This window comes from Gadus morhua, chromosome 3 (genome assembly GCF_902167405.1).
Source record: "Gadus morhua chromosome 3, gadMor3.0, whole genome shotgun sequence".
Taxonomy (NCBI): domain Eukaryota; kingdom Metazoa; phylum Chordata; class Actinopteri; order Gadiformes; family Gadidae; genus Gadus; species Gadus morhua.
The window spans coordinates 10,766,844-10,911,022 of record NC_044050.1 but is presented as its reverse complement, the minus strand read 5'-3'; the positions used below and the strand labels follow the sequence as shown (position 1 = coordinate 10,911,022).

The window sequence follows — 144,179 nt, the reverse complement described above, 5'->3', positions numbered from 1 at the left end:
GACAGGGGGGAGTCCGCTCCCCTGCTCTCCACCGAAAGGCGGTCGAGCTCTGGCTTTGGGCTCATCAGTATCTCCTCAGTCTGAGAGCCCTGCATATCGCGGGCGCCCAGAACTTTGGGGCGGACCTCATGTCTCGAGGCGGTCCCCGCCGAGACGAGTGGCGGTTACATCCCGACATTGTCAGACTGATCTGGCAGAGGTTCGGGACGGCGCAGGTAGACCTCTTCGCGTCCAGGGAGAACACGCACTGCATGGTGGTTCTCCCTCAGCCCTCGGGATCTCCCCCCGTTGGGGGTAGATGCGTTGGCACACACACCTTGGCCGCGGGCTCTCTTCTATGCGTTTCCCCCGCTCCAGCTGATCCTTCCTCTTCTGGAATGGGTCAGACAGGAGAGACTGTCCCTGATATTAGTGGCCCCGGAGAACCGATCAGCTCTGTGGTTTCCAGAGCTGGCCGCGCTCTCGCGGTCGCGCCCTGGCCGGTACCGTTCAGGCCGGATGCGCTTTCACAGGCCCACGGGACGGTGCACCACCCGCCCGATGTCTTGGGACGGCTGTTGGTTTGGCTCCAGAGAGGTTGATCCTGCAGGGCAAAGGTTTGCCTGAGACGGTTATCAACACTATTCAGAGTGCTCGTGCGCCTTCTACTTCCCTCTATGCGGCGAAGTGGTGTGCCTTCTCTTATTGGTGTGAGAGGAACCACGCTGTCCCATCTCAATGCGAAGTGGGAAGCGTGCTTTCGTTTCTGCAAAACTTATTGGAGAAAGGTTTGGCCTTCTCCACTATCAAGGTCTATGCGACAGCCGTTTCGGCTGGCCATGCAGGCTGTGATGGTGGACCGATCTTCAGCCATCCACTGGTCAAGAGATTCTTGCGTGGGGCTAGACGGGTTGGGCCTGTTTTCACGCGTGCTTACACCACGCTGGGATCTCCCCACCGTGTTGCGTGGATTGTCCAGGGATCCTTTCGAGCCTCTTTCTCAGGCCCCTTTGGATGCCCTGTCCTTTAAAGTGGAAAGGAAGCAATCAAATAAACAGATGTCTATAGCACTAGTTAAATATTTCAATATACCATAAATACAAATAAAGTCGGAAATATGAACCATTATTCAGAATAAAGCACAAACAAGTTGCATAAATTATAATGTTTTCAGCCTGTGCGCCGCCATCTCTGTTTTCAGAATACGATGACGTCACGGGAATGGTTGGTAACATTCTATGTTGTTTACATAGCGGCTCATAGCCTCACTAGCCGCGTTTACATAGCACATCTGATCCGCATAGATTTCTATGCGGCATAGATCTGTTCCTAAAATGTGTTCCGAATGTACTGTATACATGACAGTAACAAAAGTGTCCGTTATGTCTCGCGCACACCTAACACAACTCTGGACCAGCGGCGACATAATGGATGTCTTATCACTATCGGGGATTTTAAATTTGATTTTAATGAAAGCACAGCAGGAGAGAGCTTTTCTCTGCCTGCTGCTTCAATTAAGAAGGAGGAGGACAGCGCAGCAACGTATTATTATATATTAACCCTAAGCTCCGCTGCAAACATGAGGAATTTGGATGCGAGTCCGCAGCCAAGACTGGTGGGAGAGAGTGGTCTTACAGGAATTTATTGACCAGGAATCCTCGAAGGTCCAATTGCGAACTACTGCAGCTGCCATCTCTAAAGTTTTTAACGTATTTAAAGTATTTTACCGTTCAGCCTGCAAAAGTACAAGTAGTAGCCTACTCATTTACAGTTATCTCGGACGCACGCGGACACTACGATACGCAAACACGTCATTAATAAACACCCATGTCCCGTCGCTTAGCAACCGGACACGCTTACCGGACTACTTTTACGGAGTGATAACAAAGACGTGAATCAGGCAATAAATCCACTTTCCTTGACAGCGGTGAAGTTCGGTGTGCTTAAAAGTACAGACGGAGCTCAGTGGACCAATTGCGAACTACTGCGGCTGCTCTAAGTTAAACCCCAATCTATTCGGAATAAGTGTATACATGGCGATTAAAATGGACTACACCACCTCTTCTTTTCGGCATAGAATCTATGCCGAACAGATAATTGTATTCCGAATGAGGCGTATACATGATCATTTTCTGTTCCGCATAGAAATCTATGCGGAACAGTTGTGTCCATGTAAACGCGGCTACTGGAGGTGATAATAACTGACATCTCCCGGCTCTGCCCGTCCACAGGATGTTGTTGCAGCAGCTGGGCTACCACGCTGTCTTACAGTTCGTTCATTTCATGATACATGTAATTGTCGTGCCATTTGGGTGTGCACATGAATATGCGAAAATAGTGCAACCGACGGTGTTTGCAAATGGATTACTTCCGAAATCAATGTATTATTTTGGCGATGGATTAGAAATGATCAAGAGCATGGAGCGAGTCTGCAAACAAGACAATCTTCGAACAGTGAGTGTACTAATTTCTCTGTTTCTCTAGTACTAGAAGCTAAGTTTACCTCTCGTTCCTCTGCCTGGCAAGCGCGTTTCTGCACTCTTTCTCTGCGCATAAGAGCAGCGCCCGGGTCCGATTTGACAGGTCTGTCCGTGTCTCCAGCACTATAGCCACTAAAATTAAAAATTATTGGCACAGCATCTGGCTTCAGCCGATTGGTGGGACAGCAAAAGCTCCCTCTTCAATGTAATCAGCCTCTATAAAGTGGTCGCTGCATACTCTCTGCCATCATCCCATTCGGGGGCTGAGGCGTTTCAATGCAGCTAACCGTCTTTGGAGCAGTTTAGGCTTCTTGACAGGAATGACATGGCAATGAACTATTTTACCACTCTCTTTTACCCGATAATATTTGTTTGAACATCCAGGGGCAATACAAAATGACCCCCCTGTTCTTCTTCCAAGATTTGACATGTTTATTTGAAAGCGCTAACCATTCTGATGACGTGGCGCCTGCATTTTTAAAACATGGCCACGCCCTAGTTGCGAAAGTCGTTATCAACATTGCATTTTCCAGTGAAACTACGTGAATTTCAGGTTTAATAAAAAATCCATGTATTCTCAAAAATGAAAAAGCAACCAAAAAATGGTCACAGTTCATTTCCACTTTAAGACGGCGCTCTTATTGGCCTTGGTTTCTGCCAAGCGGGCCGGTGAGCTAAGCGCTCTGTCTGGCAGCCCGAGTCGCTTGTTGCTAAACGAGGACAGCTCCTTCGCCTTGCTCACTCAGACCTAATCCTGCGTTCCTCCCGAAGAACATCAATAGTTATTTTCGGTCGAGGGATATTGTGCTTAAGGCTTTTCGCCCCCCGCCTCATTCTAGTGAGGCGGAGGCGGAATTGCATCTCCTGTGCGCGGTTCGGGCATTGGCTATGTACCTGAATCGCTCGGCCGCGTTCCGTTCCACACACACAACAGTTGTTTGTGTGTTATAGCGACGCAGGGGCCGCGCTCTCTCTAAGCAGCGGTTTTCTCGCTGGATATGTGAGGGTGTTTGCTTAGCCTACACACCGTTGGGTGTTAACGCCTCGTTTCCACACACGTATGTTTTTCGTGTCCGTGCTTCCGTAAATTTACGGAAGGAGTCGCTAGTGTTTTACGTACGGGCATGAATTTATTTACGGACAAAAGATGTTAGGAGAAATCAGCGGATTGTTTACTCCGGGTAGGAAATGAGTGCCCAAATGAAGGAGTTCAAGTACCTCGGGGTCTTGTTCGCGAGTGAGGGTAGCCTACTATGGAGCGTGAGATTGACCGGAGAATCGGAGCAGCGGGGGCGGTATTGCGTTCGCTTTACCGCACCGTTGTGACGAAAAGAGAGCTGAGCCGCAAGGCAAAGCTCTCGATCTACCGGTCGATCTTCGTTCCTATCCTCACCTATGGTCAGTGGCGGGCCGTACTATTAGGCAAACCAGGCATTTGCCTGGAGCCCCGGGCCCCATAGAAGGTTTTTGGGGCCCCCAATATATATATTTTTTTTTTTCCCGATAAAACATTAAGAACAGTTTCTTATTTACAATATTGATCTGGTCAAGAGGGCCCCAATGCATATATTTGTCCCCATATTTATTATTTTTATAAAAATCTCTTCACAATAGTAGCATCGGGATGTCTAATTATTACTCATGTTTTGACGATCTTTCCGTGTGCACCCCACTTCAGTCTGCACTACATGGACTATTCCATGTTACGCGCATCACGCTCATCATGCGTATGCGGAAATTATGTCAAATTCAAAACAGTAAGCGGTAAGAGAGAGAGAGAGAGAAATCGAGTGAGACATAAATCGAGTGAAACATGAAGCGATCGTACGAAAGCGGGTCACATAAAAAGAAAGACCAAAGGCAGGACTTTCTTTCAAAGCTGCCAAAGCTATCCAGCTGTTTTACAGCCACCGCAGTGGCAGCGGGACCGTCGGCGGATCAAGAGCAGCCGTCAACGTCGTTTGCTGTCACGCTACTGCTCCTTTCATTCCAAGTGGCTCTGGCTCAGCCAGCAGCGATGCTAATGACGTGTGTCAACAAACTGACGGAGATGATGCACAACTGGTAGTGAATATTTCTCACTCTCCTTCTTCCACTTTGGTTATTGAAATTTATGACAATAACGATAACAATGACTGCGAGACACATATTCTTGTGGATGGCCCAGCACTCTGGCCCAAGTTGCTGTGTCTTGGGCAGGTGCACACATATTCTTGTGGATGACCCAGCACTCTGGCCCAAGGGCCGCAGATTCACAAAAGCATACTATTACATAGTAATGAAAAATGGTGAGAGGGTGAACAGGTCTTGGTTAGTCCACAGTCACGGGTGGACTGGGAGAAAAATTCAGCCCTGGCATTTTCTCTCCAGACCAGCCCCCTACATTATTAGCACTAGGGGTGGGACGAAACGAACGGGAAGAACCCTGTATATCCGAATAATACTGCAGTTTTTTGTTTTTCAAGTTTGTGTTTCTTGTGCTGCTGACAAGAAAGTTGTGAAACCCGAACAGGAAGTTAACAGACATCCTGTGGTTGCTGCATCTCCACCCGCCATATATACTACAAAACCCTTGTTAAATATCACACATGATCCAACGCTAAATCCTCTCTTGCAGTTATTAGTCTGTGACTGTGAAAATCGTTTGGTGTAAGCCCAGCATTAGTTAAAACCAGACTCGGACAATAATAACAAAATCTCCTGACAAATAATCTAAATAGAAACATATTACAGACAGTAACAGCATTAGAGCTGAAACCAATTAGTTTTAACGGTGACTCAGTCATTATGAAACCATAAATAGAGAATTTAATTTTTTTCTCATATTCTCATACACGTGTATGTGCACATGTATGTATACATGTGCACACACATGTATATGAGAATGCATATCTATTCAGACCTGTAATTCGGCCTACCTGCCGGAGGGAATTTAGAGAGAGAGGAAAAAAGAAAACATAGCGGACCGGACCGGCCCACATTGGGTCAACGGCCCACCGGGACGATGCCCGGTATGCCAGATGGCCAGTCCACCCCTGTCCACAGTGAAAGTGCAGACCGTGTTTTTTGCTTTTGTTGTTGCCTTTCTGGAAAACAAAAACAACTGAGTGAGGAAGGATTTAAAGACTAGAATAACCTTGCAATGCATCTAATCAACCATGAAAGGTCTGAAGAGCACAGGAAATATAGTGATAGCTGGACGCAGCTATCAGTGGGTTTCCAGTAGCTCACAGCAGATAGCTGCTGTGAGCTACTGGAAACCCTCAGGTAAATGAGGACTTATGGTTAACAGTCAGTGTAATGTGTCAACATAACTAATCTTATTGTTTTGTATGTTATTCTCAATTTGTAAATAGATAATTAACATTTGCATGAAAGAAGGATAGTGACTTTTGTTCATCCCTTGTATGGAGTATCTCATTATGCGATATAAGGTACTGAGACCGGTAGATGCAGGGGCCCCCAAATGACTGTTCGCCTGGAGCCCCCGAAGGGCTAAGTTCGCCACTGCCTATGGTCATTAGGGCTGGGTGATGACCGAAAGGACGAGATCGCGGGTACAAGCGGCCGAGATGAGTTGTCTCAGAAGGGTGGCTGGCGTCTCCCTAACTCGGATTAGAGCCGCTGCTCCTTTACTTAGAAAGGAGTCAGCTGAGGTGGTTCGGGTATCTGGTAAGGATGCCCACTGGGCGCCTTCCTTGGGAGGTGTTTCAGGCACGTCCAGTGGGGAGGAGACCTCGGGGAAGACCCAGGACTAGTTGGAGAGATTATATCTCAACACTGGCCTGGGAACGCCTCGGGATCCCCCCGTCAGAGTTGGTCAATGTGGCCCGGGAAAGGGAAGTCTGGGGCCCCCTGCATGAGCTGCTCCCCCCGCGACCCGACCCCGGATAAGCGGATAGGAGACCGGTACTTTGGAACATGAGGATCGACATATACAGAGATAAAAACAAAACCAACAGGCTTGGAAAGAGATCGCTGAGGAGTTTGGCCTGCAAGGTACTTAGCCTACAAGTTTTGTGAAAAACATAAAAACTTTCATACGGTATCTCCGTAAAACGACGGCGAAAGTTACATTTTTTGAACGTATATTACGGACATACCGGACAGAAATTTTACGGAGGGGAGGAGTCTCGGAGGAAAAACGGACATTACGGAGAATCACATAGGAATGAATGGACTTTCGGTCGGAGACGGTTGGATCGCATACGAGAATGTACGTATGTGGAAACGAGGCGTAAGCTCACTCCACACGGAGCGTGGCCGCTTCAACGGCTCTACTCAAGGGCGTTTCGGTGGAAGACATCTGCGCGGCTGCGTCTTGGTCTTCCCCCGGCCCCTTAGTCCGTTTTAACATGTTAGACATGTCCAGGGGTTCACTCGGCAACTCTGTGCTGGAGTCCGGGACCTCTTTTACGGCTTAAGAATATAGACATGTTCTTTAAAGCGGCGTGGTTGGATTTCCTCTCGCCGGCTGGCGAGTTGGACTTGACTACCAGTCTTAAATGGAAAAAGGACTAAAAGTATTTTTCCATCAAAAAGGTAATGCGCTTTAAAATGATGCGCATCAAAAGTTAGTGCAACATATGTGATGGAAAAAGGGTTATATCGCTCTAACGCCGATTTTGTCGCACTAAGTTAATTCGCTCTGCAGAGGTGGTTTTGGGAAAGTTCTAGCGACATAAAAGTAATGGAAAACGGCTGAAGCGATATAGAATGTCGCGCATGCGCATTGTTGATGGAAAATCATCTAGCGGGTCTGAAAAATGCGCTTCAACACGGGGCATTGTGACACAATTTTAATTCGCTATAATCATTCTGTCGATGGAAAACCGTTTAGGCGCTTCTTATGTCGCTACAAATTAATTCGCTTTAAGAGTTAATTCGCTTGAAAATCTGATGGAAAAAGGACTACGGGGCATTGTGACACAATTTTAATTCGCTATAATCATTCTGTCGATGGAAAACCGTTTAGGCGCTTCTTATGTCGCTACAAATTAATTCACTTTACGAGTTAATTCGCTTGAAAATCTGATGGAAAAAGGACTTTAGGCTGCATCCGAATACCTAGTACATACTATTTCTGTCTAGTGTCTACTACTTGACCATACTACACTTGACTGTGTAGTACGGTCTACAGACATGCGTAGAACGCCTCCGAACGCCGCCGAAACTCCACCGGATGTTTGGAGATGACGTATCTCCCCCCAGATGGCGGCAAAATTTACCTGTTTTCCGTCTTGTTATCGTTGCTATTAAATCTCGGAAAAAACTAACAACCACAACAATGGAGTTTGGGGGATTTATCAATGTTTATTTTGAGCTTGGCCTCAAATATTCGGACATCAAATCAATACTTGCCAGTAGGCACGCCTTCCACATAAGTGAGAGACATCTGAAGAGGATACTGCGAGATAGGGGACACTTTCTCCGCAAGGCGTTCTCTGACCTGTCGGTCCTGGTGGATTTTATTATCGACCAACTGCAGTACTCTGGACAGCTTCACGGGTACCGATGGATGTACGCTAAATGCAGGGAGCGTCGACTGCGTGTGAGGAAAGAGGATGTGCGGTTGTTGTTGGAAGAGCTCGATCCCAGAGGATTGTCACGAAGGGCGAGACGTCTCAGACGACGAAACTAACTACTAGTGTAGATAATAATAGATAGTGTACATAATAATACAACTAGTATTACTTTTCATACCCTGACATGTTTTGATTGTAAATGTTCCTGCAGTCTTCTAAATGTCACATGATGTTGCTGTGGTGTCAAGACAGCTGATTTTATACAGGTTTCAGGTCACCCTACTTGAACCGGCAGGACGACCGCACCCCCTGCTGTATACAATCAGCTGTCTTGACACCACAGCAACATCATGTGACATTAAGAAGAAGACTGCAGGAACTTGTCATGGTATGAAAAGTAATACTAGTTTGATTACAAGAATAATTAAGTCAATTGTTCTTGAACAAGTACAATTATTAATTCATTAAGTTTTTCATTTAGCTAATGTGGCCAGTGAAAAATATGGAGAAAAAAAATCAGGAAACAGCACTAAACTTGTTTGGCAATTTTTTGTTTATTCAGAGTTCCACATACGGGATAGCAATAAAGTTACAGTAATAAAAAATCTTCCATTCTCAACAAAAACATGAATAGCGTGTGTTGTCGTTTTTTAACCCCTCTCAGTATTTGAAACGACAGGTTGTAAATGCACAGATAATTTCAAAAATGCTTTTCTGTCGGTAACATGTCAATATTTGTACTGATTGGCCATCAGAAGTTCAGAGTTCGATAGATACATACATTTTTTTGGTCCCATCATTTTAAATCCAATGATATGCTATCATGAAAGACTCAGAATAAGTATTCACATTTAGTTACTGAAGCCAGTTACCTTTTTTGTTAAATACAATTCTAACTGAAAAAAGTGATACATTTGTTAAAGTAAAGTTCTGAAATTGATACACATTTGATTTACTTTTTACAGGCTTTGTCTATAAAGCCCCCCCTCATTTCTGTGTTTCTAAACTATCGTTTAAAGGAATATAACATTTGCCAAAAGCTAGAGATGTTGAGCTATGACTTTAAAGGAAACTTATAAAGGAAAAGGACAGCAAGGTGAATTACTTATGTGACCAAAAAATCCTGCCACTTCGAAGCTCAACACAAGACACAACTAAATACGTCTGACCTACACACATGCCCTGATGGCCTCTCTGAGGTGCATGTACAAATTCACTGCCTGATATGAATCTGTTGCTAGAGTGAGATTGGACTCAGCCATAAAGATGTTGCATAGTTCATATAGATCTGGATCACACGGTTTGGTCTGGCGAAAGATACATTCATTTTTGCACAGTTGAAAATCATAATCTTCAATTGGGGAAAGGAAGTCTCTTGTCCCATAGTGTTCAGGTAATGCAAACATCACGTTCGGCCGACCGCTGGGGACGTTAAGGTTTTTCGATGGCCTGATGGTGTGTGTGTTCCAGGCCTGTGCAGTGTCATCCAACTCATCCTGTTAAAAGCAAGAATATAAAAACAGTAAATACATTAAGGAAGAACTATAAATGCATATCCAGGGCTGTTCGCTTATTTTTTTTAAGTGGTAGCACTGGTGCCACCAAGCACAAAAATTCACTAGCATAAAAATAAATTTTGTAGCACAGTGTGAACTTGCATAACCATAACCCTTGCATTTCACTCTAATTACCTGCATGTCATCTTGGTCCATTGGCCCATAGAACAATAATATTAATATCTATATCTGTATATTGTTTATCTATACACATAATTATCATAATAATGATAAACATTTTTAGAACATTTCCTTTGAATTAAAACCAAACTTTATACATTGAACACAGCCTATTCAATTAATTAGTATACATTACAGGGGTTGACACTAACGGTTGCCCGCTTGCCCGGGGCAAGTAAAAAAAATGCTTGGGCAAGTTGAGATTTTTTCTGGTTGCCCGAACGGGCAAGTGGATTTTGGGTGGATGTTAATATAAAGACTATTTATTCAAATGTTTTTAGAAACTGCAGAACAACATTTTGTTCCGCAAAACCACACAAAATAGAAGTATTTGCAATTGATCAGCGCGCTGTCTTCTCTTCTCTCGGAAAGCGAGTTAACAGACACGCGTCGCTTCAGTGCGAATATAGCCCCGCCTTCTGTCACTCACTCGCAGTGCGGTCTCTGGCAGTGATTTGCTAAAGGCTAGCCAACACAGCTAGCATCTCAAGTGCAGCACCTCCGCGAACGGTTTAGGTAGAAGTTAAATGGAGTAGTGATGGAGGATCAATGAATAAGAGAAGGTTTCTTAGGAAATAGGTAAATTGCCTTCAATCAGAAAACATATTCTTCAGCGCAATCTAGTGGCCATATATTTATTTGTGAGTGTTTGGCTTGGTGCATTCGATTGCCCTGAACTTTAAATAGAGGTGTCAAGTGTCAAAATTGTAAGATATCTACCTTTATTTGTGTCTCATAGTAAGACAGCGCTCCCAACTGATACTGATAATTATTTCAGGTGGAAATGTTATCTTCCACTTATGCTGTGTTCCATGGCTTTATTCACTTTAACCAAGTATTATCCCCATTGAATATTTCACTTGCACAACAATCTTTCTTTTGGCCCAAAGATGACATTATCGCCCTTGCAGTTGTGGAGATATAATCTATTTACTTTTACTTTACTTGTTCTTTCCTGAAAAAAACGTTTCCCCTGATATCGAAAATGGTATAGAATATCGATCTTTTTCCAGGAATAGTGTTGAAGTTAGAAAATCCAGTATCGTGACTGACAACCCTACTAGAAACGCGATTGTGATTATTCAGTTAGAGCTACAAGAAACTTGAAAGTAAAAAAAGACATATCTTTGCTACTACCTCTGACATTTAGTTATGTACATTTGCATCAAATCATGCAGGTCTACATATAACTGGGCGATAGCTTTAATAGGTTGCAACTGTGGACTGAAATCACTTTATGGCACGATGTGACCGCTCGATAAATAAGTAATCAAAGAGAAGTTTGTTATTTTTTAAACACAACATGTGTGGAAGCTAACATTCAGCTTCAGTCTGAGCTAGGATGAGTTTTTTGAGCCCCCCAAAACCAGGCCGGGTGCCTGGCAAAAAGAGGCCCGTTCACGATTCTGATTATAATTTGGGCAAGTGAACATTACATTCGGGCAAGTTGAACCTGACCTGTACTTGCCCGATGGGCAAGTGCTTTTGAAACCTTAGTGTCAACCCCTGTACATATTTCTACAATCTAGGATAAATTAAATAGATTGTTGTGAATGTTTTTGGAGTAGTTCTACCATGGCTTATTTCAAAATGTGTCTATATAGGCTACTGTTGACTGGTCTCAGCTCTCTGCAGCTGAAGGACAAGATGTGTCCAGCCAAAGTGGCGGGTGGACTCAATAACTTAAGACTATTTTACCCAGTTTGGCGAGTGTTAATTTTGAGCCCTCTAAGCAGTGTTGTGCATCACTTATGGAAGTAAATCTGTGCCATCGGATTTTGAAAATAAAAAGCCATTGAATTCTAAGCACTGAATATCTATGCATTGAAATAACGTAACTCAAAATAAAATGTTTGTATTATTGGATATTTTGAATAATTATTAGCTATTGCATCTATAGACCCATGCATAATCCCATTCACAAATATAGACAAGTTTTAACAATACTTGCTACACTTTTGTAGTTGATGTTATTTATTTAGTTAAATTGATTATTTATGTTTTTTCTTGAAGTGCTATTTTTTTTACATTACATACATTGCACATACTGCACCCCTGAAATCTTCAATATATACGTTATAAAACAATGTACATGGGGTGAGTAGTGGTGTAAAATAACGTGATTCTGCAGTGGGAGCATTATTTGATAGAGCCAATGTTCTATCCACATACTGTGTAACGTGCGATGGTACAGTAGGTCAGGGTTAGCATGAAGGAGACAACATGCAAGATTCTCCTCACGGTACTTTTAGTATAGGCTACTATAAGCTTTTGACCGTACCACGCCAGGTCTCCACGGCACTATATTTAACACACAGGTGGAAACTCCGGGATTCCTGCCTACAACAAATCAGTAACTAAATAACTCATATTAAAAAGGGAGACTTCGATCGTATACAGCTGTTTATTCTAGCCGAGCGAAAGAGCACGCACTTCTTCACTGTACGTGAAGAAGAGGGAGGCGCCACCTAGTGGCGCTACATATTATAAACCTGACTGTTACAACTGTACCCCTGAAATCTTCAATAAAGACGTTATAAACCAGCATCAAAATATGCCCGTTGACTTGTGGCTAGCCTAGCTAGCCTAGTCTCCAATGATAAAGAACACCAAGGCTAACTTGGGAATCAGGCCCTATGTCCAAAATTCCGAACTACCCCTATTTTTCAATTCAACGTCCTTCTTATGTACAAGTGTCCGTTAGTATTGTCCATTGCTGAATCTTACAGAAACAACCCATACGAATGGCATATATATATAGAAAAATGTACTCACCGAAGTACTATTACTGCTGCTGTTGCCGTTGGACATGGCTAAATCTGTTTTGCCTTCCCGCGTGAGAGAGTCAGGTATCCAACGAGCGCACACTCGTTTGACCGCGATCTAGCATCTAGGATCGATTGCTCTTTCTTGGGTCCCCGGATGTTAACACTGAATTTCGTACACTGAATTTTGATGGTGACTTTGGCGGACTGAATTTTTGGACGTTGAAAATATTTGAGTTGAATATTTTAACGTTGGATTTTTTAACATTGAAAAATAAAGGTGAACATGATATATTGAAAATGTATAGAGTTAAATTCAGAGGCAAAAAATTCAGATAGGTTATTTCAATGCATAAATATTCAGTGCTTATATGTAACCAATGTCTTTCTGCGTTGTGTCTTGTATCTTCCAGTGAGGCACACACAGGAGTCGAGTACTAGAGGTTTATTCTTTCCAAAGGAGACAAAACAACACGGGCGTCACACACAATCCGGGATATCACTCTCCACTCAGCTCCGTGCATCAGCGCTCACTCACGCTAGACACATATATCCTGTGACTTTCAATAAATACATGTAAGGAATAAATTATAAAAATGTAAACAAAGCATAAAATGATCTCAAATAAATTAATTAAATAAAAAGACAGTATATTAAATATATACACTAATAAAGGAAATAAAATATAATAGAGAATTGTCATTTTCCTCACACTCATTTTACATATTTTACCATAAACAAAGACACATAACAGGCATACCTTTCCAAAGGAGACAAAACAACACGGGCGTCACACACAATCCGGGATATCACTCTCCACTCTACAAAACAAAGGAAGCAAACAATTGACCACACATACCGGATAAAACAACCGCATTTGAAATATCAAGGCGGGAAAAAACTAAGCTACCACCGGCTCAAGCTAGGTTACGAGTTAATCAAAATCCACCCTTCCAACAGTTCAATTAAATTGTCTAAAGCACCAGAGTTTCTCCCGCGTGCCTAAAAGCACGTCACAAAGCAGTATGAACCACCACAGCCGTTCAAGGGCAACAAACAAGGGGTTAACATAAAAATCTAACGGAGAGAGACACAAACGGAACTCACCAGCTCCGTGCATCAGCGCTCACTGACGCTAGACACACAGGTGCAACGCCAAACCACTCCCCCGGGAAACAAAAGGCATGCCATACGGAACAACGAAATCAACTTACAACTAGGAACCAATATTTGGTGGAGTTCACAATAAAAAAGGTATGAACAATGATAAAAAAATAACACAAAATAAAATTAAATTTAGCTCGGCTACATACTCCCCTCTGAACTTCACCAAAATACCTTAAGACTTTAGCAGAACACTCCAATACATTCACGTTATGCAACTCATTAGTTACTCATATTACTGAGAAAATGGCCGAGGAGGGCTGCGCAACCCTCCAGGGTACACTTGCAAAAAAGGGTGCCTTTTACACCACCTTACACATTACTTCATAAAGGTAATACTTAAATATACCTTTCAAAAGACAAGGAGTACCTAATATTTATCACTGCTACTCTAACACATTTTCAACCCAAACACTGGATTAAAGAATTGTCTCAAGGTACTTGATGGCTTACAGAGGTTCATCACTCAAGCTAGTATTTTCCTCTGGGTCATGTTCTGAATGAGTCTATCTACAGGTTTCACCAGCCTACCCACCCTTGTTCTAATACGGGAGACAACACTGATCACAGTGCTTGGGGGGTCATTGCTACAGCCTGTTTCATCGACCACACTTGACACACTCATTGACCTCCGGCTAACACTTTCCCGCAGGTCAATGTCTCCAAGCTCTTCATCATCGTCAAGACATGTTTGGACAACAGAAGCACTATCCAGAACCCAACTGGATGTCCTGTCTTCTGTGACATCACCTGTCGCCACATCTGACACGCGGCTTTGTGTCTCGTCATGAATCGACTCAGATGACTCAGTGAACGATGCGTCAACATCCTCTTCATCTTCCACCTCAAGTGGAAGAAAGTTTGCGCACAGGAGGCGATTGCGATGCACAACCTTTTCACGGCCACTGCTTGTATTCCTTATCCGATAGGTATGACACCTAGGATCTCTTGAGACCACCATGTACGGGACAGACTCCCATTTGTCAGACAATTTCTTGCGTCCCCTTTCACATTTGTTTGACAAGAGTACTTGGTCTCCCTCAGCGATGTCATGACCTTTGGTCCTCTTGTTGTACAGTTCAGTTTGGTGTTGCTGACTGGTGACAGCATTGGCCTGAGCAGATGATAATGCCTCTTTTAACTCCTCCCTCAGTTTAAGGACATATTTATCATAGTCAGCGATGTCACAGTCCCTCTCCACATTGTGGAACATCACGTCAACTGGGAGTCTGGGGATCCTCCCATACATTAGATAGAACGGGGCGTAGCCTGTTGACTCGTGGGCAGTGCAGTTGTAGGCGAAAGTCAACGTCTGCAACATCTGGGGCCATTTTTGCTTGGCTCTTGGAGGGAGAGCTCTGATCATGCTTCCCAATGTCCGGTTGAAGCGTTCAACCACACCGTTTCCCATGGGATGATAAGCCGTTGTCCTCGACTTCTTTACACCAGAAATCAGCAGTAACTCTCGGATCAACTGGCTCTCGAAGTTGGCTCCTTGGTCGGAGTGAATTCTCTCTGGGAAGCCGTAGACACAGAAGTATCGATCCCAGAGCTGACGGGCAACCTGCTTTGCTGACTGATCGTGACATGGAAAAGCGTGAGCCATTTTTGTGAAATGGTCAGTGATGACCAGGACATCGACAGTTTTTCCATTTGGGATTTCGGCTGACCAAAAGTCAATGCAGACCATCTCGAGAGGGCTTGTTGTTTTGATGCTCTCGAGAGGCGCTCTCCCTTCAGGTTCGGGTGTCTTGCTTACCACACAGCGCTTGCATGACTTGACATATTCACGGACATCTCGTTCCATGTCAATCCAGAAGAACCTCTGCCTCGCAAGATATAGAGTCCTATGCTGTCCCTGGTGCCCAGCCTCATCATGGACACCCTGCAGAGCCTGCTTGGTCAGTGATGCAGCCACGACATACTGGTAACGCCTTCTCCCAGTTAGTGAGTCTTTGATCACTCTATACAGGATACCATCCAACATCTTGAGCTTTTCCCACTGCTTTAGAGTTTTCTGGACTTTGAGAGGCTCTTTGACTCTTTCTCGCCTCGATGGTCTACTACCACGTGACACGTAGTGTATGACTCTTGCCAGTATAGTGTCTTCCTGTTGCTTGTCTTGGAGCTCTTTAAGGGAGAAGACAGGTAAGGCACTTTCACCTGGTGGAACGAGCTTATGCACATTGTTTGCCAGCCAGGAGATCACTCGTCCTTTGGGTCCCTCAACCCACTCAACTTGACCATCCAGGACGGCTGTCACTTCTTCACTGCTCATTGAACTGCATGCCACTTCAGATCCACCCATTTTGACCTCTTGGCAGTTGGTGCTCAGCCGAAACACATCCTGTATCCTGTCATCTCGGATCTGCTGCGCTTCTTCCAGCAGAGCTCCATACGGCTCTGCTATAAGTCTCTCGCTGACCCGTGGCTTGACAAAGGGTTGTCTACTCAAGGCATCCGCGACGATGTTCTTGCTGCCTGGGATATATTGGATACTGAAGTCGTATGGAGCCAGCTTCGACACCCACCGCTGTTCACAAGCATCCAACTTTGGCTTTGTGAGGATGTAGGTTAACGGGTTATTGTCGGTCCAGACGGTGAAGGAATGTCCCTTTAACCAATGGCTGAATTTATCACACACAGACCATTTGAGAGCGAGGAACTCCAACCGATGAGCTGGATACTTCATTTGAGGGCGAGTCAGAGCCTTGCTTGCGAAGGCTATGGGACGTGCCTTGCTCCCTCCTTCGGGGACTTGAGAGAGTACAGCTCCCAATCCATCCAATGAAGCGTCGGTTGAGAGAATGAAAGGGCGTCCAAAGTCTGGATGAGCCAACACAACTGAGTTCAGTAGAGCAGCCTTTAGTTGGTTGAATGAGTTGCTCTGTTCTTGAGTCCAATCACCTGGGCTGAGCCTTTTGAAGTGAGAGGCCCGTTTTGCGTTGGCCTTTCCAGTGGCAGCGGCGGTCAGGGAGAACAGGGGCTTTGCCATGCTGGAACAGTTTTGCATGAATCTCTGGTAATACATTACCATACCGAGGAAAGACTTGATCCTTTTTGCTGACGGTGTGACTCCATCCTCCATCATCAAATCCGCTTCACTCATGTCTGTGATGACTTGTATCTTTTCAGAATCAGTAGCAACTCCGTTCTCGTTAATGATGTGGCCCAAGAACCTGACGCTTCGCCTAAAGAAATGGCATTTCTTCGGTGCCAACTTAAGCCCATGTCCTCTCAACCGCTTAAAGACCATTTCGAGTCTGTTCAGGGCTTCCTCTTCATTTGGGGCAAAGACCAAAACATCGTCAAGGTAGCACAGCAGGGTCAAGAAGTTTTGGTCTCCGAAGACACTCATCATGAGGCGCATGAAACTCGCTGGGCTGTTGCACAGGCCTTGGGGTAGTCGGTTGAACTCATGGAGGCCTACTGGTGTAGTGAAGGCAGTAAACTTCTTGTCCTGTTCATGCATGGGGACATTGTAGAACCCCGATGTCAAGTCCATGGCGCTGAATATGGTATTTCCCCCTAACGCAGCCAAACAGTCAGCTTGGTGGGGTACTGGGTGGGCATCCTTCACTGTGCGAGCATTAAGCCACCGGTAGTCCACACAGATGCGTAGCTCTCCATTTTTTTTCCAAACCAGTACTAATGGCGAAGCCCACTCACTTGATGACTTGCGTATGATGTTCTTCTCTTCCATCTCAGAGAGGACTTCTCTTAGTTTCTGGTATTGGCTTGGTGGGACACGGCGGTATGCTAGACGGAAGGGGCGCTCATCAGTCAGATGAATCCGGTGGACAAAGTCTTTGGCCAGGCCACAGTCCAGCTTGTCCTTGGAGAACACATCTCCATGCCGCTGTATGAGTTCCACAAGCTGGTTCTTCCAATACAGGGACACTTCACAAGAGTTGATGTCTATATCGTTCAATCCAAGACCAGCAAGCTTGTCCTGAAGGGTGGTAGTTACAGAGGTATCAGGGACATGGTCAGTGCTTACTCTTACGCTTTGGCCTTGTGCTTTTAGCTCTGTGTCGGTGACATGGTCCACTCCGAGCTCGAAGTCTTCAAGTGCCACACATGGTGAAACATCAGCTAACTTCATATTCCTCCTCAGTGTTACAGGCTTGTCACTTGGGTTCACGACCTTCACAGGAACCCACCTGTCTCCACTCATTGATGACACAGTTCTCCCTACCATGATGCTTTTCCGGTTTGAGTGGGACTTTGAAGGTTCCACCAGTATGGTACTTCCCTCTGAGATAGGAGCCTTTCCAGGAAGCTTTCCCCACACTATGTGCTCCTGTTTGGGCATCAGCGTCACTGCATTGGTAAGTTTCACAGTCCCAATGACGTCTGGGATAGTGTCACCTTTCCATCTTGTTATGCCCGAGAGCATGCTCAAGAACTGTTCGATGCCTGGTTCACCAGTGGAGTCAGCTTTACTCATCACGCGCCAATAGCTGGGATTTTGCTTGAATTGGCGTAGCAGGTGTTTCAGCACATTGGTGCCTACTATCATCTGGTCACGCTGACCTGGCACGACTAATGTGGGCACGATTGCTTCTTGTCCATAGATTTTCAACTTTAACTGATGAATGCACTTGGGCCGCACATGCACACCACCACAACCCACCAGAAAGATGTCTTCGCTGGACTGAGCATTCTCTGAGAGCAACCCTGCCTTGTGGAGCTCCTCTTCTGCTTCTTCACTCATTGTACAAGCCATTGAGCCTGTGTCTAGCATTGCGTGCAGTGCAACTTGGTCATCAACCAGCACATCAGTGTAGAATAGATCATCTGCTTTCTCGAGCTTGTGTATATTCTGAAAAATCATGACGCTGCCATTCGGTGCAGTCTTGCAGCTCTCTTCATATATTGAACGCGAGTCTTCTTCAGTTTTGAGGGTCTGACATAACACACTCACACTTTTCCCTCCGTAGTGTGAGCGACTTAGTTTCCCTGGTTAGGTGTGTGGTTCTCTGCTTGGGTTTGCCGTGGTACAGCTCGTGTGCAATCTCTCCTTGCGTGGCCAGGTTCCAGGCACCCGAAGCACCTGTTCTCTTTCATGCAGTGTTCACGTGTGATGTGAGTCTTGTCACCACATACACGGCAAGAAGTGGGGCGTGTCCACGGGGTCGGCCGTTGGACAGGTGAAGCTGCTCTGGCCATGATGCCTTCCAGCATGCTCAGTACTCGTTCTAAGGCCCCTGCTTCTGAAGAGGTGACTGCACTCACCTTTGGCTGTGTAGGAGGTTCTTGAACTCCAGCCCTCATTGCAGTCAGCTCTTCAACTACAGGTAAACAGGTAGTGGCAGCTGCTGTCACCATTTTGAACTTCTCTGCTTTAATGGGCCTCCTCCTTGCCTGGTGCTCCCTCTGGTGTTCATCGATAGCCTCTTGCACTTCCACGGCTGACCATTTGCTGATAGGCTTACACCGGAACACACTGGAGAGTTCTGGGTTGGGGCAGTTCCTGATGAACATCATAGCAATTTGCGCTGACATGGTCTCCCTCTTTTCTCCACTTTTCCCCAGATACCGGTCAGCATGCTCAGCTGCTGCATTGAGCCGGACCCAGTAATCTACTGGGTTCTCATTTGCATCGGGATGTGTAGAATAGAAATCAGCCATCGGTAAGCTGGACATGGGAGAATCACTGAAGTATCTTCTGAGTATGTCGTATACCACTTCAGGGTGTGTGTTGACATCGGCACTACTCTTCAGCCCCACTTTAACGATACTCTTAGCTCGTCCCAAAAGGTGACTGAGGACTTCATCGGCCTGCTCTGAGGTTGGACAGTTATTTTTATGCAGGTAAGTATCCATCACCTCTATCCACTCTTGTACTGTGTATTTGTCAGAGCCATCTCCTCTAAACATCACTGGTTCCTTGCCAGCTGCTTTTACCATGATGTTTAGTCGAGACATATCAACTGGGGAAGGCATGGGCTCGAGTGGAGGGGAAGTCATGGGAGGTGGTGAATGGAGCCCCAGTGGCAAAGCGAATGGAATGGTGGAGTGGGGAGTCATGGGGGGTGGGCAATTGAGTTTGGGGGTACTTGTTTGGTTGGCTAATATGCGACTCACAACAGTGTTACCAATGTGGGTTCCCAGCTCCCCTAAGAGGTCACGCAGTTGTGCCAGAGTGTCATTATCAGCAGTGGCGGGAGTGGAAAACATCTGCCTTGCTACAGGCGTACCATTATCTATACTCTGAGGGCTGCTAATGCCTGGCGTCCTAGTTTGCTCTGCATTCCCTGGTTGCAAACACCCTCTACCCATCCCAAATCGTGTAAAATCCATTATAATTAAAACACAATGAATATGGTGGAATATAACAGTCGAAATGTGATGTTAAAATAATATTTAACTGTACAGGGACACTGTATTTGAGGAAAAATAATAATAAATTGTGGAAAAACACAGCCACAAATAAACGGATCCTTCCTGCTTGCTGTACGATACGCTTACTTGCTCACAGCATAACCTCGGCGATCTGCAGCGGCTGATCTGAAGAATCCGGGTCACGGCACCATTTGTAACCAATGTCTTTCTGCGTTGTGTCTTGTATCTTCCAGTGAGGCACACACAGGAGTCGAGTACTAGAGGTTTATTCTTTCCAAAGGAGACAAAACAACACGGGCGTCACACACAATCCGGGATATCACTCTCCACTCAGCTCCGTGCATCAGCGCTCACTCACGCTAGACACATATATCCTGTGACTTTCAATAAATACATGTAAGGAATAAATTATAAAAATGTAAACAAAGCATAAAATGATCTCAAATAAATTAATTAAATAAAAAGACAGTATATTAAATATATACACTAATAAAGGAAATAAAATATAATAGAGAATTGTCATTTTCCTCACACTCATTTTACATATTTTACCATAAACAAAGACACATAACAGGCATACCTTTCCAAAGGAGACAAAACAACACGGGCGTCACACACAATCCGGGATATCACTCTCCACTCTACAAAACAAAGGAAGCAAACAATTGACCACACATACCGGATAAAACAACCGCATTTGAAATATCAAGGCGGGAAAAAACTAAGCTACCACCGGCTCAAGCTAGGTTACGAGTTAATCAAAATCCACCCTTCCAACAGTTCAATTAAATTGTCTAAAGCACCAGAGTTTCTCCCGCGTGCCTAAAAGCACGTCACAAAGCAGTATGAACCACCACAGCCGTTCAAGGGCAACAAACAAGGGGTTAACATAAAAATCTAACGGAGAGAGACACAAACGGAACTCACCAGCTCCGTGCATCAGCGCTCACTGACGCTAGACACACAGGTGCAACGCCAAACCACTCCCCCGGGAAACAAAAGGCATGCCATACGGAACAACGAAATCAACTTACAACTAGGAACCAATATTTGGTGGAGTTCACAATAAAAAAGTTATGAACAATGATAAAAAAATAACACAAAATAAAATTAAATTTAGCTCGGCTACATATAATTCAATGTGTTTTTATTTTCAAAACCCGATGGCACAGATTTACTTCCATATAGACGGCGTAGCCTACATGAAATAGAACTAGAGTTATAATAACATAACTATCGTTTTCTCTCGCAAAAAATTCGCCCGATACGCGTCTAGACGTTCACTTTGTATGAGATCCTGTCGCCCCGTCGCGTTTGGTGTGAACACACAAGCGTAGGCCTAAACAACTTTAAAAAAAACATACTCGCGTGACGCGTCGTTTGGAGGCGCCGTTAGAGAGGATAATAACTAAAATAAACTAGACACTTAACAGTGTATCAGCAGAGTGCAATGCTTCTAAACTTTTAATCAAACGAGCAGACAAAGTTCGACTTCATGAAGTTAAGTGCATTCATGGTGCGTGCATGCTGCTTAAATGTAATGCATGGCATGGCAGCGTACAGGGTCAACGACACGTAGCCTATCTTCCAATCATATAAATATAATATTGTGGAAATTGCATTAAATCATCTTGATGTTGGTTCTGTTTGTCTTGTTTTTTGTCCCTATTTTAACTATAAGCTTCTACTTATGCATTAGCACTTTGTATTTATTGTATCTATTGCATTGTTATTTTATCCTGTGTCCTTCCACTGCTGCTGGGCTGTTCTGCAACAAACACATTTCTCCTACGGGGGATTAATAAAGTTGTATCTTATCTTATCTTATCTTAAATGGAAAGAGACAATTCCTCACGTTGGGCACACGAATGCGTGACTCGTTTATTTCGTTAGAAAACCAAAACATTAAACTAACATTTAATGGGACAGCCAGCCCTGAACAACCAAGACAGAGTAAACGATATGCATGCAACAGTGTAGATGATATTATTTTCATTCTTAATGTTCCCGTTACAACTTCAGTTAAAGCCGTGGCATCTCTTTCTGCACAGACGTCCTCAAATCCTATCGTTTGCACACATTCCCTTTCTCATTCACATATCTAAGGATGACAGAGAACTGACACTGGCAGGACACATCAGTTGTATCGTGAGCTTGCACGGCGATGAATGGAGCTGCACTAATTTCGCGATCGATGTCTGCCTCATCACTATGCTATGCTATGAATGAAGTCGTTCTGTATGGCTTTTGATGTCCCTTTGAAAACTGTGGCTGATTCTAGATGTTGAGCTTGCAGGATCTACCTTACAGTAATACTCCCCCAATTCAACTTAATTGCCCTTAAGGCTATCCAGCTGACTCATTGTGCCCACGGAAGGCCTGCTCTTGCTTCCCAAGATATACCACTGCAATAATCATTTTACGTAGTATCTCCCGATTTCTTCTCACAAGTCCATTGTGGCGCTGGGTAGCGATGCTAGCTGCCTGGCTGAGGGCTTCATCAATCCGCACACGTCCAAACAGTTTCAACTTTAAGTTGGAATTAATGTGGCTACTGAATTATTTTCTCCTGCATGGTGATATCGTTGTTAGTCGTTATCTTTGTTAGCCGCGGCAACTGACTAGAAAGAACGAATTTGCTCAGAACATTATTGAAAAAAATGCTGATTTGTGATTGGTTGCAATGAGTAGATGAGGCTGGCCTCCCTTCCTATGTTTAACATGGTATAGATGATTTACCTCGTGTCAGTGAAACTGAATTGTGATTGGTTATTTTTTATTCTCAAAGGCGGCAAAAGTGAGTTTTGGCCTCTTTGCCTCCGCTCCCTTCAGTGGCCAACCCTGGGCATAACATGCTGAGAGCAACGTCGGCCAGCCTCCGCGCTGGCAAAGGCACTTCGCAGTTGTTGTTTTTTTTTCATGTAATTATTCAGTAATAAACACACGTTGCACATAGATAATTTGGAAAAATAAGTATCTTTTAATAATAATTTATTTTATTGCTTTTACGAAAATCACGAGGAGGCGTTGCCTCCGTTGCCTCCTCTAAGGAACCGCCACTGGTTATAGCTATAGCCAGGGCCGGCCCGAGGCATAAGCGATACAAGCGGGCGCTTGGGGCCTCCTGAACGCCAGGGGGCCCCCTATCGGAAAAAAATATATATAATTAAAAATAATAATAATAATAATAATATTAAATAACTTAAACAAGTGACCTGATTGATCTGCAGATCTGTTTATTAAACTGATACTTTAAAAAAAAATACAAATGCTGTTGTATTTAATTATTTTACCATTTAACTTCAGTAAACCACACTTGATGCTTCACTTTGAATATGAAAGTTTAAAATAAATCAGTGATCTAAGTGCCCTCTAAGGTTAAAAGGTGACTGTTTTGGTGTAAATAACGACTATAATAATACAGGGGTCTATCAAGGGACAAAAGTCTAGAATATTTTTGGCATGAGAGCAACTGAATGAGCCTTCCAGGCCCAAGAGGTCAAGGGGCACTGAAGCCCAAGCCCAAGTCACCATCTCAATAAGTCAAAAAGCAAAATGCTATGAATATGCTTAAATTGAGGTATTTCCCTTCTCCAGCTGGCCATATAAAAAATACAGGAAATCACATCTACGTAATTCAGTATTAATACAATTGATAATGTCAATTAATTCATTGTCAAGTCATTGTAGTGTGACATTTTTGTCAATAATCGTCGAGCGCAAATGACTCCGCTAGGTGGGAGGGGGGGCCCCAATATCAAATTCTGCTTAGGGCCCCCGAAAGGCTTGGGCCGGCCCTGGCTATAGCCTATGTTATATTGCATCAATGACCTAAAACATAGAAAAGCAGGAGTAAAATATTACATTATATCATCTTTTAGCTCGGTCCCTGCTGATTGGACGAATACCAGACATTGGAATGCAGTCTTACTGCACTGCATTGAGTTATGCGTGATGCTCTATGATCAGGTATTTTGAGAGCGTAACGTTAACCAACCCAGCCTCACCAATATGCGTACAGATCGCTCGGTTTGACACTTTCAAAATGCGTGCAGTACGTAGGCCAAATGAAAATTTCTCGTTCATATGATGCTCAAAACGCAGAATTAACTTCTGTGGAGGGCAGATGCGTCTGCATACCACGCATCACTTTATACGCATACCGACGTCACCAGCGAGAATTTCCGACGAAAGATGGGTACCTTTTTCGTCGTTTTTCAACGCAGGGGACCGTCAGATAGACATTCATTTTATAGCCTACCTTTTGCTTCGTTTTTTCCAACGTGGGGGACAATCAGATAAACATTCATGTTAATCCCTCACCGTCGGATATAGACGAATGGATATCATCATCAACGGTGATGCCGTCACGTTATGCAACTATTGATTTGTTTGACATGATCTAAAAAAAAAGCAACTCAGACCATCGGAGCAAACCTTTCTCATCAAAATTACGTTCCCAGAGAACTATTCGGCATTATCAATTACGTTTGACGAAAAACGTATTTGTGATTAGGCCTATGTTTTATTGAACGTATCGAAAATACGTTCGTTCTCAGCCTATTTTTTGCCATTTATTTACTTCTAGGAATATGTTTGGTTGAAACGTACCCCAGATATGTTAAATGTCAACGTATAGCACATTATTGCCATTAAAGGGACTCTCACCTTTGTTGCATTTTTACACTTTTTTTGGATAAGGTTAAATTGGTATTAATAAGGTAATAACACTCTAATATGCAAGACAGACCCACCAGGAGTAAAAACAAACAATTATTTCACTCCCATAATATTTAGTGAAAACTTCAACCAATAAAATTCTTCGGACCGAAGGACCTTATTGGCCGACAGACCTGTCTGTTTGCTGCATGGATATATAAGGTTTTCCGTCTGCTTCTTGTGGCGCATTCGGGCCCGCGTCATCAAGGCGCGTCCTCAACTAGAGGGTTTGTTTTGATTCCACGGCAGACAGTAGCGAGTAGCGACCGTAGCGACCGTAGCGACTGACGATGGCAGACCAAAGTGGTCCACGGCGTACTGAAACTGCACCATTCAGTCCGATTAGGGGACTCATCTCGGACTCAGACTCACAGAGTTACCCTCCTCTGGAGCCTTAGGAAGACCTCCAGACTGTTGGCCACCAACTGCACCATTCAGTCCGATTAGGGGACTCATCTCGGACTCGGACTCACAGAGTTACCCTCCTCTGGAGCCTCAGGAAGACCTCCAGACTGTTGGCCACCGACTGCACCATTCAGTCCGATTAGGGGACTCATCTCGGACTCAGACTCACAGAGTTACCCTCCTCTGAAGCCTCAGGAAGACTTCCAGACTGTTGGCCACCAACTGCACCATTCAGTCCGACAGGGGGACCCGATTCGGCCTCAGAAGCCGTGGTCCCGCTCCCCTGGATGATTCTCAGGACCTCCAGACCGTTTGCAACCAACCGCACCACTCAGTCCGATTAGGGGACCCGTTTCGGACTCAGACGCGAAGTTGTCCCGCTACTCTGGAGCTCCAGGAAGACCTCCAGACCGTTGGCACCCAACCGCACAACTCAGTCCGATTACGGGACCTATTTCGGACTCAGACGCGACGTTGTCCCGCTACTCTGGAGCTCCAGGAAGACCTCCAGACCGTTGGCACCTGTAATGAGTGTGCGACTGACTCCATTGATTGCTAAAACGTAATGCTTCAATGAAACGAAGAGTATACATCTTCCAGCTACTAGTGTGATCATTCATTATACAACAGCGCCCCCTTGTGTCCCGGGGGGCCTTATGATATCATTACATCTCTCCTTTTCTATGGTGACTTAACTGGAATAGAAAAGTAGCAGTATTGTGTAAAGTTTAAATTAAACAATAGCAGCATGTAAACAATCAGGATATTCTCTGTAACTTAGGAAATAACCATTCATAAAAATTGTAACATTCAGTAAGGCAGTATTTTTAAGTAATCACGTTCCCGGGTAACCTGTAAAGGAATAACAAAAGTTAAACTGTTCTCAGGTATCTGTAATAACATTCATAACAAATGTTATATTCAATAAGGCCGTATTTGAGTAAGAACATTTCCGGGTAACCTGTAGAGGAATAACAAAGTTATGAGTTAAACTGTTATCGGGTATTTTATATTGTGTAATATTTAACTTAAACATAGCAGTATTTAAACAATCAGGATGTTCTCTGTAACTTAGGGAACAACCATTCATAAAAAAATTAACATTTAGTAAGGCAGTATTTAATTAAGAACGTTTCCAGGTAACCTGTAAAGGAATAACAAAGTTATGAGTTAAACTGTTCTCGGGTATCTGTAATAAGTTCAGTCTCTCTGTTACAAATTCAGTCTTTCTTTGGGTTTGGGTTTTCTGGATGTGTGTCGTCTTTCTTTTATCTCAGTGTTCTCTCCTTTCCACTCTGTACATGTAGAGGTGTCGTCTTCCGCTTTGATGAGCTCCCTTCTATTTCGCCTGTATCGTTGTCCGTTTGCTTCCACTACGTATGACCGTGGTTCGGGTGTTGGTTTTATTACTTTAGCTGGTCTCCACTGCTTGCCCTCCCTTTACCTCACTGTGTCTCCTGGGCTGAGGGCTGGCAGCATGCGTGATACTTTGTCGTGGTAGTGTTTCTCTCTGTCTTGGTTGACCCTCATTCTATCCTGCACCCCTTCCATTGTTCCTGGTTGGAGCAGTTTTTTTGTTGTGGGCAGTCTTGTCTTTGTTCTGCAGCCCATAAGCAGCTTTGCAGGTGAGGGTAGTCCATCCAGGGGTGTATTTCGATAGTCCAGGAGGGCGAGGTGAGGGCCTTGTTTGTCAGCTTTGGCTTTCTTGAGGTTTTTTGCTATCTGTACTCCCTTTTCAGCTTTCCCGTTGGATTGGGGGTATGTTGGAGATGATGTTGTATGTTTGAATCCGTATTCTTTACTGAATGACCTGAATTCAGCAGAGGAATACTGTATGCCATTGTCAGAGCGGACTTCATCAGGTATGCCATGTCGGGCGAATTGCTGTTTGCAGATATTGATGACTGCCTGGCTTGTTGTGGTGTTAAGTTTGCTTACCTCGATGAAGTTCGAATAGTAGTCCACCAGGACGAGGTACTGTTCTCCATCAAGTTCGAAAATATCGGTAGCTACCTTTTGCCATGGCCTTTCCGGTAGGTCATGTCCAATCATGTGCTCCTTTCTATTCTGCCTTCTGTATGTGTTGCATATGGCACATCTTGAGACTGTGTCAGCTATCTGGGCTTGCATCCCCGGCCAGAATATGACATCTCTTGCTAGCCTCTTCGTTTTTTCGATCCCTTGATGGCTGGAGTGCACTTTTTTCAGCATCATTCTTCTCAGGGTGTTTGGTATCACTAGTTTGTTGCCTTTGAATATCAGCCCATCTTCAACTGTCATTTCACTATTGTAGTCCCAGTACACTTTGGCCTCGTCCGGTGTTTCTGATCTTTTATCTGGCCATCCCTGGAGGATGAATTTTTTTACTTCTGTGAGGGTTGGATCCTTCTCGGTTTCTGTGAGTATCTCCTGGAGTCTGGCGGGTGCTATGGGTAAGCACATCACTGCACACACTTGTATATCATCCTTATTTTCATTTTCATCTGTATCCTTTAGATAGTTCCTGCTCAGGGCATCAGCCACGTAAAGTTCCTTTCCTCTTTTGTATTTCACAGTCATGTTGTATTTCTGGATCCTGAGGAGCATTTTCTGAAGTCTTAGTGGGGTCTCGGCCAAGGGTTTTTTCATTATGGTTTCCAAAGGTTTGTGATCTGTTTCAACTTCGAACGCCCGTCCGAACAGATACTGGTAGAACTTGTCACAGCCAAACATGATGGCGGCCAACTCCTTTTCTATTTGTGCATATCTTTTTTGTGCGTCGGTAAAAGCTTTTGATGCGTAAGCTATGGGACATTCATCTTGAAAAAGCACAGCTCCTATTCCACAACTAGAGGCGTCCACGCTCAGTTTGACTGGCTTTGATGCATCATAATATTTTAGTACTGGAGCCTCTACCAAACCTTTTCAGTGTACATACTGTAGATAGTTCTCTGCAAACATGGTGGCATCAGGCCTTCAGCTGCATATTGTATATAGTCCTCTGTAAACCTATTCAGTGTACATACTGTATATAGTTCTCTGCAAACTTATGGTTGCTTCAGGCCTTCAGTGTTCATATTGTATCTAGTCCTTTGCAAACCTATTCAGTGTACATACTGTATGTAGTCCTCTGCAGACCTATGGTGGCATCAGGCCTTTGGTGTGCATATTGTACTGTATGTAGTCCTCTGCAAACCTATGTTGGTATCATGCCTTAAGTGTGTCCTCAACAACCACACACAAAAGTTTGCACATTTACAAGAATTTTGTGGAATTCATATTTCATTGTATTTGTCTAAATGTATAATAATGCAGACTGTAGATATATTTATGAGTGACGTTTACCAACACAATGGCTTGGCCGTAACACACTCACCCATTATCTCTATCTCTCTCTCTCTCTCTCACTCACTCACACAGAGAGAGAGAGAGAGAGAGAATGTTACCTTGTGTGTAATTCAAAGTTATTGTTGATGTATCTGCAGTCTTAATGTTGCTGATTTCTACAAGGCAAAAAACAACTTAAAACTTAGTTCCCTGGCCCCATTCCTCTTTGCAAGTAAATGTTCTTTTTTTTGCCGTTACTATTTTGTCAGAATGCACCAGAATGCTACGTTTGTTTGTGAAAATCACAAAAAAATCTTGTGGGGGAGGATGCCCCCAGACCCCCCCTACAGGGGTTTGGAATGCAAACGCTCAGCCGCCCCTCAAATAAATTCCACCAGCCACAATTGGTTGGTCGACATCGCAAGGCGTGTTCAGGGTCACGCTTTGCCGGACCAAAGCGTGAGGAGCACACGCCTTCTTCTCCATTCTAAATTAATGGAAGAATAGCACCAACAGAGATGTTCTCCTAGCATTTGGTGAAATTGTTACGTAGCCTATATTAATCTTTATTATCTGAATGGGAAATGCAATATTTTAGGACAGATACACCATTAAACGTGTTTCTAATAACATTTCTAGCGAGAAATATACCTTTTCCTTGCATAACCTCCAGTAAGTGAATGTGTATGATCTTTATTAATCTTAATTATCTGAATGGGAAATGCAATATTTTAGGACCGATTCACCGTTAAACGTGTTTCTAATAACATTTCTAGCGAGAAATATACTTTTTTACTTACTACTTTACTTCAGTCAGTGATTGTGTCTGATCTTTAGTTTTATAGTTATTGAGAAGATTTTATCGGCTCGCTCGCATGTTTCAACAACGTCAGGTTGCTAGGGACGCTGCTTTCGCTAAACTAGAAGCTCACGTGTTTCCTGCGTTTGTGTTATTAAACCGTTACTTTATGTAACTTTTAATGATATCATCTTGCTAGAAACACGTATATCTGACCCAATCAACCCAGTCGCCAAAAGCATACGTTGACAACGTTTTCGTGAACACTGGATTACGTCGCATTTCAACATAAAATAGCGTGTTACACGCACGCACGCGCACGCACACACACACACACACACACACACACACACACACACACACACACACACACACACACACACACAAACACTGCATTTCGCTGCTAAAACAACCAAAATAACAAAAATAAAACACAAAATATATTCCCTCAAATATTATTATTGTCAAAACATTGGCCAAAATGGAATATCTTTTTTATTTGGGCTGCTAAAAGACTGGCCAAAAGACTTGTATGCTATGGCAGAATAAAGAATAAATTCATGCATTATCATTCAACTTGAACATGTGTTTTTACAGTAGGCCTATAGAGTGGTGGAGGGATGATGTATGTTGGCCGACCCGAAAGTGAAGTGAGTGTCGTCCTGGGTTCCCTTGACACAGAGCCAACGGGTTTTTCCATTGGATTTTGGATTATTGCAGAAAAATTAACATCTTTGAAGCACCTCCTCAAAAACTGAGTGTGCAGGGTGGTATTCTATTTTTTTCAACGGGGCTACATCCAGTCACTTGACCGTCATGGTTGCTATGGTGGATGCTATCGACTGCCCCCTCTAATCCTTACATGGCTGTAAAAACCACGCGGCAAAGGAGCTGCCGTCAATTGTGTTGTTTTGTCGTAAACCAGGATCCGATGGTTTAAAAATAGACATAAACACAAAATAAATATTCCAAGGTATCCTTAAAAGGCAGCTTGGAAGTTTTTATTTTCTGCAGTTTAGACTTCTTCCATAACGTATTTTTGAAAGCAAAACACCAAGCTCATTGATTTAACGAGGCAGGGTTATTTGAAACAATTTATTAAATAATTATTTATGAGAGGTCATTCCTTCTGCTGAGTTTGCTTCCTATTTATGTCTAGTGTACACCCCTACAGTCCACAAGCATACGTCCCCCCCTCCCCCTATGGATTTGGAGAATTGTTGCCACGTCCCAGTGGTGGAGGTATCATATATATGAAAGAGGGCATTCAATTATACTGCAATGATCAATTAGGAGGCCGAAGCCCTAAAGGAAGTGATGCAATACGTGACTGAGTCGAGAACATTTTCAAGTAAGCTATACCTTAGGGTCTCTTATATATCAAAGGGGGTCACAAAGGACGCATGCTTCAACCTGTGGCTCCAGCCATACAGGAAATAACTCAGCAAGTGCTCCATCTCGTTGCACCTCACCCAGCGGCTCGCTTGCAAGATTTTGGCCTGAAGTTCTTCCCAGACCTACACCGTAGCCATCCAACATGCATATCTGTGAATCAGGCATCTCTTTAATAATGACAAAAAGTTACGGGAGAAATACACATGAACTTTTTGTTATCTCATAAGCTGCGTGGTGCTGGCTCCTTTTGACCTTTTGACCCCAGACTTCTAGAATGTGGCCACAGGCCACAGTTCAAGTTGAATGACAGCTGTGTCTACACACCTTAAGCCACAAATGTACACCTCCATCCCACAAAAAATGGGGACTAGAAACAAACCTCTGTCTTATGTACATTTACCCTACTGTTGGAGGTCACGCCCCCTTCCCGGCCTTTTCGAGATAGCTAAGGATGCTAAAATGTTTACAGAAATCAGAAATTTGGAGTTCTAGCCCTTAGAGTTTTCCCAAATGGACTGTTATTTGGACAAAGCCCCTCAGAAGTGTTGCCTGCAAGACTTAGTAGTTCAGAATGTGATGGAAAAACAGTTTTTGAGATAAGGAGGTCCTACCCCCCTGAAATTTGAATACCTTATTCTAGGGCCTACCTGGAACCCCCACACCGAAACTTGGCCCAATCGGACCCCGAGGGCAGGAATTCTATGGCCTAACTGGGACCCCCGCACCAAAACTTGGCTCGGTCAGACCCCGAGGGCAGGAATTCTATGACCTAACTGGGAGCCCCGCACCAAAACTTGGCCCAGTCGGACCCCGAGTACAGGAAGGGGGGGCCTGCCCTCGGGGTCCGACCGAGGGCAGGACTTTCATAATCTTCGCTTGGTGAATGTGAAGGATGTTTGGTTAGATAGTTATGACGAAGAATCATAATGTGAATGGGAATATTCTATAAATGTCTTGATATCATCTTTCGTCTCAACACTTCTGCTGCAGCCGCTCAAAGTCTCACTCCGAGAACCTTAAAATATGAATCAATCCATTAGAAGTATGAAAATATCTTCCCGGTGGCGTAACGGGGCAAACAAGGTGTCCTTTGACATCTATGTTTTGAGGCGATTGCACCACACATGATCATATTTGAATATGTTTCGGGGTTGTAATTAGCTGTCGATTTTGGAGGCCTTTATCAATAATGACCAGCTATAGATTTGCTTCCTGATGGAGATTTTTGACAAATTACATGTTATTTAGCATCTACACGTAAGCTGAGTCCAATGAGATCAAGCTTGCCCTCTTGCCACGCCGAGATCATGTCCTAGACCATAGGTGTACCATGTAAAATACATGTTACCATTTGCTAGAGTGTCATGCTTGGTGTCATTGGACTCATCTCAACGTGTAGATGCTAAATAACATGTAATTTGTCACAAATTTCTATCGGGAAGCAAATCAATAGCTGTTCATTATTGATTAAGGCCTCCAATTTCGACAGCTAATTACTACCTTTAAACATGTTCGAATATGCTCATGTGTGGCACGGTTGCAATTTACATTTACATTTAGGGCATTTAGCAGACGCTTTTATCCGTAGCGACTTACAATAAGTACATTTGTCATAAGAAGTGCATCAATATATCGCTGTCGGTACCAATCGCCTGGAAGCGTAGATGTTGAAGGACACCTTGTTAGCCCTCTTACGCCACCGGGAAGATATTTACATACTTCTGATTGACTAATTAATTGATTCAGCTATTCCCCCAGAAGTCTGGGGTCAAAAGGTCAAAAGGAGCCGGCACCACGCCGCTTATGAGATAACAAAAGCTAATGTGTATTTCTCTCATAGCTTTTTGTCATTATTAAAGAGAGGCCTGATTCTCAGATATGCAGGTTGGATGGCTACGGTGTAGGTCTGGGAAGAACTTCAGGCCAAAATCTTGCAAGCGAGCCGCTGGGTGTGGTGCAACGAGATGGAGCACTTGCTGAGTCATTTCCTGCAGGGCTGGAGCCACAGGTTGATGGGTATGCGTCCTTTGTGACCCCCTTTGATATATAAGAGACCCTAAGGTATAGCTTACTTGAAATCATCAGGCAGTAGGGGTGTACACAAGACATAAATAGGAAGCAAACTCAGGAGAGGGAATGACCTCTAACAAGTATTTATTTAATAAATTGTTTCAAATAACCCTGCCTCGTTAAATCAATGAGTTTGGTGTTTTGTGTTCAAAAATAGGTTACAGAAGAAGTCTAAACTGCAGAAAATAAAAACATCCAAGGTGCCTTTTAAGGATACTTTGGAAAATCTATCGGACCCTAGTTTACAACAAAAATAACACAATTGACGGCAGCTCCTTTGCCGCGTGGTTTTTAGAGCCATGTAAGGATTAGAGGGGGCTGTTACACCTTTCCTGTTCCTTGGCTCTCAGACCGTGTTCGGGGAGCACTGGCGAGACGTTCCCTCCAGGGCCGATGTACTTTCGGGGGGTAACACCCTTCACTATAACTGTCAGTGGGTCTGTTTATAGGTCGGAAGACACAGGCACGGATTCTTGGCGTTTGGTACTTTATTTAACAGTACACGTTATTCGAAAAATAAACAACCAGACTTGTTTAATTCCTCCTAGACCAGCCACCTCCAAACGGCGGACAGCGGTCCGGGTCCGGACCAAGTGACGGTCCTATCCGGACCCATGACCAATTTAAAATTATTAAAAAAATAATAATAATATATATATATATATTTTTTTTTTTTAATGATTTCTCTATACAAAGCATGATTATGTTAGTAAAATCATTTCTCACTGAAATACAAATTGAAAGGCAGAATAGTCTGTAGTGCAGCGTAAAAACAGCAAAAAGCAATGATCTTCACAGAGCGAAGATCATGCACTCACCGAACTCCCCCCCTCCCTCCGTCTGTCACATGGGCGTAAAAGCGTCACTCAGAAAATAGCCGATCAAATTTTTTGTTTACCGGAAGAGCGATTTGGAATGAGAAAATGGCTTGCTCGAAAATAAGGAAAGTTGACCCCGAAAACAGACATTTCAAAGATGAATGGACTGACCAATACATGTTCATTCTCCCGCAAGGCAGTACAAAACCTTTGTTGTGTCTTTTATGTGTTGAAACCGTGGCGCTGATAAAAAGCGGGAATATTAAGCTGCATTACGAATCCAAACACAGATCCTCAGAGGAAAAGTATCCCCAGAAGTCAGAAGTAAGAGCGTGGAAAATATCCGAGCTGAGAGCTCAGTATGAGAGGTCTACGCGTGTCTTCACACACTCATTTACAGGCCAGCAACGTGCAAATGAATGCTCACTTAAGATTGCATGGATTTTGGGGCAACATAAAAAAAAATTCTGTGACACGACTGTTGTGAATGAGTGCTTCGACGACCAGAAAATCCGAAATGTTATCAGATGACGCACTGTCACAGCTTCATGCGGCTGTTCAGAGTGCCCCATCCTTAGCCATTGATGAGTCTTCAGATGTAACGGATAATGCCCAGCTTTTGGTTTATGTGCGATTGTTTCATCAAGACAAGAAAGAGATCTGTGAGAACCTGTTGGGTCTAACACCACTTGAGACAGTTTTGCTTACTTGAAATGAAGGCCTAATGCTCTTTTTGTGTTTATTTGTAATATAGGTCTGGTGTACCTGTTTTGCTTACTTGAAATGTAGGCCTAATGCACTTTGTGTTTATTTGAAGTGTAGGCCTAGTGTTCCTGTTCTGCTTACTTCACATGTAGGCCTTATGCACTTTTTATGTTTACTTGTATTGCAGGCCTAATGTACCTGTTTTGTTTACTTGAAATGTTAATATGCGTTACTTTGTCTTACTAGTTTTTCATGGTTAAAAGTAAGCTATTTGGAAATTGAAAATAAATACATCTGAAATGATAAGGTAATATGCCGTGTTGATTGTATTTGACAAAAGAAGGCTATTAGGACGTGGTAGGTTCGGACCTTTCTTGGAAGGAATTTTTAGTAACTGGACCTTGTTCAATTTTAATTGAAGACCCCTGTCCTAGACTGATGCTGCGTTTTAATATACATCCGTCTCGGAGGTCCGAGGACGTTTCCTAGCGACACTCACAAACACCCCCCTTGTCCTCGGACGGCGAACTCGCCATCTCAGTTGAACTCAGCGGTGACCGAGCAAAATTCCGAGACAGAATTCAAGATGGCTGCGCCCATTGTTACTTGAAGTATGAACTGTTTTCATTGTGCTTCGACCACTTTGGTGGTTTAAATGGCAATTTCAATCACTCGTATTACTGCAATACCTTACTGCGTCCGTATCTCTGCCTATGTACACAAATATATGGTATTTTTGTACAGCACTTTGGTCATCTACTGTTGTTTTAAATGTGCTATATAAATAAACTTGACTTGACTTGACTATGGCCTATAGCCTGCTTATTTTGGAGCACCTGGTCCTCTGCCAATGCTACCGCGACAAGAGCTTTCCGGGTGGCGTCCATGTTTTCCTCCAACGACCGAGCAAATTAATGCTGCTATCCATTTGGATGGTACGCTGGTACGAACGACCAGCTTCAGCGAGAACGTGACGTATTTCCCTTGCTCCAGCCTTTCAGTTTGTCATTTGTGTTTCTGTCAAACCACGAGGGGGAGTAGTAGCAGGCTATTCATCATTAGAAACCTCTTTAGCAAACCAGCTTGAAAACACAACTTTACATTGAATTGCACGCAAAGCATGACCGTGCAATGCATAAATTGGTGACCGGATTAAAGCAGCAATGAAATCAAGTGTGTCAGAGGATTTAACAATGACATTAAAACCTCTAACGTGGTACAAATACAAAGAAAATACATCTCAACCCCCATTAACTATGGGCGCAGCCATCTTCTTTACAAGTTGTACAGCTCTGCTCGCTCTACTTTGAAAGCGACGAGATACTACGACCAAAGGGGGGCGTGCCTCAGTGAAATGCTGCAAGAAAGCTGGGAGACTTTACCACTTCGTACATCCAAATGGATAGCAGCATAATAATACGCTTGAAGTGTGGGCGTGGCGTCAGATCTCGAACGCAGCATGACACTCGCTCGTTCACTCTTTCGTCGACTCATTCGCTGACGTCACACACACACACACACACACACACAGACATTCTCGCGCACACACATACACCACTCGTAACAGGGCGGTCGATAGCAACATCCATAGCAACCATGACAGTCAAGTGACGTGGACGCAGCCCTGTTGAAATCACGTGCATCTGAGCCTAATGTGGGCCATTATGTTCTTAGTTTTGAGAGAGACAGTCCAGGAAATGTTTGAGCAGGCAGGGCACTTAAAATGTGTGAGAGAAAGTGGGGGGGATTTGTGCAGACTGACATAGGCTACTCATAAAACGTAGCCTAAAATAAAATAAAAAAATAATAAAAATATTAATCATAAAAATATAAAAGAAAATGCAAAGGAGCAGGCAAAAGGCTGGGATATGGTGGGGATTGGTCACGTTGACGGGAATGTTTAGTGACATGTGGGAGGGTGGAGGGTGTTAAAAAAAAGTCTCAATCACTCTTCGACGTGCATGAAAACCAGCCGCGTAGTTATGAGGGAGGCCGTCCTCACACCGATCTTCCTCATCGTCATCGTCCTCAATGTCCTCCGGTTCAACCAAAGCTACCCCAGCCTTAGCTGCAGGGGTTAATTTGAGCCGGATCCTGCCGGAACAAGATCCGGCACCTCTTAATTTTGGCCTCCCTGTGTTCCGGTACCTATTTCGCCAGATCCGGCACCTCTCATAAAAAAAAAGAAAAAAAAAAGAAAAGAAAACACATAAAAAAATGTTTAAAATAAAATTTAAATAAAATAATAATATGCATGCATTAATTTACAGAACAAATCCCAAAAATGATAAGTTTTTTAAGATTTAACGTCATTTGAAATCAACAAACCACGCCCCCGTCACTATTACAGAAAAAAAATTTAACATTTGAAATTCGCCGCATCTCAGGAGAAGGAAGAGAGAAAAAAACGTTCGCAAACATGTCAAAGAGACAGTTGAATTTACTGTCCTTTTTCAAGAAAAAAGAAGAGTTGCATGACTCAAAACGAGTCAGAAAAGCCGGCGACGAGGGCAGCTGCAGCGGTCACGTTGAAGGTAAAAACCGGCTGCAGCAGGAGGCTAGCGCCGCTAGCCGGGTTCACCCACAGCTAGCCAAGCCGGGGCAGGAGGCTGGCACCGTGGCAGCAGCTGGTCAGGTTCACCGCCAGCCGGAGCAGGAGCCAGCTACAGCGCTAGCAGTCAGCCAGGTGGACCACCAACAGCCGGAGCAACAGGCGGGTACCCTGGCATCAGCTAGCCCGGTACAACAGCCGGAGCAAGGGGCGGGAACCGCCGCCATGACATCAGCTGGTTCACAGGAGGAAGATTCGGAAGGAGAGGGGGGCGCACTGGGCGGAGATGGGACGTCCGGGATGGGATGCACAGTTTGGACAGCTACTCAGTTCAAAGTTAAGCAGAGCTACTACCCCTGGCTTCTTATGAAAAATACAGGTTTTGGCTGCACAACGTGTAAGGCGGTGGGGACTTTGGGGGCAGAGAAGACGGGGGGGATGAAACTCGCAAAAGAGTGCGTTTCATGCACAGTAACCTCATCTGCTCCAGATATTAAAAAACAGCAACGGGCAATCAGAAAAAAAGTATTTGAACATGCCCGTAGCCCCGTACCGAGGCTCACCTAGCAGCAGCAAGCATTCTTGAAAAGGCAAAAGTGGATACTTTAGGACAGTCTATAATTAATAGTCAGTCTGAACAGATAGCCACTACAGCTCGCGTATTTCGCACGGCGTACAAGGAGGCTAAACGCCACCGTCCCGCATATGGGTTCGAACATTAGATTGATTGCCAAGAATTAAATGGACTCGATATGGGGAGGATTTTACATTCCAATGTTGCGTGTGTAAACAAACAGAAACATATTTCTCAAGAAATAAAAAGAAAACTGTTTGAAAAAATAGTAGGGGAGAGCCGGGTCGATTGAAACACTTTTCAGTTAAACGTCTTTTTCAAAGATGACGTTACGTATACAAATAATTTCAACATGTGATCAACAACTCACATGTGTGTTATCTTAGTTACAAGTGTAATTTAATACATATGTTGGATGATCGAGCTGTTTTTTAACTTTGAAAGTAAGTTGACATCTGTTTCAAACGCCCCGCCTAGTCGGGACGTTTGAAACACACATGCGGGACGAATGAAACAGCATATTTTAAAAATAAACTATTGAACTTACTCTTGTCTTTTTGCAATATACCGGACAACACAGTAGTGTACTTGTCATTGCTAAAATTTCACATAATTCCGCATACTATAAATAGGTTAAAATATATTTTTGGCCCGTGTGTAATTGTCAAGATGCACGTTTCGACTCACCTATTTTCTTTTGGACGACTAAATTTGCATACATTTTATTTATTTCCCTATCCTAAATCATGTTTAGGGATACACAGTTGAACATCCTTTTATTTATTTTAAACAACTACCACGTCAACCGGATAACATGACTCCTGTTGCGTTTGAAACAAGTGTTTCAATCGTCCCTACAGCGACTACTGACACTTAAACCTTTTTTACCTCTAAACTTCAAAACTCTGACATTGCACACTTAAACACAGGTTTAAGTACTAATTCATCTGTTGTATAGTCATATTATTATGGCATGAAACAAAAAACACAACTATTTATTACAAAAAAACTACCGCAGGAAGGATTTTAGTTTGCGCTCTCGAAAACAGGTTTGGGGGATAACATTTGAACGGTGGTACGTCATTACATGAAATTTGGGGTTGGTCAGGCTTCCGTGCTGAACGTAGTGACGAAATTTGACGTGAAAGCCTTGCGTGGTTTTCGAGGAAATCGCTGTGTTTCAATCGTCCCGTGTTTCAATCGACCCGGCTCTCCCCTACAGTGCACCCCCAAACTCAGTTTAATGCTGGATGAGTCAACCAGTTTAAGCAAAAAGAGCTGCTTAATAATATACCTTAGGGCTCAGTTGCCTGATATGGACAAGCCTACAAATATTTTTACTGAACTCGTAGAGCTAGATGATCTAACTGCTCATGGTATTGTCCACAAACTGTTGTCTGCGCTGGAGCGCCTGCATTTGACACAGGATTTTTTCTCTAAAACCCTCATTGGAGTAACTTGTGATGGTGCTTCTGTTATGTTAAGGTGTAAAAGCGGAGTGGCGAGTCGGCTCCAGGCCATTTTCCCTAACATTTCTGTGTGGCACTGCTCAGCCCACAGGCTTGAACTTGCAGTCGCAGACGTAGTGAAAGAGATGGGCGGGCGCCATAAATCACTTTAAAATATTGATGGACAAGTTATACGCAGTGTATAGCACATCTTACAAAAACCGAATGGAGCTGAGAGAGTCTGCTGAGAGCCTGGATGTCCGGCTATGCAAAATAGGTCGTATTTTAGACACTAGATGGGTGGCATCGAGTTTTAGAACCGTTGAAGCAGTGTGGAAGAATTATCCAGGACTTTACAAGCATTTCAAAACTGCATCAGAAGATCCCTCCCGTGATAGTGTCACAAAGCAAACATACAGTGGGCTTGCTATGCGCATATCATCGCATGCATTTGTTAACAATTTAGGCATAATGTGCGATGCATTGCAAGAATTAGGGATTAGGGAAGATTTGTGTGATTTATAAAAAGCTCTTTTTTTTTTTGACCTGTTGAGAAATTAATTGCTGACTGTAGATACTGTAAGTCCCACCTGTGGTGATGTGGGCATTTGCCTGTGCTGTGCGGAGTATAGCCTAAAATAATTGTAAATTATCGTCATAACATTTATACCATGGATATAATTTGAAATTTAGTCTTGTAAGTCCTAACGATCGCTGTAGGCTTCAATATCATGCAAGCACTTTATGTTTTATTTTTATTTTTTCTACATCACAATTTCATGCTTTAATAAAGTATTGTTTTACCTACCATTACGAGTCTCGTTTGGTTTAGTAGGGAATTCGCCCAATGGTGTGCTGCTGCTTGCTTATGGCTGGTTTAGACTACACGATTTCAGCCCGATTTTTCCCCGATTCGTTCGTCGCGGAAATTCTCGCTGGTGACGTCGGTATGCGTATAAAGTGATGCGTGGTATGTGGACGCATCTGCCCTATGCGTTTGTATTCCATGGGGTAAGGGAAGAATGTTTAAACGGCACACAAAATCGAAATAAAGCCCGAATTACGCCAGTAGCCTATACACAGTTCCTGTATCTGGGCCTTTATGGTAGGCCTATTCACTCCATACGACTTAAAATGAATCTCAAAGTTGCATTTGTTGATTAATTATCATATGTGGAAGAAATCAATGCCTTCGCTCAGGGTAATTCAGTGAGCAATTGCAGATGTAAAGATAGAGCTGGCTACACCAAGCAGAGCGGTTACGTGTCAGTAGCCTTCATCTTCTCTTTTGTCTGACCTCTATCCATATTCTAGGCTTTTCGTTTTGAGTGTCTTTATAAAACCATGTTTAAATTATGCGTAATATAACATTTCAATGTATAGGAAGTAGGATGCTGTAGCCTATGTGTTTTGTTTTATTATTTAATACTGACTTCAATGGCATTCAGCGTGGAGTAGAGGGAGATTGGAACGCACCTGACACTGTCCTCGTCTCTTATCCCAAACAATCATAGACCGGCCGACGGTTGAAGGTTTGTATGCGCAAATACAAATCATTGCGCTAAATACAGTCTAGTAAGCCTATAGGCAATGTCAAATGTCTGACTAACCTCAGGGAATTCCGCGTCATTTCCCAATGTTTGGGTTCCGTGTAGTAGGCTACTTTAGCTAGACAGACAGCTGCGATCGAACCTGAATTCGTTAAAGTGAATAAATGCGTATGGTACGCTTGTGTTCAATATACCAAATTAGACCAAATTTGTTCGAAATTAGAACTAAAAGCAATATAATTGAAAAGGCACCACTTGAGTTTCCAAATATCGATTAGTAGGCATGTATTGTGTTCTGCTTAGATTAGGCAAGGCAAGGCAAAGCAACTTTATTTATTTAGCACTTTTCATACACGAGGCAGACTCAAAGTGCTGCCTCGTTTCATGATATATTATTTTATCATATCATGAAATGAAATGATAAAATAAAATGTATATGTCAAAGAAAAAACAAAAGCAAAGTAAAAAACAAAAATATATAATAAAATAGCAAAGTTAAGAAATGCATTGTAGAAAGTGCAATGTATTTAAGATTTAGCAGAAAGATAAAGCAAACAGAAAAATCTTGTGTCTTGTTTTAAAAGGGGTCAGAGTTCGGGCAAGTCTTGATTAATCTCCAATATGGCAAGGCAAGGCAAGGCAAGGCAACTTTATTTATATAACACTTTTCATACACAAGGCAGACTCAAAGTGCTTCACATATAAACATTGTCATACAATAAAATAAAATAATAGATAAGTAAAAGAAAATCATATGCAAAGAAATGGGTAAAATAGAAAAAGGCATTTTAGTATTAAAATAGAAAATAAAGGCAAAGTTAAAAAAGCTTTTTAGAAAGTGGAATGTATTTAAGATTTTAGCAGAAAGCTATAGCAAACATAAAAGTCTTCAGTCTTGTTTTAAAGGTGCTCAGAGTTGGGGCAAGTCTTAAATCCTCTGGGAGTTTATTCCAGCTATTTGTTGCATAGTAACTAAATCCTGCTTTCCCATGTTTTGTGTTTACTCTGGGGATAATTAACAGATTGGTCTCAGAGGATCTTAGTGGTCTAGAAGGCTGATGTAGTGGAAGCATATCAGTTAAATATTTTGGGCCTAAACCATGTAGGGATTTATAGGTTAGCAACATGATTTTAAAAACAATTCTCTGACCTACAGGAAGCCAATGTAACGATTTCAGAATTGGTGTAATATGATCACATTTTTTGGTCTTTGTTAGAACTCTAGCAGCAGCATTCTGAACAAGCTGAAGCTTCCTCAGAGTTTGTTTTGGGATATATGCCTAAATGTTTTGAATTTAGGCCTAATATTGAATACATTTATTTATGTTGTCGAATGAATTAATGACCTACAACATAGGATAGCAATATATATTACATTATATCATCTTTGAGCTCGGTCTCCGCTGATACCACGAATACCAGACATTGGAATGCAGTCTTAGGGTGCACTCACACTAGGCCATCTGGCCGTGGCCGTTGGCCGTCGCAGCTGTGGCCTGGCCACGGAAGGCTCTTGTACCTACGTCATCACGTCGTAACACGTCATCACCAAGCGTCCGCTGCATGGACCATAATAAAGTCTGCCGCCAGTCAGAGTTTTAACAATAATGGATAACAACACAGAGAACACACCAACAGTTGAACCGCTTGACGCGATGTTTACCGTTTAATGGGAAAGAAGGCTCGTCGCCTTTATTATGTCCGTGGTCGTCGCATTGACTATACGTCATCCAGCTCAGGTTGCGTAGCCGGGCGTGTGCGCGTGTCGGCTCATTAGCATCTGTACCGTAGCGGCCCGTGCCGTAGCAGCACACCTCTCCCAAGTGGCCAAATTGGCCCGGCCTGGCCAGACTGGCCACACTCACACTGGCAGATTTGAGCACGGTTAGGTGCTAAAACGGCCACGGCCACGGCTAGATGGCCTAGTGTGAGTGCACCCTTACTGCACTGCATTGAGCAATGCGTGGTGCTCTAATATCAGGTATTTTAAGAGCATACCGTTAACAACTCTGTCGGAGGGAAGAGCGTGAATTTTGCAGACAGATATGACTTGGCAAGTGTATTCAGATTTGAAAAAGGCCATTTCAAAATATATATTGCTATTGGAAACATTTGTCTAGCAGCCTTTATACAATTACAGGACTGATAAAAGCATAAGCATAATGATTTACATTAAATATAATTTTATGTTACACACTACATGCGTTTTTAATCCATGGGGTATCAAAGTTAAACATTGAATTTTTTTTATCAAATACATTGACGTAAAGTAATATCAAGCAAGTTGACAACAGTATAAGTCAAGAATGGCCACATAATTGGCCCAAATAGGATAAGTTTTTCTATTTTGCATTCCAACAACACCACCACCAACCTTGTGAGTAGTACGTCTCTAGAATGCATAAGGGTTGGGCATGTTTGTGCTCCTACTGCTACTCTTTTCTGTTTAAGTTTCTTGTTATTCTCTCACATCTAGTTAATCGAGATAAGCTCACAAAATGATGGGGCTGGACAAATGTCCAATTATAACTTTGGACTCCTTTGAGTCTCAGCTTTCATAAGAAATGAGGTGAAAAATATTGTATTTTAGCACATTAGCATTTAGCTTCTACCGGAAGTACACCGGATATTTAGGAAGCACCTTGCCTCTGGCCATATTACTGGGGCTCCCCACATACAAACGGCTGATATATAATTATCATACTTCCAATCGATTAATAATTGTAGCACCATTGAACAAAGAAATACCGTAATCGTTTAAGCTTTTTGTTTCTTTGTTAACCCAGAAACATTTTGTTTCTAGGTTAAATATTGACGTTGTTAGACTCTGCAACGTCCAAAATGGTTAGCTAATATGAATATTTTAAAAGTGGAATGGACTCTCTGTGGTAAAATGATTAGTAGGTTCCCAAAATGTGTAGAGAATACCAAAGAAAGAAAGAATAAAGCCTAAGAATAACAAGAGTTGACCGTTCTTCCCAGCACTCACTTAATAAGGAAAGAGAAACCGATTGAAGGCCGACTATGCAGGATTGGCCATTTCTTAGCTGTTTCCTCAGTTTGCGCTCACACTTTTCTCTACACAGGTCCCCCTACAGCTTCGTAGTAGATATTTTACAACACTGTCGTAACAACTCATTGACGACCCTTCCCCATCCACTTCTACGCTAGCCATATGCATTTGTTTTCAAAGAAAATATGTCAGAGGTAGGTGTTCATAAAGAGTAGGCAAGGTTATACATTTTGAAATGGTGTATTTTAGGGCTGCAACTAACGATTATTTTAATAATCGATTAATCTGTCGATTATTTTTTCGATTAATCGATGAATCTGATAAAAAAAATAAACATTTGGAATTGCTGCATCTTCATTCAAAAACTGAACATTACAACATTACAAATTCACAGTGCAGACTGAAGTGTAAAAACACCAGGTTATTGCTCCAACGTCCCGGAACTATAAAAAGTAATATTAAATAATAAAAAAAAATAAAAAACATAACTGGGATGACACAAAAAAAGACGTACAATGTATGATATACTTTTATATGTATGTAAGGGATGTCCATGGTTAACCGTTCAAACCTATTGATACCATTTTCGAGACTCCTTGAAATAGAACTTGTAATATTGCTTAAATTGCTGATAAGATGACGATAGTTCAAGATAGGACATTAAACAGGTCATAATTATATCTTTAATATCTATTTTATATTACTGGGAAAACAAGTTTTCACCAAAATCTCAATTATTATTATTTTTTTTCTGTTGCATTTGAACGCATCAATCATATTACAGAGCCGACCTGAACACATCACATTTGACGCTGTTGTGTGTGTTTTTTTTATAAGCTAACTAGCTCTATATCCTGCCGATTTTAACATGCAGTTATTTTTTGCACTTTTATGTAGGCCTATAGTCCAGTTTTAAGATATGACCAAAATACAAGCTGTGGTCGCTCACACTAAAGCTCGCTGTGGGCGTGCATGAACCATGAACCAACCTGTCGGCTGCTGGCTGTAAACAGTGCTGCGCCTATGAGTAACTTATTAATCGTGCAACACAACGAATCTACGACCAAATTCGTTGTCAACACATTTAGTAATCGATTTTATCGATTTGTTGTTGCAGCCCTAGTGTATTTGTGTTACAATAAACATAAACCCATCCTTTTTTATAGTTGACAGGGAGATGTTATATCCCAGATTAGAATTGTTTTATCTTTGGTTGTTGAACAGAACGATCAGTGTAAGAGTAACATAATAAATAACGATAGCATGAACAATTTGCGCAGCAATCGTACATTATGTATCTGCTCAAGTAGGTCAGTTGTGTACGGAATTGCAGGGAGATGGATACAGACATTGAGAGGGTATGCTGTCGCCAGTCCCCGCTGGAGAGTTGTCTTAGCCAGATGCTGTGTCTGGAAGATTAGAGACACATTTATGTTTACGTGTAAATGTTTGCAAATAAACATTTTAAATGAATATTATTGTATATGGTTTTAAAATGTTTCCCTTTCATAATATAACCGATGTTTGCACCACCTTTCTTTGATTTGTTCAATACTGTTTGGTTAAAAAAATATTTATTTGGGATATTGAAAAAATTGCAAGTGACAGTTCTTCAGGGTTTGTTTTTTGCCTTACGGCTAATGCGTAGCATCTTCTTGAGGGTTCTCTGGATTTATTCGTGACACTTGTACCCGCACAAATTCGGATGTGGCTGGTGGCTGTACCGGGGCCAGCAGGGCGAGCTGTCTTGGGTCATCAAGCCTCGTAACGATAACTCATAACAATGCTGTTTACCAACGCTTGTAACTAAGAAAAAATACAAAGCAATCTTTTTACAAACATGTTAACAGGCGGGGAACTACACCAAAGGTATAACATGGGCAAAGCTAAAATGGAGGTTCACGTCTCGTAAAATGTAAAAGTTCTGTTACGACGAATATGTGCTAACTAGCAGCTCTCGTGCAGGGTACTGCATTATATGGCCAGCCGGACATATCACATGATATAGGCTACAGTATTAAGGTGCGGCCACACTGAACGCTTTAAGTGTGGCGTTGAAAATCAGCATTTTTGCTCAGGGAACCATTGGTATAGGCGCGTAGATGCGTTACACACGCTGAAGCAGCGCGTTAGGCGCGTTTTACGCACCTAAATAACGCGCCCACCGCACCAACACACCCAACGCACCAACGCGCAGAGTTCACAGTCACGCGCCTATGTGTGACTGTGAACTTCACACCAATCGCGACATTTGTCGCCCGTATGCGTTGTCGCCGATGTTTTGTCGCGCCACAAATCATAATCTGTCGCTGTGCAAGTTTTGTTGAATTTGTCGCGCCACAACACGATAACCACCATTGCCTTGTCTTTAACTTTTGTGGAAGAGGGAGAGACGTCGTAGGACTTGACGCAGTCTATTCATAATATTGTAATGACCACGGAAGAGGCAGTGAATGAAGTATTGATTAGACAGAGATTTATTAGATGGGCCAGCCTAATAAACCGTTGGAACACACAAGACCGGAAACCATAGCAACGTCGGTAAACAAACCCCAAGAAGCCCAAACCCAAGAGCTCCGGCCACCCGGAGGCGCACAGAGCTTTTGGCCGTGATTATTATCTATACAATTATATTATATACTATTATACTGTATATAGAGCTCCGGGAGTCGCAAACGGCAACAATCACTTTCTCTGTCATGCTGCAGTTCACCTTGGACTGCACTGCACTGAGTTGGCCGGTTGAACGCTGATTGGCTGTTACGTTACACATGTCACTCAGTGGCCATGTTGTTGAACGCTGATTGGCTGTCATCACGCGAAATTCGTGTTGAAGTTTAAATGTTTCAACTCGAGCGAATTGTCGCGGCACAAATCCTCGTTAACGCGCTCGCCTGTGCAAGGCGAAAGTGTGGCGCGACAAATCAAAACTTGTCGCCGGTTTACTCTCGCGAAAGATTCGCCCGATACGCATCTCTGCGTTCACTTTGTATGGGATCTTGTCGCCCCGTCACGTTTGGTGTGAACGCACAGTGACGCTTAGCCGCGATAGTCAATCAGCGTTGAGCTTGACCCAATGTCACTGGCAGAGAGACGGAGGACGCACCGAAGCAGAAAGAACATGGACGACCAAGTCATCGTTTCAGTGTGTGCTGAAACGATGAGGAGGTGGTGAAACTCATCCAGCTGTGAGTGCCTACGGATGATGTCATGCACTACAGTTTAGATTCTCTGCCCGAGCCCTAACCCGAGCCGACCCGCGGGCCGGGTCGGGCCGATAATGTCGTTGATTTCTATTAACGACTTATCTAATTCACTTCAACTAGCTAAAGCAAGAGGAATTGGAGAGTCCGGGTCAAGTATAGATGGAGAGTTTATTGTAACCCGCAAACAAGAGACAACAAAGCCGAGTGATATTTGCAAAGTCACTGCCGAGGGATCCGATCCCGGTCTTTCTTATTCTTTCAAACTGAGCTGTGTTGCATATCATATGACTGCCCTCGGCACATGCTCAGAATTGCCTTATTGATAAGGACGGTCAGCCATACATTCCTTTAAGCATGTGGTCATCGCCTGCAGTAAATCTAGACCAGGCGTGTCAAACTCAAATACCCAGTGGGCCGAAATAAAAAAATGGATCCAAGTCGAGGGCCGGACATGTTCAATATTTATTATCAACTTAAGTTTTACACATATTGGCCCTCATTTATCAAACGAGCGTACGACAGAAAACGTGCGTAAAATGGACGTACGCTCATTTCAACGTTGAGCTTGGCATTTATTAATTTGAACGTGAGCGCAGGCTGCGATGAAATCTCACGTCAGGTCTGAGCTCGTGTACGCAAGTTTTTTTGGCGCAACATACGGGTATTTCAATGATGAATAGTGCAGCACAAGTAGCCCATGTTCAACATCTGTATTAATTACTAAATAAATTGGAATTAGCCCAGCCGTTCAAACAATTACAATCAAGTCAGGCCTAATTAAAAACAGTATTGCTATGAAAATAATTAGAATGTGACAGGTGAAATGTTTATTCAGCTGTCTATATTAACAGGAGCTTTGCCAAATAGGTGGTCGTGTCTCAGCGATGGCAGATCTGGCTCTGTTAAGGACCTCAACGCACAGACGAGAGAGTTTTTCGAGACCCCGCGGATTTTTTTAAGGAGGGCGATGAATAGCTCTTGAGTCGTTTTCGTCTCCCAAGGCATCTCCTGATGGAGCTATGCAATGCTTTGGAGCCACATTTAAGGCGAGAAACTAGGCGATCAAACGCAATGCCTGTGCAGGTTTGCTCTACCTTGGGATTTTTGGCCACCGGGATCTTGCAGCGGGAGATCGGGGACAGGTCTGCTATTTCCCAGCCAAGTATTAGCCGAACCATGCACAGCAGTTTTGGCAGCTATAATGTCCCTCTCCGAACGTTATATTAAATTCCCATATAATAACGATCAGCAAACTGGAATCAAACGGGATTTTTATGCTATTGCTAGGTCTCCAAATGTGATTGGTGCGGTTGATTGTACCCATGTGCGTATGAACCATCTATTAATGATTACGCGTACATCAACCGCAAAAGATACCATTCAGTTAATGTTCCGATTATTTGCGATGCCAGAATGTCAATCCTGAAGATGGTAGCCCGATGGCCTGGGGGCATGCACGATTCTTTTATTTTCCGAAATAGCAACGTTGGGCATCGTCTACATCAGGGCGCACTACATGGTCAGAGTCATCTCGGTGAGTTACGCTGCAGTCACACTGCACCGGCCTCCTCCCGTTTCTTGCTTGGCAGGCTTCACAGCCGCAACAGGTTTTTTGGTGCTGAGCTTCATGTCGGACCATTTTTCTTCACCTTATTCGGAATTAAATAACTTTAACGGAATGCAAACAATAGCATATATGTGAAATGTTTTAAGATGGATAACAGAAGTTGTACATTTAATTTATTATTTGATTAATTTAATTAACAAACCTCTTCCGTAGCCCGACGAACATTGGAAACACTATTCACTGCAACAGTTATTTCCTTCCATATAGCATTCTTTTGCTGGCCTTTAATGCCAGCTATAGGCTACCAAATAAAACCAGACGGTTCGCATCCACCAGTGACCCGAGCGTCTCCATTTGGGTCTCGGAAAAATTCCTCTATTCTACCGTTGGACGTTTCTCCATGTCGTAAAAGTTAGGGGCGGGACTTCTGAAGACGTGCTTTTATATGGGCGTGTTACGTTAATTACGATCGATCTCAGCCGCCGTATTTATCAACACCAAGATCCTTCGTACGCTGGGATTGGTGTGATACGAAGGTTTCGTAAATCTCACGTGGGTCCTATCGTAAGATGAATCATGCGTTCAGATTTGCGCTAATTTCTACGTTCGTTTGATAAATGAGGGCCATTGAATCTGAAAGTGTCCTAAAGCTTAGGCTTATTAGGTATTGCAATAAGATCTATTCATTTGTAGGCCTAAACATGAACTCAGCCTTAGTTTTACACACGATTTTCAAAATAAAATAAGGAAGACACTAATTCTCATGCCCCTCTCATTGAAAATCCAAACATTAAGATTTATTTATTTGTAGGCCTAAACATGAACTCAGCCTTAGTTTTACACATATAAATAGATATGTAATCTGAAACAAGGAATCTTACTCAAATCAAATTTCAAAATACAATAAAAAAGACACTAATTTCACATGCCTCAATTAAAATCCAAACATATACAAAAGTGCAAAAATGAAACCTATGCTACATTAAAGCTCAGTTTACTGCACTGTGATTAGCCCTGGGGCCTGAACCAGATACTTGACATCTCTTCTTCGACGCAAGTTCCTCAATGTTTGGGGTCAGGCTCTGAGCTGAGGAAATCCTCAGGATTGAGTGAAGGTCTTCATCAGTGAGACTCCTGTGTGACTCCTGTGTGATGTTTTGTTCAACTTCATTACAGAGAAAAGTTGTTCGCATAGGTATGTGCTACCAAACATAGAGAGCATTTGAGCAACTTGAGCACGCAGCTGGGGCATTGTGTCAGGGATGAAACGTGGAAACTGTGCAGCACCAACAGAGTCATACTTCGACCTGTGTGTGTCGCTACATTGGAGTTCGATCAGCTCCATTTGGAGGTTGGTTGGTGCGCTTCCCACGTCAACTGCAAACGGATTACTGAGCAGTTCAAACCTACTCTTTTGGGCTTCAAAGTCGGCAAATCGGCGTGTGAAGTCGGCGCTAAGTAGGCCGAGCTTTTCAGCAAATTGTGCACTTGGGAACACAGAGACCTGCTCTTTCATAATTTGGCACCACGGGAAATGGCCCAGGTTTTCTCGCAGGATTTGCATCTCCCACAGGCGCAGCTTGGTTTTAAACGCCTTCATCGCAGCGTGCATCTCAGTGATCACATGATCGTCCTTGAAGCTGCAGGTTGAGCGCATTGAGATGGCTCGTAATGTCACACAGAAACGCCCATTCACACCAAAACCCTTTGTCCCGGAGTTCTGTTGTGTCTTTCCCTTTGCTTTCCATGAACTGACATATTTCCTCGCACAACTCGAAACATCTGTTCAGCACCCTCCCCCGGCTTAGCCACCGCACCTCTGTGTGATAGACCACATCACCATATTCCGAACCAAACTCCACCAGAAAGGACTTGAATTGACGGTGATTTAAACCTTTGGCTCTAATGAAATGAACTGCTTGTGTTACAGTTCTCATTACGTGATCCATTTTCAAAGCTTTGCCACACAACAATTCCTGGTGTATGATGCAGTGATACGCTGTCAGCTCACCTGCGCCGTTCACCTCCAGCATCTTCTTCCGAATCCTTCCCACCAATCCATTCTTTTGACCGCACATCGCAGGCGCCCCATCCGTTGTTAGTCCCACAAGTTTATCCCAAGGCAGACCCATTTCATTCACACATTTGCACACCTCATCAAAGAGATCCTTCCCGGTAGTTGTGCCATGCATTGATTTCAGTCCTAAAAGTTCCTCTGTAATGCGCAGGCTCGAGTCAACTCCGCGGATGAAGATTGACAGCTGGGCCGTATCTGATGTGTCGGTGCTCTCATCCACAGCGAGGGAGTATGCGATGAATTCTTTTCCCTTTTCCGTCAGCTGTTGTTGTAAATTGGTGGAGAGCTCACATACACGATCAGCAACGGTGTTTCTGCTCAGACTGACGTTTAAAAATGCGTGTCTTTTATCTGGGCACACGACATCTCAAACTTTTAACAAGCAGTTTTTTAGAAATTCTCCCTCGGTAAAGGGCCGGGCGGATTTAGCAATCTCCTCAGCCACAATGAAACTAGCCTTTACAGCAGCATCAATTTTTATTTTGCTTTAACAAACATAGTCTGCTGTGACACCAAACTTCGTTTCAACTCCACTACCTTCTGTAGCTTCTGTTGAATGTTCATATCCTTGTGTCTTGATGTCTCGTTTCATAGTGCCGTCTTAAATTGTACTCTTTCGTGACAGCCACATCTGCCCCGCACACAAGACAGATGGGTTTGCCCTTCACGTTGGTGAACATGTATTCAGTCTCCCACCTCTCTTGAGAAACCCTGTTCTCAATGTCCACCTTCCGTTTAGCCATTTTTTATTTTCGGGGAAAGCGACAGGTAGCTAACAAAAAGTTTTCTAAAAAACCTAGGCTACTTCAGGTGATAAACGGTATGATGCTGCTGCAGTAAACATTCTAGACTAGAGGGCTACAGGTAGTGGGGGATGGGCTTGCGCTTGCGGGCCTCGATTGACGTATACCAGCGCAGCGGCAGTGCATTGTGGGACTTGCAGTTTTAACGCTGAAATGCGATAAACCGGCGGGCCAGTTCTGACAGACATTTGATATTATCTGGCGGGCCAAATTAAATGACACCGCCGGCCGGATTAGGCCCGCGGGCCTTGAGATTGACAGCTATGATCTAGACGATGGGAGGACGTCAATACGCCTTAGCCCCAGACTGCCTGGCTCTGTATGAGGCCCAGCTCTGAGTCCAGAGGTGGTTTCTCTGCTTTCCACCATTAAATATTTAGGCCTAATAATAGTCATGGTTTACCTTAGAATATAATCTAAGGTAAACCAGCGTTTTTTTTTATAATTATTGCTTTATTGGCCGAATCTGAGGAGAAATCGATGCCATAAACAGAAATATTATAGGCCTTTATTACACGGGTCTTCTCAATGCCGTTGAACGCTCCGTTCACTTGCATGGGTAGTAGTCCGGTATCATGTGAACCCCAGCGTCTTCGGTTGCTAATCAACACTACGAATGCTGGTGACGAATAAATTGTAAAAAGACACACCATGTGAAGTTATTTTTTCGTTTTGGCAAGTAGCCGTGAAATAAGCAGGATAATGTATAGAACGTTTCCGGTCATTATCGAAAATAAGCCCCTTCAGGGCGAAGCAAGACACCTCCGCTTGGCGGGCTCATCTAGCTGCGTAGGCGTGTCAGGCGCGTTGAACCGTTTTTGTGACACACAATGATCAAGCGTCAGGTTTGGGGCGTTACGCGCGTAATCAGTGTGGCCACGCCTTTAGGAAAATCTGAGGCATTTGAATAGTGGTCTAGTGATATAAATAAACAAGAACCTGGATTCAGGGATTTAGTTTCTGTTTGGGGGACAAGACAGACGAATAGCAAAACAACCATGAAAACAAACGTGTTTGGTAGCGAGTACGCTAACACCCCAGCAGGCAAGCAAGCTAGAAACATACAGGGCTCACAACAAAACGGTTCAGCAAACACATTTTTACAGGGACAACCAACATAAAGAAAGCCACGATACAAGGATGACAAGGTTCACCGAAGGGTACTTACAATTTCAAGAGCAACACGGCCAAGTCGGCACCCGATTTGCTGTCTTTTTCTTTCAGTTCACGCTATTCCTGAGAAGCTCTCCCAACGTTCACTCGTGTCTGGCCTCTCTGTCCGTCAGTCTCCCTTTTTTCTTCTTCTGTACCTCCGACATTGAGTTTCTCTGTCTCTTTTTAGTCGGCTGAGCCATGATGAATGCAACAATCCCTTCGCTGCTTGTGTTTGTATCGAGCCGGTTCCGTGTTTGTGGGTCTGTAGTGCCGTAAAGCAATTCATTACTTTGCGAGACCCCCTCGACAGTGGGCGGCGGGCCCCCGGCAGAAACGTGCATATTACCTTTCTCCGTCAAGATGCGCTATGGGGAGACGAAACAGCGACCAATCGACCCATAAAGGGTCATTGAACCATCACAATGACTCTTAACCTGTTATATTAAGGTAAATTAAGCCAAAAATGCTGCATAGTTCCCCTTAATAGTTGTTGATTTGCTAATGATGGTGTCTAGCATGCTCTTAAAATGTTTGTGTGTGTGTGTGTGTGTGTGTGTGTGTGTGTGTGTGTGTGTGTGTGTGTGTGTGTGTGTGTGTGTGTGTGTCCAAGGCCAAGTTACCACGGCACGGCCCAAGGGTGACAGCCAGGGCCCCCGTTATGGTTGCAAATGAAAGGGTGGGGCCCGTTGCCCTCCTATTGAATTTTTGTGTGAATGAGGTCATTAACCTTACTATAATTTTACGTTTGGTTATTCCAGCCCAACCGGAAGTGATGTAACCCTCCGTTAGTGGTCATAGGAAGATATAAAGAAACACACCATTTATGTGAGCCTAGAATCACTTAATCACAATATGAATCAGGGAATACAGGTCTGGTAAAATTATAAATTTGGATGCTGTAGACCTACAGAAAAGGCTAAAAAAAGCATCATGAAATGCTCCTTTGAAACGCATTGGAAACACAAGCTAGATATTAATCTAAATTCATAGACAAGAGATCATAATTTGGCCATAAGACCATTCAACCAGGGAGCATCTTGGAAATGCTCTGTGTGAATGTTGCAGAAAATGAAACAATAGCCATTGGTCGCCAACAAGCGCATATCGATAGATATGAGAACTTGCAACGTGCAGGGGAATTCTGAACAAAAAGGTAGCTCATGGTTCCACATGTTTGAAAACGTGTTGTCTAATAAAATATATAAAAATATTACCAAAGACTCATTTAAATGCCAAAACAAGCATTCTAAAATCTTTCTGGCGAGACCCGAAATAATATTTCTAATAACTTTCAAACTGAATAACTTCTTCGTACCGTTGTATGAGGATACATGGCTGCAAAAGGACCAAAGGTTTAGAGCGAGGAGTGTAGCGATTTTAATAATTGTGTTATTGTGCTTCAATCGCCTGAAGTTTGAAATGCCGTCGCTATACCGCTATTCTGTGTGGTGCGATGAGTAATCACTTTGACAAACTTATAAATGTTGGCTTATATATGTTAGAACATCTATAACAACATCTATGGGGGGGCTTAGAACAAATCTTGGACAATATTGATGATCAATTACATAAAGAAATTAAGTGACAATGGCTATTTAATTAAGTGTATTCCATGAAATAATTTAGAAATTCTGAGCTTAATAATGAAGGCACAGTTAAATAACATACCAACTAATAGAAATTGTAGTCGTCGCTGAACATAGGCTGCAAAAGGGATACATATTAGCAGTAAGAACAAAATGGTTAAAAATCCACGGGGAATGTAATACATTACTTTAACTAATTTAATTGTTAACACATGCTTTATGATTATTACGTTATTGATACATTTTTCTACAAACATTGAATAACATTTGTTTATGTCCTTAGGTTCAAAAGTAATACGTTTAAATATGAAGGCATTTGGAATCATATTTATAGGTAAGTCTTGTAGCAAAGAATATATTTTCACATTGATAGTTTGCTTTAAAAAGAAAAATCTAACACAAACATTTATTTACCAACCCATGCAGTTTTAGGAATCACAAATGCTACAGCAGAGGGTCCCACGACAACTGTAGGGCTGACCTCTGGAACTGAAAGACAGACAACGACTACTGAGGAAACCAAGACCATTACAATGGGAACCCCCAACATCACCCCAATACCAACAAAAATAACCCAACCCGAAACTCCTAAACTGTGTAAAACTGTAGGACCAACAAAGACAACTGCAGGACCCACCAATACTACTGCAGGGCCCACCAATACTACTGCAGGACCCACCACTAATAATGCAGGACCAACAAGGATATCTTCCGGACAAACAAGGAAAACTGTAGGACAAAAAACTCAAACTGCAAGGCCAACAACAACTGCGGAACCAAGGACAACAACTGCAGGACCAGCAACAACAGCTGAAATGCTAACAACAACTGCAGGATTAATAATGGCAACAGAAAAACCCTTAACCAGTATTGAAGGAGCCAAAACTACTACGGCAGGACCCATAAGAAACACTGCTAGACCCATAACTACAAAAGCAGGACCCGGAACGACAACAGCAGGACAAAGAACAACTACTAAAGAACTTAAAACCACAACCACAGGACTGACAACAGCAGCTGCATTGTATACAGTCCCTACCGCAAAAACAACCACAACAACTACAGAATCAAAAACAAATGCAGGATCAGTTAGAACAACTGAAAGAAGCACATCTAATAAAACTAATGCAAGACCCACAACCTCAACTGCAGGAGCCATCTCAACAATTAAAAGATCCAAACCTACAATTGATGCACCAACCACAACAACAACAATTTCTGCACCAACAACAATAAATGCAGGACCAACAACGACAACAGCAGGAACATCTATGACAACTGCAAGACCAACAACAACAGCTGAACAAAGAACGGCAATTGCAGGACCGACAATAATGGCTAGACTAACAACTAATACAACTGGAAGACGAACAATCATTACAACTGCTGAACCAAGAACAGCAACTGAAGGACAAACAACCAAACCTGTAGAACAAACACTCACAACTGCAAGACCAACAACAACCACTGAAACAAGAGCAGCAACTGCAGGACCAACAACTACTGCTGGACTGACAACAACAACTGGAGGATTAATAGAAATAACTGAAGAACCAACAATTACTACTGGAGGACCAACAAGAACATTGGCTGGACGCAAAATTATTACAACAGGACCAACAACTGCAACTGCAAGACCAAGAACCACAACTGCAGGTCTGACAACATCAACTGCAGGGCAAATTACAACAACTGCTAAACCAATGACACCAAGTGCAGGATTCACCTCCACTACTGCAGGACCAACCACAACAAATGTAAGATTTCCACCGACTAATTCAGGTCCAGCAATAGCAGGATCTAGGATCTATATAGGACTGACAACCACAACTCCGGAACCAATAACAACAACTGAAGGACCCACAACTACCATTGCAGGACCAACAACAACAACAGCAGGACCCACAACTATAACATCAGGTCCAACAACAACTGCAGGACAAACAACATCTACAAGACGAACAACAAGAGCTGAACCAACAACTGCTGGACCAAAAATGACGACTGTGGAACCAACGTCATCAACTGCAGAAGCAACCACCAGAACTGCAGGACAAACCAAAACTGTAGGAACAAGAACCAGTAAAGAAGGACCTACAACCAAAACTGTAGGACCAGTAATAACTAAAAGTACCAAAATAATAACTTCAGGACCAACAAAACACGCTGCAGGACCAACAACAACAAATGCTCAACCAAGAAAAGAAACTGCAGGACTGACCACAACTGCAGAACTTATAACAACAACTGAAAGACCCACAACTTCTACTGCAGGACCCAAAACTACTACAGCAGGACCCAAAAGAACATCTCCTGGACCCACAAATACTACAGCAGGACCCATAACCTCAACTGCACGACCAACACCAACAACTGCAGGTCCGAAAACAACAACTGCAGGACAAACAACAGCAACCACAGGACCCATAACAATAACTAAAATATCTACAAATACTACTGCAGGACCCACGACTAAAAAATCAGGACCAACTATGGGTCCTGCAGGCTTAACAATGACAACTGCAATACCAACAATTATTACCGTTGGACCCACAACAACAAATAAAGGATCAACAACTACCAAAGCAGGACGTTCAACTAAAACTATGGGAGCAATGACGGCAACTGAAAGACCCACAATAACATCTGCAAGACCAACAACAACAACTGAGGGACCCACAAAATGTACAGAAGGACCTACCACAACAACTGCAGGAGCCACATCAACAATTAAAAGACCCACAACTACAACTGCTGTACCAACAACAACAAGTGCTGCACCAATGATGACAACTGCAGGACCAACAACGAGGACTGCAGGACCAACGATGATAATAGCAGGACCAACCACGACAACTGCAGGACCAACAACAGCAAGACCAACTACACCAACTGCCGGACCAACTACAACAACTGCAGGACCAAACACAAACGCTGCAGGACCAAAAACAACAACTTTAGGACCCAAAACAACAACTGCAGGAGCCACATCAAAGATTAAAAGACCCACAACTGCAATTGCTGCGCCAATAATGACTACTGCAGGACCAACAACAACAACTGCTGCACCAACAAAAACAACTGCAGGACCCACATCAACAACAGCAGGACCGACTACGACAACTGCTGGACCCACAATTCATACTGCTAGACCAACAACGACAATGGCTGGACCAACAATAACAACTGTAAGACCAACCACAACAACTGCTGAACCGAAATCAGCAACTGCAGGACAATCCACAACTGCTGGACTGACCACAACAACCGCAGGACTAATAACAACAACTGAAGGACCCACAACTATTACTGCAGGACCAACAACTACGACAGCAGGGCCCATAAATGGTCCTACAGGCCTAACAATGACAACTGCAAGACCAACAACATCAACTCGAGGACAAAAAACAACTGCTAAACCAACATCAACAACTGCAGGACCAACAACACCAAATGCAGGATATTTGCCTACTTATTCAGGACCAGCAACTGCAAGACCAATAACAACTGCAGGACTGACGATGACAAATGCAGGACCCACAAAAACATCTGCTACAGAACAAACAACACCAACTACAAGACCACCAACAACTGCTGGACAAAGATCACCAAACAAAGGAACAACAACTGCAGGAGTAACAATTGCTACAGCAGGACTTTCAACCAAAAACCCAGGACCAATAACCACAGCTGCAGGACCAACAACTACTACAGCAGTGGCTACAACCAAAACGGCAAGACCAATAACCACAACTGCAGGAAAAACAACGTTAATTGCTAAACAAAAAACAACAGTTGCAGGATTATCATCAACAACTGCAGGACCTACAACAACAATTGCAGGACCCACAACAACAACAACAACAATTGAAAGATCCAAAACAACTACTGCAGGACCTACACCTACCACAGCAGGACCAACAACAACAACAACTGCTGAACAAACAACTGCTGGACCAAGAACATCAAGTGCAGGACAAACCACAAACATTTTAGAAACAACAACCACTACAACAGGACCTACAATTAAAACAGCAGGAACAATAACAACAACTAAAACCACTTCAGGACCAAGAGAAAAAACTGAAGGTCCATCTACTACTACAACAACACCAAAAACAACTGAAAGACTAAAGGCCACAACTGCAAGACCAACAACTACTAAAGAAGGACCCAAAAGTCCTATAGCAGTACCAAAAACTGCAGGACCAACTACGACAACTGATGAACCAACAACATCAACCGCAGTCACAACAACTACGTCAGCAAAACATGAAACAACTGCAGGACCAACAATATTAACTGCAGGAACAACAACTGCAGAACCAGCATCAATGACTGCAGGAACAACAATGAAAACTGCTGAACCACCAACAACACTTAAAGGACCACTGACTATGACAGTAGAACACACAACTGCAGAACCAACATCGCCCACTGATCTACCAACAACAAATGCAGGACTAACAAACACGAATGCAGGACGAACAGCGACAACTGCAGAACCAACAACAAGAACTGCAGGATACAAAACTGAAGCACCTACCACGACAACTGCTGAACCAACATCATCAACTGCAGAACCAACCACTAGAACTGCAGGACCTACAACCAAAACTTTAGGACAAATAACAACAACTAAAATTACGAAAATAATAACTTCAGGACCAACACTAACAACTCCAAGACCAACATCAACAAACACGGAACCAAAAATAGAAAATGCAGGACGAACAACAAGTGTTCGACTGACCACAACAACTGCAGGATTTATAACAACAACTGAAAGACCCATAACTACTACTGCAGGACCAACAATGACAACTGCTGAACAAACAACTGCTGGACCAAGAGCATCAAGTGCAGGACAAACTACAAAAACGTTCAAAACACCAACTACTACACCAGGAGCTAAAACTGAAGGAAGAATAGCCACATCTTCTGACCAGAGAACCCCAACACCAGGAAAAACAACAACCTCGGAACTATCAACTACTGCAGCAGGATCCACAAGAACCAATTCAGGACCAACAACGACTACTTCAGGACCAACAACAACAAATGCAGGACCAACAACGACAATTACTGAATCAACATCATCAACCGCATTCTCAACAACTACAACAGCAAAACCTGAAACAACTACCGGACAAATTCCAACAACAGCAGGACGAACAACTACTAAAGAAGGACACACAACTGCTAAAGCAGGAGCCGCAACAACAACCACAGGACCACCCAGAACGACCACTGCAGGGCCCCGTTTCCCGAAAGCGTCGTTAGCCTAAGTGGATCGTGAAGTGCGTCGAAAGGGCATCGTAGAGTTTTCACCGCGTTTCCCGAAAGCATCGTGGGGAACGAACGTCTTGAAAACGCTCGTAGCTAACGAGTACTCCAGGGGTGCTCGTAGGTACTCGTAGGACTCTAAGAGAATCGTCAGCTATAGCCTCAGTGGCGACACCATCGGACATTCCGTCTATTGGATGCGTTTTAGTAAAACGCATTGCGCCTTTATGTTCTTAGTTTGGTAATTAATAAAGATTATTAATTAATTTATTAATAAAGATGTTAAAATGGCCAAAATAAAACGGGACAGTCCAGAAAATGTTTGCGCAGGCAGGGCACTCAAAATGTGTGAGAGAAAGTGGGGGGATTTGTGCAGACTGACATAGGCTACTCATAAAACGTAGCATAAAATAATGTACAAAATAAAATACAATTAAAAAAATTAAAAATAAAGAAATAAAATAAATTATAAAAAACAAGCAAAGGAGCAGGCAAAAGGCTGGGATATGGTGGGGATTGGTCACGTTGACGGGAATGTTTAGTGACATGTGGGAGGGTGGAGGGGGTTAAAAAAAAGTCTCAATCACTCTTCGACGCGCATGAAAACCAGCCGCGTAGTTATGAGGGAGGCCGTCCTCACACCGATCTTCCTCGTCGTCATCGTCCTCAGCGTCCTCCGGTTCAAGCAATGCCACCCCAGCCTTAGCTGCAATGTTGTGCAACATAGCCGTCACACATATCACGGCGCATGACTTGGCCGGCGAAAACTGGAGCCCTCCGCCTGACTTGTGAAGGCATCTAAAGCGCAACTTCCACCTCCCGATCGTGCGCTCAACGATGCACCGGGCCAGACGGTGGGCTTCGTTGTATTCCTCATCAATACATACCTTACCCTATTTCCGGAGGGGCTTTTATAGCCAATCAAATTATCAATCAAGGAAACCCTTATGCGGAATCAGATTAAGTCGGCTCTCTTTGCTGCGCAAAGCATGTTTCAGAAATCAGCCCATTAAGATAAATGTAGTTGTCACACAAGCTATTTTTAATTTTTTGTCATATGGAATTATTTCAGGGGGGAAAATGCCGTGAAACGCACAGTGCATTCAGGATTAGGACTGATATATGTCGGTTTAAGCCTAATCAATTGTGTTTTAATGTCTTTAGCATTCATATAATTGCAGTCTATTTTTTTCGTAGGCTACTCTGCTGTTGTCCTTGATGGGGATATATTTTAACCCTTTTTAACACAATTTTCCTGCGACATTCCTGCGTCTCCCCCTCCTACAGAGCCCATTTAAGCACCGTGTCAGTAGACAGTTACAATCCTACGACGTCGTGAGTGCAGCGAATGCGCGTTCACGTTAAGAGGAGTTTCGGGAAACGCTCCAAAGAAATTATCGATGGATCGCAAGATCCATCGGGAGAATGATCGTACGAGCGAAGATCCATCGTTATCGGGAAACGGGGCCCAGGACCATTAACTTCTACCACGGGACCCACAACAACAATTGATGGACCAAAAACAACAATTGCTGAACCTACAAAAACAAATCCAGGACCAACAACAATAACTGCAGGAACGACAATTACTACTTCTGAACAGATAACACCAACTGAAGGACCCACAACATCAACGGCTGGACCACAAGCTACTGCAGGACCAAAAACAACTACTAAAGGACCAACAATAATGACTGCAGTTCAAATAACTACTACAGCCGGGCAAAAATCATCAGGATCAACAACCGCAGGAACATCAACCATGACAGCAACACCTGCAACACCGTCTGCAGGAGAATCAACAACTGCAGGACCAATAACAACAACTGCAAGACCAACAACAACTGCCGGACCAACCACAACAATTTCAGGAACGACAAAGTCAACTGTAGGACCCACAGCGATAACTGCAGGACCAATAAGGACAACAGCAGGACCAAAGGCAACCACTGATGAACCAAAAACAACAACTATTGGTCCCAAAACAACTTATGCAAGACCTATAACAACAACTGCAGGACCAACAATAATGACTGTAGAACTAATAACTACTACAGCCGGCCCAAAATCAGCAGGATCACCAACCGCAGGAACATTAGCTAGGACAGCAACACCTGTAACAACGCCTGCAGGAGAATCAACAACTGCAAGACCAACAATAATGACTGAAGGACCAACAACATCTGCAGGATCTACAGCTGCAGGACCAGCAACAATTACTGTGGTACCAATGACTACTACAGCCGGTCCAAAATCAGCAGGATCAACGACCGCAGGAACCTCGACTGGGACAGCAACACCTGCAACAACGTCTGCAGGACAAATATCAATAACTGCAGGACTCACAACAACTACAGAAGAACTCACAAATACCAAGGCAGTATCAGGAGCTGCAGGACCAAGAACGACAAATTCGGACCAAAGCTCACCAAATACAGGACTGAAACCAACAACTGCAGGACCAAGAACAACAACTTCAGGAAGAACAAAAACATCTTTAGGATCAACAACTGAAGCACCAGCCACAATAACAGGACTATCAACTACTATAACAGCAAATATTACCATTTCTGGACAAAGAAGATCAACTACAGGAACAGCAACAACAACTGCAGGAACAACAACTGCAGCACTATTTACTTCTACCACTGGTTCCACAACCACTGTTAGACCCACAACAACAACTGCAGCACCAAAAACAACAACTGCAGTAACCACAACTACTTCTGCAGGATCCAAAACTGCAGGACCAGTAACGACAATTACTGAACCAACATCAACAACTGCTGGACCAACAACAACTGCAGTAACATCATCAGGACCATTTACTTTTACTGAAAGACCACCAACAACAACTTCAAGAAAATCAACGAAAATCTCTAAACAAACAACACTAACGGCAGCAACAACAAATGCTGGACCAAAAACTACATCTACAGGATCAACAACTGCAGGACCAGTATCAAAAGCATCTGAACCAACAACAGCAGCTAAAGGACCAACAACTACGACAACCGAACACACAGCTGCAGGACCAACATCAACGACATCTGCAGGACTAAAAACAACATCTGACGAACAAAAAACAGCAACTATAGGACCCAAAATGACAACTGCAGGATCAACAATTGCAGTAACAACAACTACTAAAGCAGAACTCACATCAACAACAGAAGAGTCAACAATTACCACAACAGGACCCACAAAATCATTTGCAGGCCAAACATCAACAACAAATGCACTACCAAAATCAACAACAAATGCAGGAACATCATCAACTGCAGGAAAATCTACTATCACTGCAAGACCCTCAACAATAACTTCAGGAAAAACATCAACGGGAGGACAGACCAGGGCAACTGCAGGAACATCTGCAGGATCAACAATTGCAGCAACAGCAGCACTGACTGCGGGATCAACAACTGCAACTACTGAACCAAAATCAGCAGCTAATGGACCAACAACGAAACCAAAAACGAATACAGTACCAACAACATCAACTGCAGTACTAATAACTACTAAAGCAGCACCCACAACAACTGCAGGACCAATAATGACAACTGCTGAACTGACGTCAAGAACTGTAGGTCCCACAACTTCAACTGTGAGAACATCAACAATTGCAGGACTTATTATCATGACTGCAAGACCAACAATAACAACTGCAGGATCAACAACAACGACTTTAGGACCAATAACAACAAATGAAGGACCCACTACTTCTGAAGAAGGGACTTTGGAGATTACATTTAGTTTAATGCAAACATTTATTGAACAATACTCAGATCCTACCTCCACAGATTTTCAGGTCCTCTCTAAAAATGTTACAACAGAGGTAAGATACTAATAGTCTTTTGAGGTTTTACTTAAATCCATCATTTGGCATTTACCAGTCATTTCTTTCCTGAATTATAGTAATAATCCCAATATTAAATGATTTTCATCAGGTAGACAACGGCTTCAAAGATCATTTTCATGATAGTTTTTCCAGGAGTGAAGTTAAATCCTTCAGGTACATATTTAATATTTGTTTTATTCTTTTCACAGACGTAATTTTCACCTTCAAAAATGACATTATTAACCCTTTCATAAAAGCTTATTCAACCTGAGATGAGCAATATTAAAAATGTTTTGCCTCTCCTGTTTCTAGGAATGGATCAGTCGTTGTTGACTTGAATCTGATCTTCAAAAACATATCAGTTGTTCCCAGTGAAACAACTGCAAAGCAGGCATTGATGGACTCATTATCCACGGGCATCGTCAACCTTAACGTGGACGGATCCACTATCTTGACAGATAATAAAGACACTACAACCACAACTGCAACAAATGGACCACCGACTACTACTGCAGGAGTAACCGCTAGTTCAGCAGGACCAGCTATAACAACTGCAGCACCAACAACAACTGCAGCAGGACCTAATACTTCTTCTGTAGGACCCACATCAACAACTGCAGGACAGACAGAGAGTGAAAGACCATCAACAATGACGACAAAACCCACAACAACAACAGAAGGACCAACAACAACTGTAGCACATAAAACAGCAACTGCAGTTCGCATAACTACTACTGCAGGAACCACACGTACTAAAGCAGGACACACAACATATTCCACAAAAAAAACTGAAGGACCAACAACTGCAGAAACATCATCAACTGCAGGACAATCTACTATTACTGCAAGACCCTCCACAATACCTTCAGGAAAAACAACCTCAACGACAGGACGTACCAAGGCATCTGCAGGACCAGAAAGAACATCTGCAGGATCAACAATTGCAGCAACAGCAGCACTGACTGGGGGACCAACAACGACAACCGCTGAATCACAATCAGCAGCTAATGGACAAACAACGACAACTGCTGAACAAAAATCAAAAGCTAATGGACAAACAACGACAACTGCTGAACAAAAATCAAAAGCTAATGGACAAACAAAGACAACTTCTGAACTTACTGCAGGAGCAAAATCAACCACTGATGAATCAACAAAAGCAACAACTGAAGGAATAATAAAAACGACTGCAGGACCAACAACATCAAATGCAGTACCAACAACTACTAAAGCCGGACCCAAAACAGCAACAGCAGGATCAACAACTGCAGGACAAACAACAAACACTGCAGGACCAACAACAAATGCAGCAGGACCTAATACTTCTTCTTTAGGACCCACATCAACAACTGCAGGACAGACAGAGAGCGAAAGACCATCAACAATGACGACAAAACCCGTAACAACAACAGAAGGACCAACATCAACTGTAGCACATAAAACAACAACTGCAGTTCGCATGACTACTACTGCAGGACCCACACATACTAAAGCAGGACACACAACATATTCCACAAAAAAATCTGAAGGACCAACAACAACTGCAGAAACATCATCAACTGCAAGACAATCTACTATTACTGCAAGACCCTCCACAATACCTTCAGGAAAAACCTCAACGACAGGACGTACCAAGGCATCTGCAGGACCAGAAAGAACATCTGCAGGATCAACAATTGCAGCAACAGCAGCACTGACTGGGGGACCAACAACGACAACTGTTGAATCACAATCAGCAGCTAATGGACAAACAACGACAACTGCTGAACAAAAATCAGAAGCTAATGGACAAACAAAGACTACTTCTGAACTTACTGCAGAACCAAAATCAACCACTGATGAACCAACAAAAGAAACAACTGAAGGAATAATAAAAATGACTGCAGGACCAACAACATCAAATGCAGTACCAACAACTACTAAAGCCGGACCCAAAACAGCAACAGCAGGATCAACAACTGCAGGACAAACAACAAACACTGCAGGACCAACCAAAAATGCAAGATCATCAACTACGACAGCAAAACCTGCAAGAACTACTGTGGGACCAACATCAACAACTGCTGGACCAACACCTACACCAGTAAAACCTGCAACATCGTCTTCAAGACCAACCACAACAGGAAGACCAAACACACAAACTGCAAGACCTATCACTTCTACTGCAGTACCCAAAACAACAACTGAAGGGCCAACAACAACAGCCTCAGAACCAACAACTACTACAGTAGGACCAACAACTACAGGACAAGGAACAACAACAACTGGTGGACTAACAAAAGCCACTGCAGGACCATCAACAACTGGATCAAAAACAACTGCTGCATTTCCAACAACTGCTGGTCCCAGAGCAAAAACTGGAGGACAGACAACTGCTCCAGCAGGACCCATAACAACAACAGCAGAACCAACAAAAACAACTGCAGGACCAACAACAACAACTGCAGGACCTATATCCACAACGGGAGGACAAACAACTGCAGGACGAACAACGCCAACTGCAGGACCAATAACAATAAATGCAAGACCAACCACTACTACAGCACGATTCACAACTACTACAGCAGGACTCACTGCAACTGCAGTTCAAACAACGTTGACTGCAGGACCAACAAGGACAACTTCTGAAACAAAATCAACAAGTGCTGGACCAACAAATGAGACAGCAAAACCTGAAACAACCACTGCAGGACAATTCACTTCTACCGTGGGACCCAGAACAACTGGAGGACTCACCCCAACAAATGGAGGAACATTAACCTTTACCGTAAGACCAACAGCGACAACTTCAGGAGCATCAACTACGGCAGGAAAAACGACGACAACCGCAGGACCAGCAAAAAAGTCTGCAGGGTCTACAATTGCAGCAACAGCAGCACTTACTGCAGGAATAACAAAAACAAATACAGTACGAACAACATCAACTGCACTACCAACAACTACTAAAGCAGCACCCACAACAACAGCAGGACCAATAACGACACCTGCTGAACTGACATCAACAACTGCAGGACCAACAACTACGACAGAAAAACCAGCTAGAACAACTGCGGTACCAACAACTACAACTGCTGAACCAACATCAACAACTGCAGGACCAACAACTAGGACAGCAGATGCTGGAAGAACAACTGCGGGAACAGCATCTACTGTAGCACTATTAACTTCTGCTGCGGGACCCAAAACAACAATTGAAGGAACGACAGCAGAACAAACAACTGCAGAACCACCATTGACTGATGCTGAACGAACAACTTCAGCATTAACAAAAAAATCTGCAGGACCAACAACATCAGGACGCAGAACAACAACTGCAGAACCAACAATGACAACTGCTGCTCACAGAGCAATAACTGCAGGACCACCACCCACTGCAAAACAAGCAACAACAAATGCAGAGCTATTGACTACTGCAGAAGGACCAACAACGACAACTACTGAACCGACATCCACAACTGTAGGACCAACAACTACTGCAGCAAAACCTGCACCACCTGCTGGACCAACACCTACGCCAGCAAAACCTGCAACATCGTCTTCAGGACCAACAACAACAGGAAGAACCAACACACAAACTGCAAGAACCATCACTTCCACTGCAGCACCCAAAACAACAACTGAAGGACCAACAACAACAGCCTCAGAACCAACAACTACTACAGCAGGACCAACAACAGCTGGTGGACTAACAAAAAACATTGCAGGAACATCAACAACTGGACCAAAAACAACAACTGCCGCACTTCCAACAACTGCTGGTCCCAGAGCAAAAACTGCAGGCCGGACAACTGCTCCAGCAGGACCCATAACAACAACAACAACTGCAGGACCTGCATCAACAACTGGAGGACAAACAACTGCAAGACAAACAACGACAACTTCAGGACGAACAACGCCAACTGCAGGACGAATAACAATAAATGCAAGACCCACAACTACTACAGCTCGATCCACAACTACGACAGTAGGACTCACTGCAACTGCAGTTCAAACAACGTTGACTGCAGGACTAACAAGGACAACTTCTGAAACAAAATCACCAAGTGCTGGACCAACAAATGAGACAGCAAAACCTGAAACAACCACTGCAGGACAATTCCCTTCTACCGCAGGACCCAGAACAACTGGAGGACTCACCCAAACAAATGCAGGAACATTAACCTTTACCGTAAGACCCACAGCGACAACTTCAGGAACATCAACTACGGCAGGAAAAACGACGACAACTGCAGGACCAGCAACAAAGTCTGCAGGATCTACAAAAGCAGCTACAAAAGCAACACCCACAACAACAGCAGGACCAATAGCGACACCTGCTGAACTGACATCAACAACTGCAGGACCAACAACTAAGACAGAAAAACCTGCTAGAACAACTGCGGTACCAACAACTACAACTGCTGAACCAACAACTAGGACAGCAGATGCTGGAAGAACAACTGCGGGAACAGCATCTACTGCAGCACTATTAACTTCTGCTGCGGGACCAAAAGCAACAATTGCAGGAACGACAGCAGAACATACAACTGCAGAACCAACATTGACCACTGCTGAACTAACAACTTCAGCATTAACAAAAAAATCTGCAGGACCAACAACATCAGGACGCAGAACAACAACTGCAGAACCAACAATGACAACTGCTGCTCACAGAGCAATAACTCCAGGACCACCAACCACTGCAAAACAAGCAGTAACAACTGCAGAGCTATCAACTACGGCAGAAGTACCAACGACAACTACTGAACCAATGTCCACAACTGTAGGACCAACAACTACTGCAAGTAAAGCTGCAACAGCAACTGCAGAAACATCAACTGCAGGAAAATCTACTATTAATGCAAGACCCTCATCAACAACTTCAGGAAAAACAACAACGGCAGGACAAACCAGGGCAACTGCAGGACCAGCCACAATATCTGCAGGATCAACAATTGCAGCCACAGCAGCACTGACTGAGGGGCCAACAACAACGACTGCTGAACCAAAATCAGAAGCTAATGGACAAACAATGACAACTTCTGAACTTAGTGCCGGGCCAAAATCAACCACTGCTGAACCAAAAAAAACAAAGACTGAAGGACTAACAAAAACGACTTCCCGACCAACTACATCAAATGCAGTGTCAACAACTACTAAAGCCCAACCCAAAACAGCAACAGCAGGATCAACAACTGCTGGAAGAACAACAAAAACTGCAGGACCAATAACAAATGCGAGATCGACAACTATAACGGCAAAACCTGCCAGAACTACTGCGGGACCAAAATCGGCAACTGCTGAACCAACATCAACAACTGCAGGACCGACAATTACAACAGCAAAACCTGCAACGACTGCAGTACTAATAACTTCTAACGTTGGATCAACAATGACCGCAGAACCCACAACATCAACTGCAGCACCAAAGACAACAATTGCAGTACCCACAACTACTTCTGCAGGATCCATAACTACTAAAACAGGACAACCAACAAAAAATTCAGGACCAACGACTGCTCCTGCAGGACCAACTGAAACAGCAGGACCAACAACAACAACTGCAGGACCTAGAATTAGCAAGGCAAAACCTTCAAGAACTGCAAGACCAACATCCACAGCAAAACAAGTAACGACAACTGCAAAGCTATCCACTACTGCAGAAGGACCGACAACAAAAACTGAAGGACAAACAAAAACAGGTAAAGGACCACAAATAACAAGAGCTGAACCCACGGGACCAACAACAACTGCAGGAACAACAACTGCAGCAGTATTAACTTCTACAACTGGTTCCACTACCACTGTAGGACCCACAACAAAAACTGCAGCACCAAAAACAACTACTGCAGTAACCACAACTACTTCTGCAACAACTGCTGGAACAACAATAACTGCAGTAACATCATCAGGACCATTTACTTTTACTGAAAGACCACCAACATCAACGAAAATCTCTACACAAACAACACTGACGGCAACAACAACAAATGCAGGACCAAAAACAACATCTACAGGATTGACAACTGCAGGACCAGTATCGAAAGCAGCTGAACCAACAACGGCATCTAAAGGACAAACAACAACGACAACAGAACAAGCAGCTGCAGGACCAACATCGACGACATCTGCAGGACTAAAGAAAACATCTGACAAACAAAAAAGAGCAACTATAGGAACCAAAATGACAACTGCAGGATCAACAATTGCAGTTACAACTACTACTAAAGCTGAACTCCCATCAACAACAGAAGAGTCAACAATAACAGGACCCACAAAACCAACTGCAGGCCCATCGTCAACAAGAACTGCACTACCAAAATCAACCACAACTGCAGGAACCACAACAACAACAGCGAAAGGACCAACAACTACGACAATAGGACATACTACTGCCGGACCCACATTGAACACTTCTCAACCCAAAACAAAAACTTCTGGACCAACAAAAAAATCTGCGGGACCAACGATAACTAATGAACCAAAAACAACAACTACAGGAACCACAACAAAAACTACAGGACCCACAACAAAAAGTACAGGATCCACATCAAAAACTGCAGTACCAGCAACTAACACATCAGGAATCTCAACATCAGCAGGATCATCATCTGCCGGACCAACAATGACAACTGTAGAACTCAAACCAACAACTTCAGGAACAATAACTAAACCTGCTGAACCCACAACTACTAAAGCAGGACCCACTTCAACAACTGCAAGACCAACAAGGACAACTGCTGAACCAACAACGACTGCTGCACCAAAAGCAACAAATTCAGGACCTATAGCAACTTATGAAATAATAACAACTGCTGAACTAGCAACAACTCCTGGACCCAGAGCAACGACCACAGAACCAAAACTAACAACTGAGGGACCATTACCGACTAACACAACACCAATGAAAAAAACTGCAAAACCAACAACCACTGCAGGACCAATAACAACAAATAGAGGATCCACAAATCCTGCTTTAGGACCCTTAACTACCACAACTGGCCCAACAACAAATACATTAGGACCCACAGCAGTGACTGCAGGACCCACTACAACTTCAGAAGAAGGGAATTTGGAGATAACTTTTAGTTTAAGCGAAATATTTATTGAACAATACTCAGACCCTACTTCCACAAGCTTTCAGGTCCTCTCTAATAATGTTACAACAGAGGTGAGATAATCACAGTCCTTTGATGTTGTACTTAAATCAATAATTTGCAATTTTCAGTCATTATTGCCTGAATTATAGTATTAACCACAATATTACATTTTTCACATTAGGTAGACAAAGCCTTCAAAGCCCATGTTCAAGATAGCTTTGCCAGGAGTGAGGTAACATCCTTCAGGTACTTCTTTAATATTTATTAAAGTATTTTTATTATTGTAAATATCACCATCACAACAAACTCGTCGTTAACCCTTTTACAAATACACATTATGCAAATAACATAAATTCTGACAAATATTCATGAGATGATCATTTAACGAATTATTTTGCCTCGTTTTGTTTCTAGTAATGGATCAGTCGTTGTTGACTTGAAACTGATCTTCAAAAACACATCAGTTGTTCCCAGTGAAAGCACTGCATTGCAGGTATTGATGGACGCAATATCCAGGGGCATCACCAAGCTTAATGTGGACAGATCTACTATTGTGACAAATAATAAAGAAACTACTACCACAACTGCAACAAAAGGAACCACACCTTTTACTGTCGGACTCACCGCTTTCTCAGCAGGACCATCAATAATAACTGCAACAACTACAGCAGGACCCAAGACTGCTACTGTAGGACCCACATCAACAACAACAGTACGGTCAGCAAACGAAAGACCATCATCTATGGCAACAAAATCTGCAGCAACAACTGCAAGACCATCAACTGCTTCTGCAGGACTAACGACAACAACTGCAGGACCATCAACTACTTCAGCAGGACTAACAACAACAACTGCAGGACCATCAACTACAACTTCAGGAACAACATCAACAACTGTGGGGCCAACCACCACACCAACCACTAGGCGACCAGAACACATGACTGCAGGACCGACATCAAACAATGCTGGATCAACAAAAACTTCAGGACCACCAAAATCAACTGCAGTTACAACCAAAACTGGACCTAGAACAACAACTGCAGAACAAACAACAACAACAACTGCTGGATCAACAACGGTTCGAGCAGTACCCACAACAACAACTGCAGGACCAACAATGACAACTACTGCAGGACCATTAACTTTTACAGCAAGACCCACCACAACAACTTCAGGAACAACAACGGCAGGACAAACCACGACAACTGCAGGACCAGCAACAACAACCTCAGAATCAACAATTTCAGGAACATCAACGACAACTGCTGACCCAACATCAACAACTGTGGGCCCAAAAACTACAAAAGCAAAACCAGCATCATTGTCCTCAGGACCAACCACAAAAAGAAGACCGAATACAAAACCTGCAAGACCTTTCACTTCTTCTGCAGTACCCAAAACAACAACTGAAGGACCAACAACAACAGCTTCAGAAGCAACAACTACTACAGCAGGGTTAGGACTAACAAAAACCACTGCAGGACAATCAACAACTGGACCAAAAACCACAACTGCCGAACTTCAAAAGACTACTGATCCCAGAGCAAAAACTGCAAGACGGACAACTGCTTCGGCAGTACCAATAACAACAACAGCAAAACCAATAAAAACAACTGCAGGACCAACATCAACAACAACAACTACAGGACCAATAACAATAAATGCAAGACCAACAACTACGACAGCAAAAACTGAAACAGCAACAGCTGGACCAATAACATCTGCAAGATCCATAACTATGACAGCAAAACCTGCAACAACAAATGCAGGAACAACAACTACAACAATTGCAGGAATGACAGCTGAACACAAAACTGCAGAACCAACATTGAACAATGCTAAAGAAACAACTACAATTTCAGTGCAAACAAAAACTTTTGAAAGACCAACAGCCACAGGACCCAGAACAACATCTGCAGAACCAACAAAGACAACTGCAGGACCAAAAACAACAACTTCAGGACCAATAACAACATATTCAAGACCCACAACTACTAGAGCGAGATCCCAAACTACGTCCATAACAGGACTCACAACTACTGCAGTACAAAAAACAACAACAGCAGGACAAACCAGGACTACTGCTGACCCAACAACAACAATTGCTGGAACAAGAGCTACAACTGCAGGAACATCAACCACTGCAGGACCCAAAACGACAACTGTTGAACAAACAACAACTGTGGAACCTACCACTGTAACTGCAAGGCTACTAACTACTTCTGCTGGACCCACAACAACAACTGCAGGACCAACAACGCCAACTGCAGAAGCAACAACATCTTCTGGAACAAGAGCTAAAACTACAGGACTCACAAGAAAATCTGCAGGACCAACAACGACAACTTCTGAACCAAAAACACTTGCAAGACCTACCACTGCTATTGCAAGACTATTATCCACTACAGTAGGAACAACAACAACTGCAGGAATAACAAAGCCAACTGTTGAACAACCAACAACATCTGCAGGACCAACAACTGCAGTGCCAAAAACAACAGCAGGTCAAAAGACTGCAGGGCCATCAATTACTACAGCAAGAGCCACGACAACTGCTGAACCAACAACAGCAGCAGAAAAGTCAACATCTATGACAACTGAAGAGACAACTGCAGGAACAACAATAACAACTAAAAGATCCACAACTCCACGGCCAACAACAACATCTGTGGGATCAAAAACGACTGCAGGACCAAAAACGAGAACGGCTCAACGAGAAACAAAAGCTACAGGACCCACAGCAACAACCTCTGAACTACCAAAAACAACGCCAACTGCTGAACCAACAACTACAATTGCTGGAACAAGAGCTACAACTGCAGGAACATCAACCACTGCAGGACCAACAACAACTGCTGGAACAAGAGCTAAAACTACGGGACTGACAACAAAAACTGATGAACCAACAACAATTGCAGGACCTACCACTGCTATTGCAAGACTATTATCCACTACAGTAGGAACAACAACAACAACAACAACTGCAGGACTAACAAAGCCAACTGTTGAACAACCAACAACATCTGCAGGACCAACAACTGCAGGGCAAAAGACTGCAGGGCCATCAACTACTACAGCAACATCCACAACAACAACTGCAGGACGAAAAAAGACAACTGCTGAACAAACAACAGCAGCAGAAAAAACAACATCTATGACAACAGAAGACACAACTGCAGGAACAACAATAACAACTGCAAGATCGACAACTTTACGGCCAACACCAACATCTGCAGGATCAAAAATGACTGCAGGACCAAAAACGACAGCTGCTCAACGAAAAACAAAAGCTACAGGACCCACAACAACAACCTCGGAACTCCCAACAACAACAACGCCAACTGCTGAACCAACAACTACAATTGCTGGAACAAGAGCTACAACTGCAGGAACACCAACCACTGCAGGACCAAAAACGACAACTGTTGAACAAACAACAACTGTGGAACCTACCACTGTTACTCCAAAAATACTAACTATTGCTGCTGGACCCACAACAACAACTGCAGGACCAACAACGCCAACTGTAGAACCAACAACAACTGCTGGAACAAGAGCTAAAACTACAGGACTCGCAACAAAAACGGCAGGACCAACAACGACAACTTCTGAACCAACAACAATTGCAGGACCTACCACTGCTATTGCAAGACTATTATCCACTAAAGTAGGAACAACAACAACTGCAGGACTAACAAAGCCAACTGTTGAACAACCAACAACATATGCAGTCCCAAAACCAACAACTGCAGGTCCATCAACTACTACAGCAAGATCCACAACAACAACAACTGCAGGACGAAAAACGACAACTGCTGAACTAACAACAGCAGCAGAAAAACCAACATCTATGACAACAGAAGAGACAACTGCAGGAACAACAATAATCACTAAAAGATCCACAACTGCACGGCCAACCACGACCACTTCTGAACCAACAACAATTGCAGGACCTACCACTGCTATTGCAAGACTATTATCCACTACAGTAGGAACAACAACAACTGCAGGACTAACAAAGCCAACTGTTGAACAACCAAGAACAACTGCAGGACGAAAAACAACAACTGCTGAACCAAATACAGCAGCAGAAAAACCAACATCTACGACAACAGAAGAGACAACTGCAGGGACAACAATAATAACTAAAAGATCCACAACTGCACGGCCAACAACAACATCTGCAGGATCAATAACTACTGCAGGACCAAAAACGACAACTGCTCAACGAAAAATAAAACCTACAGGACCCACAACAACAACCTCTGAACTACCAACAACAACAACGGCAACTGCTGAACTAACAACTACAATTGCTGGAACAAGAGCTACAACGGCAGGAACATCAACCACTGCAGGACCAAAATCGACAACTGTTGAACGAAAAACAATTGTGGAACCTACCACTGTTACTGCAAGCCTACTAACTACTTCTGCTGGACCCACAACAACAACGGCAGGACCAACTATGCCATCTGAAGAACCAACAACAACAACTGCTGGAACCAGAGCTAAAACTACAGGACTCACAACAAAAACTGCAGGACAAACAACGACAACTTTTGAACCAAAAACAATTGCAGGACCTACCACTGCTACTGCAAGAATATTATCCACTACAGTAGGAGCAACAACAACTGCAGGACTAACAAAGCCAACTGTTGAACATCCAACAACAACTGCAGTGCCAAAACCAACAACTGCAGGTCCATTAACTACTACAGCAAGATCCACAACAACAACAACTGCAGGACGAAAAACGACAACTGCTGAACCAACATCGACAACTGCAGGATCAACAACTTTTGCAGAAAAACCTGCAACCACAACTGCAGGACCAACAACAACTGCAAGACCTATCACTTCTACTGTTGTACCCAAAACAATAACTGAAGGAAAAACAACAACAGCCTCAGAACCAACAACTTCTAAATCAGGACCCACAACAACAACAACTGGTGGACCAACAAAAACCAGTGCAGGACCAACAACTACGGCTGCGAAAACTGCAAGAACAACGGCAAGACCAACAACTACAACTGCTGAACTAACATCGACAACTGCAGGATCAACAGCTTTTGCAGAAAAACCTGCAACAACAACTGCAGGACCAACAACTACTGTAGGACCAACAAAAACTGAAAGATCTGTCACTTCTACTGTTGTACCCAAAACAATAACTGAAGGAAAAACAACAACAGAAGAGACAACTGCAGGAACAACAATAACAACTAAAAGATCCACAACTCCACGGCCAACAACAACATCTGTGGGATCAAAAACGACTGCAGGACCAAAAACGAGAACTGCTCAACGAGAAACAAAAGCTACAGGACCCACAGCAACAACCTCTGAACTACCAAAAACAACGCCAACTGCTGAACCAACAACTACAATTGCTGGAACAAGAGCTACAACTGCAGGAACATCAACCACTGCAGGACCAACAACAACTGCTGGAACAAGAGCTAAAACTACGGGACTGACAACAAAAACTGATGGACCAACAACGACAACTTCTGAACCAACAACAATTGCAGGACCGACCACTGCTATTGCAAGACTATTATCCACTACAGTAGGAACAACAACAACAACAACTGCAGGACTAACAAAGCCAACTGTTGAACAACCAACAACATCTGCAGGACCAACAACTGCAGGGCAAAAGACTGCAGGGCCATCAACTACTACAGTAACATCCACAACAACAACTGCAGGACAAAAAAAGACAACTGCTGAACAAACAACAGCAGCAGAAAAAACAACATCTATGACAACAGAAGACACAACTGCAGGAACAACAATAACAACTGCAAGATCGACAATTTTACGGCCAACACCAACATCTGCAGGATCAAAAATGACTGCAGGAACAAAAACGACAACTGCTCAACGAAAAACAAAAGCTACAGGACCCACAACAACAACCTCGGAACTCCCAACAACAACAACGCCAACTGCTGAACCAACAACTACAATTGCTGGAACAAGAGCTACAACTGCAGGAACACCAACCACTGCAGGACCAAAAACGACAACTGTTGAACAAACAACAACTGTGGAACCTACCACTGTTACTCCAAAAATACTAACTATTGCTGCTGGACCCACAACAACAACTGCAGGACCAACAACGCCAACTGTAGAACCAACAACAACTGCTGGAACAAGAGCTAAAACTACAGGACTCGCAACAAAAACGGCAGGACCAACAACGACAACTTCTGAACCAACAACAATTGCAGGACCTACCACTGCTATTGCAAGACTATTATCCACTAAAGTAGGAACAACAACAACTGCAGGACTAACAAAGCCAACTGTTGAACAACCAACAACATATGCAGTCCCAAAACCAACAACTGCAGGTCCATCAACTACTACAGCAAGATCCACAACAACAACAACTGCAGGACGAAAAACGACAACTGCTGAACCAACAACAGCAGCAGAAAAACCAACATCTATGACAACAGAAGAGACAACTGCAGGAACAACAATAATCACTATAAGATCCACAACTGCACGGCCAACCACGACCACTTCTGAACCAACAACAATTGCAGGACCTACCACTGCTATTGCAAGACTATTATCCACTACAGTAGGAACAACAACAACTGCAGGACTAACAAAGCCAACTGTTGAACAACCAAGAACAACTGCAGGACGAAAAACAACAACTGCTGAACCAACAACAGCAGCAGAAAAACCAACATCTACGACAACAGAAGAGACAACTGCAGGGACAACAATAATAACTAAAAGATCCACAACTGCACGGCCAACAACAACATCTGCAGGATCAATAACTACTGCAGGACCAAAAACGACAACTGCTCAACGAAAAACAAAAGCTACAGGACCCACAACAACAACCTCTGAACTACCAACAACAACAACGGCAACTGCTGAACTAACAACTACAATTGCTGGAACAAGAGCTACAACGGCAGGAACATCAACCACTGCAGGACCAAAATCGACAACTGTTGAACGAAAAACAATTGTGGAACCTACCACTGTTACTGCAAGCCTACTAACTACTTCTGCTGGACCCACAACAACAACGGCAGGACCAACTACGCCATCTGAAGAACCAACAACAACAACTGCTGGAACCAGAGCTAAAACTACAGGACTCACAACAAAAACTGCAGGACAAACAACGACAACTTTTAAACCAACAACAATTGCAGGACCTACCACTGCTACTGCAAGACTATTATCCACTACAGTAGGAGCAACAACAACTGCAGGACTAACAAAGCCAACTGTTGAACATCCAACAACAACTGCAGTGCCAAAACCAACAACTGCAGGTCCATCAACTACTACAGCAAGATCCACAACAACAACAACTGCAGGACGAAAAACGACAACTGCTGAACCAACAACAGCAGCAGAAAAACCAACATCTATGACAACAGAAGAGACAACTGCAGGAACAACAATAATCACTAAAAGATCCACAACTGCACGGCCAACCACGACCACTTCTGAACCAACAACAATTGCAGGACCTACCACTGCTATTGCAAGACTATTATCCACTAAAGTAGGAACAACAACAACTGCAGGACAAACAAAGCCAACTGTTGAACAACCAACAACATATGCAGTCCCAAAACCAACAACTGCAGGTCCATCAACTACGACAGCAAGATCCACAACAACAACAACTGCAGGACGAAAAACGACAACTGCTGAACCAACAACAGCAGCAGAAAAACCAACATCTATGACAACAGAAGAGACAACTGCAGGAACAACAATAATCACTAAAAGATCCACAACTGCACGGCCAACCACGACCACTTCTGAACCAACAACAATTGCAGGACCTACCACTGCTATTGCAAGACTATTATCCACTACAGTAGGAACAACAACAACTGCAGGACTAACAAAGCCAACTGTTGAACAACCAAGAACAACTGCAGGACGAAAAACAACAACTGCTGAACCAACAACAGCAGCAGAAAAAACAACATCTACGACAACAGAAGAGACAACTGCAGGGACAACAATAATAAATAAAAGATCCACAACTGCACGGCCAACAACAACATCTGCAGGATCAATAACTACTGCAGGACCAAAAACGACAACTGCTCAACGAAAAACAAAAGCTACAGGACCCACAACAACAACCTCTGAACTACCAACAACAACAACGGCAACTGCTGAACTAACAACTACAATTGCTGGAACAAGAGCTACAACGGCAGGAACATCAACCACTGCAGGACCAAAATCGACAACTGTTGAACGAAAAACAATTGTGGAACCTACCACTGTTACTGCAAGCCTACTAACTACTTCTGCTGGACCCACAACAACAACGGCAGGACCAACTACGCCATCTGAAGAACCAACAACAACAACTGCTGGAACCAGAGCTAAAACTACAGGACTCACAACAAAAACTGCAGGACAAACAACGACAACTTTTGAACCAACAACAATTGCAGGACCTACCACTGCTACTGCAAGACTATTATCCACTACAGTAGGAGCAACAACAACTGGACTAACAAAGCCAACTGTTGAACATCCAACAACAACTGCAGTGCCAAAACCAACAACTGCAGGTCCATCAACTACTACAGCAAGATCCACAACAACAACAACTGCAGGACGAAAAACGACAACTGCTGAACCAACATCGACAACTGCAGGATCAACAACTTTTGCAGAAAAACCTGCAGCCACAACTGCAGGACCAACAACAACTGCAAGACCTATCACTTCTACTGTTGTACCCAAAACAATAACTGAAGGAAAAACAACAACAGCCTCAGAACCAACAACTTCTAAATCAGGACCCACAACAACAACAACTGGTGGACCAACAAAAACCACTGCAGGACCAACAACTACGGCTGCGGAAACTGCAAGAACAACGGCAAGACCAACAACTACAACTGCTGAACTAACATCGACAACTGCAGGATCAACAGCTTTTGCAGAAAAACCTGCAACAACTGTAGGACCAACAAAAACTGGAAGATCTGTCACTTCTACTGTTGTACCCAAAACAATAACTGAAGGAAAAACAACAACAGAAGAGACAACTGCAGGAACAACAATAACAACTAAAAGATCCACAACTCCACGGCCAACAACAACATCTGTGGGATCAAAAACGACTGCAGGACCAAAAACGAGAACTGCTCAACGAGAAACAAAAGCTACAGGACCCACAGCAACAACCTCTGAACTACCAAAAACAACGCCAACTGCTGAACCAACAACTACAATTGCTGGAACAAGAGCTACAACTGCAGGAACATCAACCACTGCAGGACCAACAACAACTGCTGGAACAAGAGCTAAAACTACGGGACTGACAACAAAAACTGATGGACCAACAACGACAACTTCTGAACCAACAACAATTGCAGGACCTACCACTGCTATTGCAAGACTATTATCCACTACAGTAGGAACAACAACAACAACAATTGCAGGACTAACAAAGCCAACTGTTGAACAACCAACAACATCTGCAGGACCAACAACTGCAGGGCAAAAGACTGCAGGGCCATCAACTACTACAGCAACATCCACAACAACAACTGCAGGACGAAAAAAGACAACTGCTGAACAAACAACAGCAGCAGAAAAACCAACATCTATGACAACAGAAGAGACAACTGCAGGAACAACAATAATCACTAAAAGATCCACAACTGCACGGCCAACCACGACCACTTCTGAACCAACAACAACTGCAAGACCTATCACTTCTACTGTTGTACCCAAAACAATAACTGAAGGAAAAACAACAACAGCCTCAGAACCAACAACTTCTACATCACGACCCACAACAACAAAAACCGGACCAATAACGACAACTGCTTTACCAAAACAAACTGCAGGACCATCAACAACAACAATAAGAAATACCGCAGGATCAACAACAACAACTGCAGGACCAACAACAGTCAATGCAGAACCCACAACGCCAACTGCTGAACCAACAACTACTGCCGGTCAAATAGCTACAACTGCAGGACAAATAATAACTGTAGGACCAACAACGGCAATTGCTGAACCAACAACGCCAACTGCTGTAAAAACAACACCAACTGTAGGACCAACGACTGCAGTGCCAAAAACAGCGACTACAGGACTGACAACGAGAACTGCTGAACCAACAACAATTGCTGGACCAAGAGCTTCAACTACAGGCCCAATATCGACAACTACTTTACCAACAACAACTGCAGGACCAACAACGCCAAATGCTGAAAAAACAACACCAACTGTAGAACCAACGACTACAGTGCCAAAAACAACGACTGCAGGACTGACAACGAGAACTGCTGAACCATCAACAATTGCTGGACCAAGAGCTTCAACTGCAGGCCCAATATCGACAACTGCTTTACCAACAACAACTGCAAGACAAACAACAACAACATTAACTACTACCACGGGATCCACAACAACACCAACTTTAGGAGCAATAACGACAACTGCTTTACCAAAACCAACTGATGGACCAGCAACAACAACAACATTAAATACTACCGCGGGTTCAACAACAACAACTGTAGGACCAACAACAACCAATGCAGAACCCACAACGCCAAATCCTGAACCGACAACAATTCATGGATCTGGAGCTACAACTGCAGGAACCACAACAGCACCTGCAGGATCATCGACAACTGCAGTGTCAACAACGACAACTTTAGATCCCCCTACAGAAAATAAAGGGACTATTGATTTGAGATTCAGCATGAGTCGTACGTTTATAAAAGACTACTTCGATTCAAGCTCAGCAGCCTATCAGGTGCTGGCTGCTAATGTAACAACAGAGGTGAGATAATGTTAGGAAGATTTAATTCAGTTTGAATAATGAAAAACATTGTATTCCTGCATTTTAACATGAAAAACATGAAACATGTTGAATATTAATTACTTGTATTTTTTATAATAGGTTAACAATGGCTTCAAACATAGTTTTCCTGGAACATATTCCGGGAGTACAATCAACTCTTTTGCGTAAGTACAACCAATTGTATTGCATTACTTTTTGAGTAAGTACAACCAATTTTATTAAATTACTTTCATACTCTATGTTTATTAATGAATGCCTTTAAGTATATCACATAGATGATAGCCAATCAATATGATACTTATGAAAAAGCGCACCAGCTTTGAAACTTGTTTATCCTAATTCTCATGCTTTCCTTTCATTTTTACATCTCTAGTGCGGGATCAGTCTTTGTGGACATGACGCTGATCTTCAACAAAGAATCTGCTGTTCCTACTGAAAGCCTTGTAGTGCAGGTATTGAAGGACGCAGTAGATGATCTAATGACCTTCCTCGATGTGGACAGTACAACTATTGCTGCAGGTAACGATACCAGCACAATTATAATTTTACATCAATTGCTAGTTTAAACATTTCATTAGCAAAGCACGATGGTTTGGTTGTAAAAAGTATTGTAAAAGGTTTCATTCATCTCAATATAATATACTTAAAATATAAAATCACTCACTCTGCATGACCTACCTTGGTAGGACCAACTACAACAACTTCAGGACAACCAACCACTGCAGGACCACTAACAACAACTGCAGGACCATTAACTATTATCACGGGACCCACAACAACAACTGCAGGATCAACAACGCCAACTGCTGAACCAACAACAACTGCTGGTCAAATAGCTACAACTGCAGGACAGATAATAACTGCAGGACTAACAACGCCAACTGCTGAACCAACAACGCCAACTGCTGTAAAAACAACACCAACTGTAGGACCAATGACTGCAGTGCCAAAAACAGCGACTACAGGACTGACAACGAGAACTGCTGAACCAACAACAATTGCTGGACCAAGAGCTTCAACTACAGGCCCAATATCGACAACTGCTTTACCAACAACAACTGCAGGACCAACAACGCCAAATGCTGAAAAAACAACACCAACTGTAGAACCAACGACTGCAGTGCCAAAAACAACGACTGCAGGACTGACAAGGAGAACTGCTGAACCATCAACAATTGCTGGACCAAGAGCTTCAACTGCAGGCCCAATATCGACAACTGCTTTACCAACAACAACTGCAAGACAGACAGCAACAACATTAACTACTACCACGGGATCCACAACAACACCAACTTTAGGAGCAATAACGACAACTGCTTTACCAAAACCAACTGATGGACCAGCAACAACAACAACATTAAATACTATCGCGGGTTCAACAACAACAACTGTAGGACCAACAACAACCAATGCAGAACCCACAACGCCAAATCCTGAAACGACCACAATTCATGGATCTGGAGCTACAACTGCAGGAACCACAACAGCACCTGCAGGATCATCGACAACTGCAGTGTCAACAACGACAACTGTAGATCCCCCTACAGAAAATAAAGGGACTATTGATTTGAGATTCAGCATGAGTCGTACGTTTATAAAAGACTACTTAGATTCAAGCTCAGCAGCCTATCAGGTGCTGGCTGCTAATGTAACAACGGAGGTGAGATAATGTTATGAAGATTTATTTCAGTTTGAATAATGAAAAACATTGTATTCCTGCATTTTAACATGAAAAACATGAAACATGTTGAATATTAATTACTTGTATTTTTTATAATAGGTTAACAATGGCTTCAAACATAGTTTTCCTAGAACATATTCCGGGAGTACAATCAACTCTTTTGCGTAAGTACAACCAATTGTATTGCATTACTTTTTGAGTAAGTACAACCAATTTTATTAAATTACTTTCATACTCTATGTTTATTAATGAATGCCTTTAAGTATATCACATAGATGATAGCCAATCAATATGATACTTATGAAAAAGCGCACCAGCTTTGAAACTTGTTTATCCTAATTCTCATGCTTTCCTTTCATTTTTACATTTCTAGTGCGGGATCAGTCTTTGTGGACATGACGCTGATCTTCAACAAAGAATCTGCTGTTCCTACTGAAAGCCTTGTAGTGCAGGTATTGAAGGACGCAGTAGATGATCTAATGACCTTCCTCGATGTGGACAGTACAACTATTGCTGCAGGTAACGATACCAGCACAATTATAATTTTACATCAATTGCTAGTTTAAACATTTCATTAGCAAAGCACGATGGTTGGGTTGTAAAAAGTATTGTAAAAGGTTTCATTCATCTCAATATAATATACTTAAAATATAAAATCACTCACTCTGCATGACCTACCTTGGTAGGACCAACTACAACAACTTCAGGACAACCAACCACTGCAGGACCACTAACAACAACTGCAGGACCATTAACTATTATCACGGGACCCACAACAACAACTGCAGGATCAACAACGCCAACTGCTGAACCAACAACAACTGCTGGTCAAATAGCTACAACTGCAGGACCAACAACGCCAACTGCTGAACCAACAACGCCAACTGCTGTAAAAACAACACCAACTGTAGGACCAATGACTGCAGTGCCAAAAACAGCGACTACAGGACTGACAACGAGAACTGCTGAACCAACAACAATTGCTGGACCAAGAGCTTCAACTACAGGCCCAATATCGACAACTGCTTTACCAACAACAACTGCAGGACCAACAACGCCAAATGCTGAAAAAACAACACCAATTGTAGAACCAACGACTGCAGTGCCAAAAACAACGACTGCAGGACTGACAACGAGAACTGCTGAACCATCAACAATTGCTGGACCAAGAGCTTCAACTGCAGGCCCAATATCGACAACTGCTTTACCAACAACAACTGCAAGACAGACAGCAACAACATTAACTACTACCACGGGATCCACAACAACACCAACTTTAGGAGCAATAACGACAACTGCTTTACCAAAACCAACTGATGGACCAGCAACAACAACAACATTAAATACTATCGCGGGTTCAACAACAACAACTGTAGGACCAACAACAACCAATGCAGAACCCACAACGCCAAATCCTGAAACGACCACAATTCATGGATCTGGAGCTACAACTGCAGGAACCACAACAGCACCTGCAGGATCATCGACAACTGCAGTGTCAACAACGACAACTGTAGATCCCCCTACAGAAAATAAAGGGACTATTGATTTGAGATTCAGCATGAGTCGTACGTTTATAAAAGACTACTTAGATTCAAGCTCAGCAGCCTATCAGGTGCTGGCTGCTAATGTAACAACAGAGGTGAGATAATGTTAGGAAGATTTAATTCAGTTTGAATAATGCAAAACATTGTATTCCTGCATTTTAACATGAAAAACATGAAACATGTTGAATATTAATTACTTGTATTTTTTTATAATAGGTTAACAATGGCTTCAAACATAGTTTTCCTGGAACATATTCCGGGAGTACAATCAACTCTTTTGCGTAAGTACAACCAATTGTATTGCATTACTTTTTGAGTAAGTACAACCAATTTTATTAAATTACTTTCATACTCTATGTTTATTAATGAATGCCTTTAAGTATATCACATAGATGATAGCCAATCGATATGATACTTATGAAAAAGCGCACCAGCTTTGAAACTTGTTTATCCTAATTCTCATGCTTTCCTTTCATTTTTACATTTCTAGTGCGGGATCAGTCTTTGTGGACATGACGCTAATCTTCAACAAAGAATCTGCTGTTCCTACTGAAAGCCTTGTAGTGCAGGTATTGAAGGACGCAGTAGATGATCTAATGACCTTCCTCGATGTGGACAGTACAACTATTGCTGCAGGTAACGATACCAGCACAATTATAATTTTACATCAATTGCTAGTTTAAACATTTCATTAGCAAAGCACGATGGTTGGGTTGTAAAAAGTATTGTAAAAGGTTTCATTCATCTCAATATAATATACTTAAAAATATAAAATCACTCACTCTGCATGACCTACCTTGGTAGGACCAACTACAACAACTTCAGGACAACCAACCACTGCAGGACCACTAACAACAACTGCAGGACCATTAACTATTATCACGGGACCCACAACAACAACTGCAGGATCAACAACGCCAACTGCTGAACCAACAACAACTGCTGGTCAAATAGCTACAACTGCAGGACAGATAATAACTGCAGGACCAACAACGCCAACTGCTGAACCTACAACGCCAACTGCTGTAAAAACAACACCAACTGTAGGACCAATGACTGCAGTGCCAAAAACAGCGACTACAGGACTGACAACGAGAACTGCTGAACCAACAACAATTGCTGGACCAAGAGCTTCAACTACAGGCCCAATATCGACAACTGCTTTACCAACAACAACTGCAGGACCAACAACGCCAAATGCTGAAAAAACAACACCAACTGTAGAACCAACGACTGCAGTGCCAAAAACAACGACTGCAGGACTGACAACGAGAACTGCTGAACCATCAACAATTGCTGGACCAAGAGCTTCAACTGCAGGCCCAATATCGACAACTGCTTTACCAACAACAACTGCAAGACCAACAGCAACAACATTAACTACTACCACGGGATCCACAACAACACCAACTTTAGGAGCAATAACGACAACTGCTTTACCAAAACCAACTGATGGACCAGCAACAACAACAACATTAAATACTACCGCGGGTTCAACAACAACAACTGTAGGACCAACAACAACCAATGCAGAACCCACAACGCCAAATCCTGAAACGACCACAATTCATGGATCTGGAGCTACAACTGCAGGAACCACAACAGCACCTGCAGGATCATCGACAACTGCAGTGTCAACAACGACAACTGTAGATCCCCCTACAGAAAATAAAGGGACTATTGATTTGAGATTCAGCATGAGTCGTACGTTTATAAAAGACTACTTAGATTCAAGCTCAGCAGCCTATCAGGTGCTGGCTGCTAATGTAACAACGGAGGTGAGATAATGTTATCAAGATTTATTTCAGTTTGAATAATGAAAAACATTGTATTCCTGCATTTTAACATGAAAAACATGAAACATGTTGAATATTAATTACTTGTATTTTTTATAATAGGTTAACAATGGCTTCAAACATAGTTTTCCTAGAACATATTCCGGGAGTACAATCAACTCTTTTGCGTAAGTACAACCAATTGTATTGCATTACTTTTTGAGTAAGTACAACCAATTTTATTAAACTACTTTCATACTCTATGTTTATTAATGAATAGCTTTAAGTGTATCACATAGATGATAGCCAATCAATTTGATACTGATGAAAAAGCGCACCAGCTTTGAAACTTGTTTATCCTAATTCTTATGCTTTCCTTTCATTTTTACATTTCTAGTGCGGGATCAGTCTTTGTGGACATGACGCTGATCTTCAACAAAGAATCAGCTGTTCCTACTGAAAGCCGTGTAGTGCAGGTATTGAAGGACGCAGTAGATGATCTAATGACCTTCCTCGATGTGGACACTACAACTATTGCTGCAGGTAACTATACCATCACAATTATAATTTTACATAAATTGCTAGTTAAAAGCAAGATTGTTGGGTTGTAAAAAGCATTGTAAAAGGTTTCATTAATCTCAATATAATATACTTAATACATAAAATCACTCCAACCAACCACTGCAGGACCACTAACGACAACTGCAGGACCATTAACTATTATCACGGGACCCACAACAACAACTGCAGGATCAACAGCGCCAACTGCTGAACCAACAACAACTGCGGGTCAAAGAGCTACAACTGCAGGACAGATAATAACTGCAGGAACAACAACACCAACTGCTGAACCAACAACGCCAACTGCTGTAAAAACAACACCAACTGTAGGACCAACGACTGCAGTGCCAAAAACAACGACTGCAGGACTGACAACGAGAACTGCTGAACCATCAACAATTGCTGGACCAAGAGCTTCAACTGCAGGCTCAATATCGACAACTGCTTTACCAACAACAACTGCAGGACCAACAACGCCAAATGCTGAAAAAACAACACCAATTGTAGAACCAACGACTGCAGTGCCAAAAACAACGACTGCAGGACTGACAACGAGAACTGCTGAACCATCAACAATTGCTGGACCAAGAGCTTCAACTGCAGTACACACAACAATTGTAAGATCATCAACAAGTGCAGTATCAACACTGATAGCTCCTGAACCAAACACAACAATTGCTGGACCAAGAGCTACTACCACAGGACCCACAACTACAATGGCAGGACCAGCAACAATAAATGTAGGGTCAACAACCGAAGGACCAACAACAAAAACAAATATTAGCTCCAATGTTGGACCCACTTCTGCTATAACAGCAAGAACAGCTGGAAGAACAAGCACAATTGTTGTAACTTCTACAAATTCCATTTCTTCAGCTACAACTAGAAGGTCTACAACTAGCCAAGCGGGAATCATATCTACAACTGAAGGATCTACTGCTATCAGAGTAGTGCCCACATCTATGTTGAGAACCACATTTTCTACGACTACTATAGTTGGACAAACAAGTCATGCTATAGCTCCCGCAACTACCTCTTCCTCAGTCACAACGACTGTAACAGAAACTACCAAGCCCTCAGAGCCTACCGAGCCCTCTATAGAAAACGAAGGGACTATTGCTTTGAGATTCACCCTGAGACGTATGTTTACAGAAGACTACTTAGATCCAAGCTCGACACCCTATCAGGAGCTGGCTGCTAATGTTACAACAGAGGTTAGATAATGTTATGAAGATTGAATTCAGTTTGAATAATGAAAAACATTGTATTCCTTTATTTTAACATGAAAAACATAAAACATATTGAATATTAATTAATTGTATTTCTTATAATAGGTTAACAATGGCTTCAAACATAGTTTTCCTGGAACATATTCCAAGAGTACAATCAACTCTTTTTCGTAAGTACAACCAATTTATTGAATTACCTTTTCCGCAAGTACAACAAATTGTATTGAATTACTTGCATCCTCATATTTATTAATGGATACCTTCATGAATATCAAGTAGATGATAGACAATTAATATGATACTGATAAAAAAGCATTGAAACTATTTTATCCTAATTCTGGTGTTTTCGTTTAATTTTCATTCTAGTAAGGGATCTGTCATTGTGGACATGACGCTGATCTTCAACAAAGAATCTGCTGTTCCTACTGAAAGCCGTGCAGTGCAGGTGTTGAAGGATGCAACAAAAGATCTAATCACCTTCCTCGATGTGGACACTACTACTATTGTTGCAGGTAACTAACAGTAAAATTATAATTTCACATCAATTGCTAGTTTAAACACATTAGCAAAGCTAATCTAAGCTAAGCTTTCATTCATCTCAAGATAATATACTTAAATATAAAATCTTTCCGTCTGCATGACCTACCTTGGTAGGACCAACCTCAGTAGGACCAATTACAATAACTTCAGGACAAGCAACCACTGCCGGAACCACTTCTACTCAAGGGCAAAGTACAACTGTAGGACCAACATCGAATGACGCTACCACCTCAGGAGGACCAACTCTGAAAATGACCATCAGAACTGCTGTTTGTTTACCCATCGTCTTTATGTTCATCAAAGGTCTGCTCTAAAATATGTAGAACCCTGATATATACCAGTGTACCAAAATGAATAAACTTAATCTAATTGACAGCATTTACTTTATTCTGTGGTTACACATCTATTTCAAGGAGGATTTGTTCAGTATTGTATTGTTTAGAATATGTTTGTAAATAAGCCTCTGTTCAGATCTGGCTGAACAGTGGGGTATACTACGAACCTCGATTAGTGGGTTAGGGATGTATGTTGCGCTCAAAGCCTGGGTTAGCTGTGACACAAAAATTGCTCTCTTTTAACGTCGCTGTATCACCATGGGGCCTTTTGCTGCCAACCAAACCTGGTCGGGAGCAGGTTATCAGCTAAGACTTTCGGGTAAGATCGGTGTGCGCAACTTCCTAGCCACTCCTTTGACACTGGTGTCACCATGGTGTTCCCGTGGACGTCGGAGCCCGAAGCGTACAGGGGTCTCCCCGGAGTCAGAGGGTCTTTCAATCAGGATGGATCCGATCCCTCGGTATTGCCTGAGAAAAAAATGTATGAGAGATACAAGTTCTCATCAGAGGGTTTTCACTATTTGATCGTCCTTTTTGGACCTTATGTAGACAATGCTTACTGTTGCGCAGTGTTTCTCCTTGAGAGAGTGCAGTGTTTCCCCCCAGCACTGTGTTGTCAAGGTGGCCGCCTTAACAACAATAGGGCCCCGCCTTGACTACCAATGTATATATAATTTCTTTTTTATTATTATTTTTTTTCATTTTTTTAATATTATTATGCATTAACAAAGTAGAAAACCCTCGTAGGGAAAGAAAACATACTTCTATCAGGTGTAAAAAATAAAGATCCATAATGCATCGATAATACTGTTCACAATAATGGTCGTGCCATAAAGCTTTTTGAATTGAAAAAGCCCGCTCCTTGACTAAGACATTTACTGGGGGAAACACTGGAGTGGTATAGTGGAGGTAGCGCGTCAGTCTTTATGTGTATTAAAGTGTCAAAATTCTCATGTCATATGGAATACTTATTCCCTACAGTTTAGGGAATTATATTTGTATGCTTATTTCGAACTTGAACCCATGTTCTCAAGGCCATGCTGGCACCACATCTAGATGGGGGAAAAAGGCATGATGACAGGCGAGTTTGAACCCCGGTCGCTGGCATTCAGGTCTTATACTAATTCACTAATGTACACTGCCCGTACATCTCAGCAGTTGAAAAAATATGCTATGCATTTCTTACATAGGGTGTATTTAAAGCAAATGTCCTAAATCATAGAATAAAGCAGGTTGGGCGTTGCTTCTTTTTCAGACAATATGCAGAACACAGACGAACACAAAGATTGTGACATCCGTCAGCAACACGCAAGCTCTGTGTTCGCCAATCTACTTATCGAGTCTTAAAAACCAAATGGTGTCGACGGGTGCTCTACTGATGGTATTGTGTGTATAAAATGTCCTTTTTAATAAACAATCTGTACACTTAAAAGTTCTCAATGCCTCGTTTTATATGTTAAGACCCTTATTATACTACCAAAGAAGTGTCAGGCTACTTCTAGCCTTTTAAGTGGTTTAAAATAGCGATTTCGTTTTTACCATTACCACTGCCACCTTCGTTCCAAGTTTATAGCGTTTTGATAGAATCAGCTAAAAACACCCAACTAAAGAAAGCGTCTATATGCGGTTTTGTGCTCCAAAATGAACGTTTCAACTCGTTGTCATACAAAACATATCCCAAATCCATTTTACACCGGAATTACCCTTTAACTCTGATCGCGAGGTACGTATTTGTCAATCTAGGTTTTCCCAAAAAAGTCTGCATTTTCAGCCCGCTTCGTAGTATAGCCCACAGATCCTTTCACCTTCTTTTCTTTTGTACTTGTTTCGACCCAATCATGTTGCTACACATTAAAAAAGTGTCAAATTTACTGTTAAAGAGTTGAATTTAACTGTTTCAGATAATATGTGGTCCCATTCAAAATGAGTGTAAAACTTTTCAGAGTTAATTATTTTCAATTCAGTGTCAATATTAACAATGGAATGTGTAAAAGTATTTAACACTGTGGTCAGTTCACACTGTAACGAGTATTATCTTGATAGAGTAAATTTTACTCCTGAATTTTACGTTAAAATGACACCTTAATGTGTAATATATTATTATTTTTATTTACAGTGTCATTTTTAATCTAGGTTATATGATGAAGTGTTACTGACTCACTATAACCTATCAAATGTAAACAAACAAACATATATGGTTACATGGTTCATTTATTATCAGTTCTTATCATTTCAACCCTTTAGATTAGAAACCATCAATAATAATAAATAATATATTCCATTTATATAGCGCTTTTCTCACGCTCAAAGCGCTTTACATAGGGGCACAACAATAGATAAACAAGAAAAAAATTTGAGTTGATGGGGCTAAGGTTGGTGAGTGATATAGGGGTAGGCAGAGGAGAAGAGATGAGTCTTGAGGCGGGACTGGAAGATGGTGAGGGACTCAGAGTCACAAATATGTTGGGGGAGGGAGTTCCAGAGCCTGGGAGCTGCCCTGGAGAAGGCTCTGTCACCAATGCTGTGGAGTTTTGATGTGTGAGTGGAGAGGAGACCAGCTGAGGAGGATCTGAGGGCCCGGGGGGGTTGGTAGAGGGAGAGAAGGTCAAAGAGATATGGGGGGGCCAAATGGTGTTGGGCTTTGTAGGTGAGGACCAGGAGTTTGTAATGGATCCGGTGTGAGATGGGGAGCCAGTGGAGATTCAGGGCTGATGTGGTGCCACGCTTTAATGTGAGTGAGGAGACGGGCTGCTGCATTCTGGACCAGTTGGAGTCTGTTGATGGAGGTGGTGGAGATGCCGGCGAGGAGTGAATTACAATAATCAAGGCGGGAGGAGATGAAGGCATGGATGAGTCTTTCTGCAGCGTGGGGTGTGAGGGAGGATCTGATCTTTGCAATATTACGGAGGTGATAGAAGGAGGTTTTGACAGTGTGGCGGATGTGGGGTTCAAGGGAGAGGGTGGAATCAAAGATTACGCCAAGGTTGCAGGCCTGGGGGGAGGGGGAGACCATGGTGCCATCAGCAGTGAGTGTGGGGGGGTTTGCAAGTTTACTGAGGGTGGATTTGGAGCCAATGAGGAGGAGTTCAGTTTTGTTGCCGTTAAGTTTCAGGAAGTTATTTTACATCCAGAGAGTGAGTGAAGACAGGCAGGATTCAATGTGGGAGAGGGGGGGTTTTGGGGGGATTTGGTGCTGAGGTCAATCTGGGTGTAGTCGGCGTAGCAATGGAAGTCCATGGAGAAATGGCGGAGTAACTGACCAAGGGGGAGGAGGTAAAGGATGAAGAGGAGGAGGCCAAGTACAGAACCTTGGGGAACACCTTGTGTGACGTGGCTGTGGCAGATGTGTGGTTGTGGAGGGAGATGAAGTAAGATCTGTCGGAGAGGTAGGAGTGAAGCCAGCTGAGTGCAGTTCATTCGATTCCGAGGTTGCTGAGTCTGGTGAGCAGGATGGTGTGGTTTACAGTATTGAAGGCTGCACTCAGGTCAAGGAGGATGAGGAAGTTGAGAGAACCAGAGTCTGCAGAGGTGAGGAGGTCATTGAGGACTTTGAGGAGAGCAGTTTCTGTGCTGTGGAGGGGGCGGAAGCCAGATTGGAGGGGTTCGAAAAGGTTATTGGCGTGGAGATGGGATTGGAGTTGTGTGGTGACGATGCGTTCAAGGGTTTTGGAGAGGAAGGGGAGGTTGGAGATTGGGCGGTAGTTACTGAGGGAGGAGGGGTCAAGACCAGGTTTCTTGAGGGTGGGGGTGACAGCAGCAGATTTGAAGGCAGAGGGGACAGTTCCATGGGACAGTGAGGAGTTGAAGAGCTTAGTGAGGTAAGGGCAGAGAACGGGGAGGCAGGACTTGAGCAGGGGAGTGAGGAGGGGGTCAAGGGAGCAGTTAGTAGGTTTTGAGGAGCCTATAAGTTTGGATAGTGCAGGAGGGGTAACCAGGTCAAAACGGGTGAGACGGCAATGGGGAGGAGGTGTTGGGAGGTCCAGAGAGATGGGTAGGGGAGGGGCCATTGAGTGTGCAGGGGGGTTATGTACAGGGAAGAGTTAATGGTTGATTGCAGTGATTTTGTCGGCGAAGAACTGGAGGAATGAGTTGCAGAGATCTGGGGTGGAGGTGGAGAGGGTGCTGGTCCGAGGTTTGAGGAGGTTGCTCACTGTGGAGAAGAGGGTTCTGGGGTTTTGACAGGGCTCAGAAAAGATGGCGGAGAGGTAAGCAGACTTGGCGGCGATGAGGGCGTCTTTGTAGGCAGTGAGGTGGAGTTTGTAGGCTTGGTGGTGGACTTTTTTTTTATTACCAAACCTCATGAATAACGTTTGCAAAGCACAATGCTATAATGCTCACCATAGATAGCAATAGGGGACAACAAAGAGAGCCGTGTCATTAACTCCATATGACATTTGTATATCAAAAGGTCTAGGATACTGCATGTTGTTGACATTAAACCCAACATAATCTTTCTTGGTTGTGGTCACTTCATATGCATGGAAATGTTCTTGAAAAGTAACTGTACATAAAGGCAAAGTGAGGAACAACAGTTCCTCATGTATTATAAGAACTGAATCGATCTGGTAAAACAGAGGCATTGCATGTTTAACTTTGCCACAAATAACCAGACCTGGGCGGTAAACAAAGCCATTGTGTTTAGCCCAATTCACCTTCAGAACTTGAACCCTATTGGGCACTTCCATTGATATGGCTAGTACAGAACCTCCTTTTACGATAATAGTGTAGCCCTCTCACTCAATTCTGTTTTGACTAAATTACTTTTATAGAATGTCCATTTAACATATAAAAGTTACTGCATGGGTTGTGAAATGTTGAGAGCTACGAAATATATTTTCTGGATGGTGTACAGTACACTAAACACAATTTAAGGATGACTCTGGCTAAGATGCCAAGAGGCCTGTGGGGTGTTCCACAAAGCCGGTTTTATCACATAACCGGGTAAGTTAACCCAGGGTTTGCTGTAACCCTAGGTTTTCCATTCCAAAAGGATCACGGTATGTTAGTTGCTATAGCAACATATGCTCTGAATCAAACCTGGTCGGACCAGGTTTTGCGCAAGTTAAGTTTGAAACATAACCCGGTTTTGGGTATTTCAACCGGCGTTCACCGCAGATTTCATGTGTTCACAATGGCATGCCCTTTTGATGAGAGAACTGCTGATATCAGAGCGCAAATTATGCGTGCAATCCACCGGGAGCGATTGATAAGACCACGGCTCGACATCTTGGCATATTGGATGACTTTTTGCTGGAGTGGAGGGATAGATTCTCGCGCAAATCTTTAATATATTTAAATAGCCTTACATAGCCAAATCTACCAATCGAGGACCTGGCCTCAGTTCACTCCAGACTATTTGCGTAGCCTAGGGCTGGGCGATTTTTCGATTTTGATTTTAATCGCGATGTAATTGTTTTCTACGGTTTTAAATGAGACGTTCGAATAGCCGACGCCTTCAAAAAAAATAAAAAAAATCAATGTTTTCACAGACCCGCGAATACAGCGCCGCACGTAACCAATCAGTTGGAAGCGAGCCACATCACGTTTGGTTGTGCAGACACAACAACATACACACATGTGTAGCTAGCAGCAGCGCGAAGCCGCAGTTAAGTATGCAGCAAGACAGTTCAGACTTTAAAAATGAGCGAGAACTCTGTAGACGGGAGTTCTGAACAGCAATTAAATGATAGTACTGCCCAGGAGGAGATTGTTGAAAAGAAGGGTCTGAGAAGTTCGGCTGCTTGGAGGTACTTTGGGTATTTGAAGTCGGACGAACAACAGCGTAATACACTGTGCAAAATATGTAGAAGGAACGTAGCTACTAAAACAGGAAACACCAGCAATTTGTTTCAGCATTTAAGACAATGCCACCCACTAGAGCACGCACAGTTATGCAAGACAGGTAATGCCCCCTCCTCCAGCACCAGTAAAAGGAAGCCATATCAACAGACCATAATGTCCGCTCTTTCCAGCATTGCGCCATATGAAAAAACATCAAAACGACACAAAGACGTTACACACGCAATCACAATTCCTCGCAAAAGGCATGCTGCCAATACGCACTGTCGAAAGGGAAGAATTTAAAAACCTAATGAGCGTGATTGACCCTCGTTATCAACTCCCAGGGCGCAAACACTTCTCGCAGACAGCAATCCCACACCTGAATGCGGAGTGCAGAGGGATGGTTGAGAGGGACCTGCGGGCTGTGGCATACTTCGCCACCACATCGGACTTGTGGTCAAGTCGAACTTCCGAACCATATTTGAGCCTCACTGCTCATTATATTGACCAAGACTGGGCTATGAAGAGCAAATGCCTCCAAACGGCATACTTTCCTGAAGACCATACTGCCGAGGCAATTGCATCAGGGCTGACAGAATCGCTTGGTTCGTGGGGGCTAAGTGAAAGCAAACAAGTTTGCATTACCACAGATAGTGGAGCAAATATAGTAAAAGCAACCACCCTCAACAACTGGACTCGCCTACAGTGTTTGGGCCACCGACTTCACTCAGCTGTTGGTAAGTTGAATAGCAGAATTGCATACCTTAATTGTATTTTCAGGTCATATAAATATGAAAAAAAACGAATGTTCATTATTATATATTTTTTAAACTATTATTTAAGAAAAAAGACAAGAACGTTTTACAATGAGAGTCAAGGCCTTCTCTTCATAATGTTTATTAGGCCACCCTGCTTTATTTATATCTCAAAGATTAATTTGCCACCTCAAAAGATTATAAACTGGTATTCAAACTATGCTGGATTCATGCCCTTGTCTATTAATTTAAAAAATACTGTCTTGAATATCCAGCCCCTCATGTGCACTATTCTGTATTAGAAATATTCATACTGGTTTCTTATTCTGTTTTTTTTGTTTGTTTGTTTGTCCCCCACCCCCCACCCCACAGAGAAAGCCGGAAAGCACAAGAAAGTGGAGCGTGCTGTGGGTGTGTGTAAGAAAGCAGTGGCTGCCTTCAGCTATTCGTGGAAGAAGAAGAGAGATCTGGCTGTTGCTCAAGAAGAGCTTCATCTACCCCAGCACAAGTTAGTGACTGAGTCACCCACTAGGTGGGGTTCACGTCAGAAGATGGTGGAGAGGATGCTGGAGCAGCAGAAAGCTATCGCTCAGGTCTTGGGAGCAGACAAAAAGACGAGACAACTGGTTCCTACATGGCAAGACCTAGATGTCCTGGAATCTGTCCATGGGGCCCTGAATCCACTACTGGAATTCACTGATGCACTCTCCAGTGAAAATTATGTGAGTGTGTCATACCTCAAGCCGATGCTGCAACTTTTCAGAACACAGATTCTCAAGCCATCCGACGATGAAACACAGCTCACCAAAGAATTGAAGATGACAGTCATGTCATACCTGGATGAAAAGTATGCCGATCCGAACACTGAGGAACTACTGGATGTTGCAACTTTGGTAGATCCGCGTTTCAAGACACAATACATTAAGCCAGAAAACATTCATGCCATCAAAATGAGAGCAGTGTCTGAGATGTTGGAGGACTGCTCCACTTCAGTCAGAACAGAGGAAGCAGAGGCAGGAGATGCTGCAGTACCCCCTCCCCTGAAGACACAAAAAAAGTCATTGGGCAGCTTCTTTAAGAAACCAGAATCCAGCCCAGCACTCAATGACAGACAGAGTGTTGAGCGGGAACTCGAAAACTACTTGACAGCAGCAGATGCACACAGTGAGATGGACCCAATGCAATGGTGGAAGGTGAATGAAAGGAACTTCCCAAGACTTGGCGGCCTTGCAAAGCACTATTTGGGCATCCCTGCAACCATCACACCCTCCGAGAGGGTATTTAGCACAGGGGGGAACATTGTGACCTGCCACAGGGCAGCTTTAAAACCTGAGATGGTGGATACACTTGTCTTCCTTGCTCGCAACTTGTGAGAAACAGTATTGCACAATTTTTTGTTTCATTGCAGCACAAGTTAAATGCACTTCATGTTTTTCGTTGTTGTTTTTTAAAGCTGCTAGAATTTGTTCTGTGAAACCTAAGAGCTTGTTAAGCTGTTTTTGTGTATTACATTTGTTTTTGTGTATTACATTTTCTTTTTTACCAGAAAATAAAAAGAAATTATACAAAAATTGTGATTTTGTTCATATCGTGATATAAAATCGAAATCTGAAATTTTGGGGGGGAAAAATCGAAATATAACTTTTTCCCATATCGCCCAGCCCTAGCGTAGCCCTCCGTTTTTTTCATATGGTAGTTTTATCTAGGCTATAATGCTGGAGATGCTGAGCACATCTCAGTCGTTTCAGATGACCCATCCAAGATTTGTATCAGTAGTATATACTATATGCTGTTTGGGTCCATTCCTATCTGAACACACTTCCGGTTGGGGAGGGTGGGGGTGGAGGGGGGATCCCTATTCACAGGGGCCACTTCCTGTTTATGGTTTATGACGGGTCGTAAACATAGTATAAAAAGGGGGCGACGGCTGCTGTAGGGTCCCCGCATTCATCAAGTTGTCTGCAGTGTTCTTTTCAATCAACATGGACTGCTCATCAGAAGAAACCCGTAGATCAGATAGTGCTATTTGGTTGTATAGGGGCCCTCGTACCCCGACACCATTGTCTTCTCCCGCCATGGACGACTCTGCGTCGAGCAATGAGGACATTGAAAACCAGATGCCTGATGGTATGTCCGTCTTTAGTACGCCTGTGTCTAACTATGTCAATAGTTGTGGAGATGCGGTACTGCTTAATGCTCCACTCAAAAGAACGAGGCCTGTTTTAGGCTTGAGAGACCGGAGTGCCGGGGATTCATTCACCCACGTTGGCGAATACGGCTTGGAGTATGTAATATCATGGGTCGATGGCTGTGTTATTTTAAATGTTAAAGATTGTGCTACAGAGTGGCGGTTGAACGTTCACGAATGGAATTTTTTCTTGGAGAATTTATGCCCCATGCTAGACGGCGTCCGGGGTACATGGCAGGCGGGAACCCATGTATTCCAATGGACCTTTCAGTATGAATCGAGGATTCATCGCATGGATGCAAACTATCATACGAAGAGACCACAGGAGTTCATTTTTTTCAGACGCTGTGTTGATACAGACGAGCTACCACAGTGCTATGATATGCATTGCGTCGGTAGCTCTCCTCTACGCACCAGTGTTTTAGAAGCTGCTGATTATTTTGATAATGTCTTTTTCATGCAGTGGGCTGATTTGTCTGCACTACGTGGAATTTTTGCAGAGATTGATTCTATGGCTAAGACGAATGAAGAACCATGGAGCACAGCTGATGATGAATGCCGAATGTGCCTGTTTGAGTCGTCTGGGTTTGATGATGGGGTACATGGTGTGTTTGAGTATGTTTAGGGTTATGCTAGCGTTAGAAAATGTCAGCAATGTATAAGAAGGTGGGGTACATGCTAGTAGTATTAAGGGATGGTTTATTTTCCTTTTTAAATGTGTTTTTGATAGACTATACCTTATATTAATATGTGGGTGTTGTGTGTTTTTTTATTTTCATATTCTAATGGTATATTTTTGATACGCTATGCAGCACAGGTCAATGATGAACATGTGCAAGGTGGGGGTGTGGCTATGGAGACTGCTGATTTAAAGGCTGTACAACCCGGACCCCACTGGCTTCAAGAGTATGCCATCTATCTGACCGGATTGAATCTGACCTTCCTACACGTCGGAGAGGACAGTGAGCTGGAGGTGGACACTGCTATGAGAGACGACGGATGGCCTGTATCAATACAGATCCGTTTAAACCCTGCATCGCTGGCTGTTCTGCGATTTACCACGGGGCTCTGTGTGGTGGCCATCATCAACCATCAGAAGCAAGCGGACTGCTGGGGATGCCAGTGTGATTGCCCAAGTCAACAACGCCATTCATGCCTGCAGGGAGCGACACATCATCACTACGAATCCCACTACCATGACATTTGTGTCATCCTGGACAGACACCCCTTCCTGTTACTTTTAGAAACTGTTCTAAAGAAGACTACAGGGTTGACTGTGTCCCCCGGAAAAATCTATGGTGTGGTCGAATCTTATCTATGTGATTTAATATGCAATACCTATAATACCGAAAAACTGGATTTAATGACCACCGAAGGTGTGTCCGATGAACATCTGCTTCTGATACATGAAGCCATACAAATGTGGCGTCCTACATTGTCATTAGGCAAACCAAAGCCTGCTGGTGGGTGGCGTTTATAATGGGGGTGTTGTTTTCTTATGCGTATGATGCGGATAGCAAGTATGTATCAGATAGACTATCCGTTTTGATGTATGCTGCCATAGAAAATGATACATATGTCCAGCATAATGCCTATATCAAATGCACGTATAAGGGTTGGAATGATCTGGTCATGAAATTCTTGTATGATAAACCTACTGATCAAATGTTAGCTGAAATATTTACCCATTTCCCCGATGGTGACTGTTTTACCATCGGACATGTCATGTGTATATGTGCTTTTGTATCGGATGTCTTGAAGTTGAATAATGCCTCAAACGCCGAGGGTATTAGAACTGCTAGAATGATGGCTTGTAAAATGGTGCAGAAAAATAAAACTGCATGTAGGCTTTATCTGAGAATTGTTTTGAGTGGACAGACATTTTAAATAAAAGGATGGATAACTCTGATCAGTGTTTCAGTATTCGTTTTTTGTCGCATGCATACGACATGGATAAACGGCTGCATAAGACTTATTATGATCCCTCCGGACCAGGGGGTTACGGCGGCATCAATAAACTAAGAACGGCCCTTGAGCATAGTGAGGGTGCAGTACCTCCACTGAAATATATCAAGAAATGGTTGCTGAAGCAGGATCCCTACACCCTGCATGTACCTGCACCGATACATTTCCGCCGAAATAGAGTATTGGTTAGTGGAATAGATAGACAGTTCCAGGCTGATTTAGTGGATATTGCAGAGTATGCATCCGAAAATGATGGTGTGCATTTTCTGTTGACGTGCATCGATGTATTCTCAAAACATGCATGGGTTCGTCCGTTACCATCCAAGAGGGCTATCGACGTCGCTAAAGCTTTTGATGATATTCTTGGTGAAGGGCGGTCCCCCGATAAACTGCAGACTGACGCTGGCAAAGAATTTTATAACAAGATCTTTCAGCGTTTGATGGAGCGGTACAATGTCAAACATTTCTCTACATCTAACGAGACCAAGGCCAGTATAGTGGAACGCTTCAACAGGACTCTGAAAACCCGCATGTGGAGATATTTAACAGCTGCCAACTCCAAACGATATGTGGATAAACTACAAGATATGGTCCATGCTTATAACCATTCATATCATAGATCGATAAAAATGACCCCGGCCAGTGTTGATAAAGATAATGAGAAAACAGTGTTTAATACGCTATACAAAACCACTCAAGAGCCGATGGTGGTGTTTAGATACGATGTTGGTGACACGGTTAGAATTTCAAAAGTCAGAGCTACATTTCGAAAGGGGTATGAGCAGACGTTTACAGATGAATATTTTGTAATATCGCAGCGCATTGCAAGGTGTCCTCCAGTCTATAAGCTGCAAGACTATGCAGGTGCCCCTGTCCATGGAACATTTTACGAGAAAGAGCTGCAAAAAGTTATAGTGTCTAAAAACAAGGTGTATAAAATAGAAAAGATTATAGATAGAAAAAGGGAGGGGTCTAAGAATCTGCTATATGTCAAATGGCTGGGGTGGCCGGAGGCATTCAATTCGTGGATAGCTGAAAAGACACTAGTCGATGCGTAAAGAGACATACAAGAGACATACAATCCATTATAACCAGAGTGTACGATGGATAAGGAGGTGTCTGGGGGTTTCTATGTGACTCTAGCGAGTAATGCATCGGCAGGGATCTACCCGCAAAATAAGTTATGGAATTTTAGAACTAAATTAGCAAAATCTATACACACCAAGCAGCCCTATGAAGTAGGCCTAATTGAAGCTCAGTACCCATGCAGCTGGCATAGTTTTCCTACCGAGGACGCTACGATGACCGTTCACGATGGTAAAACGGGTCATAGGACATCATGTCTATTAGTTGGTGGGCTTTATGAGAGTATCGGATCGTTATTACTACAAATCAACAAGACTTGGACCAAATATAATCCTGGCAGTAAAGTTATACTACATCATGAAGGTATTAGAAACCACATTTATGTAGAAGGAGACGATCACCTATCTATCGTCTTTAGAGGAAAACTGGCTGCTATGCTGGGTTTCGATACAGGTGTCAAGCTACAGGCCCATAAATCGTATGCAGCATATGCCCCCCATCCCACCGATATTCACGGGGGGTGTTACAACATGTTCATATATAGCGACATTGTCGACCATCAGCTGGTCGGAGATAGTTATGTACCCCTGCTAAGGAGTATTAATATAACCGACACCAGCAGGAGACACTGCATTCACATGTTCGACAAGCCGCATTACGTACACGTAGCCCGAGACCCTCTTGGAGATATTGAAATCGATCTAAAGTCTGACCAGAATACAAATATAAAATTCACATATGGTAAAGTGATACTCAAGCTGCATTTTAGACCTGTAAAACAGTAGAATTCATAGCCCCATCTATAGGGATGAGGGGGTATAGACCGCCTTACGACGAGAACAAATATGTTCAGTATTATTTAAACCAAGCAGGGAGTGGGCTACCTGGCTATGAGGGTAGCAGCACACAATATGGTGCTGGCATCGGTGGGATGTTCCGTAACCTCTTTAGAATGGCTATTCCGTTATTTAGGCGAGGGGTTAGCATAGCAAAGCCTCATCTGAAGACTGCTGCTAAACATATTATAGGCGACGTTATGACCAACATAGCCCATGCTGCATCTACGCCCAAACAGCAGGGGTCAGGCATGAGGGTATATGCCAGAAGAGCAACAAAGTATCCTCCTATAGGTTGTGGGCGTACCCGTGCACCAGCACGTCGTCGTAAACAGAATAAAAGATTGGCATCCATCAAAAAGAGAGCCAAACCTAAAAGGATCAGGAAGGGGGCAGCCCGTCGTTTTAGAGGGGCGGCTAACGATATATTCATCTAGTATAGCAGGTGGGCTGAATAACAATGGCGTTGCTACATAACATGTCAGACGAATGCATTAAGAGCGAACAGGATCTCTTCTCCCTGCCGATGACGCAGACTTCGATAGAAAAAAGTACATATATTGAAATACCCCCGCTATCGGCGCTAACAGATGGTGGCCCCATAGAGTTCTTTGTATCGGCCAGTAGCGAAGACTATATAGATCTAAACAATACGTATTTACACCTGAGGATCAAGATTACTAATCCTGATGGAACAGACTTGGCGCCGGCGGCACCCGTTGGACTGATTAACTATCCAGGATGCACGTTATTCTCCCAAGTAGATATTACTCTGGGTGATAGGCTTATCACCCAGTCGTCAAACACCTATCCGTACAGAGGCATAATAGAATGCCTGCTAAACTATGGAAACGGAACATTAGACACCCAATTTGGTTGTGGTCTATTCCAGAAAGACACACACGGACATATGGACGAGATTCTTCCTGGAGGTCTCAATCTAGGCTTAACGACAAGGAGTGAATATACGGGGCGAAGTCGTAGGCTATAGCGGAGCTGATATCCCCTATACACGTCGATATGTTTTTTCAGGAGAAACTGATGATTAACGGAGTTGATCTCCGTATGAGATTCATTAGAGCAAAAAATGATTTCTGTCTCATGTCCGATGGTGCTGTGGAATACCGTGTCTCTATAGTGTCTGCAAATGTTTTCATTAAAAAGGTATCGGTAGCACCAGGCGTCAAGCTGGCACATGCCCGTGCGTTAAACCAGGCTAACGTTAAATACCCTGTTGATAGGGTATGTCTAAAGAATGTATCCATCGCTGCGGGCAGCCGTATATGCACACAGGATAATCTATTTCTAGGACAAATACCCAAGATGGTTATTATAGGTTTTGTGAATAACGAAGCATTCACAGGGAGCTATGCCAGGAGTCCTTTCAGATTCCAACATTTCGGCATTGAGTTCTTATCCCTATATTGTGACGGTCAAGCATATCCCTCTAAACCCTTTCAGCCTGACTTTAGAAATGGCCTCTATACTCGAGAATATTTCCAGCTCATTCAGGCTACAGGTCGTCAGCTCAAAGATAGAGAAATAGCTATTAATCATAAGGAATTCGGGGACGGGTATGCATTATTTTGTTTCAACCTTGAGGCAGATGAGGGCTGTGGGCAACATGTATCGCTAGTCAGAACAGGGAATGTGAGGCTAGAGGCACGATTCAGAGCAGCACTGGCTACAACGGTCAATTTGATATGTTATGCAGTTTATGATTCTGTTATAGAAATATCAAATAGACGGCAGGTGCTGTTGGACTATTACTAAAAAGTCGGTGCGATATGAATACTATAGAGCTAACAGCAGTGTGTCAGAAAATGGCCCACACGGCATATTTTCTTGGTGCGTTACCGTGTAATCACCTACCCCTGGAAATTCATCAGAGACCTGTAATGATGGTGGTCAACACCGAACCTTCGCATATGGCCGGTGCACATTGGCTAGCTATTTATATTACAGATGAGAAACAGGGTTACTTTTTCGACTCCTACGGTAACCCTCCCTCATACTCTGAGTTTCCTGAGACCATACAGCGTTTTCTCGATCAGCACTGTATAGATGTTGTTCATTCTACACAACAGGTCCAGGATCCGTCAAGTACAGCATGTGGGCATCATTGTGTTTTTTTCTTGTTTAATATGCAAAAAGGGGTATCCTATCATAAGTTTTTGAAAATGTATGGGGATAATTTACCCCGTAATGATGAAAAGGTTTATGACTTTGTTAACCGTGTACAACCTAATGTCTGTAATGAACATGATATGACGTGTGTGCAGTCATGTGTATGCGGATGTAACATGTAACACGTGTTGTTATGTTTGTTTTCTGTATTGATAATAAAAAATACAATATTTTGATTACATTTTAGTCGTACTGTTTTCTTTTATTTTTTTTACGGGTAACACATACATTTAGATACATGATTTAAAATGGTAACCACTCGGCCATATGCATTCCAGGGGAAGTATTAGATGACAATGGCTGCTTGCGTTTCCTCCTTTTATCAGACGAGACAGGGACGGAGGCCATCGCATTGTCGTCCGTAGTGACGGGACTATGCTTATACATGTTTACAGTTTGTCTGAGCTGCTTATTAGGGATAGACGATAGTGGTATATTATTACTGGCTAAAGATTTCAGAAATACATTCCAGCCCTGTGGTCTGACAGATTCGACAACATGGTAAGGGGCGGTAACATTCTTTAACAAATCAAACATATGGGACCCCTTAATAGTTTCGCCTTGTAATATTATCTCCCCCTTGTCCGTCCATGAAACATTTTTAGATTTCTTTAAAGAGTCCAGGATATGTCTGGTATTGCTCTTGCTTCTGACGGGTATATGTTTCATTATATCCTTATAAATATGATCGCCGGTGCCATCATCGTCATCAACACCATGCCGTGCCGACATAGGCGTATGAACTGGGTCCCCCTCAGCAAGTGACAGAGTTAATTCTCCGTGTTCGCGTTGCCCTTGTTTTATCATGGATAGATAACGCTGCAGGACAGCACCGTACCTGGCCGCTTTTTCATATAGGTCTGTATCGGGAGTGTTCAACACCATCGCAATGGCCTTATCCAGCTCATTTTCAGCAGTCTGTCTAACAGAATCCCTGGGTTGGGTATGCTTTAAGGCATCGAGTTGATGTTGAGGAACTAGATACATCTTGTGCGTATGATCCATTATAATCACCCGCCTCTTGAGAACAGGCTTGTAAACAACGGTATGGCCACAGACAGTAGGGGTAGAAGAAATCCACCAGTCTGATTGATTAGTCTTTTCTTTCTAGATATTAGTACATTTTTATTGGCGAGTATTCTGAGGTCCTTCTTTCGTCTACGCAATTTCGTATGCTGGCGTGGAGTCAGAGGTATTTTGCCCTGTAAAATGTTCAAGGCTATTTCACACAGCGAGTGGATGAAGTCGGCGTTGGCTGTCCTGAGGATAACTTTACGCTGAGCCGGAGGGGCGCTATATAGTTGCTTAAGACGCTCACGGTTTCTACTTATACGTGAGGACATGGTCTTTTGGGCTAATCACTTTGGCTCTCTGAGTGTATACAACATGTCGGTCTGACAATATATCTGTTCTAAGTCTCATGTTGTCTGGGGTCATGGCTTTAAAGTCTACAAGCAGATAGCCGTAAGGCATGTCGGTAGCATCGTTGAAGGCTTCTAGAAAATATTTTATCTTGCATGGAAACATCTGTTTGGCTATCAACATAATCTGATATTTGTCACGAGGGTTCTTAAACAAAACCATGTAATTGGTATTTAGACTAATTGTACGGCTGGTTTTACCCTGCATAAATAAATTCTGAACCAGATACATACAGCTGAGATTACGATGGTGTACATATTTGGTAAAAACGTACTGAACCTCTATATTATTGCATGCATCGTTCATCAAGTCGTCAATAATGAGCAGATTTCTAGTATGGACTGGTAAGATTGCATCATCACATAGAGATTTGGGGATCCCTTCTACAAAGTGAATGTTCCTTATTTTAAGCAAATCATCATATATGGGCTGCCAGCATGAATAAACATATACTATATTTTCAATCTTTTCTGAGAATAACCGATCCATATTTTCAATGACTGTTTTGACAAAGTAGGTTTTGCCGCTGTTTGAAGGTCCCGATACTACCATGCTGAACGGGTGTTGAAGTCTAGGGTCGAACGTAGTGTGTACAGCAGCCATCTCTGCGGTCTGTGTGCACCCCCTCTGATGGACGGATGTATTGTGACCATAGAACCGTGAAACATTTGACAGTTAACATTCTTTATTAACACCAACATGATTATTAGCACAGTCATTCATCATTAATACATGATGCCTAAAAGAGTATATACAGATACAATATGAATACAGAAATGATTAAAATACAAAAGATGAAAGAAGAGAACATGGATCATTTGAAAACAATAAAAAAAACAAAATAGTTAATAACATGATTATAGCATAGTATGATTTGATTTTCTTAACACAATATGCATACCCCCTCAAAAAATATAAAATGATTAAAAACATGGATCATATGAAAACGATATGTAAAAAAGAAGAAAAAAAAACATGGATCATGTGAAAAAGCGAAAAACAATAAACAAAATAGTTAATAACCGTAAGGAAGCGTGGTGTAGTCGGGGAAGACCCTGCGTTTGTTGTAAACTACCCTAAGCCGTTTAACTACAGTAGCGTTTTTAAGCAGAAACCTAGTCTTATCTCGCTGGATGGTATCTACTGTGGTGGTGATGTCGAGGGTTTGAGGCCGTTGGTTGACAAAATCATCCAATAGACATTTCAGTGTCTGCTGGGTGACCACTGCAGCATTTGCCGCATTTAAAGTCACCCCTTTGCTTTTGACGACAGACTTGTGGTGACGGGTGTGGTATGCATAGCTTTTAGGACCTGTTGAGACATATTCGCTAATGTAATCCTCCTGTTCGGTACCATACAGATCACCATCATTTATCTCGTCGGTCAAGTCGCCCAGATAAGGGCCTAAAGGGGGTACCCAATCACCCTCCTTAGAAACAAAAATGATGCTGTCTGTGTCACAATAGAGGACACGTTCCTGTAGTTTGTCTAGAAGATCGTAGAGCATGAGCCTGACATTGGCGGTAGTCACAGCCCCCACAATCACGTTGACATCCCGCGCCCTTGCGAGACGTGCATCTACGTGTTTCCATTGTACAAGGGCCACAGCATCAGAGATAAAGCAAAAGTGACTAATGTGATAGCTGTCGCTAAACATGAGCTGAGTGAACCTTTCAGGTTCAGAAATTAGCTCACAAGTGGGTAGGTCTGGGCGTAGTGAAAAGCGACCCCACAGACTGTTTAGAATCAACTTGTTGCAATTACGCATGGCCTTGTTCACACACATGTTGTCGCGATCCAGCAGTATGCCTTCCTTTGCCAGGTAGTTTTGCACATACACCCGCTGTTTCTCCGCAGTATCCACTGTGCTGGGGTATCCTGAAGCCTCATGTTTACGCTTGAGAAACGTTTTGACATACCCTTTAAACAGAGTCTCTGACCGTTTGGGGTAGTGCCACACCTCATGCATCTGGATTAACACGTAGCCCATTTCAACTGTTTTTTGTAGCTCAAAAGTCACCCAGGTGCCTGTCAGAGCCCGTTCATCGTTGCTGTGATGACACGCGGCTGTCTGATTGAGCTCAGCGGCACATGTACCACAGAGGGGAAACATCAGCTTCCCATGACACCTGAAAGGGAGCACAGGATGGTAAAGACCTCTGGGGGGCAACACAGTGCATTTGATGATGCCAAAATACCCATCCAAAGGACCAAAATTCCTGAAAATGATCTGGGGGTGCCCTACAGGATAAGGACAGCGAGCCTGTACTGTGGGGTAGAGAGAGGTAAAGTCATAGTAGCGTATTTTCTCACCGGGCTCGGCCTTGTGATACATTTTGATGGCGTTGGTGCGACCCCCATAGAGAGAGTCGCGAGGATCAATCCTGGGTTGTATCTTCAGAGTAGCCAAGAATGCCTGCACTGCAGCATTGGTCTTTTTCAGACGGTGCCACTCACACTCCCACATGACCACGACTCTTAAACCATGATCTCTTTTGAGAGCCTTGACTTTGAGGTGAAACTGCACCCACAATTCGCCATAGGTCTTCTTGAGGACAGGGTTCTGGTGTCCAGCGTTGTAACAATGTTCACACCCATGATAAAAGCATCCTGCAAATTCATAGGCTGTGTTTATAGACGGGGCATGTCCGTCTAGGAAGAATGGCCCATATTTAGCCTCTCCATGGTTGAGAGCATGCCGAATCTCCAGGCTATTGGAGCGGGATAGATATTCAAGCCACTGGATGGATGCACATGAGAACGACTTTTTCTTTTTCCTATAGACCCCCTCGTAGGTCAATGCCAGGACGTTTTTCTTCAAGAACGACTTTTTGAAGGTGGCCATGCACGCCGAAGCCAGGGTGGCATAGGCCAGGGGGTCTATATTGGCACACTCTATGAAATTTTCCCTGTAGATCCCACACGCAGTGTACAGGATCATCACATCGTTGACACAGTAGCGACGCAGCTGTTTCTGAAAGTCAAATTTTTTGTGTCGTACAGATCTGTACCAAATAGCGAAATCTGTCTTTTGATCGCTAGTCATGGAATCATAACCATAATATGAGATCTCAGGGTAGGCACCGACATAAGACTCGTTGGCCCGTGTGTTGAATTTATGAGGAAAATAACCTTTTACCATATCATCAAAATCCAACGCCTCCGGTGCATTAGCCAGTCGCATGGGCAAAAAGCTAAACGAGTCGACCCATCTCTGCTGGTAGGCGTCATCACGCATCAAAATGACTCTGCTACCCTTCATGACTAAAACGGGTTTAATACCCTGCTTGGTCATGTAGTCCAGGACGATATAGTTATCAAAGCCCGACGCATTGTGTGCCACAAATGTATACAACGTATACTCCCCTGTTCTGTAGCGTTTCACAAACTCTCTTACACAATCTAGACCGGTAGCATACCATTCTATGCCTTCAGACGTAATAGCCGCCACACAGTTTGCTTCGTGACGACCATCATGCACGCGCGTTTCGAAATCATAGTATATGTATTTATTAGGCGGAGCGTCGTCATCATCGTCATCCGATGGACCACCCCTGCGTTTCTTTTTCTTTTTCTTGTCGTACGGCTGGATATAGCAATCATGTACTCCCTCTTCGGGCATCGGCTCCCCACACTTACGACACTTTGCATCGCTGCATACATGACCATTAGCGTCACCCTTCTCCTCCTCCTCCTCCTCCTCCCCCTCCCCCACCCCCTTCTTCTTCTTCTTCGGTATGATATACTGTCTACAACAACGATCGCAGTATTTGAGCTTTTCACAAGGTATCATGTCATGTTTGGCAGAATGCTTCTTGTGTGTGTTGTAGCAGACCTGCGAGCGGCATATACGACTGCAGTCCTTGCACTTTATCGTACGACCTGCTAGTCTATCACACACTGTCAGACACACATTGCAATGGATCGGGCATTTGTGGAATAGAATTCCCTCATGGGCCTTGTAACAATATTCACACACATATCCCGTACCAAAGAATGCCGTTCTGTTCTCTATGCAATGGTAATGGTTATCATGGAGGTACAGCCATACTGTTTTAGGATGCTGGGCTGTATGTGTCTGGAACATCTCCAGCTTCCTGAATGTGTCATTATGATGAAATATCAGGATTTTAACATCTAGATGTCTCTCAAATTTGGATACATCCGAGAAACCCACAGAGTGATCCGGGTCAAACCCCAGATCTGTGTAATTTGCGAGCCGCCTCCAAATTAGTCTCTTCGGACGCTGTGTCACCCCCGGTTACCCCTTCATGCAGAAAATGTGTCATGCATAGTGAGAAACACAAATTGTTATGAGTATTACTCGGGGTGTAGAGACTTAGCTTCTTCTTGTATATGATTTCATCATAGGGAATGTTTTTTAACTTCAAACGTGCCCCACCCCGCTTGTTGTGGACCCCTGTGACCACCAACTCTAGCACGTCATCCGTCAGACCTGTGTCGTTACTTTGCATGACTTGGCTAATATGGTCCATAAACAAATCCGCATTGTAGTCGTCACCCGATACGAGCACAGTCTGTACATCAGAGGCCAATGAAGGGCCTCTCAGCACCACGTTTAAGACACTACCATCGGCTGAACTTTGTGAGCAGCTCGTTATGACACCCGACAGCCTCTCCCTGATCAAATCAGGGACCTCCTGTAAATTTGCAAGGGATATACTTCTCAGATCAATGGCCTGTCTAACCTCAAAGCCGTTAAAATGGGGAAATAATCTGGTATGCAACTCGTCATTATCTTCCCCCGTTACAGCAGGCACAGGTGTACCATCATCAGCATCAGCAGCACCACCATCACCGTCACCACCACCATCACCGTCACCACTGCCATCACCATCAACATCACCACCACCATCGCCTCCTCCCACGCCACCACCATCACCGCCACCACCGCCACCGCCCACCACGCCACTACCGCTACCGCCCCCCACGCCACTACCGCCACCACCCCCCACACCGCCCCCACCGACCTGTATATTCGACTCTATAGGGACCCCTGCCACAGCCGGGGGGTCCTGAAAACCCTCGCCAATCCCTTCATCACATTGCGACCCATGCAATACATCGATCTGCGCTGATATGTATAGACTCTCTTGTGCACTATCCAACCACCCCCCGACAGCGTTAAGTACCTTTCGTGTGTTTGCCCCCGCATACAACACACCCCTAGTGTCTAAATCTCCTGGCGCCTCTAGCCCCACCATCTCATCTAGACCTGATTCGTTCGAAACATTTATCTGTGCTGCCTGATATAGAGCATTAGCCATGCTATGCCCCCATGCATCAGCTGCAATTAACACACGCCTAGTTCTATCTATGCCAACACACATTTCCCGCATGTCTAAACAACCTTCTGCATACATGCCCCCACCCCCCACATGTCCTACGGCCGACAAATGAGACGTATCGCCGGTTGCGTCATACCTCATTGCCATCTCTTCAAGTTCTAAATCCATAATGCTACCCCCACTATCAGATCTACGCCGTCTCTTGGGATTACCGTCTATAGATTTGAATTTCCTTTTTCTAGGGCTAATGGCGTTATGCATAATGTACAGCTATAGTTTTTATGCCAATAGATAGAAAAAAAAAAAATATATATATATATATATATAAATAATAATATTTAAAAAAAAAAAAAAAAAAAAAAAAAAACGTTAAGTAGTCAGGTATTAAAAGAAAAAAAGTTTTATTACATGCAGTTTAAAACAAAAGATACCCTCTCCATGAAATAAAAGAAAAAAACATTAAAAAAACAAAAACACAAATCAAATAATAGCATTCATCGTAAGCTTTGCTAGTGTTTCATTAATCACAGACATCTCGGTACTCATTGCCCGATAGGCATTGACGTTGGCTTCGCTAGCAGATTGCATTAACCAGAATTTTCGAGCGGTTTTAGCAGCTCTTAACCCCTCTTGCGCGTTAATTCTCACTATGCCCTGCGTGTTGACACGCACGGCTGCCACGGCATCCAAATGCTTACGCTGAAGGGCAACGATAGCACGACCATTACTGGTCTCAGTGTTTGGGGATTCAGCAGTCATACGATCACGCGCAATCTCGGCCCTGAGAGCCGTGAAGGACTTCTTCGTCTGTTCTTCGAGCTTCTGATATATACTGTCAACACGTTTACCAGCCTCCACCCCCAGTTTACGCTGACGATGGTGTTGTACAGGCTCTGCACTGGTGGTAGCCTCTACGGATGTAGCTGGAGAGTCGATCCACTGCGCAGGAGTGAAGTCGATATGTTCCAACAACGATGAAGTCCAGGACGAGATGTCGTCAAGACCAGCCCAATCGTCGGCGGTCAGCTCTGGTGGTGGCGCACACTGGGGATCTCCATGGGCTGCTTGTAATAGAAAAAAAAAGAAAATAAATCAGTATCAATCCCATCATAATCATTACACTCTATAGAATATATACATGCTTTTTTTTTTTCATTGAATTTCCTACCGTGCTGTATAGTCCCATCCGGTTGCACAGTGACGGTCTCTGTAGGCGACTCATGCACATACACCTCCACGTCCCCGATCACACGGTGTTTGGGATCAGTCCATGCCGCTCCATGTGGCGCAATTTGCGGATTTATGACTGCCTGTATAACCTGGGTAATATTCTCCGGAGTTAAACCATTATGTGTGGCATCCTTGCGAGCCTTTTTATAAGGAATTTGTAGCTGTTCTATGGCCAGTGGTGTACAGGGTATAGCCACCACTACCCCCGCCGATCTTTTCAAATTCTTCTTGGACAGTCGATTTGGTCCGGGGGTTCGCTGAATGACATTGGCCTCGATAGGTACTAAACGTGGATCAAAAACAAAATACAAGAGTATTCGGGGTTAGGTTTGGTTGTTTTAGATGTTAAATTAATATATAATTTATTTTGGTAATACACCTATAGATATATTAATGGCGGACGTATTAACAACTTACCAAAACTACCGCTTGTCAGCACATTAGTCTGGTCTGCTAGAATCGGTCTTTGAATGTTGAGCCGAATATCAGGCAAACCTGTTACACATTGGGAAAACACCAATTTAATCTTTGTTCTACATGAATATACCATAACTAATAATAATAATAATGATAGAGTGAGTGTTATGGAACTATATATTACACGCTGCTATAAAAAACAAAACAAAAAACATACTTCCACGTGGACCCTGCTGCTGTTTCACGCTCTCGCCTCCGGCACCGCAATTCGCTGTGAAGTAATCGCAGCTACGGTCAGATATAAACAGCTGATTCACATAGACATAGTCATAATATAATCATGATACACTCATATGAATACTTACAGTCAGTCGGCATAGTTGTGCAGGACGGATCGCTGTTTTTTTTTCTTCCAACTGCTACGACGCGTTTACTAACTTAGAATAGCGTGTCTAACGTCAGGGTCGGAGGTCGTACGCTCCCGTATCACGGGGCCCCGTATATTTATGCCTGATAGCAGTCCCTCGGTAGACATTCACACCTAAGGCCCCGACGTCATAGACGCCTGTCCAATAGGTACTGGACCCACGCACACGTAGGTCCTACAGGCCTACGCCCACTCAACGCATCATAGACAGACAATCTACTAATGGTAAAATAAAGTTGATCCAAATACACCATGTTAGATGAAAATCACTAGAATATCTGTTAATAATAATAATAGATTCAATTTATATAGCGCTTTTCACGTAATCTACTGTGTCCCACCTCACACTCTCTATGACATCGTCTGTATGCCCACTTCCGCCATCAAGGGCCTCGCCCCCCCTGTCCACATTGCCGGCTGGCCGTCCTTCCAACAGCACTGTGATCTTCCTGTTAACACCCCTACAGACCAGCCGCCCTGGCCTCGCATACCACACACACACACACACACACACACACACACACACACACACACACACACACACACACACACACACACACACACACACACACACACACACATGCATACACTAATCACACCCACATACACACCTCTGCCTATACAGATCCCGCACCCCAGCGACCCCTGCAGGTCCACCACAGGCATTACACCTGTCATCCCTACACAATGGGTTTTATGACCCGTCATAAACCATAAACAGGAAGTGGCTCTTGTGAATAGGGATACCCCCCTCCACCCCCACCCCTCCCCAACCGGAAGTGTGTTCAGATAGGAATGGAACCAAACAGCATATATTATATACTACTTGTATCGGCCTCCTATCATACAAAGAGTAATATTGTCTGAGTACTATGCCGAGAGGCATTTACAACATAAAGTTTAAAATAGTCCTAACGGACTTGCATCCACTGGAGAATGTTCGATCGTAGCCGGCGGCTTCATTACAAGCACTGATCCATCTTGATCTGTGAAGTTGATGAATTGTCACTTTTAGGTTTTCTACCCAGTTACCAAAAAAAGAAACATTTGGAATAGTATGCGCTGTGGCAAGCACACGGTTTGCATGTGTTACTTCGAAGGCAAAAAAAATCTAAAATATAAGAAAACACAAACACCTACATTCAACCAGTGTGGGGTATGGCCCATGACTCTCTGAGGTGGTAGGTAGGCCTACCTCCAGGTACCCCCTCCATGCCAGGGCGCCCTGAACTTATGTTTATTAACAGCTCCTCCACCGGGTCAAGAGAATTTGAGGGCCAGATCCAGTCTGCCGACTGTCGGCCTTTTCACGATTGGCTTAAAAAAATGGCTTATTTAAATTTATACCAATACGATGGTGGGAAAAGCTTACCAGTTTGTATGTTTTTTATACTTCATTTTTATACTTGATCCTCTGACCGCATATATACATATTGTTTTAGAAGAAAGGGGTTATGTGGTAGGATCTTTAAGAATGCTTAACTTGGATATTTATATATTCATGGCTCAAATATTAAAGATCATGCTTTTGACGTGTAACTAACGCATTTACGCGGTCAGCGATCCGCTGCCAGGCTTTGGTTCTCCGGGTTCCAGAGGTTTTAGCGTTCCCTTTTCTTGTGATGATGTCCTTCTCCTCGTCATAGCTCTCCAGGAGAACCTGGAGTTCCATTTCATGAAATAAGCGGCCCGTTTCGCCATATCGATCAGGGTTTCCATGATCCGAACATCACGTCTTTTTAAGTTTGGCGTGGACGCGCACAACCCTGTGTTACCCTGCGTTCACACCAAAAGATGCATTTGCTGCCCGAACGCGTTGACGCCTGAATTTTGCGGCGCGTCAAATCAAGTTTTGCGGCGCGTCAAAGGTTTTGTGGCGCGTCAAAAGTTGAAATATTTCAACTCGAGCAGCATTTGACGCGCCGCAAAATACGTGAACGCGCCCTTCGCCCGTGCCCGCATGCCGCGCCGCAAATCAGATTTTGACGCGCCGCAAATCAAGTTTTGCTGCCCGTTTTCTCGGCAGCAAATGCTGCGGCAGCAAAGCAGCAACGCGTCTCTACATTCACTTTGAATGGGATCACGACGCGCGTCAACTTTTTGCATCTTTTGGTGTGAACGCAGGGTTAACCTACCCCGAGTTGATTGAACTAATGCATAACCGCTGCTGTGGAACCGAAAACTCTGGGTTGGTCGGCATAGGGTCAATCAACCTAGAGTTCAGCTTTAACTCAGTGTTTGTTAAACCTTCGTTCGTGGAACACCCCTCTGGTTAGTTTATGAATGTAACTATACTGGTAAAGAGCATTCATTTCCCATGAAGTGTATTTCAACTGTAACTATAGCCCTTATTCAAAATGAAACAATACAATCAACATGAAAAAAACATTGGAAAGACAAGATTTGAGAGCAATATTAGACCATTTTATTTCTAAACGATATAACTCAGCTCTCTTTTTCCCTTTCTTTTAGATTGACTCATGAACACATGAAAAACACAACTTATAACCCTAAATACTAATACCCCAGGGTTTTTGAAAGGTTCAGTTACTGGAACCAGTGTTGGCGAGCTTGTTGGAGCTCATACAGAAATCCTCTTCAAAAGAAAAGTCCATATACTCACACCCGAATCAGAACAAAAAGCCACGGTAATCTCCTTGAAAAACAACCTCTTCCAAGAGGCAGCAACACGATCAGGAATCCGTCTCGATGCTCGGTCCAACACCAACTCCTCGGCAGCAGCACATGGCTAAGTCCGTCCTTGTCCAGTGCCCTATACCACGAAGCTCGCTGAACATACCCAGGCTTTCTTGGGAAAACCTGGCTCGACAGAGCCGCAACTCGCAATCAGAGTTAAATGGTACCACGAAGCTCACTTTAGATTCAATTAGTTGAACCAGGTTTTCCGCTTTAGGTTCAGTGCGCGTTCAAGTGAAAGGGGCGTTTTTTGCGTCATTTTTCTCACCTTTACGATAGATCAAGCAGTCTATATGCGTATAAGTGAAAAGATTCTGCATATTGTCTGTAAAATAACTATGCCAAATGCAGAATTGTTCGCCATTAATCCAAATAGAATGATGATGATTTAAAAATGCATAAGCAACTTCCATCCTGCCTTATTCTATCATTTAGGGAATTCACTTTAAATACACCCTATTTAAGAAATGTATAGCATGTTTTCGACTGCTGAGAGGTAGCGGCTGTAGCGTAGTGGATTAGTATAAGACCCGAACGCCAGCGACCGGGGTTCAAATTCGCCGGTCTATCATCATGCATTTTACCCCCATAGATGTGATGCCAGCCCGGCCTTGAAAATATGGGTTCAAGTTCGAAATAAGCACAAAAATATAATTCCATAAGCTTTAGTGAATAAGTATTCCATATGCATGAGAATTAGGACTTTTTTAAGCTTCACATAAATTCGCGTCACTTGGGAGTCGAACCCCCCGCGCAGAAATTCAAGACTGACGCGCTACCTCCACTCTAGCACTCTGTCACTGAGACACAATGCGCAACAGTAATCATTGTCTACATAAGGTCCAAAAGGACGATCAAATAACGAACACCCTCTGATGAGAATCTGTATCTCTCATGAAGAACCCCAATTTCGTTGTTTGCACAATGACAATAAAGTCTGAAATCTGAATATCGTCAGACAATGCCAAGGGATCGGTTCTGTCCCGTAAAACCCTTGTCTCCGGAGAGACGCCTGTACGAGAAATGCGCCGGGGTCCACGGGAACACCCACAAATGGTGACGCCATTGTCAGAGGAGGGGCTAGGAAGCTGCGCACGCCGATTTAAGTAGCCGATCTCCGGCTAGACTAAGCCGAAAAACTGCTCCCGACCAGGTTTGGTTGCGAGCATAAGTCACCATGGTGATACAACGACGCTAAAAGAGATCGACTTTCGTGGTACAACTAAGCCAGGCTTGGAGCTCAACATACCTCGCTAACCCTCTAAGCGAGCTTCGTGGTACAGGGCCCTGGCCTCTCCAGAGGCCTGTTTCAGGTAGCTGGTTTAACATACTCTGAGTTTAATCCTGCGCTCTGAGTTGGTTGACTCAGAGTTCAGGGTTGAAAAGCAACTCTGGGTTTTCGGTTTCAGAACAGAGGGGTGTTCCATGAACGGAGGTTTAACAAACACTGAGTTAACGCTGAACTCTAGGTTGATTGACCCTGTGCCGACCAACCCAGAGTTTTCGGTTCCACAGCAGCGGTTATGCATTAGTTCAATCAACTCGGGGTTGGTTAACACAGGGTTGTGCGCGTCCACGCCAAACCTATAAAGACGTGATGTATGGATCATGGAATTACCGATCAATATGGCGAAACGGGCCGCATATTTCTCAGATCTCGACCTCCAGGTTCTCCTGGAGAGTTACGATGAGGATAAGGGAGTGATAATGAGGAAATGCAACACAAAAGCATCTGCCATAATGAGAAATAAAGCCTGGCAGAGGATAGCTGACCGCGTAAATTCGTAAGTGTCATGGTAAAAGCACTATCCTAAATATTTGAACTATGAATCTATTCATTGTCTATCTCAGTTAAGCTTGCTTAACATTCCATAATCTGTTATCTATAAAGATGTGATCCGACGGCCCCCAAACGAACTCGGGAACAAGTAAAAATGAAATACAAAAACGTTGTACAAGCTGGTAAGCTTTTCCCACCATCGTCCTACATATTTGTCATATCATAGGCCTATTTGTCACTCCTCCTGTATTTAAATAGCCCATTTTTTTATTTTTAAAGCCAATCGTAAGAGGGCCGACAGTCGGCAGACTGGATCGGGCCCTCCAATTACCTTCACCCCGGTTGAGGAGCTGGCTCTAACCATTAATGCAGGGCGCCCTGGTGTGGAGGGGATACCTGGAGGTACCTCCTCCGAGAGTCCGGGGCCATCTCCGTCCACTGTCAACCCACTGGTTGAATGTAAGTTTTTTTGTATTTCATTTTTTGTATGCGAACACATGCAAGCCGTGTGTGTGTCATAGCACAAATGTTCCAAATGTTCTTTTGTAGCTGGGTAGAAAACCCCATGTTTGTTGTATGCCCTGCTGTATAGGCCTATGTGGCTCTATTCCAAAACGTGACTAATTAATCAACTTCACAGATCAAGACGGAGTATTGCTTTTAATCGAGCCGGCTACGAATCCTCCAGTTTATGTAAGTCCGGGAGGCCTGTTTTTTTTTTTTTTACATTTCTGTTGTAAGCACATCTCAAAATACTCAGCCAATAGGCCTATCATTGCTCTTTGTATGACAGGAGGCCGATGAAAATATTGCCATGGATGGGTCTGAAAGAACTGAGGTATAGGCCTAGCTTTTTCTTGCCAGTTCCAAGTCATTATTGACGATTTAACTAAACTAACAGTGTTCTCAAACTCACTTGTCTCTTAACAGACTGTGGTCGAGGAAGCGGCAGGTACATCAGGGTCGCAGGGTCATCAGAGTACATCAGGGTCGCAATATCAGCATGCAAGACATATCCTAGGCTACTCACTTACTTTATTGGCCAAGTATGTCGCTTGAATGTTAAAACAATAATTTCCTCTATTTCAGTTGACTACTAAAGAATTATATCGACTTCATCTTCAGCGGGAAATCGCTAAGGCTGATTTGCAAATGGAGTACACAAAGCTGCTGATAGAGGTAAAAAAAGGAGGTTGGGCAGAAATTCAACGCGGACATGATATTGCTATTCAATGTCTAATTATATTATTTTTCCTCCCTCAGCAACTAAAGAATAAAAATGATTGATAAAAACAGTGTTTGGTGTTTTTTTTTTTTTTTAATTGAAGTGATTTTGGCAAATGTGTTCCCGCATCCTTTGTCCAGCCCTTGAATCCATTTGGGGAATGTGTTCCTCCTCGAGGAACGGGTCAAAGGGGGGAGGCATCTCTTTGCGCAGGGTGGCGATATTGTGGAGGATGGCGCATGCAACAATTATGTCGCATGCCCGTTCCGGACAAACCCTTAGTCCACGTAGGCATTGAAATCTGGACTTCAATATCCCGAATGTGTTTTCAATCTTAACGCGGGTTCTGCTGTGTGCCCGGTTTAATGTAGTCTGTGGTCCAGGAGCGGGATTAGGGTACGGGGTGATGAGCGTCGGGAGGCATGGATACCCTCGATCTCCTAGGATCCACCCATCGAATTGCCCTGCGATCAAATACAAACTTTGAGCTATCTTGCACAAGCACAATTATATGAGATCTATGATATGTTCAGAATGCAACTCACCCTCTTGAAATTTACGGCTCAAATTGGATTCACGATACATCCTTGCATCGTGGACTGAACCAGGCCATTTTGCCTCTACATTGGTGATCATGTGGGAAGCATCACATATCATCTAGTGATAAAAGAAAAAGATCGACAGCGATTAACAAACCATGGAGATATTGGAAATATCCAATATAGGCAGTGTACACTTACCTGAACATTTATACTGTGATAGCCTTTCCTGTTCACATAATCTGCCTCATTTATAGATGGGGCCAGTATGGGCACTTGTGTGCCATCAATGCACCCAATTACATTTGGAAATCCTGAAATAAAACACCCAGATGAAAAGTCAACGAGGATAATTTCGGTGCCATTTGGGAACACGTAAAGTAGATAATGCTGACCTGCAAGTTGGTGAAACTCCATTTTCATGCATCTCGTGGGTTTATGGCCTGCAAATACGATGAAGTTCCGCAACAACCGCTTCAGCGCAAGACAAACTTTACATACTGAGCAGCAGACCGTGGCTTTCCCTATGTGCTCAGCATCTCCTACGCTGTACAAAAAGCTTCCCGTCGCAAAAAAACGGAGAGCTGTGCAAATTGTTTGGAGTGAACTGAGGGCAGATCCACGATTGGTCACATTTGCAATGTATGGTTGGAGAAGGTTATTTAACTATAGCAAAGAATCACGTGAAAAACGATATCTCTCCAGCAAAAAGTCCTCCGGAAATGACAATATGTCGAGCCGTGGTCTAATTAATCTCTCTCTGTGAATGGCACGAATTATTTGCGCTCCGATAACAATCGGCCTCTCGTCAAAAGGGCATGCCATTGTGATCACGTATAAGCTGTGGTGAACGCGGGTTTAAATACCCTGAGCAAAACCGGGTTATCTTTGAACTTAACCTGCACAAAACCTGGTCCGACCAGGTTTGATTCAGAGCATATGTTGCTATAGCAACTAACATACCGTGATCCTTTTGGAACGGAAAGCCTAGGGTTACAGCAAACCCTGGGTTAACTTACCCGGTTATGTGATAAAACCGGCTTTGTGGAACACCCCACAGGTGATCAGCGTTGGGTTAATCAACTGTGAGTATGTTCACTCTGGGTTGAGGGCGTGCCTGTTGAATATGAAGAGCCATCATAAATGGATCTCTGATAACATGATCAAACATGGACCAAAAGCGTAGATCCACTTACTTTTCCCCACGGAATTGGAAATTCTAATGAACGCGCTCCAGCGGCAGCGAGAGCGTGAGAGAGAGCTCAGCATGAAATAGCTGAACAAGTCAATGCGTGAGTAAAATAAATTAGTAAAATAAAATAAAAATAAGAGGAAAGTATAACATCTTCCACTTATTCAATATGTAATTTGTGTGTGTGTGTGTGAGTGAGTGAGTGAGTGAGTGAGTGAGTGTGTCAATTTACGCAGGAACAACCCGAGTTGCCCCAAGAGGACTTGGCAGCAAATGAAGATGAAGTACAAAAATATAGTTCAAACAGGTATCTAATGTTTAATTGAAATCAAATCAATTGTGCTGTTTTGCCTGCTCTACCTAATTTAACAGCTATATTCAACATGTGATGGGCCTATATTTAAGCAGTAAATGTAAGTAGTACATTTCTCAGCCACCCCAACACTGCCAATATTTAATAGGATTTAGATATATTAGAAGGCTACTCCTAGGCAAAATGCATTATATATATATATATATATATATATATATATATATATATATATATATATATGTCTTCAAAATAGCGCTTACTGAATATCAGGGTAACATTTTCCTCCATGTTAGCAAATCGAAAAAAAGCAGAGCCCCGGCAGACTGGAGGGGGTCCACCTCTGCAGCCCTCACAGAGGCTGAGGAGATGGCCCTCAGCCAACAGAGTATGGGTCCTGTGGCTGAGGGCATCCCTGGGGGGAGCTCCTCTGATCCCCCCCACCCCCCAGGATAGAAGTGCCTTTATAAGAGGTTGGTTATTCAAAATAATTAAATATGTACACGCAACCCAGCGCGATGCAAATTAGATGGGGCAATATTCTGGCTCAAGTAATAATTACACTGTCTAATCATCTTCTTCCAGTTAATGATGGCGTCAGCGCCCTACTTGAACCAGATGCCCTCACCAACCTCCATGCAATTCTAACAATTCCTCACCTCCCACAGATTATTAATAATGTCTTGGTAATTGCTGAACACAACCGTTTATGTCATTACAGGAAGATGATGGAGAAAAATTGTCTGCGGCATTCGAAAGGGAAGAGAAAAGGCCTATTGAGGTTAACACCTTTTAAAAATCACCTCTAAAAGTTGATGATAGCGTTGTACAATTTAAAAATGACATCTACTTTCTCTCAAACAGGGTGAAATCTAATCCAATGAGAGGCCATCCACTTCTAAATCACAGCTTACCTCTGTTAGATTCTCCCTGGAATTATAATGAAACGCTCTACTTGGCACTGTGAAATCCAATGTCATCTTTTGCATTCCTATAGCTTCCAGTCAGAAACTTATATAAAATCTATCTAGAAAAGCAAATACACAAAGCAGACTTGGAAATGGACCACCTTAGGCAAAAGACGCAAAAGGATGCTTTGGAGTGTGTGTGTGTTAAAGTTAAAGGTGGGTGAGGTGCAAACTGGGATACTGTTCCCTGCTCTAAAAACATACCCGATATGAATGACTTTTTTTGTGCTTTCAGGAAATAAAGAAATCCTCATAAAAAGTAGATTGTCTTTCAGTGATGTTGCTAGGTACGCGTCCTGCGTCCCTGACGCATTCAAATCTGAAAGGACGCACTAAACTCACTATCCATGCGTCCCGGGGACGCATCTCATTTTCCCCATGAAAAACGATACATTGCGAACATTAAACAACTCGTGTTTAATCACAGTAACTGGCCAAAGAAACCTTCTTGTGAGCAGATCGGACAAGCGCTGTTTCAACCCTCTGCGCAGACGTGATCCCCTGTACAAAGTATCGCGACATGCTAATTTAGCCGCTACCAAAACAACTAGCTCGTCACCGCTGATTTCATTTCAACAATTAAAAATACGAACTTCATAGTAAATAAACCCACGTTTCCACTGCTCGATGCTGTGCTCATTCGTGTCGAATGAGCAAATCAAACAGGAATTTTTTGCAATCCTTCTGATTGAATATATGTACATTTATGACAAAATCGTGAGGACTAGGCTTGTGACACACACACACACTCGCGCGGTAATAGCTCATTGGCGCCACCTAGTGATCATTATGTGCAAATGCACAGCCTCTCATTAAAATGACTTAGGGGTCATTTGACCCCTCTTGCGGCGCTAGGAGTAAGTAAAAATGGCCCGGCGTTTCTAGTGTTAAACATGAACGGTTGAGTACTCCAGCTCTAACCATATCATACCACCATCAAGGAGTTTAACACTATTAATTTAATTTAAGAAATAGAATAATAATAAAAAAGAAACACATTTTTTAAACTGGGGAGTCGGGACCCATTGAATTTCTCAGGGACCCACCCAACTCGCCACCTGTGGGTCCCGGGGACTCACTACATTGAAAACCTATCAACATCACTGGTCTTTATTAGAACACGGGCTGTGGTGGGACAAGTTATTTTGTTGAACAGTTTACTCAAAAGGTTTTACTTCAGTGAACAATGCAGACGATTATGCTGAGCATGTGCATGTAGAGAGGAAGCATCTGGTTAAAAGCAGCACCAGGGTATTTTCTGCCTTGCATTCTTAATATGCGTTTCTTGACTTGCAGCAGTTATAGGTCCGTGGTTAGTCAGCTACTCTGATCATGGGAAAGCCACAACGTTAAAGTGACTGTAGTACAGAGCGGGTAGGATGCACAGGGCGGATCATTCTGCAAATGCGTTAATTGCGTTGAAAAAAAAATTAAACTTAAAGCATGCCCCCGGTGCGTTTGAGAGTTAACATGGGGGCTGAGAAGGTGGTCTAAATAAATGATAGATTGCGCTGAAAAACGATAGCGCTCGTGAAGAAAATTATCAGGAAAAGAAAGTATATCCAGCCGGGGTCTTAATAATCGTTCCTCACGGAGATTCCCTCTGAGGATCGCAGCCTCTACGTCCGCAGGCTCTCGTAGAAAAGGACATGACATTTCTAACACTTCCTTCTGACGGAGAGCTGCCTTCAGCCTACAGACAACAAACTCAGAGTAGGTCTAACCACCTCCCGAGCAGGTTAGACCCACGGCGTATGTTGCCGCAGCAACTAACTCTCGGTTGCGTTGAACCTGCTACCTGAAACGGAAAACCCAGAGTTTCCATTAACTCAGAGCGAACAAACTCGGGGTTGCCTCAAAATCAGCTACCTGAAACAGGGCTCAGAACTTCCAGCAGTAAACAAAACCATCCTGGAAGAGCACTTGCAGTCCCTTGGTAAGCACATTGGGTTGCCTTGTTGTATGAAATGGGCTATACAAATAAACCTGCCTTGCCTTGGTGTGGAGATGGCTGATGATCTACGCTTCGTAACAGAGGCTGATTTGATGACAGCGTTAAGACCTGTACAAGCCAGAAAGCTTCTTTCTGCTTGGAAACGGAAATGTAAGTAAAACCACAACACCACAACTAATCAAAAACAAAAACAGACATTTTGTAATATTGTACAGTGTGTCATGATATTATTTTTTGGTAATTTACAGACCAGACTCCCGAGAACAGCTCACCATCATCTGAGGCAGCCTCATCTACCCAATTGCTGTCATATCTCTCAGTTTCACCCGGAAGTTCATCGTCAACCTCCAACAGCACGAGTACTTGAAAAACAGTGGGACGACAACTTTGAAATTCCATGGAGTAAGTTTCCCGAGGAAGTGATGCATTCTCTTGAGAGGGGAAAAGGCCAGGCCCTAAACGGAGGAGGCAAATGGTCCGGATTGTTGTGACTGAGATGATGGAAAAATGCCCTCATGTAGGCAAAAAGCATTCAACTGACGTTGCAAAAAAAATGGTCGCAAAATATCCACATTCTCTGCAAGATGTAATAGAGGGCGATATTGTTGGAGCAGGCTACCTTTTCCTTGTCAAACAGTTGCAAAATAGAATCGAAAATGCGAGGCGCACTTCAACACCCAAAATAAGAAAAAGAAAACATCAGACTGATGACTCAGTCGACACAGACGAGATCCCATTGGAAGACAGAGCAGCAATGCAGGACACGTATGGATGCATTAAATGGAATGTAGAATTTCTGCCCCGTGAAGAAACTCCAGAGAGCCAGCAGCAAAAGATGGAAAAACTCAAGGTGATGTTCCAACACTCTGATGCCAATCCAGAGGAGGTAAAATGTTTAATGAAGTCCACTTTTTACACACAGCGACAACATGTCAACCTGGGAAAAAGTATCAAAAGCTTAGAGAGGAGTGGCCGTTTTGGTTTGATGAACTCGGCATGTCAGTTCACTTCAAGGAACTGACTGGGATTAACCTCAAAGAGACATTCACACAAAATTTGGATTTGAAGGGAAAAAGGCTTCTCGACTACATGGCCACAGTTTGTGTCAGCAAGAGCAAGTTTCTTCAGACTTATGCAAGGCTTCAGAGAATGCGGGGACAGCAGAGTGGCTGTTCAGATGACGTGAAAGAGATGCTCCTGCTTCTGCTCAGCTACTTTGATGAGAAGGAGGAGTCCATGTTCTTCCATTTAGAAGATACATGTCTGGCAGAAGAGGTCCAACTGGAACAAGTGCCTCTGACACCCACTGTCATTGTCTGTGGTAAGTCTGTTTCATATCTCTTTTTTTTAATTACACTGTTTATAAATTATAAATGTTGTCATGTGAGTGCAGTGCTTGTTAATAAAACCTGTTAAATAATTTGTTCATAGGACAGTCCTGCTATTCCTCAACAAGGTACATGCTGAGTCTGGATCGGAACCTTGTCAACACAAACATCTCCTCCTTCATTTCTGCATTGTGCCTCATGTTCGGGAGCTACTACATTTTCAACATCCATTATCCATCTGAGCTGGCTTCAACTCTGGAGTTCCTTCAAAGGTGAGTAATCATGGCTTACTAATTTCTCAGACCTGAGACTGTGGGACCTGGAGTCTGGCTCAGAGGTTCCCGTCTTAAAGGAGAATGCCGGCCGTTTGTAATCAATAGCCCTGTTGATTTGAGGCTACAAGTGCTGCAGTAGGAAAAATAACGTGAACATTTGGCTCAATATTTACTGAGTATGAGAACGACAGCTAAAGCAAACCTATTGGGCCAAGCTCCATTAAGTTTTACTTTTGGTTTGCTTGCCCCCATAGGTTTGCTTTAGCTGCCGTTCTGATACTCGGTCAATATTGTGCCAAATGTTCTCGATATTTTTTCCTACTGACAGCACTCGGTAACAGGGCTATGGGTTAAAAACGGCACGCATTACAGGTGTTTCTTCTTGATAAACCCAGAAAAAGGAACCAAAGTAGAGACAAACAACAAGCGTCGTCTCAACCTGAACCCTCGAGTCCTCACCCTGATACAGGATTTCTCCGATCACGAGTGGCGTCAAGCCTAAATATGGACTCTATGTGGACTCTGACTGTTTGTTTGAGAAGAGGTACTTTTAGTTTTCGCTTTGTTAATCCAAAATGTGTATTATGGTAATTAAGGCACACTGTGTAACTTTTCCTGGTAGAGGGTCCGCCACATGCTTTTTTCATTATGTTATTGCTTTGTAGTTGTGTTCCAGGTTGTTGTTTTTTACGGTGAAGGACTGTCTTACTGCTGTGTTTCTAGATGGCTTGTTTAGGTTTGTTTCCTTACAGGTGGTTTTCCCCCGATGTGTTCTATGTCCCACGGGCACGGACGTGGTGACATCCTATACAGCAGGGTGCATATTGTATGGGGACGATTCCGAAGCATAAATATATTATGTAGCTATCTCAAGTTAATGTACACAGACAGACAGACAGACAGACAGACAGACAGACAGACAGACAGACAGACAGACAGACACAGTCCCAGTGTGTTAGTCGGGACACTTCCAGTGCCATAAAGCACTGATAATTTTCGGCACATTAGGCATAACGTTTAATAACGTTTTAGAGGGATTTAAGCCTATATGTGGACTCTGTTTGTTTGAGAAGAGGTACTGTTAGCAACGGCGTAACCACGCATTCTTTGGGGGGGTCGTGTCCCCCCCAATGTTGAGAAAATACTAACCTGTCCCCCCCAATATACAGCAGGATAAAATGTAAAATATATGACATGTTCTCTTTTTATGAACCCTGTCAATGGATCGGTCTCTTGTTATGTCTTATTTATTTTCAATTTATTTCCGTTTGTTAAGAATCCCCCCTCCTAATTGTACACTTGTGCGATTTAGTTTGAAACCACCTCGCGACTTTCTGCGTTGTCATGGTTACCCCACACTCTTTCTTCAGTGAGAGCCAAGAAAGTAAAGAGTAATGGAGGATTTGAGGTTACCGGTACGTAAAAAGCAGAAGAAACTGGACCAACAGCCAAGCATACGGAGTTTTTTTCAGACAGTAAGTAACTTGATACCGAGCTTTGAGTAAGCAAATAAAACGAGTAGCCTCGTAAAAGCAGAATATTAAATATAGCTCATGAAGGTCAGTCGCTGTTCTTTTGATAAAATGACATGGTTACGATGCAGGCAGCACAGAGAGAGAAGGAGAGAGACAGCCTAGACAGGCATGCTGAAAGCAGTGGCCAGACAGGGACGTGCTCTGAACATGCAGGTGATCAGGTGAGTCATTTGAATGTAAGTAACGTTATTTAACGTGTTGGAGAGGAGGTAACGGACAATTTAAGGTTACTTAAAAAGCGGATAAAACTGGACCAGCAGCCGAGCGTACACGTTTTTTTTTTCTCCAGACAATTAGTAGCTTGATACCGAGCTAAATGTGTGAGTAAATAAAACGAGTAGCCTAATTAAAATATGAGTCGCTGTTTTTTCTGATAAAATGACGTGGGGTCACAATGCAGGCACCACAGAGAGACAGGGAGAGAGACAGGCATGCTGAAAGCAGTGGCCAGACAGGGACATGCTCTGGACATGCAGGTGATAAGGTGAGAATTTTGAATGTGAGACTAGACAGCCTTACAACATTGTTTATAAACTGGGCCTACATGTCAGCAATACATAAAAGTAGCCTACTTCTAATACAAGCAGAGTATATAGACCAAAATGATCACGAAGGTCAGCCACTGTTCTTCTGATAACATAATGACATGTGGTCACAATGCAGGCAGCACAGACAGACAGGGAGGCAGAGAGGCAGGCTGAAAGCAGTGGCCAGACAGGGGTATGCTCTGGACATGCAGATGATCAGGTGAGGAATGAATGTGAAATATAATGCAATTTAGTATTGCACAAAGACAGTCATTTTAAGTATGAAGCTAAGTAAGGCATTACAGGTACCTGCATCTTGTGTATGATAAGTGAAAATATACAGGTAATTCCAACGCTACACGTTATATTTCAGGAGACTGACAGGGAAAGAGAGACAGAGCCAGGCAGAGGAGGCAGTGGTTTAGATCAGCATAAGGAGGAGCTTGGTACCTGCCCACACCAGCCCAATACCCGCTTTATCGAAACTCAGTCCCTGAAAAATAAAACGCTCAAATTTCAGGACAGTTGGTTTAGGCAGTACAAATGGCTTCACTACAGTCCCTCACTGAAAGGTGTGCTTTGTTTTTATTGTTCCAAATATTTTGGAGAACAGAAATCCGCTTTAGCCAGTAAGGCTGATGGTGCTTTTATCAACACTGGTTTCAGTAATTGGAAAAAAGCTCTCCAAAGGTTCTCTGAACATGAAGACAGCGATTGCCATTCAGCAGCGGTGACAACATATTTGCACCAAAAACAGCCTGTCAGTACTCAACTTTCCTCTCAGTTGCAAAAGCAGCAGCAGGTGGCCAGGAATAGTTTCTTGAAGATTGTGGGGGGGGTGATGTGCTTGGCCAGACAGGGCAATGCTTTAAGGGGGCATGACAACAAAGAGGGCAACTTCCACCAGTTAATTAAGTACAAGGCAGAGGGTGATGAAGAACTTTCAAGCTGGCTTCAGCGGCACAACAATTTCACCAGCCCCAAAATTCAGAATGAGGTCCTTCAAATTGTCAGCAACACAATTGTACGCGAAATAACACAGGAAATCCACTCATTGCCAGTGGTTCAGTTTTCCCTTATAATTGATGGGACACAGGATGCAGCAGGAGTTGAGCAAGAGTCCTTCTGTCTGCGCTTTGTTGACAAAAACTTGCAGCCCAGAGAGGAATTCATAGGCCTGTATCAGGTCACATCCACAACTGGAGAAAACATAGCTAGTGTAGCTAAAGATGTTTTGATTCGCCTAAATCTCCCACTTTCACAGCTACGAGGTCAAACCTACGATGGGGCAGCCAATATGTCTGGCAGGATGCAAGGTGTGCAGGCTCATATCAAGAAAGAGCAGCCTCTTGCAGTATATGTTCATTGTGGGCCACACTGTGTCAATTTGATCACCCAAGCTGCCTGTGTATCCGCCCCCGTTATAAGAGATGCAATGCAGTTAGTGCATGAGTTGGGCGTTTTATTCAATCAGTCTGGGAAGTTCAAGGCTATCTTCACAGCTGTAGCAAAGTCAGATCGAACAGCTACGCATACATCTTTGAAGCCTCTCTGCCCCACCAGATGGACAGTCCGAACGCCAGCCATGCGCTCTGTCCTCTCACAATATGAATCTGTGCTCACAGCCACAGAAGAGTCTCAATCCACCACGATGGAAATGTCTGCAAGAGCCAGTGGCCTTCACAAAAGCTTTTTGAGGGGCAATACCATTCTCGGCAGAAGATGTCATGGCTGTCATGGAGGAGCTGAACATTTCTCTGCAGCAGAGAAGCCAAACTACATCAGGGATGCTGGCTGCTGTAGACCATGTGAAAAGAGGCCTCCAGGCCAAAAGATCTGAAGTGCACTTTGACTGGCTGTACTCCAGAGGTTCTCAGATTGTCACATCTCTTAATCTGCAGCCAATCAAGATGCCTCATGTGCGGCAGCCTCCGAAGCGCTTCACTGGTCCAGCCACATCACATTCTCACTCCACTGCCCAAGCGTACTACAGAATGCAGTACTACAATACCTTGGACACTGCTGTGGTGCAATGCAATGAGCGCTTCAGCCAGGACGGGCTTCAAAGACTGCAAAAATTAGAGGATGTACTCATCTCTGGGAACATTGATGCAGTTGTGGATGAATACCCAGAGTTGGATGCCATGGCTTTAGAAGTGCAGCTGAAAATGTTCCAGGCCAACTACACTTGTACAACTTCCTCAGAGGTAGCAGACACTTTCCGGGAAATGGTGCCAGAGGTGCGACATCTTTTCAAGCAAGTCGAGATCCTTTTGAGACTGCTGATGGTTGTTCCTGCCTCCTCAGCAGAGGCAGAGCGAAGTTTCAGCGCCTTGAGACGGCTGAAGACATGGCTGAGAACCATGATGACGCAGACCCGGCTGAACAACGTTGCCATTTGCCATGTTCATCAGGAAAAGTTGGATGCTTTGGACAGGAAACAGATCTGTCAGAGCTTAGTTGAGCTTAATAATGAACGCCTCCAGGTTTTTGGGTCATTTATTTAGTTAATACTTTTCCATCTCAGTCCTATGCTGCCTTTCCTTTGGCTGTAGCACTTTTACACCTACATAGACATCCCATGTTCATTTCTCTTCTGTGTTCCAGTCAATGTAAATAATTTTCAGTGTAAATAATCAGACTTGCTTTTTATAGTAAAAATCAAGATTTTAAGTTTCATGCTTTGTGCAAGTCCCTGGAATTAAAAGTCCTCAGCAAATTTTTTTGTTAAAGTCTGTACATCACAAAAGTACATCAGTAGTTGTCCTAATTAAAATAACATTAAAAAAACATGCTTTGGGTTTGTGGTATTTTTCCATTGGAAGCTATCCTTTTTGCTACAGTACTACTGGAAGAGCATAATTGTAATTGGTAGGTGTGTTTAAGGTCAGTAAGCAACTAACCAAAACAAAGTGTGTGTGTGTATGTGTGTGTGTGTGTGTGTGTGTGGGGGGGGGGGGCAGGGCAGACATTACATGATTACACTATTCCTTTAGATGTGAATTCAAATGGTCAATGTAGTCCTCGAAACTATGTTCTAAATGTCCACATTTTCATATATAAATATAGAATTGTAGGCAATGCACTTAACAAATAATAATAAAAAATTGGACCCCCCCAATGTCTAAACCATGGTTACGCCCTTGACTGTTAGGTTTCGTTTGGTTAAATCCACAATTTTTATTATTGTTATTAAGGCAAAATATGTCATTTCTGTAGTACATTTTACATTATAACTTGATTATTAAAACATAAAAATACAGCATATTATAAATAGATTTTATGTATAATATACAGAACAGCACCATTTAAAATACAAAGTTTTACTGCTGTTCTACCAGTTTAAATTGTTTTTTTGTATGATATTTCCCTGTTAAATTTACCATTTATTTATGCGTAAGCAATTATTGCATGTAAAAAATACAGGAAATAGTATTTTTATATACAACACTGTAATGCAAAATTAACACAATTTTTTTGCATTATTTTGCAAAATTTTTCACAGTTTTTTAATGTGATTCAGCCGTGATTTATTTCACGGTAAATCAATTTACATATTTCGTTGGTTAAGTTATCTACTGTGCTGCTGTATTTTTTACAGAAATTCTCTGGTAACCACAGCTGCCAGGGATTCCCTGTAAAAAATAAGATTTATTTTTTACAGTGTAGGCCTCCATCTGAACAATATAGCGACTAAAACCGTCAATGCAACCACTGATGGCAATGCCGCACTACTACAATGGATGACTACTTCGTGTCATCCGCTGCACGCTTTGGAGGATGCCCGGAGTGTCTGCGTGCTGACAGAGGGACGGAAAATGGACACGTCGAGATTAAAGTCGATATGATGTTTCAACTTTATTTTCGACATTTCGAGTTTAAAGTCGACACCTCGAGATTAAACTCGACATGACATTTCAACATTATTCTCATGTCGACATGTTGACTTTTAACTCGACGTGTCGATTTTAATCTTGTCACGGCAAAAATATATTTTTTCTTCACATGTGGCCCTAATACTCCGTCGTAGTTTTCAATAGGAAATTAATGTGATTCTTAAAATATGGAAATAAATTAAGAGGTGCAAAATATGAATTTTTAGTGAAGTGTGTCTTGTTAGTCACACATATCAGGACAAATCTGCATTGGTCTGTGGCAGGGATGGGCAACTGGCGGCCCGCGGGCCCGCATCCTCACTCAGTGCGGCCCGCATCCTCACTCAGTCAGGCCCGCACATAATAAAAAAAAAAAAAAAAAAAAAGAATAATAATAATTGATCGAGTTACAGAAAACTCGGTCAAGAAAGATGAGAAGAATTCATGGAATTCGAAGGCAAACCCATGCGTCTAGTTTGCTTAGAAGCGATATCAGTCATTAAAGATATCCACTTAAGTCGCCACTACAACTACTACAACTGCTTGTTGGGTTTGACTTCATTGAATGATGATGTATGTGAGCCCTTTGTACTGATAAAAAATACTGACCATTCATGTGGCTGTTTGAGCATGAAAAACATGAAATGAATGTATGTAGGTTCAATTAACATACGGTACATAGGTTATGATTCTGAATGATTTTTTAGGTAGTGGCCATCCCCAAAATGCACCAGAATACAGGAAATCATATCTACCAAATTCAAAATTGTGTAGCTTCTCTCAGCTCACGTTTAGTTGTGCAGTCATGTGGCCCTCCGATGGTTATGATGAAAAATGTGGCCCTCTTTATCATGAAAGTTGCCCATCCTTGGTCTGGGGTGTCTGGGTCCCATTATTCGGAAGCTATTGAGCAAAAAGCCATTTTCCATAGGAAATGAATGGGATTCTTAAAAAAATTTAATAAAATAGGAGGTGCAAAATATGATTTTTTTGTGGGGTCTTATCTCGTTAGTACGACATAGCAGGACAGGTCTGCTTTGGTCTAGGGTGTGTTGGTCCCATAACTCGGAAGCTATTGAGCAAAAAGCCATTTTCCATAGGAAATGAATGGGATTCTTAAAAAAATAAAATAAAATAGGAGGTGCAAAATATGATTTTTTAGCGAGGTGTGTCCTGTAAGTAACACATATGAGGACAGGTCTGCATTGGTCTGGGGTGTCTGGGTCCCATTACTCTGAAGCTATTGAGCAAAAAGCCGTTTTCCATAGGAAATTAATGGGATTCTTAAAATATTTAAATAAAAAAGGAGTTGCAAAATAATATGATCTTTTAATGAGGTGTGTCTTGTTAGCACTACGAGGCAGGACAGGTCTGCATTGGTTTTGGGTGTCTGGGTCCTATATCTCGTAAGTTATTGAGCAAAAAGGCATTTTCCATAGGAAATTAAAGGGTTTCTTAAAAAAAATAAGACAAATTGGAGGTGCAATGTAGGAATTTCTAGTGAGGTGCGTCTCGTTAGTACCACATAGCAGGACAGGTCTGCAATGGTCTGGGGTGTCTGGGTCCCATAACTTGGAAGCTTTTGAGCTAAAAACTATTTACCATAGGAAATGAATATCTGTCGAATACCCAACATCAAACTAACTTCACCACGGTAATGTACTTTAGAGTAAATATGTGTTGGTGTCCCCCGGTACGCAGCGCGCCTGAAGGAGAGCAAAAGAGAGGAGACAGAGAGTTTCACAATCAGACATGATGCAGAATAATTGCAAGTCAATTGGCTTGTTGGTATTTTTCTAGAAACAACCTTCCCGCAAATTCATCAGTTCCTATGATGTGTACACACAAACAAAAATGTAAGTGAAATTGCGAGGGATGCAAGATGATATGTTCTGGATCAGAGTGCTGCTTCATTGAAGTTCGTGCAGGAGTGATAAATATCATATCGCTCCAATCAACAAGAGGAAAAAGCTACCAATTGTCGACAGATTCTGATTTCTTTATTTCCATTTATTTGGCTCCCCAAACACAATCAGTTGACCGCAGCCAGTTACTTTGTATCATGTAGCCTACGTAGGCCTACATTCCTCTCTACGGTCGCATTTGTTGTGCAAGCAGTAAAATAAGAGTCTGCCGTCTGGTGACACTATGGCCATGGGCGTCAGTTTGGTTTGAAATGGGCTGGGGACAGAGATGCATTCGGACGTCAATTTTCAGAAGTGTTGGGTAAAATGAGGATGCACTCTTTTTTCTCTCTTTAGTGCAGGTAATGAAAGGTTCTGAAAGACGGCATACCCATGTAGTTAATTACTAAGGAATAAAATGTATACAAAATCTGTCTGGCACGTTTTATGTGGAAAACGTTTCCAAATATAGCTGCATGCAGCAATGTGGGTGTCAAGCATAATGGGACTCGATAAGCTAAGTCTGCCGGACGGACGTAATCGGCTAGGCGGCTACATGACGACCGTCTCGTTAATCGGTAATAACGAAAGCTGGTGGAATGAACTACAGCATTATGCGCGTTCGCGGATGTAATCGGCTAGGTGGCTACGTGACGACTGTATCGGCTAAGTGGCTACATGACGACCGTCTTGGTAATCGATAATAACGACGGCTGTTGGAATGATCTCCAGCGTTATGCGAGTACGCGGCAAGAATTGCAGTTTTTATTGTAATTGGGCGGATTGGTAAATAAAGTCATTGTTGTTTGACGTCCCCCTGAAGTCAGAGGTCACCAAATTGTTTGACTGTCCTCAGAATGATGTCATGAGTCTATGTAGCAAGTTTTGCTATGATATGTTAAAGAGTTGCTGAGAACAGGCTTACTTCCTGTTAGGTGGCTTTGCCGTCAAGTATGTTTGGCTGCCACGGCCTAACGGTTTGGAATTAGAAAAAGCTGTTTGGCACGTTTGTTCAGCTTGCTCTGAAGATCAAATATGATCTTTTCAAGTTTTCAAGTTTTTAAAGGCGATTTCTAAAAAAATGCAGGCAATCAAATTAAATAATAGATTAAATAGCAAAATTAAGAAATGCATTGTAGAAAGTACAACGTATTTAAGATTTAGCAGAAAGCCAAAGCAAACAGACAAGTCTTGAGTCTTGTTTTAAAAGTGGTCAGAGTAGGGGCAAGTCTTGATTGAGCTTTAATATGCCTACATGTTTTGAATTAAAGATAGGCCTTTAATACAGTTATATTTGTTCTATAATGCATTAATAACCTACAGTGCAGCAAAGAAAAGCAATAGTTCTACATTACATCATATCATCTTTGAATACCAGACATTGGAATGCAGTCTTACTGCCCTGCATTAAGTTATGCGTGATGCTCTAATATTAGGTATTGGTGCTGCAGCCTATACACAATTACAGGACTGATAAGGTAAGCCTAATGATTAACATTAAATATAATTTTATGTTACACACTATATGCGTTTGTAAAACCATGTGGTATCAATGTTAAACGGTGAATGTGTGTCTCCTCATAAGCCAATTCAAAGGAAAGAATGTTTAAACGGCATACAATATTGAAATAAAGGTTAATCCAGGGTAATCTAGCAAGCAATTTCAGATGTAAAGATAGAGATGGCTACACCAAGCAGAGCGGTTACATTTCAGTAGCCTTTATCCTCCCTTTTAGTCTGACATTTTTCCATATTCTAGGCTTTTAATTTTGAGTGTCTTTAGGAAACATTGTTTAATGTACGGTACTATAACATTTCACTGTATAATAGTAGTCTGCTGTATTTGTTTTATTTATTTATTTAATACTTACTTCAATAGCATTCAGCGTGGAGGAGAGGGAGATTGGAACGCACCTGACACTGTCCTCGCCTCTTATCCCAAACTATCATGGACCGGCCGATGGTTGCAGGCTGAGCGCGCTACAATCATCGCGCTAAATACAGACTAGTAAGCGTATAGGCTATATGTAATGTCTGACTAACCTCAGTGCATCAGCGTAATTTCAACATTTTTGGGTTACGTGTAGTAGACTACTTTTTACTTAAATTTGTTCGAAATTAGAACTAAAAGCAATGTAATCGAAAAGACACCACTCTTAAGAGTTTCCCAATATCGATTAGTAGACATACAGTGCATTGTGTTCTGCTTAGATTAGGCAAGGCAAGGCAAAGCAACTTTATTTATGCAGCACTTTTCATACACGAGGCACACTCAAAGTACTGCCTTGTTTCATGATATATTATTTTATCATATCATGAAATGAAATGATAAAATAAAATATTTAAGTAAAAGAAAACAAAGGCAAAGTAAAAAAGAATGCATACAATCAAATTAAATAATATAATAAAATAGCAAAGTTAAGAAATGCATTGTAGAAAGTGCAATGTATTTAAGATTTAGAAGAAAGCTAAAGCAAACAGAAAAGTCTTGTTACTTGTTTTAAAAGGGGTCAGAGTTCGGGCAAGTCTTGATTAAGCTTCAATCTGCCTAAATGTTTTGAATTTAGACCTAATATTGAATACAGTTATTTATGTTGTATAATGCATTAATGACCTACAACACAGAATAGCAATAGTTATGTATTGCATTATATCATCTTTGAGCTCGGTCTCCGCTGATTGGACTAATACCAGACATTGGAATGCAGTCTTACTGCACTGCATTGAGTTATGCGTGATGCTCTAATATCAGGTATTTTAAGAGCATAACGTTAACAACTCTGTCGGAGGGAAGAGCGTGAATTTTGCAGACGGATATGCCTTGGCAAGTGTATTCAGATTTGAAAAAGGACATTTTGAAATATATATTGCGATAGGAAACATTTGTGTAGCAGCCTATACACAATTACAGAACTGATAAGGTAAGCCAAATGATTTACATGAGATATCATTTGATGTTACACACTATATGCGTTTAATGCGTGTAATCCATGGGGTATCAATGTTCAACAGTGAAAAATATTTATCGAAAATACATTAACGTAAAGTAATGTCAAGTAAGTTGACAGCATTGTAAGTCAAAAATGACCACATAATTGGCCCAAATAGGATAAGTTTTTCTATTTTGCATTCCAACAACACCACCACCAACCTTGTGAGTAGTACGTCCCTAGAATGCATACGGGTTTGGCATTTTTGTGCTTCTACTGCTACTCTTTTCTGTTGAAGTTTCTTGTTCTTTCATGTGTGTGTGTGTGTGTGTGTGTGTGTTTGTGTTTGTGCGTGTGAGAGAGAGGGAGAGGGACTAATGAATGTTCGCTGTCCCCTTATGAACAATAACAAGTAGGTTTTTCAAAGGCTGAAACACACAGAAGTTATATTCTACTATACACAACACGTATTTCAACGTGGAACCATTTGCTACAATTCTGTTCGAAATCCCCAAACCACTGCTGTTTTTCAAGATCTACGGCCATTATCTATTCTATTCTGTAACACGCACGCACATATTCATATTATTTAATACAGTATATTCTGAGGTGCGCCAGACGAGTAGTGCCTATGTAAGTAGTGCAATGGCCCCCTAATGTGTGAAAGGTTATTCTTCATGCACTAATCATGCCAAGTTGCATATTAACATGAACTAGAAAATGCATTTCCTGCAGATAATGCAGTGAGTGTTGTGTTGCAAAGTGTGGTTGAAAACTTTGTTTTAATAAAGCCACATAGTTTAAGACATAAAGAATTGTTGATGGCTGAAATCAAGTGAAAAGATTTGAAAAGAGCTCAAAAGTCTAAATGGAGCAAATAATATTAAGATGCACACAAATTAAAACATGTAAAATGGTTGGAAACAAATAAAGTAAAGAGTTAAACAAATATCTAAATTGAAGTACATGGAATACATTTGAAATAAAATATAGAATAGCTGAGCTGTTCCAAATGGTTGACTAAAGTCAGTGTTACAGTCAAGTGTGTGTGTGTGTGTATTTGAGAGTGTGTGTGAATTATTGACGTTATCCCCTCACATCTAGTTAATCGAGATAAGCTTACAAAATGATGAGGCTGGATTTACGTCCATTGATAACTTTGGACTACTTTGAGTCTCAGCTTTCATTCAAAATGAATGACGTGAAAAATATTGTATTTTTGGACATTAGCATTTAGCTTCTACCAGAAGCACCCCAGATATTTAGGAAGCAGCTTGCCTCTTGCCATATAAGTGAGGCTCCCCGCATACAAACGGCTGATACATAACAATCATACTTGCAATCGATTAATAATTTTAGCACCAGTGAAACAAGAAATACCGCAACCGTTTAAGCTTAACATTTTGTTTCTAGCTTAAATATTGACATTGTTAGACTCTGCATTGTCCGAAATGGTTAGCTTTTGTGATGGAATTTAGCTTTTGCGCATGGAATTCTCACGCTTTAGCCTCAACGTAAATCAATGAGACCAACTGAAAATATATGAAGCGGGTATAAAATTAAACAGTTGATTTTGAAAAAAGTATAAATAATGATAAATAATTAAATGATTCAGATAAATATTCAAATGAAGGTAAACGGTTACAAATTGACCAAGTTGCGAAGTCTGAAAGAGTTGAGGTGTCAAGGAATGGGCGGACGGCTTCATTGTCCTATCATTGACTCCCATTAAAAAAGTATTATTTTTTAAAGTAGGATATCTTCAAAAGTTTAAAACATTTAAAAAAATGTAACGATAGTGTACGACTCAATTTAATATGAATATTTTAAAAGTGGAATGGAATCTCTGTGGTAAAATTAGTAGTAGGTTCCCAAAATGTGTAGAGAATACCAAAGAAAGAAAGAATAAAGCCTACGAATAACAAGAGTTGACCGCTCTTTCCAGCACTCTCTATAAGGAATAGAGAAACATATTGCAGCATTCTTCAAGGAAAGTGGTCAAATCCGGATATCTTTTTAAGTTACTTTATTTGTTAAAGTATTTCGGTATGGTAACTATGGAGCAAAAGGAGAGGAAGCGTGTTTAACACGTGTGAGAGAAATAACGTGAGCTACTTCGAGCCACGGGCAAAAGCCCATGGCTGAATCCGAATACTTAGTACATACTATTTCTGTTCAGTGTCTACTACTTGACGGTAGTACACTTGACAGTGTAGTACGGTCTACAGCTATGCGTAGAACGCCTCCGAACGCTTCCGAACATCGCCGAAACTCCACCGGATGTTTGGAGATGACGTATCTCCCCTCAGATGCCGGCATCTGAGGGTCATCGTTGCATGTCATCGTTGCTATTAAATTAAAAATGTCTATTTTTACTTGATTACTTACTTTACTATTTTGCTCTTTTTATTGTCTCTTTTTTTCGCCACTTTCTACGACGTCTTTCTGGTGATGTCGGAGCCCGTCTACGAAGAGCCTGGGCACTTCCTTTACGCCCCATTGTACCGATCTTGGTTGTAGTTCCATGAGACATCCACTGGGGGTGATCGCGGGCGAGTCCCGATTGAATGGGAGTCTATGGGGCTAGACGACTAATTATGCCTCTTTCACCTGCTTGTCGTTTAAATATCGCAAATTTTATTGTAGATTCCGGAAGTTCAATATAGATTATGGTTCAAAAGTCAAATGAATGAGTACTTATGTCCTTTCGATTTCTTACAGTTTGGGCCGTTGTTGGCCATACACGCTAGCATTCTACTAATGAATGCTGATTGGTCAGGGACGGACTTGCGACTGATTACGACCAGAGACCCCTCTTGACTGCATCTGAAGCTGAAGCGCAATCAGAAACGTGTTAACTTCGACTTTCCGTCTAACCCAATTTTTGCGTACTGTATTTATATTTTCCTGCAGGCCCTTTTATTTTTTAGATAGTATGTATGGTGAAAGTACATGGGCATAAATGGAATTTCTTCCATTTCTTGTGTTCAATGTTCAATGTGTTATATACATGGTAGGTACGGTATGACCACCTTAAATAATACAGTCAATGTCCCTCTCAATATCATTTCATCTGTCATTGTCTATTTTTCGAAAATAAAAAAGAAATGCCTCGTAAATGTGAAATGATAAACTGCACTAACAGTGGAAACGGATTGTCCGTCTTTTCGTTTCCCAAGGACAGAAAAAGGTAATGTTCTTGCTAGCTCCTGCATGAATGGTCCTAGGACATGAGGCTTCACCTGGTAAGGAAAGTTGCGCTGGAGCCCGGGTAATATCGCACATGGCTTATTCAAGTTGCGCGCTAGACATTCTCTAAAGTGTCGAGACTCAAGCACTTAACTTACCTTAACCGATTGTTCCATACAAACTGTTAGTTAACGATTTAACAACTTCAACATCTGCTATTACAGTCGTTATTTTTTTGTAGGACTTGGGCTAATGACCTTGCACAGAGGGAAAACCATCTACACCCCTTGTCATTGATTTCTATGCATTCAATGATCTTTACAGATGGGTTTGTTTTAAGCCATTGAATATAATTGCTCTGCCCTGCAACACATTATAAGCTACACATGTTTGTTAAATGAGAAATATGGTCTGGGTCACATTGAAACAGTAACAGTTGTATAACAGTAATTATACAAACATTATACCAACATTGCAACAGGCAAGTTTATTCAAACATCACACTAACAAGAACACAATAAGAACAGTAACTAATAGTAACTGATAAAAAAAAGAGAAATGATACTGAACAGAGGCAGGGGAAAAGGACAGAGGAAGAAGACTTGTCCGTTGTCACAGCATCAAGGTCCAACTGTAGAGATCAAGAAAGGAAGAGGCATGAGGAGGAGTACAACAGAACACTGCTCTCTAGCAGATTGTTTACTGATTAGGGCTGGGTATCACGGCCAAGTTCCTGAATCGATTCAATTTAGATTCTGAAGGCTTTAAATCGATTAATCACGATTCGATTCAATTTGATTCGATTCAATCCGAATCGGTTCCATCTGCTCCTAGATTGAATGATAATTTTCTTTAATTGTAAGGAAATATTCTTTATAGGCTATCATCATTAATTCATCACAAATCATTAATTGGGACTAAAATCTTGTAGTTGTGACTGTTAATTAACATCCTTAGCAAGATTTTACATTCTATTCAACGTGATGGCCTGCCTAATTCAATATATGAATGAAATTATCTCCATGCAACACACTGCAAAAGACATGTTTTTATTTTGTAGGCTACATTAATGACAATCCAGGCAACTATAAACAAAACTGCCTCCATCTTCCTAAAATATATAAACATAACCATTGTAAAGATTATACCATTTAAGATAAAATATTCAAGTATTAAAAAACTCCTTAAATTCATATTTTTTCAACATATTTACTAAAATATTAACATTAAAAATTCCTGCATCTTCCAGTAAGTAAAAGTTAAAAAAAAAGTGCAAATGATGAACGTTGCAAAAATATCAACTAAAGTATATTATTTAACTCATTAAATTCATCAGAAACTTCAACCATAAGCCTCCATCTTGCAGTAAGTAAAAAAAGTGCAAATGTAAAAGTGCAAATGAACGTTGCAAAAAAATATTCACCAAAGTATATTATTTAACTCTTTAAATTCATCAGTAAACTTAGACTTTCAAAACAGTAACAGTCTCACTTAGAGATTCTTGTTTAGGAAAAGGAGCTCATTGACATGCTCTGGGGTGATGCAGCTCCTTTTTGCTGTGATGATATCACCCGCAGTGGAAAATACCCTCTCCGATGCAACGCTGGTCCCTGGGACGCAGAGGTAGTGCCCTGCCAGGCGGGCTACGAGTGGGAGCTCCCCTTCACGTGACCTCCACCAGGTCAAAGGGCTTTCATTCAGGGAAGCAGGTGGTTCTGCCCTGTATTTAGTTATCTCTTCCTCCGCCCGTTTAGATGGAGTTTTTCTTCCATCTGCATGTACCGATGGTGCTCTGTAGGCCTGTCCAAAGAGGGACCAGTTAAACCAGTTAAAACATGACCCGTAATAAATGTATTGTCACCAGAATGACAATGACTTAAAGCTGTGTGTAATGTCATAGAAGTACTATGGTAGTAAAGTGTTTTCAATTACTATAAATGTGATGATACACAGAGTAGTACAACATGTTTTTTAGACTGTTTATATCACACATTATCAAGAGCCGTGCATTAGCAGCAGACAACCTTTTAACCATTCCATCAGAAAATGAATAGCCAATCATGATGTTGCCTGGCAATATTGCCAAAAAAGGTTGCCCTGTGTATCATTGCGTTAAATGTTCCACTGGTGGAACAGTGTTTACTATTTATTTATTTATTTAGTATTTACAGTTTAAATACTTACATCAGGTGCAGCAGTAGCAGCCTCAGCCTGCAGCCTGGAAAATACCTCATCTTGCTCTTCAGCAGTCAGGGAGGGGAGGGCCTTAAAACGCGGGTCAAGCGCTGTCGCTCCATACAGCATCCCCTTCTGGGCACCATATCTTTAAGACATTTTAAAGACATTTTCAGCACAGTGTGAGGATAAACCATTGGCATTATGGCATTTATACACTTAATCTCGCATACAAATACAACGAGAGAGAGAGAGAGAGAGAGAGAGAGAGAGAGAGAGAGAGAGAGAGAGAGAGAGAGAGAGCTTAGCATACCTTGTCCTTAAGTTGCTCTTCACAGCAGCCTTCAGGTCCCTCACCACAGGGGAATCCTGTTCGCTGGGGGTCATGGCATCCTGCAGCAAGGCGAGCAGTGGTGCGATTATGGATAGCGTTGGACGCTTGTCTTCAGATATGGCTTGTGTGGCTGCCTTCAGGGGCTGCAAGGTCCGCACCAAATCTTCGGCAGTTGTCACGTCTTCCTCGGTCAAGCTGCACAAATCCCTCTCATTGCGACGGACGTCTGGTGACAGTAGAGTGGCAGAGATAGCTGGCTGCTGTTCCAGAAAACGATCGACCATGTCCAGTGCGCTGTTCCACCGGGTCACAACGTCCAAAGTGAGCTTATGTGCTGGAAGTTGGAGCATCTTCTGTTTGTCTTTGAAGATATGTGTGGCCGTTGTGCTCCGGTGGAAGAAAGTTGCTATACGCCTCACTCGACCGAGGAGACGTGACACTGCCGGGATTTTCAGGCCCACTTGAGATGCCAAATTTAGAGTGTGAGCGAAGCACCCGACGTGCGTCAGCTGCAACAGTTCCACTGCCCGCACCATGTTGGCAGCGTTGTTGGTTACTACTGCTGGGGTCTTGCTGGTCAATCCCCACTCCTCTATGGCCCCTGACAGCATGCCAGCGAGGTTTGTAGCGCTGTGGCTGGTGAGCACCTCGGTTGTTTGTAACACATGTGACACCAGACACCACTCCGTGTCAATGTAGTGGCACGGCACTGTCAGGTAAGACTGCGTTGACAGTGATGTCCAGGTGTCGCATGTAATGGCAACCCTGTTAGCTGCCTGGATTTTGATTCGAATGGCCTCCTTCAGAGACTCGTACATCGTAGGTATTAATTTTTCAGCAAGGTGTTTTCGCTGGGGCATTACGTAGTGGGGTTCCATTACCTTGACGAGGTTCCTGAATCCATCGTTCTCGACAACACTGTACGGGCGTAAATCCATGCAGATGAATTTTGCGATTGCCTCTGTGATCTTTAAAGCCCACGGAGACTGTGACGTTATCGCCAGCATGTCCTTCAATTTCCTCTGTGCTGCTCCAGGCGGCTTGTTGCAAGCTAGCATTGTAGCATGGTACCGTGTAAGGTGATTCCTATTCCGACAATAGCTGAGTTCGGATTCACATATTCGGCAAACAACCTTAGATTTGTCATCCGCTCCGTCCTCAGTCATTTTGAAATTAAAATGTTTCCAAACGTCCGACTTCATCTGAGCCGGTGCTGGCTTGCCGAGCGGCGTTTTTCGTGCCTCAGCCATAACTTGTCTCCCAAACTAAAACTCCCGCCAGCAATGCGTTCGCCGTGTGCGCGCGCGCAAGAACGCAACGACGTAGAGTGTGCAGCTGCGTCATCATCAGAAGGCTGAGAAAAGCGAGAGACACACCACAGATTTTTTCTGTGGAAGCACACAACACAGGGTGGAGGCGGAAAGAGGGGGAAAAAATCGATCTCGTGCCCTGTGAATCGATAGCGTGAAATTTAAACGAAATTGATCCAAAATCGATTAAATCGATTTTTTTACCCAGGCATATTACTGATGTAAACTAAATTGATGCAGTCTTAAAATTATGATTCTAATCCAGGTTTCTATTTTAGGAGAAAGAAATGGCTCATAATCGTTACTAAAAAAAAAGCTTTATCATCGGCACTAGTGTGGATTAGAAAAAACACTCTCTGTAAGTAACATACATATGTAAAACATTCGCACATTTCTTTTTTTACATTAGCTCACTAAAACTCTGTAACTAGGGTATTAAGCAAAAAAAGGCCTTACCTCCAACAGCTGGTGTTATCGTTGCGGGAAAAGGGAAGTGCTTTAGAAACTGCCGTAAAGCAGTACCTCTGACAGTATGACAATGTGTGACATCATCGCATGTTTTTAACGCCTTTTTAGAACAGATACGTGACCTTAAAAAATGCAATATTCAGCTGAGTTTATTATCTTAGCCCCACCTTTTGATAGCAACTTTCAAATTACTTGAAAAAAAATTACATTGTGAGAAAAGTGGATTCTGAGGATAAAACCCTTTTGGCTCCCATTCATTCTGGACTCGCCTACGAGCGCCCCACGTGGTCAGAGATTATTACTGCAACCAGTCCAGAAAACCGGAACTAACCAGCGAGTGCCCATTCTCCTCATATTAGACATTGGGTGTGTTCGAAACCACCTACTTGCTTACTGCTTACTACCTACTAAATATTTGGCTTACTTCTCGAATCCTTAATAATGATTGAGTAATCCATTTGAGTAATCGACGTTCAGAAGACCGTCCTTACTTAACCACCTCAGATGACGTGAATCAAATGACGTGTCAATAACCTACCGGCCGGGAGCCGTTAATAAATATTATAAATAAATATATAAACGTCACATTTAACGTCACAGTACATCTTCAACCTAAGGATTTGCGGTGATATGTTAAAAACAATTATTAAACAATTACATCGGTATGGCTGTGGGCTCTGCTGCTGCGGCTCCCCGTTTAGCACCATTGCTTCCATTGTTCTTCTGAATAGACGCAGTGCATTCTGGGGCAGTTGAGTACGTCTAGTAAGCTAGCGATGCTTACACAAAATCTTTCCGGAAGTAGAAGACATTCGGATACTACTCGCTTACCTAAAACTCGCTTACTACGTTCTGCTTACTCAATTTGACGTCATAGTTAGTAAGAGTAGTAAGCAAGTAGGCGGTTTCGAACACACCCATTCTCTGGTGATGTCGGGTCAGCCATCTCTTCTTCGTTAGTTACCAGACTCCGGTTGCATTGTGGGATAGCGTAGTGAACTCCGTGGTTTACTTTGGCGGTAGTACGCATTCGAAAACGTCTTCCGTACTACACAATGCGTACTGAGCATTCGGACGTGCTATATTTTTGGCGTACTACAAAATGCATACTATATAATAGTGGCGGCTGGTGGGATTTATTTGAGGGGGGGCTGAACGTTTGCATTCCAAACCCAAAATGGGGGGTCTGGGGGCATCCTCCCCTGGTGCATTCTGCATTCTGGTGCACTCTGACAAAATAGTAAAGGCAAAAAAAGAACATTCTCTCTCTCTCTGTGTGTGTGAGTGAGAGAGAGAGATAGAGATAATGGGTGACTGTGTTACGGCCAAGCCATTGTGTTGGTAAACGTCACTCATAAATATATCTACAGTCTGCATTAGTAAGCATTTAGACAAATACAATGAAATATGAATTCCACAAAATTCATGTAAATGTGCAAACTTTTGTGCGTGGTTGTTGAAGACACACTTAAGGCATGATACCAACATAGGTTTGCAGAGGACTACATACAGTACAATATGCACACTGAAGGCCTGATGCCACCATAGGTTTGCAGAGGACTATATAAAGTATGTACACTGAATAGGTTTG

At 42.9% G+C, this 144,179-nt stretch overlaps 4 protein-coding genes, 2 long non-coding RNA genes and 2 pseudogenes across 7 annotated transcripts; 6 read left to right on the top strand and 2 right to left on the bottom strand.

Moving 5' to 3' along the window:
* Window positions 1-60,512: 60,512 nt before the first annotated feature.
* On the top strand, window positions 60,513-71,216 carry LOC115540314 (mucin-5AC-like). Its single transcript, XM_030351470.1, has 2 exons — window positions 60,513-62,865; window positions 70,977-71,216. Exons 1-2 carry the CDS (start codon window positions 60,721-60,723, stop codon window positions 71,214-71,216), a joined length of 2,385 nt encoding a protein of 794 aa, XP_030207330.1. The 5' UTR covers window positions 60,513-60,720.
* Window positions 71,217-74,902: 3,686 nt separating this feature from the next.
* LOC115540313 (zinc finger protein 853-like) lies at window positions 74,903-76,106 on the top strand (the record flags this gene model as incomplete). The annotated part of the gene is made up of 2 exons (XM_030351468.1): window positions 74,903-74,980; window positions 75,182-76,106. Coding segments are annotated over 2 exons (330 nt in total), but the record flags the coding sequence as incomplete, so codon positions are not given.
* On the top strand, window positions 76,046-79,390 carry LOC115540312 (PAX-interacting protein 1-like; annotated as a pseudogene).
* Window positions 79,391-83,318: 3,928 nt separating this feature from the next.
* LOC115540624 (mucin-5AC-like) lies at window positions 83,319-88,508 on the top strand. 2 transcript variants are annotated; one of them, XM_030352081.1, is made up of 10 exons: window positions 83,319-84,125; window positions 84,247-84,311; window positions 84,521-84,666; window positions 84,835-85,808; window positions 85,929-85,993; window positions 86,203-86,348; window positions 86,493-87,580; window positions 87,701-87,765; window positions 87,962-88,107; window positions 88,250-88,508. In XM_030352081.1, exons 1-10 carry the CDS (start codon window positions 83,400-83,402, stop codon window positions 88,447-88,449), a joined length of 3,621 nt encoding a protein of 1,206 aa, XP_030207941.1. In that variant the 5' UTR covers window positions 83,319-83,399; the 3' UTR covers window positions 88,450-88,508. The 2 variants fall into 2 exon arrangements, with proteins under 2 accessions (XP_030207941.1, XP_030207942.1); XM_030352082.1 differs by lacking the exons at window positions 84,521-84,666; window positions 84,835-85,808; window positions 85,929-85,993.
* Window positions 88,509-111,232: 22,724 nt separating this feature from the next.
* LOC115540626 (uncharacterized) lies at window positions 111,233-112,830 on the bottom strand. The gene is made up of 3 exons (XR_003976211.1): window positions 111,864-112,830; window positions 111,647-111,724; window positions 111,233-111,512 (listed from the first exon to the last, which is right to left on the bottom strand). It is a non-coding gene; the product is annotated as an uncharacterized LOC115540626 (long non-coding RNA).
* Window positions 112,831-117,642: 4,812 nt separating this feature from the next.
* On the top strand, window positions 117,643-117,845 carry LOC115540627 (uncharacterized). Its single transcript, XR_003976212.1, has 2 exons — window positions 117,643-117,729; window positions 117,814-117,845. It is a non-coding gene; the product is annotated as an uncharacterized LOC115540627 (long non-coding RNA).
* A 23-nt stretch (window positions 117,846-117,868) lies between these two features.
* LOC115540311 (putative nuclease HARBI1) lies at window positions 117,869-119,139 on the bottom strand (annotated as a pseudogene).
* A 6,293-nt stretch (window positions 119,140-125,432) lies between these two features.
* LOC115540309 (zinc finger MYM-type protein 1-like) lies at window positions 125,433-129,019 on the top strand. The gene is made up of 4 exons (XM_030351467.1): window positions 125,433-126,037; window positions 126,540-128,076; window positions 128,123-128,889; window positions 129,011-129,019. Exons 2-4 carry the CDS (start codon window positions 126,726-126,728, stop codon window positions 129,017-129,019), a joined length of 2,127 nt encoding a protein of 708 aa, XP_030207327.1. The 5' UTR covers window positions 125,433-126,037; window positions 126,540-126,725.
* The last annotated feature ends 15,160 nt before the right edge of the window (window positions 129,020-144,179 follow it).

Bases quoted from the DNA above. Each gene is read 5' to 3' on its own strand.
- LOC115540624 (XM_030352081.1), top strand. From the start codon at position 83,400: ATGACTGCAGTGCCAAAAACAGCGACTACAGGACTGACAACGAGAACT. The intron at 85,809-85,928 runs GTGAGATAATGT...TTTTTATAATAG, and splicing joins CTGCTAATGTAACAACGGAG to GTTAACAATGGCTTCAAACA. The intron at 88,108-88,249 runs GTAACTAACAGT...CTACCTTGGTAG, and splicing joins CACTACTACTATTGTTGCAG to GACCAACCTCAGTAGGACCA.
- LOC115540314 (XM_030351470.1), top strand. From the start codon at position 60,721: ATGACTGCAGTTCAAATAACTACTACAGCCGGGCAAAAATCATCAGGA. The intron at 62,866-70,976 runs GTAAGATACTAA...AACTGGACCTAG, and splicing joins CTAAAAATGTTACAACAGAG to AACAACAACTGCAGAACAAA.
- LOC115540309 (XM_030351467.1), top strand. From the start codon at position 126,726: ATGATAAGTGAAAATATACAGGTAATTCCAACGCTACACGTTATATTT. The intron at 128,077-128,122 runs GTGGCCTTCACA...CATTCTCGGCAG, and splicing joins GGAAATGTCTGCAAGAGCCA to AAGATGTCATGGCTGTCATG.